At 41.3% G+C, this 144,179-nt stretch overlaps 2 protein-coding genes across 2 annotated transcripts in view; one reads left to right on the top strand and one right to left on the bottom strand.

Moving 5' to 3' along the window:
- Positions 1-3,522, top strand: part of luc7l3 (LUC7-like 3 pre-mRNA splicing factor) — a 6,077-nt gene extending 2,555 nt beyond the window's left edge. The window contains exons 8-11 of the mRNA XM_070848017.1: positions 1-262; positions 556-764; positions 923-1,143; positions 2,851-3,522. The exon at positions 1-262 is cut by the window's left edge and continues 118 nt beyond it. Coding sequence (XP_070704118.1) covers positions 1-262; positions 556-764; positions 923-1,110 — 659 coding nt within the window. The 3' untranslated portion in view covers positions 1,111-1,143; positions 2,851-3,522. The remainder of the gene's footprint in view (positions 263-555; positions 765-922; positions 1,144-2,850) is intronic.
- A 21,542-nt stretch (positions 3,523-25,064) lies between these two features.
- Positions 25,065-125,276, bottom strand: cacna1ia (calcium voltage-gated channel subunit alpha1 Ia). The gene is made up of 36 exons (XM_070847197.1): positions 125,029-125,276; positions 92,897-93,008; positions 87,318-87,451; positions 80,530-80,627; positions 75,689-75,848; positions 70,358-70,706; positions 69,956-70,048; positions 66,416-66,740; positions 65,632-66,017; positions 61,728-61,879; positions 60,932-61,117; positions 59,010-59,127; positions 58,719-58,874; positions 58,266-58,356; positions 56,953-57,107; positions 55,908-56,642; positions 55,181-55,281; positions 54,021-54,144; positions 53,751-53,819; positions 51,761-51,939; positions 51,189-51,315; positions 50,675-50,800; positions 50,437-50,526; positions 50,064-50,256; positions 49,253-49,404; positions 48,395-48,504; positions 45,696-45,829; positions 45,205-45,275; positions 40,737-40,815; positions 39,441-39,562; positions 37,405-37,860; positions 33,686-33,835; positions 29,226-29,363; positions 26,881-27,097; positions 26,099-26,334; positions 25,065-25,796 (listed from the first exon to the last, which is right to left on the bottom strand). The coding sequence occupies exons 1-36, from the start codon at positions 125,274-125,276 to the stop codon at positions 25,065-25,067; spliced, it is 7,104 nt and encodes a 2,367-aa protein (XP_070703298.1).
- Between the last annotated feature and the right edge of the window lie 18,903 nt (positions 125,277-144,179).

Genomic DNA, 144,179 nt, shown 5'->3' with positions numbered 1-144,179 from the left:
AAAAGGAGAGGGAGCGGGAGAAGGAACGGGAGAAGGAGAAGGAACGAGAGAGGGAGAGAGAGCGCGAGCGCGACAGAGAACGGGATAGAGAGCGAGACCGAGATCGAGACAGGGACCGAGACCGGGACAGGAGGGCACGCCGAAGCCACTCTAATAGCCGCCACTCCAGTCGGGCATCAGACAGGAAACGGAGCAGATCCCGTGATCGCCGGAGGTCCAGGAGCAGAGACAAGGACAGGGAGAGGGATCGCAAGCGCAGCAGGTATGGCTTGTACCACAGCAACCACCATATTCTTGTTGACATGCTGTAATGCAAAGAGGCACCAGTTAGAAATTACATCTAAATTGCTGCTGATGGAACTTATCTTGATAGTTGAAACATTTCTCCATTTGTATGCAAAATTTATTAAGGTCTCCAGTAGTGAAAAGTGAGGGAGAAAAACAAATCCTGGAAATGTCGTCCTTTAAAAAAAAAAAAATATATATATATATTTTCTACTTATTGCCTTTATTGATTTATTCTCTGCTCTATTTTATTTATTTTTTTTTTTATAGGAGCCGGGACAGGGACCGGGACAGGGAGAGGAGGCGCAGCCGGGATCGCTCTGACAGAAAGCGTCGCTCCCGCAGTCGTGACAGGAGGAAGTCGCGCAGCTCCGAGCGCAAATCGCACCGCCACCGCAGCCGCAGCAAGGAGAGGGACCGGGACAGAGAGAAGGACAGGGATAAGGACAAGGACAGAGAGCGGTCATCAAAAGACAAAGGTGAGGATTTAAAAATGTTTCCTTCGTCCTACATGTAAAGTTACTCGCGTTGCTGGACCATTTAGGTTAGGATGCAGATGCTATTATACCAAAAATCTTACTGTACACAAGACTGTAGTCCGCTCAAGAGAAATGCATCTGCAATGTGATATTTCCAGACCGTAAGGCGACAGAGGAGAGGAGCAGCTCTAAGAAAGACAAGCACTCTGAAGGTGATGCAGCTTCCATCAAGGCTTCGTCAGAAGCGGAACCGATGGAGACAGAGGCGGCTGCCTCTGCCTCTTCCCCTCTGGTTAATGGCCAGCAAGAGCTCCTCCATTCTGAAGGTGACACTCAGTCCAATTAAAACTGATCTGATAGGACCTCAGATCAGGCTCAGGTAAGTGCGTCCTCCTCCTCGCTCCCCCCTGGCTCTCAACCCAACCCTCCACCCTCCCACGACCCCCACCTCTCCCATCTCCCCCTACCCACCCTCTCACCCTACCTTTCCCACCCCGTTTATGTTCAGTTCAATGCCTATGATTTTGTCTTATGTACTGTATGCATATATCTTTATCCTGTTTTTGAATAGTGCATCATAAGTATGCACTGAAGATGAAGGACTAGGCCCGATGAATGAGAAGAAGGTAGAAAACATTCACACAAAGCCAAGAGGGAAAGGCCAGTGTAGCCCTGAGCAAACATGCCCGGAGGTACCCCTCGTTTTGTATCGGTTTTTGATCCTTATAGATGTATATTTGTCTTTGTAGACAAAATGGCAGAAAAATATTAACCAGTCCTGCCTGTATTTACCTGTTTTTATTTTTTATTTATTTATTTTGCTTTGAAGAAGGAAAATGTAATTTTGACTTGTTGAGATATTACACTCCATAAAGCGAGTGAATTCAGCCACTGTGTGTCTACATGTTTATATATTTATCATGGGGATTTCTCCTGCTCCTAAGTAAACACACAGGCATACTCTCAGCTATCGTCAAAGGTGTATGTGAAAAACCATCCATTTATTTTGCCGTAATCATGACTCAAATGCCATGGATTTATTGTCCAGCTTACTGTGCCTGATAATGCCATGCAGTGTGTTTTTTGGGGGGTGTTATAGCACCGGGGGCCTTGCGTAACTAACTAACTGGAGGGTAGGGTTTATCGAATGAATTGCAGCTGACTTCCATACCTCACACAGCGTTGGTGTTGTGAGCGAGACCACATGAGAAAAGGGCAAATTAAAAATCATGGATACTCTCTGACTGTCAAACTGTGCAGGTATTCACCCCAGGTACTCCTTTCTCTACCCACATCCATTTCTGAATGCTGTTGCCTGTCAGAAAAAAAACAATTCTGTACTTCTCCAGAACATGAACTTGAAAGCTCGATTGTGTATATTTTTTAAATTGTGTTGCTTTGTTTTTCTATTCAACTTTCAAGTATGTTTGGGGAAAAAAAAAGTAATTTTATAGAAGTGTCTGAGATGCACATTTAAAAAAAAAAAACAAACAAACTGATGCACAGATAGCCTGCATGATATACTTATGCCAACAGCTAAACCTGTCACTCATGTATGTTTTTCTGCAGTGTTTTGTTCAGGACTGTTTTGTTAGAATATATTTAATGTCTCATATGTTCTGTTGGTCGGATGCTTTGTTTGTCTGTATCCTCAATTGGTCGCGAATTTGCTTTAAAAAAAAAGTGAGTGCTCTTTTTGCATTGGCATAAGTAGTATCAAACAGGTTTTTACACTGTTAGACAGTAGTGATCAAACCCATGTGGAGTTTTTCTTTAGCTTGATCTTAAGTGCAAACTTCTGATCAAAATACTACAGTTAATAAACTGACACATTTACAATATATCAGGATATTCTGGCCAAATTCTATTATTGTGCTATTGTATGGGTAGTATTTGTGCTCTATTAGCAGTGTCTCTTGTTTGTGATCTACACCTTCCTCTGTGGCTAAATTGAGGGATATACATTTGACCAGTAATCTTGATGTGGACGATATTGTTGCTCCAATTAGCAGCAGTTGTTGCTACAAAGCACTTGTTGTGGGACCTTTGCTAACACTACATTCTGTGAACATTTTTTGCTCAACAGGGGAAGCTGGGATATCTGGTGGAGGAAGAAGTGGAAGAGCGCACCCATCCTTACCCTGAACCTGACACTTCGCTGCTTAAAAACAAGGTGAACCACAAATGTGTAGTGGCTTATTTAAAAACATGAACATACATATGTAAATGAGGAGAGATTGGAGAAAGAAAAAAAAAAAAAAAAGTACATTGATTTTCATGTTCCATTAACGTTCACTCTTTTGGCTGGATGAGAGTAGTTGTGGTTCATCTGATGTATTTCTTGGTTTAGATGTCACCCAGGCATCACTTTAAATACCAAACTTAGAGAAGTTCAGTATGGGTTTTTTGTTCCTATTTTAAATATCTTTACACATTCTCCTTGTTTCTTGACATTTAGTAAAAAAAAAAAATGAAATAAAAACCGTGCTTGTGGTTTGTTTTGGTTTGTCGGGTTCCACTTCACTTCCTGACCTCCTTCTTAAAAAGTCAGTTGAACGCGTATGTACAATGTTAGTCCCATGACAGGGCGTGTCTCTTTTCTCCTCCACTTAGAGCTCACATTGATTGCTCTTGTCCCCTCACTGTAAAATATACTGATTTCATTTTTGATCAAACAATTTTGAAGACTGAAGATTTGTTTAATTTTGCTCTGCTTTTAATGTCCATGTTGTCTCAATGAATAAAAAGTAAAAACTTGTGTTTTTGTTTTTTCCCCATTATTGGGATGGTCCACCGGAACAAAAATGTCTGTCCAAGTTAACTATGTGAGTGCAGTGAATGGGAGACTGAATCTCTATGAATGGAAGGCTTTTAGTCCTCTTGTCAGCAAGTTTATTTCCATTTTTTTGGATCAGTGTCTTAATGAGAAATTTTTATGGCATCGAGGGGAAATAAAATGTAAAGTGATGTTATGCAAACTCTAAGCTGTAAACGTTTAAACAGTGACCTATCTATGAACTGTAAAAAGACACTGCTGTATAATTTCTTCATTTTGCTTATCGTGTAAGTCTGTGGACATCATACATTATAACCAAAGTTTGGCCCCACAGCCTCTTACTCCCTCTGTAATTGAGTGAGAACTCACCACACAAAGTATCCCGTTGCTGCCAACTTGGCAACCATGGAGACAAATGGTGCAAAGTACCCGGGCTGCCTTGTAGGACATAATTGAACATTTTCATTAATCTACAGTGGAAAAGCATCGCTCATTTATATTTGACTGACACTTAAGCATGCTGTCTTGTTGGAAAAGTTAAGGATATTGCGTTTCAAATCATTTAAACTGGAAACTTTGACATACTTGGGCTCTAAAGGGCCTTAGTTGTCTCATGTAGTTGGCCTATATGATGTCTGAAATGTTAATGAAGTTTCTAGCACACTATCAAACATCTAGCTAGTGTCCTGGGTCAGTGTGAACCTGCAGTTTCACCATAGACGGTTAAAAATACAGAACTACTTTGAAATATAAATATCCCAGTTTATGTCTCAAGAAGTCAAGATGGTGTTACAGATTAATAACCAATCAACATAAGGGTACAACTGCATGGCCTGCAGGTGTTAAGTCCTGTTACAAAGTAGGCCAGTGTATCTGTTACAGATGGCAGCAGACCTCATTACTGACTCAGCTGTGTCCAAAGCTGCTTCCTAGGTTACCCAAGAGTGTGACTGAGGATAGGGATTAAGATAATCTATGCATGATCTGTCTTTATGTGCCGACCCTGCGATTGACTGGTGAAAAGTTTGCTTCCTGACTTTTCTTATGCATCGTCTCAATAGAGTTCAATTAGCGTTTGCAAATTAAATAGCGTAGAGTTTTTGTTTACCCCACAAGCAAATGATGGATTAATTACACATAACCATGCGTGATTGTGCTGCTGGACTGGCCCAGCTGTGACCTCTGCTTCTGTCTGTGTCTCGATCACTCTCGCCAGAGCTTTCTGGCCCCCGATTCCTCTTTGCCTTGGAAAAAAAACCACATGCTCTCATCCCTTCCTGTCCCAGAACCCCATAGTAGCAGGTGGGCTTCAGATGGTCTGATAACCTCTGGGACAAAAGCTGAACTATTGAACATGGAGGGGAGTTCTCATTTTGGGGCATGGACTGGCACCACTGCAAATTTAAATAAATAATTTAGTCTTCTGCTGCAAATCATCTGAGTTGTACTCCATACTGCTGAATGTCGCTTAAGGTGTTACTATACTGCAGATATGTTCCTCTGCATTACTGAACAGCAGGAGGCAGTATGTAGTTATTTTCCAAGCAAAGACCTGACCACAAAGTGTGAGACAGTGGCCCCACAGCAGTGCAGATACAGTATTTATTTGCACAGAAATGTGCTTATATTATTGCATGCTTATACTCACAGGAGCAGGGAACCCCAAGAGTAGTAACTCATTTTAAACAGTGTCACACTCAGGCAACATTAACATCCCATTCTCTCTGCAACACACTATCCGTACATGTCATTAAGGAAAAGCAGTATTTCCCCGGGGTGAGTTGCAGCTAGTGGAAAAACAGAGGGAAGAAACAACAGGGAGATAGTGAGCTGAAAAGACAAGGGAAATGAAAAAGTGATAGAGCGGGAAACAAGGGGAGAGATGGAGTCTGATGTGATGCTAAATAACCAGGGTGAAACAGGATAATGGAGATAGATAGTCTCATCTCCTTCTCTACTTTTACTCCCTCTTCACATAGACACAGTCTCAAGTTGAGGTCGCGTGGGGAAGGGAGCATGTAGATTATGCAGTACAGAAGGCAATTCATCAGTGCTGTCGGCGTGCTGTCTGATTAATGATCTGAACTCCAACACACACTCACAGCTTATGTCAGCTGTCAGTCACGTTGTTATGGGGGAATATAATGTCCCCTAAAGGCGTCACACATTTGTGCTGAGCTTGTTGCATTACTCCTATTCACAGCTGTAGCTCTGATATTCTATCTCAGACTGTTTTTCTTTATGTTATTACAGGTGATGAAGTGATGCGAGGTAGCCTGAGAGGCACTCATTGCAGAATGCCTGAACAGCTGCATGCAGTTGCAAACCCCGAGTTAATTTTTTACCGCCTAATGTTGGCTTTAATAACCGTTACTCCAACCACCATCACTCATGTATTGTACGCGTTTCCCATTAAATCCAATGGCGGCTGTAGTGTTTCATTGTCTTGTGCAGCCAGATGCCAATCTGTCTCATTGTAACCAGTGGTGGCGGATGGAGGCAAATCCATCACTGTGGGCAATCCATTTACAGCACATTCACATGTTAATGACAAGTGAAAAGCGTGTTAACATGTTCATTCACGGTTAAGGTTAACAACACAATACTTTGAAACGGTCCACACAATGAACTGTTTTAACACATTTCTGAGCTACTTTGCTTTCTAAGCATATATTCCACTCAAGTGCCATCACTGGTTGTGTGAGGACGGATGGTGTAAAGGAACTGTTTGTACGCTGTTAAAACACGGGCGCTACATCACTGTTTGCTATATTCACTGATTTCTCTTCTTCCTATTTTATACAGAGTTTTGGCCATGATGCCCCAGTTTCATTTAAAAATTGGATTGGTTATGTGCAAGATACAATGACCAGTCAGTCTGTGTCTGTTTCTTTCAGTTGCCGGACTGACCAAATTCTCAAACCGGATAGTCATACTGAGAGTTGGGAAGGCACAACCGGGAATTCAGCCCAAAGCTATTCAGGCCAGCCAACAAGCAGTTCTGAAGAAGCATACTGGAAGCTCAAGAGCACCTCCAGCATTTACGTATGATCCGTGTCCCCTCGTGTGGGATCCTGTCCGGCACAACACCGGCGCAAACTAAGCCTCTCAAAGTGCCACAGAGGTGAGTCATCTCCTGTCAAACATTCTCAGCACAAGTTGAACATCTTCAGTTTCGCAGAGATGAGATCGATTGCAGTGCTGTTCTATTGGGTTGAACTGCATCTGTTATCTGGTCGTGTGATTGTTCAGACTGTCGAGGCTCAGTTCGTTTTACTTGCACATTGTAAAATCCAAATTCTCAATAGTAATAATGGAATCAGAGTAGATCATGCTTTAGTGTTTGCACTGCACTTCGTCTCCCTCCTTCCCTCAGCAGATGGCTCCACCACAGGGATGGGCTCCGAATCAACGAATAACAGCCCAGCAGCTTTTCTATCTTTCTTTTCTCTCTGACTATCTCTTCCTTCATTTTCTCTCTTTTTCTTTTCCCTATTTTTTTTCTGCAGTGTTTGCAGTACTGGCCCAAGATGAGCCACCCAGAGCCAGGAACCAGGATGGCAGCCAGTGAGAGTTTTGAGTCCACCCACCTGAGCATCAGAAGCCTTTTGTGGGCGTTGGAGTGAGGACAAGCCTGTCCTCTGTGCTGTCTCCTCCTCTGAAAGCTCAAGAAGGACAGAGAGAATGACAAGAGAATAAAACAGGAGGGAGATTTCTTTCTTTCTTTTTTTTTTTTCCTGCAGAATGACTTGCTTTCTTTTCAGGAGGTGAATTGCATGAAGCGTAGACAGGGAATTCAGAGCATGTTTGGGGAAAATAATGAAGTTTTTAATGCACCAAATCAATTAAATTGTGGACTAAATTACCATTTAGATATACAGTAAACTTTCTTTTTCTGACTTCTACTATGCTGATGAAAGAGACATAGCAGGGGATGGATTAGTAGTGTGGAGAGCAGACAGAGACTGTTTGTGGGTAAATTGCTGGGTCTGATATGTGGGTGAAATCTGTTTCACCTCATGCCCCATAAAAAACACTCACAGACACACACACACACACACACATTTGAGATACAAAGCAATACCAAATCATCCCCTGGTGTAACCCTGTCTCCATGGCAACGGCTCAAGCTGACCCTGCCTAATTTGTACCATAACAACCACCGGTCGCAAAGCGCTCGGAAATATGCGCCAGGTGAAATGAAAATAATTCCACACACAGAGCTCACAGACCAGCCTTTGTGTCTCTCCACACAGCCAGCAGGAGAGAGAAACGTGGAGGAGAGCCGGAGCAGAACACATGACATTACCACCGAAGTCTGGCTGACTAATGTAAAGCAATGAAAAGAGCATCATTATAGAAGATTATTCTTTTCAATGGCCATTTGAATGCCCCTTTTTTTTTTTTTTTGTAAAGTTGAAGATAACAAAGGTTACCAAACAAATGTGTGCTTCATTTGAGCTGCATGATCAAATAGGGTGACTTTTTAGCCCTGTGATGAGCTCCAGCATCATTAGAAGACCCTTAACATCCCTTCATTCAGTTATTGATCTCAGACAGATGCACCCAAAGGCGTATCATTACGAGCTGTATCCATGACGCTCATTTTTAATTTTTGTCAGTCGTGAATGAGTATTGTTCTCTGGGTTCATTGGTATTGACCCCTCTCATTGTCTGATAATTGCTATCAGATAAATTAATTCATTTACCATGGAAGCAGACTGTAGATCTCACTCTTATGTGTTACAGACCTCAAGGTGCTCTATTGGTAATTTAATTATTTGTGCTTTTATTGTCAAAGAGGTACTTAAAGGAGACTTAATAACATGTCCGTCATCTTTGACTCTAAACACGTCTTCTCCAGTACACAAAAGTGTTTGGCTATCTGGGTAGTGTCTCTAATTTGTCCATGACAGATTTCAATGCACAGGTTGACTTTGAAATATGTTTAGGATTGTATATAAATGTTAAGAAATGGAAGGCATTTGAGTAAACTGTCTATTCAAAAATTAGGTTTAGAGAAACATGGATATTCAACCATGAGTTAAGTTATAATATTGCTTTTTTTTTAATAGATTTTTTAAGAAAAGGATGATGAAGACGTTGATCCACTGTGAAAGAAAAATTCTTCTGTAGCTAATGGGACTGCAAATTGCATTTTTTGTGCAACCCTGTATTGTAGACTGACAAATAAATGAACCTTGTAACCTTGATTTATGGATGCTATATAAAGAAACCCTCAGACACCTCCCTGATGAAGACAAAATGAATAGAGCATGGTATATTAGAGAAGTTGTGTGTGTGTTTTAATTGAATGGACTTGTACTGAAGCTCACGCCGGTCTGTACTTCGCTGTGTTTGAGTTCTTAAAGTAAGGAATAGGACGCCTTGGGTTTTGACATTTTAGGTCAAAGTAAAGCTTTGACCTGATACAGATCTTTTTCATTTCATTATTCAAACTAAAGCTTTGCTTTGTGTTGGTCAAATACATACACGACGTGTTTGTCACAAACAAATACACAGTGCAGTCTCCTACTCAGGAAAATGCTGATGGTGCACTCTTGCCTTCTTTCTAACCCACCCCTCTTCTTTCACGGCACACTTTTCCATCCCATGAATTATGTATCTGATTAATTAGGCTCGTCATTACAGTATATGGTCAACTGGAAAACCCCCCTCTGTTCTAGTTCAAACATGAAATGGACCTTTTTTTCCTCCCCTCTCTGTGGCGTCATTGTCGGCTGTGTGTTATGGATGAGAGGGAGGGCCCTGGGTATTTGTTGTACCCCTTGGGATGTTGCACGGCGTTGCGCAGGGGAATACAATGAAATAACAAGATAACAAGATAAAAGCCTCGTGCTGGACTTCAAAGCGGAACCGCTGCTTGAATAGAAGCCGACTGAGACACAGTTTGCGCCTTGGTGATTTCAAAGAACCCAGTCTGTGTTCATGGAAGGCAGGGGCTCAAACAGGATATGCAGACATGGGATGTTGCATATAAACACGTAGATTAACTTGTGATGGTGTGAATATATAAGCGCCTGTCATTGCCTCAGAATGTATCTCAAATCACGCAGCAGAGCAGCAACCCGCCTCTTGGCGCTTCTGTCATTTTGTACATTAATACGGTTCCCTAGCTTATCCTCACTGGAACAATCAAGTTAAACCATATCAATCCAAGCCTAGTCAAAATGCACTGCGTCGCCTATATTACCCTTTTTCTTTACACTACACAATGTCACAGGCATGTTTAGCACTAAGTAACCTAAAGGTGTAAATCTCCACAAACCTGGCAGGCTGCAAGTCTCCCAGCCCAAGGTGCTGTCTGTGCAATAAATTTGCTTAGCAGTTATTGATCCATGCTGTGCTCATAAAGGTGGGCTGTCCTGGCACCTCGGAGACACTAAAACGCACATGTGAATGCTCATACTCTCTTATGACACGAGGGAAGGGATATTCAGGCATACATCTCTGCATGTGCCACAAGCAAAGCTCACTTTTTCTCCCTCTGTCAAATACACATACAAACACACATTCACCTCCACATTTTACAAGCTTTAGTGCAATGCTCTCACACCATGAAGCAATGGGAGGGTGTTGGGAGGTGGCCTCTGCATTGTAAATCCTTTGGCCTCTCATCGATCCGGGGCTTCAATAGCTCTGAATTGATCGTCCTTCTTTCCTTGTACAGAGATCAGTCATGCACCTGTCCGCCGATGCTCTGTGGCCAGCAGCGCTGTCTTTTATGCTTGTCCAGCAGTGAGATTATAAAGGCAAGTCAGTGATAGTCAAGGTTTAATATGCTAGTCTCTTAATGCTAATCGACAATGTGGTTCAGAGGAAGAGTCCTTGAACACAAGCTTTCACACCAGTGGGACAATGCATGTGTATGTGTGCCCGGGTGTGTCGTCATCCTTGCCTCTGCTCAGCTGCAAACAGTGTCAGGTGGCATTACTCTGATGTACAGTATTTGTGCGCGCTTGTGCGTCCCATTGTAGGTGTTTTACGGCTGCATTTATGTGTGTGGCTTCACTCACTTTCTCGTAGTCATCCCGTGTGTGTTTGCGGTGAGTAATGAAGCACTGGCTGTCTGGTGGATGCCGTGTAATCATGCAAATCAGGACTCATTCCCTGCAAGAATATTACAGGCGATGCTGGATGTTAAGCAAGTCCGACCTCCTCCTGGCTGATTTACACTGCCCTGTTGCCACTGTCGCCACGAATGAAACCACAACACTAATGTAAGGGATGACAGGGAAGGAGAGAGACACAAGGAGGGGCAGGGAAGCGTGGAGGGGAGGCTGAAGAAATTAGGAGAAGCAGAGGGGAAAATTAGCAGTGGGGGGAGAAACTAGCAATAAAGCGGGAGATTGCTGTGCAATTTTGTGTGTTCACTGAGAACGCAGTGTGTTTTCAGATTACTTTGCAAATGACTCAGCAGTTTCTCATCTGCATCAGCTAGCTGGCAAACATCTTTCCTTCTCATTTAGCGCGCTCATCATGTCATGTGGCATGAACACAACACACAAACAGACGTAAGAGTAAAATCTATACGTAAGTTGCAAGCGAAAGTGATTTAATACATGTAAACATCGGAATTTAACTCATCAAGGTAGTCAGCATAAGCGCATTGGAGCATTTGTGTCCATGGGTATGCATACATGGGAGTTGTTGTGTCCAAGTGTGTAGTTGTGTGCGTTTTTGGGGATGAAGTCAATGAGTGCTGACATTTGCACTGATGTGCACTGAAATGGAAAATACAGTGTGGACTGACAACACCTGACTCTCACCTCAAAACGAGGAGCAGGTCCACCCTACACACAAACACACAAATATGCATACATACTCATATTTTACACATCTAGACAACATTTAGCCTAAATTGAATTTAAGCCTTTCAATACCACATGGGTCCTCCAGCTCACACTTGATATTTGATACCCAACACTGTTCAGAGTTTAAATTAGGAGGTTGTTTGGCAGCACGTTGGGCACTAGATCTTTTCTCTCAATAACTTCACTCAGATCTACACCTGATGTGACACTAATTACAGCGTTCTGAGATGCGGTGTGTCATGTCCAGATCCAGATACTCTCTACCGATTGGACTGACACAAAGCCGTCTTTCAGGCTCAATTGATTCTCACTCGATGGGTCTCAGAATTGAAGCCAGTCGCAGCAACTGAGCACACAAAATGTTGTCTGACTTTACATGGTATAAATCCAGTGACATGACTAATTCAAGACATTCCTACGCTGAATGTACACAAACTGGGTCCGTTTTTAATTTTTCTAGTCTATTGCTGAATGTTATTTCCTCAAGACTGCTAAGATCGACACTTCTGTTCCTGCTAAACATTTCATTAACGTAAGAGCTTCAAGTCTGAGCACCAGTTGTATTGATTCAGGTTTAATCAGTATAAATGTAAAACCTCTGATGACTGAGAGGGCCACAATCCAACCTGTAAAAACTGCAGGACAGATTAGGTTTTATGCAGCACCCTCAGCATAGTATACCCCCTCCATATTATTATAGCACAGAGCCTTGTGGAAATAATGAGATCACAGACCCTAGGTGAATGGTGGAGTGCTTGGTGGCCTGTCTGGGCTTAGAAAAGGGGAGGGAGGGTCATACTCAATTCCAAAAACAATTCAGAGTCAGACAGCCATTATAAAGATATTAAAACATGCAGGTTTCAAACCTGTGCTGGTGGACTGAGCATGGCTGTCAGAGGAAGAATTTTATAATATAAAAAAAAACAAATAAAGGAGTGCACACAATCCCAAATGATTCCTTAATTCAGCTACCATATGCTACTAGGACTTATTTTTGCGTTTGCATGACATTTAAAACGTCATACAACATATGGATGCAAAATGTTGCTGGGCAATGGTAATACCAGTATCATACCCTCAGACTGATACACAAACACATTCACAACAACAAAACCCCTTGTCATTTCCAACGTTATCTCCTGAGCACACAGGGCGGCAAACTGCAAGTGGACATCTACTTCGCTCTTTTTTTTAGTTGACTGCATACCATATGTGCAGGAGAGAGAACATCTGCCACAGAGCAGGGAGGATACATACATAAGAACAACAGATCTGCAACAAGATACACTCCTCCCACCCCCTGAGGAAGCAGCAGTAGAACGGGGTCACAGTAGACAATTACAGCTCTTGTAAAACTAATAAACCAAAGAAATGAGCCTACGGTGTCACTTGAGACATGCAACTAATATAATACCTGTCCATGTCATGCCTAAATAAGAATAAGCCCATTTGAAGCCAAAATCGGCTTCTATTTGGAGTGTTATGAGTAAGTAAAGCAAGCATTGTTGCCTAATCATTAATTTTCCATAATTTATAATTTTTTTTATAATTTGTTAAATCCATCAAACTATTTGAGGGAAGTAAAAATTTTTTCAGATCATCTTGGCTTACCAGAGCTCATCCTTTAATTCTTTGAATTGCATCTTGTCAATATGCCTAACAATGAGCGATCCTGACTGAAAGTCATGTATTTAGTAGCTTTTGCTGTTTTTACTTAGTGTATATTCTTTCCTTCTTGTTTTGCATCAAGTCATACTGATTCCTTAGACAAACGAGACTCATTTTTCTGATATTTTGTGACTAGCTTTTTAAGAAAGTCACCTTCATTGACTGAAATCTGTTGGGAACATTAAAACGGGTTTAGGGACTGACGTGACCCACTTCATTTAAATGGAATTCCCACTTTCCAGATTATCTGTTTTCATTATTGTGGCAGCTTCTTAACTCAAGGTTCACTTAGTAGCTTTTTCCAGGGACCACATCTCATGGTTTTCATCAACAGATGTTTGCTCACTAGTTCCTGGGTCAAGAATGAACTTTCTTCTGAATTCCAGTTCAGAATTAAGACTTCTGAACAAGGAATCTGTCACACTTGGGATGATTAGAGAGATTTTTCTTTTTCTGGACCCAAAGCCATTTCTCTCAAGAGTTTGGTAAATTTAACAAAGCGTAAAATTTTAGTTTGAACTTCAATAAAGAATGTTCACCTCAGCTGGCCTGGGGTTCACTGTCAGCCAGCTCTGTTGTGATGTAGAGTCTACAACAGATGTGACATCCCCTAAGTGAAATCTGAATGAGATCATAGGTTGAGAAACTGAACCACTAAGCACTGTAGGTACAAGGAAAGAAAATCAATGCACAAGTGTAAAAATGAAGACACTCAGGGCACCCTGGTCCCTTTACTAGTCTCTTGTTCTCGGGCTTGCATGTCAGCTCCTTACTGACCTTTTCTCATCTGCGTCCAGCAAACCAAATATAGCCTCCTGTCCTTTGACGTCCCTGTGATCACACCGAGGTCTGTTTGGTGATCCGTAGACTGTAACAATAAGAACGCAGATGTGCGACTGAGGTAAGATCTCTTTTTTTTTTTTTTTTTACCTATATCTATCAGTCTGTGAAGCCTTCTTTGATTTCTTCAGTGTCTAACACACTCATAATGTTGATTACTATCCTCTAACCACTTCTCCTTAATTAATTAAACTTATACCTTGAGTGTGTGCAAAAGATAATATTTAATCTGACAAGAAAGCCAATTCAACATTGTGACTATTAAAGGAAAAGATGAAAAAAACAAAACCTCTGAGCTCCTGTTCAAATTTCCTTCATTGATCATACTTCTTCGATACCAATCATTTAATAATTTCATCACCTTGAAGCACACGTCGCTCTCTCTGCCCATTAGTTTCCATCCTCACCGCCTCTCCTTTCCCTCCACATGAGCATCAAAGCCACAGACTTCAAAAGTGTAACACAGCCACTCATTTGAATACAATTACCCCCTCGTTCATGCTAGCAAGGCTAAATAATATACAAGCATGCATGCGGACATCTTATACTGAGGACATTTGATTTGAGTATGTCATCAACCTTTGGAGTGGAGTGGATTAACTCCTGTAAAGGGTCAAAACTGCATCTGATCAGAGGACATCCTCTTACCACACACACGGTCACATGCAAACTATACAGATACACACAGACACACTATCTCAAAGTGCTGCTCGCCATTCTTTTCTGGTGTGATGGAGACCTTAACAAAAGGAAGCCCAGTCAAAGACAGCTCATTATCATGTTGGTAATTATCAGGAAAAAGAGGCAGTGGTGCCATCAACTGTATAGGAAAAACATTAACAGAGAGGATGGTCGGTTTAAGGAGTGTAATGCATGAATATGTGTTTAAGGGAATATGAATAATTGAGTAGTAATGCTGTAGAATTAAAGCTGGTTGGCTGAGCAAGTATATTTCAAAACAATATTCAGTCGCCATATGAACATGGGAATAAAATAAAAAACAGAAAAGGAAAAACGAACCTATAATTGGATGTTCATTGAGCACACAGTCAAAGCATCTGTGTATCTAAAGTCCATATGTAATTAGGCTTCCATGTTTTTTTGACCTATTAACCTGAACTCTCTTGTTATTATCTTTCATTCTTTTCCCCCAATAGTCTCCATTGTATCCGCCTCCCACATCTGACCATATTGCTCACTATTTCTCAGTCTTAGTCTTTATGTATTTTCTGACTCCTGTTCCCGTCTTTGCACTCTTCTCCTATCACATTTCTTTACCCTCTATAACCTCAACTCTCACCCTGTCTTAGTCACTGCAGACAGGGCAGAGTGTAATTTCAATATGGAAACAACCTGTGCATGAAGTGTTGGCTTCAGTTTCACTTCCTGGGCTCCCATGGATATACAACATATGTTCCTAAGCTAAATATGGACACTTTTTCATCCGCCGTTGGAGTTTTAGTATAGTAATGCGACACACTCCTCTCTCCTTTACTTGTCTCGCTGAGGCTTTCTTAAATGTTTTTGGCACCTTTCTCCATTTTGTTTTAACCTCATTCATCTTTCCACCTGTTTTGTACATTCTTTTGTACGCAGCATTGTCTCTCTGCCTGTGTCTTTCTCTTGCTCTCTAAGCTAGGTCTGTCTGTCAGTGATATCGGCACTATATACGAGTACAGACGCAGACGCAGCATGGACAAAAGACAACATTTGCTACAAAGGAAACTCTGGTGGCTTCTTGATCCAGGCTGTTACAAAAGGCAAGAGCACTTGACAATCAACGGGTGCTCGAAACTCCACTCGCAGCAAAGATGGCAGACTTTCTTTCTTTCTGTCTTTTTCTCTTTTACATACACATGCACACAGCAGGCTCTTAGGTAAACAGGGCAGACAGGCTCTCCAGTGAAGGAGAAATGCTTGCCCAGTGTGGGCCTGCACGCTCAGCAGAGCGCCTAATTGCAGTGATAAATATGAGATGGTGGAGATGGGAGACAAAAGCTTGTAGGAACTCTCCTCACATGAACCTGGGGAGGGAGGTGGCTGTTGGGCGTAATGGGCTTGAAGCAGAAACACATAAATGGACTGCATACAAAGACACACTAAATAATCAACTAGATGTCCACAGAGTTACTAATGCACACAAGCTAGAGAAACATACACAGAAAAAATAGCCTGAAATAACACCTCTAAAATAATGTACTGCAGTGAGTTGCCAGGTTGGACCAATTTCTTAGATCCACATTATGCTTTTTTGAAAACTCAGAGGTGGCGAAGGAACCTTGACTCGAAACTAAGGCTGAATCTTGAGTTTCATCATTAAAAGGCTTGAATAGCCTTATATTTATGTTCAGGTAGGAGAGCATTGTGGTTCATCATCATCATGGCCAAAGCTGTAGATCACTTTCTTGGAAACTAATAAACTTAAAAAGTTAAAGGTCACAGTGACATGATTTCAGTAGTCAATGGAAACTGCAGCATTATACTTGTTTTTATGTGTTTTTGCCACTCTTGTTTTTCGTTCTCATGCTGGGGTAGAAAATTACTGAAATATATGTGTAAAATTGGTGAATCACTTTTAAAGCATCTGTTGAATTTTCTGTGACAGAGGGCACAGACTATCCAGCTGTAAAGATTAGAAGACCTTGGGGTGTCTCAGTTTGTTGAGATAGGCTTGTTGGAAACCGGTTCTGACTGGATTTTGATGTTCACAGGAGACAAAATAGCTAACAGGAGCCATGAATGCCCCTCTTTTTGACCTTGTCCTCATGGCAATGTGGGTATAACTACGCTGGTGGGGGGGTTGACACTATGATGCATTTATTGTGTGAAGTCGGCTTCATGGTGCCAAGACTATGATAAAATACAATAATTTAAGACAACTCAATGTTATTTTTTATTCATTACACCCCCTGTATCCGCTATCAACATGTTCTCACTGAAATCAATGGCCTTACATGGCAAATCTGTAAAGCTGACGTGTCCAACGAGTTGAGAGACCGGTAGATGGGAAAAGCACAATAACATAGTGTAGATAAACTTTAAGAATGGCAGATAAAAGCATAAAATAATAAGAATGCTAGTTTATTAATTCATAATCTCTTCATTTTTCAAAGTAACAATAGGCTGAATACCTGTAACGGCAACCCTCTGCAGTCTTACAAGGATCTGGGGGCAAAAACATTTATGTTTTTATATTGTAGGTCTGATTCTGATTCAATTTCAGACTCATGAAGAAGAGTTTGCTCTATTTAGGTTATATTCAGGCTACTTTAATATATTTGAAATTCATGAGTGTCCTCATAGTTTGCCCTTCCCTACAACCTTGTGTCATGCATAATGCGAATATTAGTGTGTTTCTGAGTATGAGCTGATGTTCTGCCTCTTACTTTCACTCTCATCGGGCTCGAAGCTCAGCATGCATGAGAAGCTACAGCCAAAAGCTCTAAAAACCATAAGCGTAGCTCTCAGAAACAGCTTTTGAAGATGCAACAGGCACCAAACTTAAACACTTAACCATTAAATCCACTCAGCACCTTCGCCAAGTTCATTCTCTTCAACCAATGACAAAGAGTGGGTAGAGTGGGTAGTGGTTAGACACAAGCTTCAGTATACGTACAGCACCAGAACATGCTGAGATAAGTAGAAAGTCATGGCTAAAACCAAGAGCTCCATGTTTGTGCACCACATCACTTTGAATTAACTTTCATGTACAATTGCTTTGAAGTGCATGGGGATTTTACAAGGTTACCATAATTAAAGGTCCAACAAAATATCAAATGAATGAATTGCATGAATAAAAAAACTGCTGCCTTTGTTGCTCTGGATGCTCCCTGATTTGGAGGACAAAAGATAAACTTTGTTTTGTTCAACATATATTCACAGCAGAGCAAACTTTATTACAAATTCAGCAAAGCTGCATAAGACAGTATCCGGTAGCCTTATGTAACTTTTCGTTAGAGAGCATGATTTATTTTTTGCTCCTAATACATTTCTGCTTTGTTTACAATTGTACTGAATATTTGGAGGTACTGTGTTCCTGCTTGTGTGCTGTGGTGGGGTAATTCAATCTGAGCTATATTCTTGAACACAATCATTGAGAGGAGCTAGGTCATGCTGGTAGCTTTCTTTCTTACTTTCTCTCATTCAAGCATGTACACAAACACAGATGGTGTCAGTCAAGCATGGGAATAAATCACAGCAAAATACCAAAAATGCAACATCCAGTTAACAAACTTGATAAAGAAAAGAATAATGCCACTGTCTGTCCTGGGGAGAAATTTCATCCAGCATTTTAAAAAAACAGGATTGAAACCTACAGCAACTCCAGCACAGTAGTTAATTTTAATTTTTATTATTTATTATTTTTACATACATTATTTTTCCAATATTTAATTTCTTTTAGCTCTGGTTTTGGTCTCCACAAGGGTTGGTTAGTTTCCTTTTTTTTGGTCTAGTCCAGCGAAGGAGCTTAACCCAGTTTAATTTTATGCAGAGCAACTGAACCACTGTTCATCATTATCAGATGTTCTGGCAAATTATGCAATAGCCTACATCAGCAACCTGCGCTGACAGTGCTAAATCGGTAAAGGCAAGGTGATTAGCATAATATTCATTTTATGTTTGTTTGCTAACTAGTTAGTGAACATGGACATTCTGCAGCCCAGAACGACACAGTGAGAGTGAACCAAAAAAGCAAAGTTGTGGGTCGGACAGCAGAACAATGACCTTCAACTGAAAGGATGTGGTCGGCTGCAGATTCAGATGATCATCAGTGCTAGTGACCCCTCTCACATTGTCACGTTTTCACATTTAACACAATAAAAAACATATTGCCTATAGCTGCATTAAGTTTTGCAGGTGAAATAGAGGTCTAACATTTGTTTGTTCCTGATGCTCCTGCCAACCAGCAGAGTTTTTAAATTCAAGGCAGGGACGTGACAGCTTGAACTTGGATTTCAAATCTGTGTTGAAAAAACATGGCCCAGCATATGACTGAACCACCGGGGCTCTCTTTGAATAAATCGTTCAAACCATAAATCGGTCGCTCAACATTGCTACTATATTATTTTTCACTATTATCTTACAAAACAGCAGGCCAGGTGTGGAGAAAACCACTCAATCATCCATCATGATGAAAGCGCAGCGAGGCTGAAACTAGCAGTGTCAGCACTGCTCCCAATCTCACGGTTTCAGCTGTCACAGCTTCTCTTTCACTGGCAATGGCTTTATGTTGCAGTGGTAAAGCAGAAGACACGGGGAGACGAGAGAGAGAGGAGGGAAAAGCAGTTTGTGAAGGGATAAGCTTCAGCCATTAGCACTGATCCTCAGACAAGCACACTCCCTTTCAGGCTCACTTGGGTGCTACAAGGCAGTGGATCTCTCTAGTCTGTGTGTGTGTGTGTGTGGAGGAGAAGATTGAGAGTGTAAGTGTGCCTGGGTGGCTGTCTGTACATGTCCACATCTGAGCATTTGTGTTCGCGTGTGTGGCCGAAAACACCGATATGCAAATTCTGTGAAATCTTCATAAAAACCAGAGAGCTTCCCAGGCGAATTGGCGCAGGTGGGGAGAAGTGTGGATACTATACCTGCTCATTTCATTCTCTGAAAAAGAATCGTTATAAGTAGTTTAAATTTCAGAGAGTTTAAATATCACCCAGAGATTGACAGCCATTTTCCCTGATCTTAACCGTCAGCTCATTTCAGTGGCACCTCATTCACCCTTTTATTGTGCCACCTTCACAACCTGCCTTTATCTGGCTTTCTCCCTGAGGCCTGTGATACAATCGATGGGCCTGGACAACTCCCTGGGCAGTTAGTCTTGACGGCTGACAGGAGCTGGTTTCCATACACGGCCTTGATGTATGAGTGTGTGTCAGGAAAGACTCAGGTGTGGGTAAAGGTTTTGCAGACTGATGCGATTCAATTAAGAAAGAGAGAGTGAGGGAAAACTGTTGCTTTAAGGCAGTATGTTAACACATTCTTTCAATAACAAACTCACAAAGCTGCATGAGAAAATAGAACGCCACTTATTTATTTTCCAACCCTTCAAAGTGAAGTAAAATCTCTCAGCAACATTTCTGCAGTAGATAGAATTTCCCATAATGCTCACTGGCCCCTCAGTTTGTTCTATCTGAACGTTATATCCAAATGATACCAGATCAATATCATTGTTTCATGGTCCGTGTTCTCTACAGCAGCACTCAGGTCACCTCACGACACATCAAAGACACTCTGCCAGCTTAAGCGGCTCATTAGGTGACAGCACGAAAAGCAGGGTCCTACTTTAGTAACTTTTTGAATAAAAAGCTTCACACTTTCCCAAGGAAAAAGCAGAAAAGCAACACATCTGTGAAAACAATTTGGATGTTGACAGAAATGTGCAGTTCTTCTTCTCTTGTGCACAACACACCGAGACAAATCTATTTGGACCTTGTTTATCAGACAATGCTCAGTATTTTTCTTGATCTTCCAACTACCGTTTGACCTGACATCTTTAGCAGAGATGTGATGAGGATTTTGTTTCTTTTTTTTTTTTTTTTTTTAACCGAAGCCCACATTAACCCCCTTCAATCGAAACCATCCTTGCCTCCCAAAAAAATCCCCTTGATTGATGCGTTTGTTTCTAATTTCACATGTATGAAAATGAGTGATCTTTACCAGCATGAAATATTCTCTTGCGGCTGTAAAACTACAATCTTTATCATGCTATATGATAACACTGTAAGGTTTAGGTTTATAGCTGAGACAAAACTAGTGGGTTTCCAGTTGAGGTGAAAAACTCTTATACCCAAGGGACCTTGATGTCTCAGGGCACTTTGTGTGTTGCCATGGGAGGTAACCAATCAAATCAGCACACGGGCCCCAAGAGGCCTATTGGATACTGACCTTTGTTGCAGGAGGTCATTTGTTCACTTCAGGTGATGGAAGGCAAAGCAGCAATTTCAGACGACAGCACACTTCTTTTAAAGACCCTGCATATAACTCAAGCAATGACATATCCACTCACACATTCTTGTTTGTGCTCGCATCAGCGCACACACACACACACACACACACACACACACACACACACACACACACACACACACACACACACACACACACACACACACACACACACACACACACACACACACACACACACACACACACACACACAACTGCACTCAGTCTCAGAGACAAACGCACACTTACTGCTCACCACACACACACCCCTACCCTCTTGCAGTGACATTTGAAGGACAGGGGCCTGCAGGGAGAGCTGGTTTTGAGAGGTTAGATGAGGTGGAGGGCTGGCTGTTTGGGGGTGTGAGGTAAACAACACCTCGGAGTTCAGCGTGCATGCTTAATGTGCTCTCTCGCACTGGCGGCTCTACTGGGCAAGGCTGCCGATGACAAGCTGTCTGGAGAAGTCTCCTGTTTCTGCAGCATCTCACTACTTCAGTCTCTCACACTCTTTGTTGGCTTTACTCTCTCCAGCTGTCCACGACACCTCTGTACACTTCCTGCTTTTGTGTCCCTGTCGTGTCAGCGGCTTCCTCCTCTTTGCTTTAGACTGTCCTGACTCAACCTCTTTTCCCATCCTCTCATATCAGATCCGTATTGATATAAATGCTAATAACAAGTATAAAGATGAAGACTGAACAGCAGGTTTCACTTCCTCAAAAATGTATTTTTTTTATAATTTTGCTATCATGTGAACAATGTGTGGAAGAAAAAAAACTTTTTTATGGCTCGGACGGATTTTCTTTTTTTTAGTGGTTTCATAGCAGCAGTCAAAAAACACTGGGGCATTCCCTTTAACTTTGTACAATTTTATGAAATGCATACTAATGATATAATCATGGTCACTGGCAGCAATGCACACATGCAGATCAAAATACAAACATATGTACAAATGTGAATTGTACACTCTTAAGGTGTGTTCAGACTGAACTCAAAGCAAATTTTAGAGGCGGCGTGATTGCATACAAATTCAATGTAGAGGTTGACACAGGTTTGCTCAAGGCAGCATGAATTGAAGCTCAAACGTTATCCGCACAAGTTGAAAATGTTTAATCTTTAGCAGAAAATGTTTGCGAAGCCTGAGCTACTGTATTCCACTTTAGGACAGTGACGAGAAGAAAAAAAAAAAAAAAAAAAAAAAGAGTCTGAGGGAAAATAACAGAAACAACTGAGATCCTGGTAAGTTTCGATATCAGTCAGAGCTCTAGCACACACATTACTGTACAAAGGCACACTCTGCTCGCACACACAGTTGGTGCATTGTTAGGTAGTTACAGCTAACATCTGGACTGTGGGTGCATTGGCTGTTTGTAAGGTACAAACACTCCAGCAGTCAAATTTGTGCGAATAAAGCGAGGTGGAAATTCACCCCAAGTTCAGTCTGAGCACACCTTTACAGCTATCTTTAAAATTTTACTAGTGGTTTTTACCCCCAGACCTGAGTTCAATAACCTCATTTGTTCATGTCGTCCAATTGCAGCCCATCTCTCTACTGATTGGTCTCTGAGAGGGCAGAGGTGCTATCTGATTGGTTGTAAATTCAGACAAGTTGAAGCAAAAACAGACAGTAACGAATACTGTTGTATTCTGAGGAGATAAAAATCACATTGACATCATTTACTCAGGGCATACACATAGAACATTTATTGCTGCGTAGTCAGGCTTTAACCTTTGATGCCATATTCACTGACACAAGGATTTGTCTCAGAAAGATAGGAGGATATATCTTTGAAGCTAAAACAGCCCTTGGTTGCTTCGTGTTTTCCCGTCAACCTTTAATCTCAGGTATCCTCAGTGACAAACAGGACACTTCAGGAAAAGGCAATCACTTCACCTGAAGTCATAAACGCACACACTCACACACACACACACACACAACTGTCTTAACTATCACTCATTAATACCCAACACCATGTGATAAAACATAGTCATCAAAGTGATTTTGCATGATAAAAAAGGTCAAACCCTCTGATTTTCTCACATCACCTCATTCTTTTTGAGAAATTAAAAGAAGCAAGGTAATGATCAAAACACTAGGGATACAACAGTCTAACTCTAGAAATCAGGCTTAAACATGAGCATCTCCTGTTTCGGTGGAGTAATTAATCAAGTGGCAGAAGCCAAAATAGGTTTGCATTAAAAGATGCAAAGTTTTGTTCATTGTTACAGTGTAAGCTTTTGATATCAAACTATGATGTGTGAAAGGGTTGCTACAACATACTGTATGTGTGAAAATATGGGGAAGAGAAGATGAGTGCATCATGGTGTCATTTCAAGAATAAGCATACCGTATTGCAATCCCAGAACCATGCTTAAGGAACACTAATGTGTCCATAATCGATATGTTGTGGTGTAACTCTCAAATTAAAGCTTTCGTAGAGATGGTTTACACTATTCATGGTTTTTAGCATAGGAGGCTAAAAGCAAACAAAGTTCCCTGTGTGCAGCCAGGAATGTCTGTGAGCTAGAATGATCATCGTGTGCTGAGTGACTATGGCTGTTCCCATCTCTGGTTGTCCTCTGGGACTCCATCATTTGAAAAAAATCCACGAGGAACCAGTGTTCCCAAAGAGAAATGTGCTGGAGGGAACAATCACTTCAACGCACACAGTTTGTTTGAAATTTTTTGCTTCGTTGTTTTATACACTGTCCACACCTTAAAAAATGTTATAAAACTGGAAGCCACTGGCAGACAAAAATTCCTAGACAACAAGTCAAAGAGATCGTATGGGTTAAATTAAATAGGGACAAAGTAACGGCAACACTTGCACGTGCCTATTCTCCTTTCTACAAAAATAGTGGAATAGAAATCACATGGTTATCACCCGACATTGACATCTTGATACACTTCTGTATATAGATAAAAATCTTGGTTAAATGCAATTCCATCATGCAGTCAAGGTCCCTCGCAATTCTTGTGGGTTTGTCCATTTATCTCAAATCCTTAAGCATGGTGAGAGGAGGTGGTGTCAAAAGGAGTGTGCTTGAAGTCTCACTTTATCAAGTAGCTGTGAACCAGTTTTTGGTGCACACAAGGCTGCCCCAGACACGCATAACTGTTTCTTCTGATGGGCTTTGTAAAGCTCCTTCCAACCTTGCTCTCTTTCATACTCAGTTCTTTATTTTAGAGTGAGTGAGAGATGCTGGAGATAGAAAGAAATCTAACCAATTTCACGAATCACTCAATGCATGGTTATACCTCCGTAATCTGTCAATTTCTTTTCATTTTTCCCCCGCCACTCAAGACTAAGCTGACAGAGGCACAAAGCTTTGATCAGTCAATACCTATCTCCTGTTTCAAAAATACAGAAGTATGGTGAAGTGATGAGAATGATTTAATTCTTGCCTTGGATACCTGAAGCAGTGCTCTCACACACGAACACAAACAATGAGCACACACTCTTGAACTCTCCTCCACCTCGCATTTTACTCTGAACTCAGCAGAAGGTCCTGTGCCAGAATGAGTAGGACCTGTTGTTTCCGTCTGCCAGAACAGATGGACATTAGATCCGCTTTCTGCTTGCCCAGCCAAACAAATGACCTGCCTTCTCCTTTCCCAGCCTTCCTTCCGCCTTGATATATTCCACCATCTCCGAGCCTCCTCCCACTTACTTGCTGCACTGCCTCTGAGACACAAACGAATCAAAACAGTCTCTGTTGGCGTGGATAGCTGTTTCAGTTTGGGTACTTTTTGCATTTTCAACCTCAGTAAACCCGAGCCGACACAGAGAAAAAGAAAGTACATTAGAGCAACAACAAGGCTCTTTCTTGTGTCTTTGAGTTTAAGCTCTTTTGTCTCTGCTCCATTTCACTCCCTGATATGAATGGGCCTCCTGGTCTTCTGATTTGAGCAGAACCTTCCATGGTCTCCTCTACCGCCCCAAAGAAGGTGTAAGGACCTATCTTCGGCCCTTGGCCCTCAACTCTCCAGGCCACTTCCTCACCAGCAGGCTATAACCAAGACCACTCCCCTGGGTAGCACAAAATAGGTCATGGGCTTGTCACAAATGTATAGAAAGGGGTTGAGGGGGGCAAAATGAGGGTTTGGTTTTAGAATACAGGACATCATGTGTCATCGAGCCCCTCTCTCACTGATGGGAGCAGAGAGAGTGAGAGGGACAGCAAAGGGTTTAGATCCAAGGAATGGAGAAGTTAAGAAAGAGAAAACAATACGTTTCATCTGTTTTTCCGACAAGGCCCTACTGTTGTTTGGCTTGAGCTCTTCCCTTTGAACCCTTGTCCACCATCTCCTATTTCCCCTCTTCCTTCTCCTCTTCTTGTATCAACTAATACCCCTGTCCAGGGGTTGGCCAAGAAGCCTTGGGGGTCCATAAGCTCCAGGCCCAGAATCTCCCTGCGGCCCTCCCTCCCCCGTGATGACAGCAGCATCCCCCCTTGGTCCAGGCTGCCTGTGCTGTTGCACTTCTTAACTGCTCCTCCTGGGTACACCAGGGAGCTGGGCGACAGCAGTGATGTCAGTGACAAGCTGCTCAGTGTCTCTGATAAGTGTTCACTGTTACCCGCTTGGCTTGAGCCACAACCACCAGTTGATGATCCAATACCTATGCCGAGGTCCTCATCTGAGGGGTCAATTGAGTCGTCACGGGTGTACCCTGGGCTGGTGCTACCTCGGCCACTGCTCTGGCTCCGCTGGTGGCCCCTGGTGGCCTGAAGGGTGAGGGCTGATGAGGGGCTCGGCCTTGGTCTCAGGGTCTGGACTGGGGAGGAAATGGCAGTGCTGTCTTCAGGCAGCGGGAGTGGACACACAAGTGGTAACGGAGCTGTCGGCAAAGGCAGATCCATGTTCTGTGGTGGAGAGATGCTAAAGCTGAGTCCTTCTTCCAGGGTGGTCTGGAGGCTGCCTTCAGAGCTGCCTGTAGCGAGGGATGAGTCACTGTGGGATGGGTACTGTAACGGCAGTGGAGAGAGACAGTGGAGCACATAAGTCCAACTTTTCATTAAGAATGTAACAATTCCCATTATGTAATATCTGTTATTTTGACTGCACAGACCATTTTAATGCATCTTAAATGCTGATTACACACCAGTTTTCATTTCATTGTCACTATCTATTGTCAGTGACTAGACTGAACACCATTTCTCATCCACATAAGCACAAAAGTTTATATTTTTTTGCTTCACCAATAATATATCACTTGCTCAAGCCTCCGCCTTTGAGTGTGTTTAGTCTCTCTCCTCTCCTCCCCTACCTGTGCACAGAGCATTTTGCTGTGGGCTCCTGGGGAGCGGAGTGAAGCCCAGGATGCTGGCGAGGTCAGCCTCAGGCCCCTCGACAATCGTAGGCTCCTACTGCGTGGAGGCACTGGGATGGCTGCTCCTGCAGGGTAGAAGAACTCTGCAGGCAGATGGAAGAGAGGAGAAATGCCACTGGCTCCTCCCTCTCCTCCTTTGTTTCTTCCCTTGTTGCTGCTGCTGGAAACACCACCTTGAGGAGGGAAAACACTCTTCATTTCTATCCTGGTGTCAGTTCATGCATTGTTTCCATTTTACTAGTGAATACACCTTGCATGAGAGGCAGTTTTTCATCTAAATAATGTATTTACATCCAGCCAAACTGGAGAGGTATATTTGCATATACACTATAGTCTATATTTATCTTAACTAATAGCAATGTAATAGCTATCAAGGCAGCAAACCAAGCACCAGATATGGCGGATGTTGTGAGTGAATCCCTGTTCCAGTCTACACAGATTCCTCCCTCTGGTCGTTGTTGTGCAGGGCAGTGGGTAGAAGAAACAACTATGTCAGTGAAGCTGATATGTGTAAACGTCAATTTTACCCACAGCTTTATTTGGTATATTATGTAAGCTAAAAAATAAATAAAAATAAAAATAAATTCAGAATTCACTTGTCTACTGGTACAAATACATGTGTAAAGATACACAGAATATCATTAATACATTGCTTTGACATGTACACATAGGGCATTTATTTTATGTACAGCAAATAACCTTTGTCTGGTTTTACTCACCGGGGCTACGGTGAGGTGAGCACATGTGTGGTTGGTACGTTTGCATCTCCATCTCCTGTAGTGCAGTCTCCATCTCAGCGCCGGGGCTGAGGGCTCGGCAAGGTTGGCCCAACCCCTGCACCTGACTCTGCACCACGGTCTGAGTCTGGTGGCCTCCTGCATGACTCCCTCCACCTCCAGCCTCCTCAGAGCTGCGGGAGTCACTGCTGCACCTTCCCTGGAGGAGTACAGATGATCCAACATTGAAGAGCAAGTCTTTACTATTAAACAGATTTGTCAAGTAAAGGTGTGGATTACTCCCAAAACTTAATTCTAAATATTTCCTCTGCAAAGGGCCTATTTAAGTTTAGGAATAGCATTACATTTTGTGACGGTAACTGGACCATGCCTTAAGAAAGAATGAATGAAAATGAAAGAAAAAAGCAGCCCCTTCGGGAACCTGTAGATATCAAACATGGTCTCTGATTCATATCATCCTTCTGGCTTTTCATTTAAGTGCTAATGAAGGGGTGAGAACTGATTATGAGCTGAAGAGCCTGTTATTGTCATGTTAATGTTATATAGTGTAACAATAAATGCCTGGTTACAATTTTGTGAGAGTGTATGATGGTGGTAACAGCTGGAATCGGGAGGCAGGAGGTAGATTGAGGCGGCAGTTCAGCTTTGTAAACGCTTACCTTGTACGTTTTAATTACCATCATGTAGGGACTGCAGATTCATTTGTGCCTGTTCATGCACACGTTTGTGTATGTGTGGTTACGCTTTTGTACTTTCATTAGTGTATTGTACCACTGAGTCATTCAGTCCATGCCCCTGAACAGCTCCCTTTCAAAAAGGCAGCCACCCACACCCATACAAACCTGAAACAGCCTTGGCACACATGCTTAATGCCACCCTGTCTCACACACACACACTCACACATACACTCAAATGTGTTTTTTTTTTTTTTTTTTAAATCAGACAGTGCTTGACAAATAAAACCCATAACCTTAGATCCTTTCTCACCTTCTGTTTTTCCCTCTTTCTTGTTCTTTTTCTCCTTTCCCCCCTCCTCTAATGAGCAGTGTTTTATAGCTATGCTTGGAGGTTGCAGGCTTATCTGGCTATCCAGAACCAAGGAGCATTACCCCATTACAGAGGAGGATATCTAGGAAGGACGGATGATAAGGGATAGAGATAGAGGGGCTAGAGGGACGGGCAGGGAAGGTGTGCAATTACCAGAGGGGTAACACTGAGAAAGGAGAAGCATGAAAGATAAAGTCGAAAGGGGGAGAGGGGGTGCAAGAGAGGGAGGCATGAGAGCCATCCAGAGGATAGCAACTAGGGAGAGTTTTATTCATGAGAAGGTCTGTGGTGGATAGGGACTGTGGATTCTTCAAAGACAAGATAGTTACTACTGATACACGGAGAGAAAGAGATAAAGGGGCTTTTGGAACGTAAGGTTTATATCTGTAATTCACAAGAGAACCTACAGCATAGCCATGAAAAAGATTTTATTATGGTCATTTGTTTTGTGCTTCTTAGAATGAATATAATCAGTGGGCCTCTGCCGTCGTTTGTGCTGACCCTCTTGGGGGAGTACGACAAAGTGCTGGTATACTGTGCAAGTCAAGTACAAAACAGTGGGCATCCTAGAAATTAACCACAGTGGATTTGTGGTGTAGTTGGTATTATAGCGGTCACTACATTTTTTTTTGTCTTTCTCTAGACAAAAAGGCATGTGGCTGGATCTGCTTTGGCTCAACATTCTGTGCAAAAACAACAAGCAGGTATACAGCCCAACAAAATGTTCCTGGTAGTGACTTTAAAGCAGGCGCTCACTCTGTCAGACATACTCCGCTGACACTCTTTTTCACTGTTCGCTATCTAATGTATTTTAGTTATCATTGGGATGATCACTATTGCATTAGGATAATCATTTATTAGGATTTTTGTCTGAGCAGTTAATGGACCAAATTCTGGGCAAAGCAAATACAAGCACATCTGTGTAAACTGTTGATTATCACATCTGATCAAAGCTCAGATCCAATTTTCTTTACAGGTATAATCTGTGTAAAGACAGCTTCATATCGTAAATCAGGGCAGGCATACTACTGGGCAAATTCATCGTATCCTCCATAAAGAAATGACAGATCTAGCCTGCAAATTAAAATAAAATGACAGCAACATTTTAATTTCTTGACTTTGGCCACAAAGAAAATGAGTTCCTGGCATATGGCACAGAACAAGGCTACTACACATTTGTACTTCATAGTTTCAAGGCTTTAAAGAGATGTATTTTTTTCCTCTTTTTCATAAGTGTGGACACTTATCTCCCTTAGTCATCTCACTTGGCTCATACCCACCTTGCCCTCTCGCGCCAGCAGCTGATAGGCAGTGTGTTCGTCCAGGCTGAGGTCATCTGGCAAGGCAGGGGATGAGGACTTGTCTGACAGTTGCTCCGACCTCAGTGATGCCTGCTCAATCTCTGCCATCCTGATCTGCTGCAAAAATGTACCTCCGTTATTGATGTCTCACAACAGGAAGGCATATGGAACGGGAACAGTAAATGTTTCAGACTTCCAGGAATTAAATAATAGAGCATGGTCTCATCAGGGCTCGATATGATGCGTGATTTATTCTAGGGTTCACAAGAACCATGCCTTCAGTATGTTACATCTTTGTGTACATAGATATCAAAATTCTAAAGGATGAGCAACAATGTTCTGAAGATGTCTCCCATGATTTCTTTGTTTACACAGTATCTTTTACAGGCCAACACGAGCTACACAGACAAGATAGGCAAAACCTCTGCCAAGTTTCGATAAGCTTCACCAGATGTTGACAATTCAAAGTGCAAAGTCCAAAAAGCCGTGGCACCTGTCTGTAAAGAGAGCAGGGTGAGAGATTTCAAGAAGTAATAACATTACTTTGTCATCATCAATTGAACAAATATTTCCCACTGCCACAAAATAGTGAAGAGAGAGGCTGAATGAGAGGCGAGAGGCAGGTATCCAAGCAATGCGTATACAGTACGTGTATGAGTGCGGGTTTGGTCTGTTTGTGTGTGCACCTGCAGTATCCGCATGTATATGAAAGCGAGAGCGAGGGTGAGGAGCTGGGGTTTTTTTTTTTTTCCATCGGGAGTGGCGTTGCAACACCAGAACCTCATAATTCTGCCCGTACAGCTAACTGAGTATATTTTCAAACACAACTGTACATTAAAATATTGTTGCTCTGTGTATGGTAATAGGGTCTCAAAGTGCCTGTTATACTCCCACAACCGTACAGCAATCTGACAACATTACCAGACACAGAATAATAACGAAGTGACAACAATTACTCCAACTGTTACTGCCTCTCTCTTTCATTTGTTCAAACACTGGCTCCTGCTAAGTTTGTTTCATCAGGACTGCAGGTAACTCAGTCCATATGGCTATTGGATTGGTTTTAAATTATCGCTGCATGAGCCTCCTGTGAGCTGAAGCTTTCTCATCTGACATGCTTTCTATGCCTTCCCTCGCAGCACTTTTTCTGCACAATTTCAAAACATACTGCAAACAGTGAGCTGGAGTGGAATTTCAGGGTTCTGGGGGTGCTATGATGCACGCAAGCTGTGTTTCTTTGAAGAGACAGAGCAATAAATAGCCAGAAAGAAGCATTAAAAGGGTACTTAAAAAGGGCCAAGTGAAATCCAATGGAGTGAGGCCTGTTAGCATATATTAACACATGCCCGTAGGTGAGAAAGACAAAGAGGTTCATAGAGGAAGATTCACGGCTGATATGCAGCAGTAAATTACCATTGCCAAAGCCCCCAAGGAGAGAGAGAGAGAGAGAGAGAGAGAAAGAGAGAGAGAGAGAGAGAGAGAAAGAGAGAGAGAGATGTGGGATGAGGCAAGGCAGAAGCACAGGAATGCAACTCATTAATTTAAAGGAACACTTTGTAGTTTTTCTGTTTCATCTCCGTAGATCTGCCCTCACTAATGCTACGTGACTGTAGCATATCTGCTGACTTGCTGAGTGTCTCAGAGTTGGGCTGTAAATAGCCCCAAAAAGGTCCCTACACGTCAATGGTTGGTACATTTATCGGTAGGTAATGGAAACTAACCTCCTGTATTCTTGGCTGTGCCTCCAGGGACAATGAAAAAGGCACAATGGGTACAGGAGGAGTTGCTACACAGTTGCTTGAAGGCAACTGTGGATATACTCAAGGCTCGACTAGCTAGATAAGGGACTCAGGCAACAACCAATTGAAAGTGTCCACTGCAGCCTGAGAGCAGTGAGGCAAGGCATTGTTTTATTCAGCACCGCTGGGAGGCAGTGAGAGAAGAGGATTGTGTGACCGAGCAAGAAAATAAGCATGACTAATACCTCATAGCCACATTGCATGACTCATGCTAGTGCATCAGTAGTTAGATGATAAATTTCCACTAGGAGTCGCCAAAGTCAGAAATATTGAAATCCTTCACATTAAGTGCTTCAACTAATTTGGAAAGTATTTCAATGTTTCCGCAGCAGTTGCCCCAAAGTAATTTTACCTCTCTATCAAAAGTCCAAGCACAATACACAATATAATTCTGCTACTTATTTCACTTCTCAGACCTCTTGGACTACTTATTTGTTGAAATATACCAATGTATAACAATGCATCAGAGCCCATTCCCATCATGCAGTGTAGTCACAGTTTTGTTTTTCCAAATAAATGCCATTTTAGACCACAGGACCTGCTACCTCTGCACGTTCAGGTAGCTCTCATCAGAACAATACTCTCAAAACAGCTTCCGAAGTCCTTATTGGGCAGTTACTTGGACATTTCCACTGTCACACACACTGAACTCTTGTGTCCTGCTGAGACTTCCTGTCTCCTTAAACACAAAAACATTGTACATGACTCGCAGCGGCTAAAGACTCATCTATCTCAAAATGGCACACACCCACACTACGTTTCTCACACAAACAAGATGCAAGCCTGTTAAAGACATGGAAATTGAATGAGAACAGTACAGGATCAGATACAGTAAACCAGAGATAGATAGCTAGAGGAGAGGAGGGGTGGATGGATGTAAAGGAGGGAAGAAAGATTGATGATTTGACAGCATCTGCAGACAGGCAGAAAGAAGGACTGACAGGTGGGGAGGTGTAGAGCCCAGTTATTGCTTCTTCTGAGCTGACCCGCTGCACTTTGTCATTGTGATGGACAACACTGGCACAGGACAGGATGTTTGTGAATGTGCGTTATATGCAGGACCTCTTGTACAAAATACCCCAAAATGCAAGCACATGTAACGGTGAGTGTTGGTGTCTGCATGCATGCATGCATATCAGGAATGGCTGCAATGTGTCTTTGCATGCAATGGGCCTCATTAATCCACATTTTTGCACAAATTAAAAGCTGATATTTTGTGTTGAGATAGTGTTAAATTAAGGACTGAAATTCACTCTGTACTCTAACATAATAGCACATACAGTAGTGACATGCTTTATTAAGCATGAACTTTAACAAACACTTCCCATTCAAACTGCCTTGTGTGATGAATGAAGCCCTGTGGGTGTGTGTGTGTGTGTGTGTGTGTGTGTATCCATGAAAGTACATGCAAATCTGCATGCATGCAATCCTTTCCCAACAATCACGATTGTGTATATGTGTGTGTGGCTGTGTTCCTGAAAATGTGTGTTCTATATCTATCTGTGTGAATGTATCCAGGGTTTCATGAGGACCAAGTTTTACTATGCATCAGTTTCAGTTCCTTTTACCTGTATATTTTTGCATATGTCTACATATGCATGCTAAGGTAGGTAGATGTTTTTCAGTCTTGTATTTCTACCTTCACAACTATCTGGGGCTTACATCCAGTGTGAGTTTATTTCAAAATATCCCTGAAGTTTATTTTCATCCAGCACCTGGGGCCATATTTACCAAGCATTTCAGAGCAAGGAATCAGTCCCAACTGGCCCAAACTTCTCAGAATAATCCATATTTGGGTCTCCTTTCAGGCACAACAGTAACAGCATTATATAAAGTAAAATCATACTATCTCTACCAGGATTGAAAAGGGATGCAGAGCTGCCGTAACCTGTTAGGAATGTCCAGCAGGTGGACAAGGCCTGAAAAAACATGTACACAGACATAAACCTACAGGAGATTTATAAATGTAAATGTCTTTGCAGGGAAAGCTAAATTTTACAGCATACATTTATTTAACAATAAATGGATATTACAGGTATAACGTAGACCTGGTAAGCCTGCTTTTGCCGAATTTATCAGCATAGCATTGAATTAATTAATACTCTGCGATCAGTTCACATTTCAGTCTGGCTGTTGTGCTGTTGAAATTAGTGCTTTGCTCTATCCCACCCACTGAATGCAGCTCTCAAGCCAAAGAACTGCAGCAACAGCAAGCAAGGAGGATTACACATTCACCAGGAACTGTCTTCAAGGGAAATTATGTTTGCCCAAAATGTCACTTGATTTGTTGTTGGGCTCTTTTAAAAAAAAAAAAATAATAACGTGGCTCAAGTGTCACAAAAGTGGCTGAGCCTAGTAACGTAGTTGCTAAATTGGCAACACTGGGGTGCTTTCTTCACAGGTAGTTTTCCTGGTAAGGTGGAAATATTTTGTGTGATTAATAATTAAGGAGAATATCTGACATGTTTTATAAATATGGGCCTCCAGGTTGGTCAGCCAAATGTTTTACCAAAAAATGATTGGTGTTAATCATGTAAATTTAAACCACAAGGTTTAATTTAATATTGTCCTCATCAGGTGTGTGTGTGTGTGTGTGCCTGTGTGTGTCTGTGTCTGTTGCATGCGTGTTCAGGGTGGTACCTCTTGTGGGTGGCCCTTGCAGTCTTTGCAGACAGGTGGAGGAGAGGAATAGTGGTGGAAGACAGAACCGGAGAGGTTGTCGATCATCAGCATCTCCCCCTCCAATGTATCCTTGATCAGGAGAGAAACGCTGTCCAGCCACTGGCTCTCCTGGAACACATACACACATACACACACGGACACATACACACGGGACGCAGGCCGGCAGACCAGTATTGCACGCAGGCGCAAACATGTGCACATGCGGACATGCGAGGACAAAGAACACGCAGGGAAATGCATACACCATTGTAAGGGTTATAAAAATGCCTGTGTGCACACGCAGGTATGCTTTTATACTTTCTTATGTACTCACACATAAATACACACATTCACACATGTGTACACTCACTCACACACATTTAGATTTCCTATTAGTTGAGCTTTAATTTCTAAATTTCTCCACAAAATTTAAAAAAAGCATCTCAAACACTTTCTGTGTCAGAGTTCATATACAATTAAACCAGAACAAATCCTCCTCTCGTACTTTGTTGGCCTTTAGGGCTAAACACTGCTCTCTTTTGGAAAAAAACAACTCTTCAATAATATGACTCCAAACCCTCATTAGCCAAGTAACACATAATTTTACTATCAAAGCCTTGAGCACTGAGAGCGGTGCAATTACATTTGATATATCACCTCAATTAGGCTGTTCAATACCTTGTTGAAACAATTTAAGATTTAAGCATTTGCTTTGTGCTCTGGGTATTATTAGGTTTAAAGCAATTTAGACTGAATCAGTCAGGGCTTTTTCTTTGACTTAAATGATCCCGCCTTGCTTGAATCTCAGATTGGTTTTCCCAGAAACCAATTTGGCAGAAAAAGGAAAACTACTGACAGAAGAAGGGAACTACTTTAAAAATGATTTCTGCATTTCTTGGCAGGGCACTGTATTTCACAATGGAGGCATTGCGCCTATAGCACATTCATAACAGCCAAAATAACTGTATTACATCAGCAGATGTATCCCAAAAGATACTGTGAAACAAGGTCACTCCTCTTCAAATCCCCACACAAGCCTATTTTCATAACACATTTCTACGACACCGCTTATAGGACTATACTTAGATCTGTTATGCAAACACACATTACTGACTCATACTCTTACATTACAATCACTCATGGCTCGTGTTTTGAAAATGAGGGGGCTAAGAATTCAAGAGACAGGTTACTGTACTCCCAGCAATATAAATATACCTGAATCATGAGGGTTTATGAAACACTATTGCAGTGCCATATTTTGGCGCAAAGACAAACTGGCTGCAAGGCTGACTCTGCCATATCCAGCTCTTTCACTAAATGCATGTATGAAGAAACACAGTCCTCCTTTTCTTTTCCTCTCACAGACAGTCCCGAGATAGTACATTCTGTGTAGGTGGATAGCTTGATATAAAAAATAATGTTTGATTGACTGTGGTGGCCTATGTGCTGGCCTCCATTAATAACTGTATTAGTGGACAACAATGGGGTCCGTCCTCGGGGAACTGAAGTTGAGAAAGAGAGGAGAGAGCAGAAATTAATTACTGCGTCTATCTGACTGTCACTGGTTCAGCTATTATCTCTCCTCTGTTATTCCCTTTCTCTCTGTCCCTCTGTGTGTGGCAACTTCCTATAGTGTCCCATCTAGTCCTCCTGCAGTATATATCTCTAGTGTTTCACCATAGAGGCAAAAATGACCTTTTCACTGTATTTTATGGGACAATATAGAATACACTAGTTGTAGCTGCAGCCGTTCTTAAGCTCCTGAAGTCTATGTCTATCATCAAATCTAATTTGATCTATCATTAAGTACGCAAACATCAATTTTATGGATGTTTAAAGTAACTTGACATCATAAAATCCATATTTCTGTTAATTAATATAGTGTACCATGGAATATTATCTATATATTTCACAATGTTTGGGTTGGTACACTTGCTCACATGAGGCTTTTTTAAAATATCACACACACACACACACACACACACACACACACACACACATACACATACACACACGACTGAATAAATTGCATCGGTCTACCACATCCCTTATTGCATCACTTGTGAGACAGAGATTGAGAGAGAGGGAGATCAAGATGAAGAGCGATAGAGAGAGAGGGGGAGGATGATGCCAGTGTGTTCTCCCTGGTCTGCATTAAGTTCCTTTGTCAGCCAGCACTGAGCTAAAAATGGCTTCATGCGTCCAAGTTTAGCTCTACAAAAGGTGAGACGCTTCATGGCAGCCGATGAGTCATCTTTATGTGTATTTCTCCATGGATCTCTTGGATTGGACTATCATTAGTGATTTCATAATGGAAGTGAGTTTCTCTGCTGTCAGACCGTGAGTAGAAATGGGAGACCATCTACTCTCACACATACGTGGGCAGTGGAATTAACATTTCAAGAATGTAACCTGTGCTTATGTCTCTCATCTCTCCTTGCCTCTCAAACATGGGTTACTATGACTTTAATGAAAGAAGAAAAAAACACACAAATGAAAGGTTAAATGAAAATATATGGCATAACATTTAGTAGTTTAGTTTTATTTTGGAAAATGCCTTTAATTCCAGCACAGTGATTTTACATTCATATTAATTGGTTTCTTAACATAATTGCACCAGTGAAAAGTTGCCATTAAGGCACAGCCTAGTGTATCTTTTTCTTCTTTTCCTTATCGCTGCCTTTTCTTTTCATTCCCTCTCTTTGTGTAAATGTGTAACCTTCGTTGCCCTCCCTTTTTTCCTCACAAAATCTGTAAAAGATAATGAACAAAATTACAAACGAACTATACAAAGCTGGTAAAATGACTGAGTGTAATCACGCAACGTGGCTGTCAGTCAATTTCACAAAAGGAAATAGAGCAACGATTCTCTAGGCTCTCCCATGTCAGCACCACGCAAACACTGTGCAGAAATTACTGCCATATTGTTTACCTCTTTTGTGTTTTTTCAGCTTGTGAATCAAATGTGTAATTTTCTCTGCATGAACTAATGCACTGATATGGGGCAAAGAGAGGCAAACTGACAGGCAGCCAGAGAAACAGAGAAGAATAACTTTGAAGTAGGGATGTCTCCATTTGTTTTTCTGATCTGAAGGGTTTATTATCCAGTATCTGCTGATACTGTGTCTGATCTAAAATTCCTTCCTGCTTTACATAGCTGCAAAGTCCACATTGCGCCTACATTAAAATAATTAAAACAATTATTACGCGATTCATACAGCATATGTTTATATATATTTGAACGTAGCTACAAATGAACACAATCTGGACTGCATCACGCTTTCCATAATTTCAACTATATAGTGTATATTATGTTTTGGATGATGTTCTTGGAGAGAAGAGTGGACGCTGCAGGACGATTTTGATAGTATTTAGCAACTTGTTTTTATCCAATTTTCAGACAAAATCACGCACATGGAAAATTGAGCAGAAACTGTTGCAAGGCAAACATTTCTTTCAGACCACCTTCAGTACTTTGCTGGTGCAGACTGTTATTTTGGCAGAAACTGCTGGCCACTGTTGATGTGGCTCCTGCAGACTGACTCGACACATCTTTTCTTACAGACACAAACATGCATGCGCACCCACACACGCAAACATCACGCATACAAAATAGGCCTTTCACACTATCAGGAAACAAACATCAGACTACTGGCACTCTCTCTTTCTCATACACACGCAGAAATTTACACACTCACTTGTGTTGGTGAGTACAGGGTCCGGCTGGAGTCGCGGGAGTTGTATGCTCCGGGGTGCGCAGTGGCTGATGTATGTCGCATCTTCCTCACTCCTTCTCCCTTCTCTCCTCTGCCACCTCCTCTCTCCCTTCCCCCTGCCGGGCCTCCAGGCCCCGACCCAGCAGCGACTAGTCCTTTATCCATCTTTGAACCCCCGCAGCCGGGGGCGCCCATGCAACAGAGGGTGCCCTGGGCTAGCTCCAGCTCAATTTCTGCATCCATCTCCGCCTCCTCTTGGGCCTCCTTGTTGGAGTCGTCCAGGTGCTTCATCAGCACGGCCACCACCACATTGATGAGCACGAACTGGGCGGTGAGCACGAAGGAGACAAAGTACATGGGCGAGATAAACTGAAGGCTAGGATTGCAGGCATAATCCACATCGGTGCCGTGGTCTGGTGGACATTCCCGCAATGTGTCCTGGTAGCATAAAAGCAGAAGATGAGGAAAAAGGTCAGGACAGGGTTGGCTAGGAGTAGAGGAACAGGGACAGTGCGAAAGGGGACGCTTGAAGTCACAAAACAGGTAAGAGATCATGAGGACCACATTTTTGGGGTAAAGCTTTGTGAAGATACAGGAAAAGACATCACCTTAATATCAAATACGGGCTATATGAAATCTAATACAGAAGCCCTGCAACAGTGTCAGAGACATGTTGATGTAATATTCTGGCAATTTATAAAACTACACTATAGTTTACATTGCTTAGGCAACAATGAAAAAAATTGTATCTTTATTATTGACAGAGGTAAAAATGCAGAGCAGATGTCAAGATCTAAATGCCATCTTACAATGCTATCAGCTTAGCCACACCACCACTGAATCAAAATTAGTATTCAAGTAGAAAATATAAAATACATTTTAGGTAATAGTGCATCAAACACACATGTTAACAAGGCTCTTTGTATTCATGACAATGTGCATAGTCATCATACACTTAATTGTTTTGCTCCTATGCAAAACAGAAGGACTTTTTTTTTTGCTTCTGTAGCATTATTCTAGTGGTTTTCCACTCTGGTTAACATGCACACAGTGCAGTTCAGTCAGAGCAGAACCAAAGTGACAAGTGTTTTCTGGAGGAAGTACACATATCTCACCAAGGCTGTGACCACACATAACAATTTTAGCCTCTCAGCTGAAGCTGGTCTTTCATATCTAATTTGGCATGACATTTACACACTGTGCTCCTTCACACAATATCTCCCTTTTCTGCCTTCACTCCTTTTCCATCTAATTCCGTTACATATTTTTGTTCTTTCTTCACCTGTCACTGCTGTCACTCTTGCTACTCTAACGTGCAATTTTTTCATTTTCCATTCATTCCCCAGTGCTCTCTTACCTATCTTTGTCTCCCTCATTATTTCCTCTCTTCCCAATGGTCAATGTGCGACTAATTACCTCTCTGCTTCACCTGCTTCTCACTAAACCAAAGCAGGTCTACCTCTCTCACAGCCCAGGTAGTAATTTGACTGCTAAAATGACTGGATAACTCCGAGAGGTAGCATCTGTGGCCCGCTGGTTTGCTTCATGGCCCGCTACCATCCACACTGCCTGTATCCAGTGTGTGTTTAATGGTCCACGCCCGACACGCTCCAGCATAATCTCTATTCCCCTCGCAGCCTAGGAGTGGTCATAGCTGCTGGTGGTAGTAGATGTGTGTGGAGGGGTAATTGGTGTTTTACGTGTGTGTGTGTTAGTATATCGAGGCACAGTCACTCCCCTGCTTATCAGTAAGGTAGTCTGGTGCTGAGCAAGCATATTTCCTTTTCATCAGTAAGAATCGCTAGAGTGGAAGATAGGATGCAAGAGAGAAATAGAGGACGAGTTTATATCTTGTATCTTTCAGACCATCTCTTCACTGCTTTCTCTAGTACTGTATTTCTGTTTTTCTACCATTTAAAGCACAAATACTGAGTATGCTGTATAAAGTTTGCCCATTAGCCTTTTTACTGTAGGCTTTGTGGGTTTTGGGCAGGCATGTTTTGAATTTCGCTACGTACCTTCATGATTCCATTCCAGTTGTCGCCCGTGGAGACTTGAAACAAGGTAAGGAAGGCCATGCCAAAATTCTCAAAGGTAGCGTGACGACTCATACCCTCACATGGGTAGTCTTCATTGCAAACTGAGGATGGGGGGGTGAGGTGGGTGGTTGGAGGAAGAGAAGAAGTTATCCAGTCACAGATGAGAAAGTGTTGAGAGGACAAAGAGAAAGACAAAACGGAACAGAACAGAGAGCAGGGACAACTAAAGCAGAGGAGACTGAACACTTAACATGTCATTACTCTCAATAACTGCAGAAGCGCATGCACCATTTCTTTGGCTAAGCTGCCTGGATGATTATTCAAACAAGCAAACTCAGGGCAGAGTAGACACAGTCTGTTATCACATCAGTGGTGATGTGACCAAAGACTCTATTTGTCTTTGAATTGATATCCCAAGATAATCTCTGGAATGGCCTGAAGAAAGAGACACTTGCATTTGCCACTAATCCTTTCTCATGCCAAGCTCCAATAGGAGGCAATGTTGCCACTGGCTGCAACTGTAGCACACAAGGGAAATGTGACAGTTTGGAAGATATATCTTCCAACTCCACTGTGGATATTTTAAGACAGTACTTATGTATCAAAATACTGGAGAGTGGGTTGATTTCCTAATGGTTATCTGACTGCAGGAGAAAGAATTGATGATAAAAGGGTAAATGATGGCAAGGAAATAAGGAGATTTTCATAATAAAGTCAATACAGGGCAGCACAAGCCAAGATTACTGATTGAATGTGTATGAAAACAGACATATGTTGATTTTTAATCATCGTATACATATGTGGACAGTATGCTCTTAATAATCCTTTTTTACTACATACAGAATATACGTTATGAGCAAATTAAACTAACTAGTGGAAAAGTGCACAAACTGTGTTTTAAGTTACAAAGATCAAACAGTAGCTCATCCACTGTGAAATCTACTATCACAACTACTACTGCTACCACTACTTCTACTACAACTTCTGCTAATAATGATTGATTTTTTATTTACATAGTGTTTTTTCGTAAAATGTGACAAAGTGCTTTACAAAAGAAAAAAAACAGCCAAGGCAGAGAGTAAAACATAAATGACTTAAGCACAGAGGAAATAATGACAATAAAAAGAATAAAACCGAAAAACTAAGAAGAGAAACAATATAACATACATCAACAATTGTAAAATTTGCTTAACATCATTCATGTCTAAATGGCAAAAAGAGGCCTGTGTGACATAGTCCATTGAAGCATCGCAACTGGATGTCATGTGCACTCACCAAGTTCTCCAAAAAGCTCTACTCCTAAGGCGGCGTAGATGAAAAACAGTAGCATGAAGAGCAGGCCCAGGTTACCCACCTGCAACACACACACACACACACCCAAACACATACACACGAATGTCTTACCATGTTATAAACCATTTAATAGCATTCTAACATGTGCAACAACAAAATACTTCTTCAACAGCAGTTTTATGCTCTGGCTGGGTTATTTACTCAATATTTAATGCACAAGACTTGTTCTGTTTTAGTGAACAGCAATAAAAATCTTTAAATGCTGTCCCAGTTTGGCAAATAATCTCAGAACCAACACATGTTGTCTTCAAACAACAAAACGAGAAAGAAATCATTGGTAATTGGAAGCGCTATAAATCAGCTATTGTGTAATGAGTTATTGTGTAATGTATTGAGTGTAATTTAATCATATTTTTATTTGCTACTCATGTCTGTTATCTTGAAACATTAACCATTGAAGACAGAATGTCCCAGGGTTAAAAAAATAAATAAAAATCACACATCATTTTATCATTTTCAGGTTGAAAACATATGCAAAAATGCACAGTGCATATTGGTAAACATTGCTTTTAAACAAATGTATTATAGGTGTGCATTAAAAATGTCACACAGGACTCATTTCTCGTTCCCATATCCTGCTTAGTTCTGCAAACTATGGCAGAATTCCCTCTGAGACTTTGATACAACTAAACCCCTGATGCTGTTGTGAATTTTTTGTAGTTTGGGGGTTTGGGACTTGGCTCAGTTCCACCACAAAACAGCCTTCTGTTACCACAACTAAATGGTGATGATGATGCTGCACAGTAAACACTCAGGGCAAAATCTAATCCCATTACTGCGATACAAAACCAAGTCTCCTATTCACTGTCTTTAACACTCTGCTGACAACACTGCTCCACTGAGAATGAGCAAATGCACTGACAAATAGTCACTATAATTATAGGCCACATTATATAGAGAAGGTTAGCTCACGCCACCTGTTTTTCCAGTTAGAAGATACTTGAAATTTACGGTTTGTACCCTTTGTAGAGTACAGTCTAGGAATAATGCACCAACGATATGTCAATGACTTGTCAATCTTATTCTAAAAAGTGTAGGTTTGAAAGGAAAAAAAATGTTTGTTAAAGGTGCAGTGTGTAGGATTTGAATATAATATTCATAATTATATTTTCAGTAGTTAATTATCAGAATTGTTAGGAACTGTTGTGTTTTCTTCAGCTTAGAGGAGCACAGCCTCTTCCACAGAGTGGTCCCACCACCATACTCCTTAGGAGTTGAGCTAAAGTCAACTGGACATGTTGAAGGTACTTGAAGATGTTTCGCCTCTTGCACAAAACAAGGGCCATCTGTGTTTTCATGTTAAAGTGGCAGCTTGAATTTGGTGGTGTGAATGCAGCAGTTGGAAGATGAGGCAAGAAGAGCAAATGGTTAATAGTGCTGACTCACCATTTTGGATTGTAAGAAGTTTGAGAACCCAAATTTTGACCAACGGAGGATCACACTTACTATTTACCTGAGGGCCACCATAGTTTCACCTAAAGGAGGCATGAGGCGTGGGATATTCAGTTGGTTCAGTTCACTAAATCCTAAACGCTACACCAAGAAGCTTATGTTGAGATACTTGTGGCAGAAGTGTTATAGCTTTGTTTGAAGCAGGGTTTGCCTATTATGATGGTGAAACGGAGTGTTTTAATAATACGGCCTGCCTAGTTTGGAGGAAAAAAAAACTATGATTGTGATTGAATTTGGGTTACATTAAATTGAACTACAACGAGATTTCAGAGCAAAAGAAAAATGGGAACTTATTAGAAACATCTCTCTACTCAAGGTTTAAATATCTTTGTTTATGCGTCTTCTCATCTCTTTTGCTGCTAAAGGCTTTAACATAAATGGCCTAGTATGACTGGTGGTTAGTCTCCTTCATGTTGAGTGTTTCAAGTGTACACTTAATGAAAAAGCAGCAGGAGGTGGTGAAAAAAAAAAAAGAATAGAACATCTGCATTCATACAACATAATAGAAATGTTTATCAGCACTACAGGATAAAAATATTATAGTTTGTTTTTGATGTAGACAAAACGCCCCATTATATGCAGCACAGTCTGATGAGTCTCTTTGGACTGAAAGTAATGGAGGTAATTGCAATACAACCTTTCATTGGGAGCAGTGTAATAATTCTACATTTGACTGTTCAGGGGTTTTTGCGTAAAGTAGATCTCTAAGTTGGTGCTATCCTGCCTGGTGTACTTAACAATCTGTGCTTCACTGTGGCCTGAGTCTATATGGGATCCAAGATAAGGATGGATGAGTGCACTTTTGAGAGAGACAAGTCTTACTAGGAGGAACTTATTAGACAGAAATAGTTCAATAAGTTTACAAGGGAAGCCTCCCAAAGCAAAATGGACTTCCATGTGGTGTAGGCGTTTGTCTAGTCTATTCTGGAGGTTTCTCAGCCATTCCTAGGGACGGGATGAAAAAAAACTGGTTCGACTTTAGTGCCAACATTTTGCATCGGTTAGGGAGGAGTAGGATAATGGAGGACGATTGTGGGTAAAATGACTTTGTAAAGACAAGCCATAAAAATGCATTTTACATAATATGTCAGAGAGCTATTAAGCTTACTCACCCATTTACTGCAAGTGTATGGATCCCTCATTACATCTCCATGTCCTGTCATGGCCTATTAAGTATATACACTGCTTGTGGAACTTGTGAAGCATTCACATCATGTTTAATCTCAGGAATTATTATTCTAGCAGACATCTGACCCGGTTTGCTGTCCCAGGCATAATTCATATTCCTTGCCTTCTTATTCCAATAGCGGCGTATTTGCCTGCTCCTTTGTTCAGCAAGGCAACGAAGCCTTTGTTAAAACATCAATATTGTCCTCAATGTCCTATGTGATGTAATAAAGAAATGTTAGCAGGTGTCACGGTGTAATATCACCTCAGGTTAATATCTCGCCAAATGTAACACCTTCACACTCACTCTTTCAGTACCTCAATATGCACACACCCCCATACCCACCAAGAGTTAGACATCCTGGAACTGTTTAATTAGCCCTAGTTTTAATTACCTCCCCTGGTGCCCTTGGGATGGAGCAAAGGGCTCAGTGTTAATGAGAGGGGGATCAATAGAAAAGAAAGACAAGGAATCTGTTCTCCCTCACCTCTGCCTGCCCTCCTTTCGCCACACCACCTGTTTCCCTCTGCTTCATCTTACTTTTGATGGTCAATGGGTCAGACTGTGTATGCGTGTGTGACTGTGCCCTTGCATGTCCATGAATGGGGCTGTGCATCAGTCCTTGCCCCTAACCTGTCTGTCTAGACAACTGTTATTCTTTGAAGGAATAGGAGGAACATTTAGGTAATTATGCCTATTTGTTTTCTTACTGTCAGTTAGATGACGAGGTCGATACCACTCTCATGCTTGTATGGTGAATATGTACCTGTTCCAGCAGTGGTTACCTTAGCTTGGTTTAGTATTTTTGTATGGATTAAACCAACGAGACACAACATGGTAGTGAATTTTAGTGGCACCAGTAGGCAGATATTGAATAGAGCGAGACTAACTGTTTCCCTCTCTTTCCTGTCTTGATGCCGAGCTAGGCTAACTACCTGCTGGCTGACATATTTACACTTCTGTACAGGCACGATAATGGACTGAGTGTTCTCAACTAACTCTTGGCAAAACAATAAATAAGCTTGATTATGGAAATGTCACGCTAATATGAAACTACTATTTGCTCTAAGGTTTCACAGCTTAAGCGATGAGGATGTGAACTAAACTAAAGCTCGAAGAAAAACAGCCTTAGACAAACATTATTGATTAATAAACATTGGGACACTGATGGAGACATGATTCTGAGGCAGCACATGGAGACGACATTTAAATGTAATATATATACATAACAAGGATTTACATTCGTTCTGTTGCCAGTTCATGAGATTATGCCACAAAGCACGTAGTCACTGCCTCGGCTGTCAAGCATAGTGAACAAAGACGCATTGTGGGATTTTTGTATGGATTTAAACTTTCAGTGCATTGGAATGATTGTGGCACTGGGACGGCCTAGAAACTGTCTGACTCTGTCGACATTTCACCACCAAGTGAACTACAGACTGGTTTAAGAAGCCCCTGCTGTTTCTAGCACACTGTGGTCACAGTGGGAGTCTGGGTACTCTCCATGGTGCTGAAAGTGAAAACAGGACAAAGCCTATGTATGTGTGTGTGTGTGTGTGTGTGTGTGTGTGCGTGTGTATGTGTGTGCCAGTTTACCAGTTTGTGGCATGAATGAGTCATCTATTAGAGTTGCCTACAGGCCAACAGAGAAAGATAAAGAGGGGGCTCATACCACCCTGGATATCGACTGAGAGTGGCCAACTCTCTCTGGGAGAGTGGAGTGTGTGTCTGTAAGGGAATAAGAGGGGGAGACACTATGTGAGTGTGTACCTGAGGCAGGGCTTGGACCACTGTATCCAACAGGGCTCTCATTCCTGTCGCCATCTTCAGTAGCTTCAGCACTGTGTTCAAGTGTGGGGGGAGAGAGAGAGAGAGAGAGAGAGAGAGAGAGAAGGGTGAAATTTCAGCTGAGGGCATTTAGGGGTAAATCCCCCAGGTTCAATTACAGACTAAATGGGAACCGTTAAAATGTGGAAAGGTCAGCTCTTAATTTACAACCTGTGTAACACACACACACACACATGTATGTGCTCACAAAAACAGCCCTTTAGACGTTAGCAGCTGTGCTTCAGCTAACTGACCTGCAAAAGTTGTTTCAGCAGTTATACTTTAACATACCGGCAAGACCAAATCAATATTTCTATTTCACTGAAACTATTTACAGGATGTCCAGCTGGGATAGGGCTTGTGAGTGAGTGTGTGTGTGTGTGTGTGTGTGTGTGTGTGCTTGCACATATTTCACACACGTGTTGTACATGTACCTCGTGCTATCCTCAGCACCCTCATGATCCTGATGATGGTGGGGTTGATAGGCAGGGCAGCACTGATCTCAATCTCCTCCAGAGTGATGCCCATCACCGACAGAAGCACAATGGCCAGGTCCAACTGGTTCCACCTAGCACAAGCACACATATCCACACATTCATGTGATGGAGGAAGGTGCACAAAGGTGTTGCACCACAAACACGCATAAAGCCAATGTAAATACAAGTGCAGTGCTTTACTGGCAAATTTATAGGCAAACAAACAAAAAAGCAACAAAAGAGCTACAAAATACAGCTGTTAACTTGTTGACTCCCACACTAAAAATTGTCTGACTTCTGGGCTATAAAAATATAAGGAGGTATGTAGTAAAATATCTGATATCAGTAACCTTCAAACACATTACTCTTCTTTAAGATCTGCACATTTCTGCCAGTGATGCTACGTTGCCTCATTCCCAAAAGCCCCTAATAAAACCATCATGTGCAGCAATTTGTTTTTAAGGCTCAGGGACAGATGGGAAACAGATGTTGCCAAATCAGATGAATATGGCAGAGCTGGAATCCCCAGTAGTCATTGTGACATCTGACTTAAGGGTAAGTATTTTGACCTGATGTAACTAACACTTTTGCAGGCTTCCTGGGATGTTTATCCTTTATTGCCTCATGAAATTGCTTCTGGGAGTACAACACAGTCCTCATTTTGAAAGATAGTTAACAAATGCACATCTTTTGTGAAAAACATCAAGGTGGTCTTAAAACTGTGTGAGATTTTATGGGAAATGGGAAATCGGGTGCACATCTGATCTGAAATCACGTAGCAAGGCACCCTGAGCGTCAAAACATTTAGCACTGCCAAATAATTCGTCAGAATGTTTGCCAAACGCTTACATTTAAAACACCGATGACAACAGCGTATGAACTGCCTCCCGTGACTTGTCAGCAAGCAATGATCATGTTTCCCTCTGTTGTCAGGTTCTGTCTGACTATGGGCCTACTTCTTTTTTCACATTTTTATTATGGTTTTAGCCACCTTTTCACAGTGGCGTAAGATGCTGCCTCATCTCTTACTGTTGCAGTTATTCAACCGTTTAATGGTTGACCGTCACCGTCAGGCACACATACACACAAACACGTATACACACATACCTGCGAACATTTCCTGCAGTTCTGTTGGTGGCACATGTGTGTTTGTGTGTTACCTGCTACTCCATTGACCCAGTTCTAAAGCTGCCCTGAGAGTCACCTCAGCCTATAAATCACACTATGCACAATGACTGCTCACGACTGTTGCTGACACTACATAAAAAGAGACAAAGTGCCAGCTGATAACCGTGTGATAAATTCTCTCTATATCCGCCCATCTCTTTCTCATTTCATCACTCATTTGTCCTCCTCCTTTTTTGTCTTTGATCAGTCCAGCTTCCCCTCCTATACATTATGCTTCTTTCCCATCTCTCTCCCCCCACCTCCGCCACCTTATCTCTCTCACTCTAATGTCTATCCTCACCCGCTCTCTCCTCTCTCTCTTCACTAACTAAAATAGGTCAATGACATTAAACTACCATCAGTGCAATAAGAGCTCCCAAATCTGTTTCTGTCTTTAATTAGTCACCACATATCCCTGAAAAGAATAAGACATCAGTCTCATCACAGTGCACATTTGGGTGAGTGACAAATCAATTAGTCTGGGTTCTGAGTGAATGAGTGTGGGAGTGAACAGGCCGATGCTGAACTGCATTTCCCTCGGAGGTCAAACAAAGGTGAGTACAGTAAAATGTAGAAATTGGAAAGCACAGTGGCGTCACATGCAGAAAATTAATCAGTTTGGTTTCGTAATGATGTCGTATTTTAACGGTTTCTCTTTTCAATCAGACCAGTATTATTTAAGCCAATAAATTATTAGAATTTCTAATATTCTTCTTTACATGAGAAGATCGGCATACCCATTTAAAAAAGCTTTATTCATTGGAAATGAATTATAGTTTCTACTTAATTTCTGGAATAACTCAATAGAGTAACAGACTGAAAGAACAATTTGATGGTGACCAAAGAAAGCTGAACACTATAAAGAAAACTGTGAACTTTTCAGTAAGTTGTCTTTGACACAGCTGATCATGTGTGATAATTGTCATGAAATGCACCACAATATCGTGTAGTCAACTTAATAACAGAACGCCTTGGAGCCAGCTCACATATTTCAGCATATTTCATAATCCTCTATATCTTCAAAGCTGTTATTCTCTATTCCATTTATAATGATCAAAGGAAAAGGCGGATTTGTACAGCCATTACACTTTGAACTAAATAACTGTTTATTGTGGCACTATTTATATTATACGTTAATTCAAGAGATTATGGCATGTGCCTGGAGCCCTGATAGTCGCTTTAATGTTTAATTTTCACATCAAATATGTGATAGGTGACTGCGCTGAATAGACAACAACATAGGGTGATATTGTAATTTTTGGTGACATTAAATCTCCATCTGTTTGAAAAATAGAGCTCATTTACATCTTAGCAGATTAACAAATCCCACAGTGGTTGGATGGGTTTTACAATGACACCAAACTGTCTCATATTAGAATACATATATTGGTACATAGTGCCAGAAATAAATACATAGATGCATTTAGGCACAAGCAGAAAGTGAAACACAATCACATTGCATACGCACAAGATATAAGCACACACTGTACCTCTCTTTGAAGAATCGACGAAAGCCGAATGCGATGAGTTTGAGCACTGCTTCCAGTACAAAAGTGGAGGTGAAGAAATAGTTGCAGTACTTCAGGCCAAGATCCAGAGACTGGAAAGAGAGAGTAAAAAAAAGGGGTGTGCGTGTGTGTGTGTGCATGTGCTGTGGGATAGGGTGGAGTATCAGCAGGGAAAAAGTGTAGGACTGGAATTGTTCTCATTGTTTGTAGAGCAAATTCAGGCATGCCGCAGGCAAAAACAAAGCATTTTCCATTCATAGCACCACAAACACGTCCACATTATGCTTCTGGACAAACACACATTTTTAAGAAATATTGTAAATGGAAAGTATTCAAATATTCTAGAGCAAAGCATGTTTAAATAGTCTTAAACATCCAGTACAGCTTCCTATTACTGTAAACACTGAAGATTTTGCTTGGATGGTTCCTTCTTTCATAAATAGACCTGTAGCTTCTAACAAGTGGGAGCCTGCCAAATGTCAGGACCAACAGCTGACAAATACAGCCCAGACCTGTGATATTTATCTGATGCTCGGTCGGTTTGAGAAAGCTTGCTCCATTTTAAAGGTCAAATGGGCATCTTATCTTGAGGATAATCACTTTCCTCTCCCTCACAAAAACGCTAACAGGCTTTTGAACCTCCATTCATCGCACATGAACGGACAGATATATGTACTGGACAGCTAACACAACTCTGAACAGCAGCTCACGTTACATCAGCAGTGCAATCAAAGCGCCTTTGTATGGACTACAGTTGCTCACAGCACACGCTACAGAGCCTGGACACAGTTTCATGGTGGTTACGCTGTTTGCACACACAGGGTAAGCATTTGTTCTTACATGAGGTTGATTATAGTGCTCTAAGGACATGGTGATGACGTTGATTGCGATGATGAAGGTGATGATGAGGTCCAGGTAGTGGTTTGTGCACAGTGTGTGGATCATCAGGCGCACTGAGCCATAGCTGGCATAGTAGGGCAGCTTCTGGGCTTCTGTTGGTAGAAAAATATATGAATAAAGCTTTAAAACACATAAAATGTGTATATCTGATAAGAAAAAATACATTTCTTAGTGAGAGAAAGAATGTTTTCTCTGCAGCGATATAAAATACTTCTTATGATATACCGTGATCATTCAAACCTTCTGGCTATTACAAAGAGAACATTTATTTAAGCCAAATCCAAACAAACTCCTCTTTTTGCAACACATCATCATTTTTCATTAAAGGAGATGTCAACAGAAAAAAAATCTCAAACTGCAGAGCATTTTAGCAATTATGACACTTGCCGTTTGTGTTTGTCTACATTTCCCCCCTCTTTCTATTTTTTTTTTCATCAGTGTTGATCAGAACTGTGTGTGCTAGTACAAAGTGTTTCTTTTAATGTGTCATTGTGACAATAGAACAAGAGTAAGCTATTCAAACTCTTGTTTTCAGGCATTTTGTTTCATCACATACTTTTTTCATCTGTTCCCTTTGTTACTCTACAAATCTCTTCCTACCTCTTCTTTCTTACTTTCTTTTGTATCCTTCTAACCTTTTCCTGTCTCTTTCTCTAACTATTCATGTACTTTTTTTTAATTTCTCTTCCAGCTTTTGTCCCATTTCATACGGTCTCTTTGCTATCCCTCTCCTGTCGTTCTTCTCTCTTACTTCTTCTCTTCTTTTCCATGCGCCGCTGACGCTTCTCCTCCCGCCTTTTGGCCTCCTCCACCTCCTGGTGCTGGCGGCACTTGTGGAAGTTCTCCACCACCACACCAACAAACATGTTGAGGACGAAGAAGCTGACGATGAGGAGGAAGGAGATGAAATATAGCAGCATCCATGGATTGTTGTTGGTCACCGGCTGGGATTGAAGTGGTGTGTTTGTTCATGACGCGATTTTATAAGAAATGATGTGACGTGAAAGAGTGGGGTAAGAAAACAGAACACAGACAAGAGCGAAAAGATTAAGCCAGATATAAGATTGTGTCTCAGGGTTTTTTTTCTTATGGAAAAAATTGTGGTTGTACAGCTTATGCTGTACCTGTTGGTCCACAGCCACAGCATCCAGACCATGATACATGATGTTGACCCAGCCGTCCTTGGAGGCAAGTACAAACAAGGACATCAAAGCCTGGTCAACAGTGGGAAGAGAACAGAGAGGAAACTGTTATGCCTGTTCCACTGAGAAAAGAAAACTTTTTTTTTTTATTTGTTTGTCACATATTCTGATAACAAACATAATGCACACCAGATGCACAGATAACACACGTGATACTAACCTGTCCTAGGTTGTCAAAGTTGTACTTATGGTGGACCCACTTGTAGTTTGCTTGCAGACAGTCAGACTTGTTGGTGATGTTTTTGACATCAGGGCCGAAGCAGTAGAAGAACTTTCCTTTAAACAGCTGTCAGTGGAAAAACAACGAGATGCAGTCTGAATACTTATATAAAACAGAAATAAGCCTTTGTGGGCCCCTGCGATGAGATGAAAGAGCGCTCTTGAGTGAATAATGAGCTGGCCAAAGATCCCACCAGCTGAAAATGTTGTGCAGTGATGAAAGGAATAGGAGGAAAATGAGAGTTTGCTTAAGAAAGAAATACAGGTGCATGTGTGCTTCAAAGCTATTAAGAAGGAAAGGGAGGGAGAGAGAGAATTACATGCGTAATGAGCAGGAAACCATAACACACAAATAGACTGGGTTATGATAATAATTTCCATGCATATAATATAGCTGATTAAATAATGTATGCAGGCAGTATGCATGATTAAAACAGCAATTCCTTTTTTCCTACCTGTACCCCAAGAATGCCAAAGATGATGAAGAATGCACAACAGATGAGGACAATGTTGCCAATGGGTTTGAGGGAGGTGATCAGGGTCTCCACCACCAGCTTCAGACCTGGAGCTCTGCTAATTACCCTGAGGGGTAGGAAGAAAATGAGAAAAATAAAATATAAAGGATTTAAACAAATATATATATATAAATATATACATATTTGCATTACATATTTCTTACAATGGTTATTCACTGTCTGCATATCATGGGCAAGACCTTGGAGTCCCTGCGTGTTATTGTTCCAATAAAATTGCACTGTTTAGCTCAGACTGTATCATTCATGGAAGAAGAGAATATATTGAAGAGGACAAAGTTGATTATGGTTACATTTTCTGTCCGCTGTTGGGATTATTCAATACATTTGAAAATGTATTTTTGATCAATTAAAATCATTCATTCATCAATCATTTTGTTTAAGCACAACATTTTGAACTTGTGACGATAAAACTGTGCAGACGAGCTGCAATTCATCACATGATAATCAACAAATGTAAACATTTCTAAAGACTTGCTGGGCTTTGCGCGTACCTGAGGGGACGCAATGTTCTGAGCAGCCTGAGTACTCTCAGCACACCCAGGATCTTGGCCCCACCCGCCATGGACACGACAATGTCAATCAAAGACACGAAAACCAGGAAGCCGTCCAGAATGTTCCAGCTGCTCCGCAGATAAGCCTGTTCACCCACATACAGACCCATAGAAACCACCTGGCAGTGAGATGAAAAATAGAGATGAAGCAGGATTAGACAGTGGACTACATTTGCCACACGGCAACTTAACTTATAAACAATTACAAGACATTTGTCTGTTGTCTGTTTCCAAACCAACTGTAAAATGAATTGTTAAATTCGAAAAAAACAACAAAAAAAACGAGGCTAAACTAAAAGAGCAAGAGGATGACAGATGAGATACAGAGAAGAAAAGACATCAGCAGCTGTAGCACAACAGGCTCTTGACACTAACAAGACATATCACACGCTCAACCAAAAAGCAGACACACTTACAAATCGTTGTACTTCTATGCTTGTAGGGGCCCTCATTGACATGATGTATTCCCCAGCCCCTTACATGCCTAGCCCCAATCCTTACCTTAATCCTATTTTACACCTAATTCTAACCTTAACCATAAAACACAGTCTTGACCTTAAAACCCTTAAAGCCCTTTGAAGGCGAGCCAAAATGTCCTCACTTCCCAAAAATGTGCTCACTCTGTTGATTAAAAACTTGCTCTGGTCCTCACACACACAGACACACACACCCAATGATGAAGTAATAATGTCTGAAGACCTTCATCTTTGCTTGTAAAATGGTTACCGGGAAACCATTTGAAATATGATGCTAGAGTGATATATGCACACAGCTGGATTTGATGTTTTGCTAAGCAGCAGTCGAAGCATCATGTCTGCGTGGGCAAAATCTGCAACTGACATTTGAAGCTGTTTGCCAAGTATCTGGTAAAGCTTCAGAGGGACTGTGGGGCTTATCGTGCAAACATATCAAGATGGTTGAAAGATCAGTGCTTGGCAAACATCTTAGACCTGAATGCCAAAACGTAAACTGACCGCAATGCCAAATAGTAAACTGAATGTACAAAACTTCCAAGTATGTATTGAATTCAGAACTCTGATTATTCTGACGGTAAGCGCACGTGTAATCTAACACTTTATGTTAAGAAATAGCATGGTTGATGGCTAGATCACTAGACAATCACAAACAATCACTAGAACTAGGTTTTTGGACAGTGCTACATTGTGTCTGGAGCTGTCTTATAAAATAACACTCTACAAAGTTTTGCAAGCATGCTGACCATTTCCTCATCTCTGCTGTGCCTTTTATGCGACTGCATCTTGCACACAGCACTAAACACAGCGGTGGAGTCCTATGGAGGAATTAATTGTACACAAACAAACACACATCAACACACATTACAGGGATACACAATGCTCAGACAGCCAGAAACATGGAGGGAGACATGTACGGCCCGGCCAGGGGGCTGACAAGTCTGTGGCTCCTTGACGTGCTGTGATTGGTTAATAATTGATTGTGGGAGTGCATAATTGATGGCCCACTTGTGCCAAAGCCTTTCGCAGAGCATACAGAGACAGAAGCAAAGGGAGGGAGGGAGAGAGGGAAGGAAGGAGAGAAAATAAAAGAAAGAGTACAGAGGAGCCCTAAGGAAGTGGAAAAACAAACTTAAAAAAAGAAGCAGTGAACATCAGAGAGGACAGGAGGAAGGAGAGAGTGTGGGGGAGTGCTGGAGATGGACCACATCCATAAGAGAAGACTAGCCACTAATTAATGACATTGCTTAATTGCTCTATTCTCCAAAGGAACATGGGAATTGCCAAGAAGGAAGGGAAAGGGCTGGGCTATAGAAGCACTGAACTCAGTTCAGTGAGAGAGACAAAAAGGGAGAGACGGGAGGAGGCAGAGATAAAAGAAGCCTCTGTGTAGTGCCTGCACACACTACACTTAGGGCTCATTGGTGGTAATAGAGAGACAGGTTGTAAAATGTTACCTTGAGTGTCATCTCGCCCACAAAAATGGCAGTAAAGATGTAGTTGGAGATGGTGAGAAAGACTCTTTCCTAGACAGACAAACAGGAGAGGGAGATAATGGTTGACAGTCAGAAAGAGGAGATGGAGCAATTAGGGGAAATAAAACCTTACTTATTGCACCTCTTTGATAACAGAATTGAATTCACCCACGTATAAAGCTATCACACAAAAACTGCAGACAGGGGATGAAGCTTTTACACACACATGCACATTTTTTCAGATGGATTTACCAGGCTGCCTTGTAGTATCTTGGGCCTTTCCAGGGCTACGGTGATGCAGTTGGAGAAGATGAAGGCCAACACCACATAGTCAAACAGCTTGTGCGCTATGATGGACTGGCACATCTGTCTGAACCTAAAGTAAGAGGAGAAGATAGGAAAGTGTTTAAAAAGCAAAACGTTTAAATAGGCATTGTGTACACAGAAGTAAGGCTAAACTCTGCCCGTATACAATCTATAAATCCCTTCCATCCAATCAGAAATTAAATGGGGGCCAGGTTCCCTGACAGTGAACAGGAGTTCCCTCACATTTTGGTAAGTAAATAGCCTCATTCAGCCCCTGTTTACATCACTCCTAATTCAAAACAAATTACATTACCAACACTCTCAGAAGTACAAGACTTTTGAGTACAGTGCTCTGCTGGGAGAACAGAATATCAAGATAAGAGAGAAACGGCACAGAGAGAGAAAGAGAGACACAGAGAGAGAGATGGACATATAAATACTGAATATGCATTTCAAAACTTAGCATGTGACACTGTGTGCTGCCAAAAAGCAATTAAATATCTTTGCGGCAGTGTTTACTGGAACGGGTGAAAGGAAACAGAATGCATTTAACAGGAGACGGATTGTATTCATTCTTTCGTGCTTTGGAACAAGTATTGCAAACAGTAAAAAGGCCTTTTGTTAAAAAACACTAAAATGTATCTGAACAAACCCTTCCTCTGCAGACTGTAACACAACAACATTACAAGTTAACGCAGAATTTAATGAATTGCGTATGGTATTAAATGTACCCCCCGAAGGACTGTTTCTTGCTCTCTATCAGGAGGAGAGCGGATAGAAAATATCCCTTTGTTATTTGCAAGGTGACGATCAATACTCTAATGTAGTCCCTGTCTGAGGAAGCTTGGCAACCTGTCCTATTGATGAGGTGGAGAACAGAATCTGCCCATCCACCCTTGATATTGTTTTGATAAGATACATCCTGTGGTCGACTGATAATGTTTGCATGAGACGCTGTTTAGACATGGTGCCACAAAACAGTCCACATTCTGAGTCAACACGCTTTTAACGCAGACAATCACACCATCACTAAATGCACTGGATACAACAGATTGGATTAAAAAAAGGAAAAACACAAAGTGGAGTGAGGGATAAAGGTGGCTCACTTGTTCTGTGGGGAGAACAGGAAGACAGACCAGTCCTCTCTGCTCTCACACCAGTCCGGCCTGTACGCTTCTAACATCTTCTGAATGCGGAAGCACAAGCTCTGCAACAAAGAACACACACGGATATTAAACACACGTGCAGAGCCCGTTCATGATGCACAATACAACCGTGCAGTAAACATAGAAAGACAAACAGAATCGCAAAGAGATACTGTTTAGACTGCCAATTTAAATTATTTACGAAAGTGAAACACTTCTATAGCAACAGCTCAGAGCATCTTCCAACATTACCATCTGTATAGCTCCCCCCCCCCCGCTGTCTAAATAGTCCTCTCTAATTAACCTTGTTTCTCTCATACACAGACTTGTTTACAATGAAAACAATGGGGCTCCCATGAGGCCCAGGTGATAGGGAGTGCAGATTTTATACAAAGTACTTGAAAATCCTACACAAGAGAGCAAGAGATTATAGCATGTGTAAAATCTTGTACTTTAATACAAAAGCTAATGGTTCAGTTATTGAGAATCACAAGGCTACATTGTGATTCTTTGTTCTTTTTAGATGCTGTTACACACTGTCTTAGGGATACTTATCTGCATCTGTGGAATTGGACTGTGTATCATAGTCCTATGATTGTGTAAGCTTACTTCACTTACACACCAGGCTTTTCCTGTTTCTATTACCGGTTAATTCCCTCCCTCTCACACACACGCAACAGTGACTTACATATTCAATGTCATCATCCAGGTCCTCCCTGTCCTTGCTGCGTGTGTTAACCTGGGGAAACACTTCAGCCATCAGCTGGCTCTGGGGGTTCGCTGCTACACTCTGCTCCATGTGGTGTCTGGGAGGGGGCTGGAGAAGCTGAGAAAGAGGGGTCTTCCCATTACAGTCTTGGTGTACCCCTCCTAAGCAACCCAGAGTGTCCAGCCCACTGCCACCAGCTCCACTGTTTACCATCCCACCAGAGTTCTTCCTGTGGTGAGTATGGATCGTCATGGGGGGCAGCGGGAGGTGCACAGGCAGTGGAGGGTGCGGGGGTCCTGGGACCTGCAGCAGGTGGGGCAGCTCTAGTGACAGAGCTCTGCGGTCCCTCCTGGGTACAAAGGGGCCTGGGAGCATGGCATGAGGAAGGTTCAGAGAACATGGAGCAACAGCAGGAGGAGAGAGGAGAGACTCTTCCTCATCTGGGTGAACATGGTGGAGGTGGCGGTGTGGGGATGAAGAAGCACGGGGACCCCGGATACGAAGGCTTCCTCCAACCACTCCGCCAAGACCCCCTAGGCCGTAGCCATAGAAGGGCCTCGCAGACGTGGGGGTGAAGCCCGGACTGGTGGTGGGAGAAGAGGAGGAGCAGGGACGGCATCCTCCCAGGCTGTTCCAGCTGGAACGACGGGCCCACAACGCCTGAGGCTGAGAAGCGAGAGGGCGACCCCAGTTGTGGTAACCTCGACCTGCATACTGAGAAAATGAGAGAGGTTTCTTCTCCTGTAATTCTGAGCTACACTCTGTCTAGCCCTGCGCTGGCAGTCTGGATTAGTGACAAAAATAAACATAAGTGATACAGTGACCACACACACCAGAATAACAAAGAAAATAGCAATGTAATCATATGCTACTCATTACATGAAACCTCTGTGAGAGCAGTCCAGACTTTGGGTCAACTAAGCGCCATAGAATTTAATTAGAATATCAAACAGTCTGCTGAGTTTAAAAAATACGAACATTGTTGAAATACCAAACAGCAGACTTTACAGTGCTTTCAATTTACCACAGCCCTCTGCTCCAGATTGGCCCTTCCAAGAGAAATAACACTATTTTTCCTGGAGCTGACAGCAAAGGTCAATCTCTCTCCTGGAAACAGACCAGGGGGCAGTGGGGACAGATCCAGGTGCCCATTAGGGGTTAGCGTACTGATCTTTGGATCTGTAGAAAAAAAACATAGTGGAGAGAAGAAGATGGAGGAAAGGAACATGTGTTGATAAACGGAGTGAAGAGGACAGATGAGATGGATGAGAAGAGAAAACAGTCAAAGAAAGAAAGACAACACTAAACAAGCCCTTCCCCTCCTTCCATTGCATCTTCTCTATTGCTGCCATGCAAACAGAACTCCATATTCTCCATCACCTCACGACATAAATGTCCTAAAATGATTTTATGAGCAGCTCAGAGAAGCAGAGGATGGTTTAATGTACTCTATATCACCTTACAGCAGCCAGAGAGAAGCTTGTAATGGTGAGAAACAGGGCTATCTGCCAGTAGTTTATCCATTCTCAAACATATCTGTTGGTGGAATAGGTCTCAAGAAACCATTAACATTCCAAATGTGTTTTCCAGGTAAGCTGACATTTAAAAAGGTACATTTCGGCTCACGAGAACTGTGATCAGACATCGTCAGAAGCCTCCCTAATGCACTGCTAAATGCTACTCTATACTGCATGATGCTTTGGCTGGTTCTTGGTGAGGTCACTTTTGTTATGCCTACAGGGAGAAGAGCCGAGAGTAGTGGCATCAGACATACATTATTCAAAGTTTGTGCAGCTTACATTTCAGACAGGAAAGAGATGCTTAGCAATGTTTGGTGTGGAAATTGGGCGACAGGCAACGTCTTTGATGCTCAAGGCACAACGAAACAGCGGCTAGTTTTCTAAAGTGCTGACTGGCAAGTATTTCTCAGACCTCGTTGGGGATTCACTAACCTACATGTTTTAGTTCCCTCTCGCAATATGCATGATTCAAATGAATGGGTTTCTTATTGGTACAGTATGTAATGGTGCCATTTTGCTAATCTGTCTGAAATAGGAAACGGTGTGAGACGATGCTTTGAAATGCTTAAAGAAATTATTACAATTTGCATGTTTAATGTTGAATAATCTCTGATATGACAAAATTATAAAGGTATGGTAACGTTAAAGTTGACATTTTTGTTTGAAATTTGGGGAAAATTGTAAATTCAATTGTAAAGATGTATGCACACATCAACATTTTCCATGCAGCAACCCACATTTAGGTATGAAGTGGTCATTTCAGGAGTGATAAGAGAATCAATCCTTGCTTACAAATGCTGTACAGGAGGCAAAATACCTGAGAGATGCAGAGAGTCTTTCTGCTTATCATTCTCCTCAAAATTACAGGAAGACCTGTCATCATCTGAATAGGAGCGGTTTGCATCACCCTGTATTAGGACAGTGAGAGAGTGAGAGAAAATGAATGGGTGAGAGAGAAAGAAAGACACAGGGAGAAAAGGAGAGGGGTGGAGGGCACGACAACGAAGAGTAGACACGAGAAGATATGAGGGAAGAGAAGAGGCAGAGAGTGGGAGAAAGAGGAACGATTTATCACAAGCTACTGTTAACCTGCCATCTAAGGGGCAGTTTTCTCTCAAACCCACCAGGTTTACTTTCACTTGTAAAGTCTAGCTGTAAAACACAAACGTCTGTAGTTCATAGGACATGGTCGGCTAGCTTGTTCTATATTAGTGAATCTGTCTCTTGCAAAGTGTGTGCTGTCCAGTGCCCTAAAACCAAGATGACTTACCTCAGCTTGGAAACCCTCAACCAAGATGGCAACCAGTAAATTGAAGAGCACATAGTTTCCAAATGTCATAAGAGCTACGAAGTAGAGAGCAGCACAGGGCGAGGTGGAAGCCATGCCATTGTACAGCACCATGTTCCAGTCCTCCTGAGTCAGAATCTACAGGAAATATACACACAGAGTGGAACAGGTACACACACATGTAGTGCATACTGTACACACACAAATGAGCATACCGGTTCACAAAAATAAGCACTGACAGTGTGTGGATGTGTGTGTTTAAATTATTCATACCTGAAAGACAGTGACGATGGCCCAAAGCAGGGAGTCAAAGTTCTTCCTGTCAGGCACCGTGTCCCCCGCCTCGGTCTTCAGGCTGAACTTACATCCAAAGATATGCATCCCCAGGATACTGCAGCACAAGAAGGGATTTCTCCAATAATTCAGCCACACATAGGAAAAGAGTATAGTGGATTTATGCTGTTAAACTGTACATCAATGAAGTACGTTGAAAATGTGAGCATGTCGTGGGTTCTGTGTCCATGACACCTGCAGATAATATAGAGTGTTATGGATTAGGTTTAGATACATGGATTCAAAACTGAAAAATATTACATAACAGAAAAATCAGTGTAACAGAGATGTAAAAGCTACAGAGCATTAAAATACAAAGTGTCTTCTCATACATGACAAATGTTCTAAACCCTTAGTTAAGATACACATAAGGATATCCTCGTATACTTACATAAACAGAACCATTATAATATTTTATTTGTGTTTAATTCAAAGCTCTTTTTTGTCCTTTACTCTCTTTCCTTATACTTACACCCCATATCTTAGCTGAGTGGTACTGTGCATTAAATGCTTACTAAAAGCTACAGTGGCTAGATGTATGGGCCAAATGCCACTTTGTCAGGCTAGCCATAACTGGCTGAAAGCTCTGATGCCATCTGTTTTGGCACACTTGTACATGACTGCTGTGCTGTGCAAGGGTAAAGAAACTGGCAGGTACACATACACACACACATAAACACGCGTCCACTTGTAAAGGTACGAGCAGGACTGGGGTAACAGCACTACACTGGAACTCGATCATCTTTCATATAGAGATGATTTCACTTGCGACAGTTATGATAAATTACATCATAACTGTCAAATACAATCATTCTGTTAATACTATTGTCATTCACGGTTATCTCCCACAGAGGTGGAATTGGAGGGAAAACAGAGTATGGGGTGTGTATGTATGAGTGTGTGTGTGTGTGTGCTGGAGGAGGTTAACAAGAGGAGGTTAACAAGAGGAGTGATTGAGTCATTATGTTACTGTAAATTGCAGTTTTCAGCATCTGCATCACAATATTCACCTAGGTACAGTGTAAATGCTATGTTGCATTTATATTTGTGTTATGTAATTTTGAGAATTAATTTTGAAAATCGAAGGGAAACTAACCCCCTCCACTACTTACAAATTACGGTTAACCAAGTTGGATGATTTGTCTGATTCTTTACTGAATTCATGCAAAAGCAAAGTATTGCTATTCTAAAAGTGCACTAAACATTTTTTGCAGTCAAACTAAAGATATTCATGTTCATTTTAAATTTGACCACTTAAAATAAGTCTGTATCCATCAGTTCAATAGTTAGGGTTTACTTTGGCCCAAGGCCTATTTGTCTAATTTTAAGGAGATACAAAAGTTAAATGTAATCACGTATACTGTTAACAGCCACAAACAAGTTAAGCTACTCATAACCTTCATGGAAGCAGTAATGCTGGAGAACAAGGCAGGCCAAAGAGAAAAGCCTTGACACAGCTGAGAGATGGTTTGGGCAAAAATGGTGTGGAATAATTCGAAGTTAATCCTATTATTTTGCACAAACTGTGCTCAGGCCTTTGGCTACGGCTGCCTGTATCATGCTCAACTTCTATATTTCTGCTTAATCTGATGATATTCTATCACAGCTTTTATATTTGTATTCAAAGGTTTGGAGTGGCGACAAAACAGCCTCTCTCAGGCTGTATGACTATCAGGCACATTACAATACGTGTAGACACACTGAGATAAGCACGTACACACCACAATCTCTGTTCTCCTACTCAACACATTCTTATTTAAGATTTCTTGCACTCGCTGTGTCTTGCTAAATTCTTTTCTCTGAGCCATATTCCACATATTCCATATTCCACATAAATACATGCCCCTGGGCACCTCCGTTACCTGAAGATGAAGATGAAGAGCATGAGCAGCATACAGAAAGTAGCCACGTTGTCCATAGTCTTCATCAGGACCACCAGCTGCCGTCTCAGCGCAGGCATGAACCTCACCAGCTTAATGACCCTCAGCAGCCTGAAGGTCCTCAGCACTGACAGACCGCCGTCTGCCTGGCCGATGATCTCACACACACTGGGGTATGTGTCGCATAGGGTGAGAAGTTGGAAGATGTGGAGAAATGTTAAAAAATTGGAAGTTGGTATTGAAAAAAAAAACCCATATCTTTATAATTGAGGGAATGAGGAGTGAGAAAGATTTAAAAAATAGAAACCAACAGAAAGCAGGGAAACACCAGATAAAAGAATATCAGATAAGAGGACGAGTTGGTCGTTTGTATATTAAATAAAAACACACTACCGCACATTTTTCAAGATACAAAAATTGTGAGTCTATGACCATACATAATCCATACTGGTGTGATAAGGAATACTGCTGCATTCTACATATTTTATCGCCATGCTGCTAGACAGTTCCTGTATTAAACATTTGTCAAATAAATCAAGCAGTGTAGCGAAATACAATGATCCACAAGGAATATATCCAAAAGCATGTGAAATCTGATTGGAACAGTGGGATTGAGCCGATTCATTTCTAGAGGAGCAATTTCAAACTGCAAATTTCAGGCTCTGGTTTCGGGACAAATTTTGTAAATATTATATCTCATTTATTCAATTTCAGGACACTTGACTTGCTGACTAAGTGACAACGTAGCAGATATAACATATTTTTGAAGGTTGCAGACCTGATGATGACAATGATGCCATCAAAGATGTTATAGGGGTTCCTCAGGTACTCAAAGAAGCCAAAAGCAGTCAGCTTTAGGATCATTTCCAGGGTGAACATGCTGGTGAAGACAATGTTGCAGATCTCCAGAACATTGGTCAGCTCATCAGGCTACATGGAGGGACACAGAAACAGAAAACACCAAGATGTGGCACAAAGATCAGTAGGCAAAAGATAATAGGGGTTTGAGTTGCAAGCCCTCCAAGTTAAAAACAGGGCAGTGATAGACACAGAGAGGCAGGTACAGACAAAGAGATAAAAACGTAGTTGATATTAAACCACTGCTTTCCAATTGCAAAAGATGTGGGAGTCACTGCGAAGAATTGTGTAAGCATCACATTTCTCCACCTGTGTCGAAAAGGCTGTCACTCAAACTGTCACTCACTTGATAAGAGAATTCTCTCTTACCTGCCAAATAAATTTAACACGTTAAGCTTATCTTAGATAGGTAACTGACAGAGAGGAAAAATGGGGGGACACATTTTGCTTTTTTTAGCGCAGCTGTAGATGTGAAATTATAAACGAAAGCGAACGTCACATCAGAAAAAAATCGGAAACGGGAGGAAGAGAAAAGGAATGGAGTGTGTATTGTCTGTGTAGCATATGGTGTCAAACACTGGCTGAATGGGAGAGAATATTATGTGGAATTGGCAAAGAAAGACATAAATATACACGAGCAAAACACAAACGAGAAACAAACACACACATGCTCCAGTCAATCTGGAGTTTATTTCCATTTGTATGTACGTGTGCACAAGCAGACTCGCTTTATGCAAGTAAACTTTGTGTGTGTGTGAGTGAATGTGTCACGCACGATATGGATCAGATGCTTTCTCTGATACCCCCTGTGAATTTCAGTTTCAAAGCCAGTGGAGAAATAGCCAGCTAGCCCTGCCAAAGTTAGCAAACCATGTCAGAGAAAAACACACTCTCAGCCCTCCCCTCCTCTAATCCGCTTTTTCTTCCAATCTATCTCCAACCCCCTAGTTCTCCATCCGTTTTTCTTTCTCTTTCTGAGTCTCATTATCAGGCAGACCCATCTCTTCTAAATCAATATCCTCCTGTCGATCAGAAGAGGGAGAACGCTAGAGGAAGAACCCGGCTGAAGGAGAGGGAAAAAGAGGAGTGAGCAGAGGGATTGCTTAGGAGTAGATGATGACAGGATGGAGGAGAGGAAAATACTCGATTAGAAGTGAGAAAGAGTAAGACTGATAAAAGGGACGGAAGGAAAGAAAAGATGTCCACAAAGGCAGGCCAAATCTCATGAGCTCAATTGCGACTACAATTGTTTAGTCTGGAACACATCTACTGAGAATTCCAGCTCTCTACTGTAGCTGGAAGGTGGACCAATCAGGGTGGTTCAGATGATGACATTACTCACCACCTCTGAAAGATCCACGTCATGATCACGTATTCAAAGAGATACTAATACAACTCTGTTTGAGTTGTAGTAGGGAATAGGGGATGGAGGGATAAATGTACAAAGCTGCAGACACAAACATGTTTTACCCCTTAGCAGTAAGCTGTAACCTCGACCCATGTCCACGACTCACAAGCACAGGATATGAGATTTATTGCTATTGACAGAACCATCACAGCCCTTGACACCACAGTTTAACTCAGACAAAATATCATCATTCCTCCCCTCCCTTTTTCCTTTTCTGCTTTTCTTTTTCTTGACCCCAATACCTTTCAATCCCTAACAATGTTCTACCTCATATCCTTGTACCTGTGTCCTCTCATGCTGTTCCCTAATTGTGCATCACCTGAATAATATTTCACATTTTATCCTCCCATGCAAATATCCTCTCCCTGTTTCTCTCTTGAAATGGCCCTTAGTAAGCCCGTGAATGTTGCTTGAATATGAATGACTGAGCTACAACCTCTGAGTCTGAATTCCAGTGTGACAATTTCTGTTCCACACGCAAAGGTCCAGACACACACCCACATAATAATTCATGTTATGCAAGTTCATGCCTGGACATCTCTATGCTGCAAATAGGCAGCTCATATTTAACGTGCACCCTCGTGTGAGGAATAGTGAGAAATAATCCCACGGAAAAAAAATAAGATAGTGAAATATCACAATCGATAGTGAAGCGAAATGCATTTCTTATTTGAAACCGCACACTCGACGGCAGCATGTCCCTCAACCAGGGTGTGGTGCAGGTACAGCAGCCCCGTGGTTAGCTGTATTTGAGGAGAGGCGCCTCACTTTCAGAGATCCTGTTTTAGAATTAAATTGCATGAGGTAAGAGTTTTCTACTGCAAAGCAAAAAACGTGCACTTGTATCCTCGCTTTTGTGTCAGCCTGTGGAAATGGTGGAGGGAGAAAGACTCAAAACACAGAGAAAGCTCCTGTGAGTGTGTGCATGGAAATATGTAAGTGTATTTCTGCATACGTGCCTACTTTTGCATGCACACACACGCTCACACAAATCGCACAGGGAATTGAGCTGAAAACTGCTGTGTAACCGGCGTCTGCCTCGCTCTTCCCCTCTCACTTGTCTCCTTCTCTTCCTTACCCCCACAACCCTCGTTTATTTTTAGAGTCTTCAGAGATGAGAGAAAGCAACTACTCTGTACGCTGTCAAAGAGTGAGTGGGTGGATGAGAGAAAGAGAGAGAGGGAGAGAGAAAGAGAGAGAGGGAGAGAGAGAGAGAAGTGGGGAGTTGGAAGGTGAAACGGAGGGAGGTAAAACAGAGTCAGAGAGTAGATGAGACACTTGGGGGGTAAGGCGGGAAGGATGGAAGGAAGGAAGACAGCGAGGCACAAAGGAGCGAGTGGGGGAAGTTAGGTGCAAAGGAAAGGTGCACAAAGGGATTTAGAGAGAAAGTAAGAGGATACAGGAAGTGTAATTACCAGGGGAGGGAGTAGGAGAGAAAAAAAAAGGGAAGAGAGAAAACAGAATGGCACGAGTTGAGAGAGGGAAATGAGGGAAAAAGAAAAAGCTGTTTTATGTAACAGCTTGTGAGTGTGTTCTGTTGCTGCATGCACACAAATATAAAGATATTTGTTTATGGGCATGCACGCACTGGACACAAATGGATGTGTGTTGTGCGTGTGTGCACACTTGCATGTGCTTGTGAGTATGCATGCGTGCACGTGTACTCTTGGCAGGCTTCCCCCTCTCTCGCTCCCAGACACCTGCTTTGTCTGCCTCTGAGGAGCCTGGCCAATGTTAAAAGCCAGCTCAGTGTTGTCTACCACTAGGCTAAATGTTTACACCTCTGTCAGGAAACTGCATGGCAATGATGCTCCACTCCCACACTCATCCTTCTGAGTGTCATCTGCTATTATGATATTTCTAGCAGCAGCGCTCCATCAGCAGTGACAGTGGTTTATTTGCTGGGGCTGTGGTGATCAAGCTACAACACTCTATTGACACTGTGGTAGTCAGTCTAAAGGGTTAAAGATAATGCATATTCCTACAATGACCACAAGGACTAGTACATTTATCAATGCCCAAACAATCACTGTCTTTGTTTGGAATCATTTCACAAAAATGAAAGCCAGTCCCCACTAAAGACTTCAAACAAAAAGTGTTGACCCTCAAACAAAAATACTGACATTACTCATTGATTAATTGATAGATCTGCATTTGACTTTGCTTTTCTTTCTTTCTGAATATGCTTTGCTGTGAAACACATGGAGGATGTGTTGAATTTGCAACACATAGCAGCAAAAGCAAATTAAGCCTGTAAGCCGGAAAACAATGAGTCATAAACTAATATGATTAAATACAAAAAAAATAGTAAAAAATTAAGGCTTCTCTTCAATTTGTTGCTAAAATTGTATATTGTCACTGCATAAATAGTGTCAGTAACAATGTTTATGTGACAGCATTGACTGTATCATCTTACCTGGTTGTGATGCTCGATGCCCATACTGATGGTGTTGATTAGAATAGCAATCATAATGCCCCTGCTGAAATACTTGCTCTCCACAATGCCCCATAGTCTCCTCCTCATGCCGTTCCAAATGTCTTTACAATGTCCGAAGCATGTCCTCTTCCTCTTCCTCTCTCCATCTCCCCTCTCCTCTAGATGGTTCTCCTCCTTGCTCGTCTCTTTCACAGCATCCTCCTCATCTTCCTCCCCGTTGGCATCTCCCACAGCCCTCGCCCCCTCTTTCAGTGATAGTGCACATATAGGGCAGTCCTCAGGATTCTGAGGGACAGCCAGGCTGATGGAGTTGGCCAGTGGCTGAGAGCCGTGGTCTTGCTTGCTTTGGTGCGGACAGTGGAATGCTAGACAGATGCAGAGATGGGAACAGAAACGAAGAGTATGAAACTGTGGTTGCACTTAATTTCAGTCTCAGCTGTTCTTTGGTGATGATACACAGAATTGCAAGTATTTGAGAGCAATGCAAAAGTTTCAAAAATGTATTTTGAACCCTATAAGTTTGCTCTTGCCAAACGTAAACAGTATGTCAGTCCTAAAATCATGATCATTAAAATGCAGCAACATTTGGAACAAAACCTAAAAAAAACATTTAACTTATGATCCATTATTGTGTGTGGATTATTATCCACGATCAATTCAGGTCATCATTATGTTTTTTCAAGTGACCAAAACATGTCGCAAAAAAGTGTCAAATGCTACATAAATAAGACATATTCAGATGCCATTTGGCCCTCCTACTCACATCTTGGGTGCCTGGGATGATGCCGCTCTCCGTTCAAATTCCCTCCACCACGCCTGTTACTCCTGCTAAGACCAGCTGGCGGGGGCTTGCCTCTCAGTGTGTAGTAGAGGGCTGCCGATCTCCTCTTAGCCTTGCGGAGGACATGGCAGACCAGCTGGAAGATCTCCTCGTAGCAATCTCCTGGCTCGGCCATGCTGGCCAGGGTGGAGGAGGACAAGCACTGCGCCCTTTGCTCCTGCATCAGCTGGTGTTCCCGCTGTTTGGTTTCTGAGAACTGGGTGGCAATAACCACCAGGCACAGGTTGATCATGAAGAATGACCCAATCTGGGTGGATATGGAACAACAAAGAGAAAGTTAGGCCACGTATGGGTGTGGAGTTTGTTGGGCGAGCTACGATGTAGAGTACATGAATTGAAATAATGCAAACAATGGGAAATTACTGCACAGAGCATGAGCTAATATCTAGCTGAAAGAATTAAATGTTCTGTAGAACAGAAAAGGGTTAAAGAGTTTGGAAAGAATAACAAACTTGAGCAGGAAGCAACCCAAACAAAAACAATAGAACCAGAGCAGTGTCTTATTTAAATAATCAGCCTATGGCTAAAGCAGATGCTGCTCATTTAAGAAACATAAAATATGTGACGAATTGGGATTTTCCAATGGTAAATACAGACTCGCTTTTACATCAAGCTCACACACTTGCTGATTCTAATGTGTGCCAATCCCCCTGTAGAAATGTTAGCACACATACTGAAGGTCTCTGAGGGCTGGCTTCCCACCAAACCGACGCTGATTGGAGCAGACAGACAGAGCCAACACATGCCCAAAGCACAGTTCAGCGTCTGGCTATCTTTCTCTTTCTCTTCCTTCTATTCTCCGACTCTAACTTGACATAACTTTCCCTTCCGCCCCTTTTCCGACACAATATTTTTCCTTCGTTCACTCATAGCCATGCTCTGCAATGTTTCTCACCAACATTCCTTTAGCCATCAGTATTTTTATCTATTTTTTTTACTCTAAAAAAAGCTTTTATGTTCTTATTATGGATCAACTTGAGGGTTGGAGGAATAGTAGAGATGGGGGGGGGATTTGTGAATGGTACGTGTTGGCTGACCCTTTCAGTGGCTGTAATGGGAATCACTACAGGGCCGCTGAAATGGCTGTTATTGGACTACTCCAAGCTGGTTACGGAACAATGATTAGATCAATATAAGCTGATGCTGAACAACACAGAAACCACAATTCTGGATGGATCGAGCATTTTGTAGCAGAGTCTCAGTTTTGTTCATTACAAATCTGAACATGTTTCACTCCTTCTCCTTGGACAGATGCATATTGAGAATACACACAGCCGCACATATACCCCTACAAAGTAAAAACATTTGGAGAAGCAACACTCTATAAAACATGCACAGATAAAATCCAGAAAATTCAAACTTAATGACCCTTCCACATATAGACTTTCATCTACAGTGATCAAATATGCAAAGGAAGGTGAAGGAGAGACTGGAGGAGCTGGAGGGAATGAAAAAAGAGACTCCAGATATATTCACAGAGAGAGAAAGGGAGAGAAAACATAGAGGAGAGGTGTGTGTGTGTGTGTGGAGAGAGGGAGGAGAGATGCCCATCTGTGGCCTGTGGGTCAAAGCAGGTCTGCAGGTGTGTGGGGCTTTGATTTCCATCCAGGCTTGCATCTGTGTGTGTGTGTGTGTGTGTGTGTGTGTGTGTGTGTGTGTCTATTCTGTGATTCTGATCAGTAGACAGCTTTGCGCATAATCAGAGAGGGCAGTCCAATATCACGCATTCAGATGATCACTGCATTATGCATATGCAAACACACACAAATACACACGGAGAGACAGACACGCGCGCGCGCGCGCGCGCGCGCGCGCGCGCGCGCGCGCACACACACACACACACACACACACACACACACACACACACACACACACACACACACACACACACACACACACACACACACACACACACACACACACACACACACACACACACACACACACTAAGATGGCAGGCTTAGATTACAACTGATTGCAGGTGTCTATGCGCTTCCATGTAGCAGCATTTATGCACATGTTCTCTATTTATTTTTTTCTCTGAAACACAAACACACATGCCTTGCCCTCTTGGTAACACTTGGTCTAAGTCACTTTAATCCATTTAATTACACCGTTCAACGGGATGCCAATATGAACATTTAGGTTGCACAGTTGCCAGTATATCAAGTATCAAGCAGATAGAGATGAGACTCTGTTTGACACTGTAGGGGTCAACCAGAGAGTTTTGCGTCTGAGAACACACACTTGCACAACGCACTTTAACGTCACAATGGCACAGCACGCACACAGAGGCAGAAAAAAAGAATTAGATAAGTGAAAGCGAATAAGAGAAAGCATTAAACATTTAATTATGAAAGAGTTAAGGTGACCCTCACTGTGTGAACATCATCTTTTGGGGGCCATGGAAGTGCCTGACTGAAAACTTCTCATTGTGTCAGCAACACTTGCAAGGCATCCCCTATGACCTTTTACTACAAGTCGCCAAACAGACTGGAGCCTTGCGAGGAAGCTCAAAAGGGGAGTCGCATTTGTGTCAATCACTCACGTACCACAAAGCGAGCAGTACGTTTGCCTGGTTTAGATGTTATGCAAGCCATTCTTGCTCTGTGTATTTGCTTTAAAGCGAATGAGCTTGTTTTGCTTGGTTAATTCCCAGGGTCTAATTGTAGCTGCATAAACCAGGCAAAAGTGATTACACTGTCACACCATGTCAGCTATCTGTGGGTGCCAAAAGATGCTTACAATGACAATGCCAACCTCAGGCCAGATGAAATTCATAGTAGCAGTTATGATGCCAATGAGCACTTCAGCTTAATAAGGCTTAATGTTTTGGGGAGTCTGGGTAAAAAATATGTTGTACTGTATTCTTTACACAGTTTTATTGTATTTTCTCACCATCTATTCATCCACTTGTCTTTCTTCAATATGCACAGATTGACCGAATGCCATTTTACAGGCATCCGATGACATGAGAACAACCAAATCATTGTGCCACCATCTGGCAATGTGAGCAAACAGCTGATCTAGCTCTTGCTCACATACAGTGTGCATAAGGTACTTTTTCTCTTTTGGACATACATTTTAACATCTTTTCCACTGGCCTTTCTCCCTCTTCTCTCTTTGTTTTCCTGCTCAGCACCAAAGATAAATTCACGAAACATCTACCTCTTTCCCTCTCTCACTGAGACATTGATTGTAGACAGTCCTTTATGCTATTATTGATTTCCACAAGTCTATTAACACTTAAATCCACCACTCAGGAAACACCCTCATTCAATTTATTGATAGCAGGAGAACACTGACCACATATATCGGAAATGTTATCAGGGATTTTTATCTCCAGTGTCTAACTACAGTTACAGCTAATTATTCATTCATTCATCAACAGTGCGCACTACACATGTATGAGTATTGTATGGTTCTTCTATACTGATGAATGTAGTAAATAATTTTACTTACAATGATGAGTAAAATGAAGTAGATGAAGTTGTAGAAGGAATGTGCATCCATTACATAATACATGATCTCCACCCAGCCCTCCAGAGTGATCACCTAGGAGGAAAGGTTTCACTGAGTGTTAAGAAATACACTTTTACTAGTTAACAACATAGTTCATACCATTATCTTATATCCAGTGGATGGTTTAAGTCAATCAATAACATTTGGCCACTGTCAAATCAATTCTTTTATGAAGAATGGCTTGATTTAAATAGTTCAATCAGTCAAAAAAAAACTTGCTTTAATGATAATATAACTCTTAATGATAACTTTACAATGCACATAATCAGATCAGATCAAGATCAGACACTTAGTCCAACCTCATCTTTACCTCACCAGCCTACAAACTCAAAAAGGACATACCTGAAAAATTACAATCCAGGCGTAGACAATGTTGTCAAAGTTGATGGCACCTTTGTGGGGGTTACTATTTCCTGTATGGCATCGAGTGTAATACTGGTTCCAATTGATGCACAGACCCATGGCTTCACCGGCACCACTACCATTGGCCAGTGGCTCAGGACTCAGGCCCAGAGCCTGTCTGTGGAGTGCGTCCTCCTTGTCCAGGCAGCATGTGCGCCCTCCTTCGCGCCTCGCTGGCACATCAGAACATGACATGATGCCATTATCTGATGCCAGGGAGCAGATGAAAGGGCGCTCATCATCCTCCTCTGGCTGATAGTACGGAGGAGGCAGGGTCATACCCGAGGAGCTGGGGTTGACACAAATGAATGAAAGTTAAAGTTAGTCGGTTATGGAATAGAATTTGTATATGTAATATATGACATAATACATTTTTATCCTGTTTCACTACATTTGGGGAGTTTGATGAGAATTTCAGTAAAAGAAGTAGAGTGAAGAGAGAACAAGAAGGGGAACAAGAGAAGTTATATAGTGCGGTCTCAGAAGTGAATCCCTGGAAGTACTCAACCAAGCCTGTGGGATAAATGCATCACTGAATGCAAGCAGTGAATTAAGAAATGCAAATGATCCTGCTTGAATAGGGAGTATATACTCTCCCTCTTTCACTCTCACAAACACACAAGTATATCCCTACAATACACAGTATATATAGCCTACATATACATGTGGCTACACTTAGACCAACTTTTCTTTTTCACACACGTCCTTATCTTCTGAACAATCCAGTTTAGTAAAAAACAAAAAAAAAGCACAAGAGAAAGAAGCTGTTGACCTTACTAGACCAATAAATGGATCAAAATGGATGTAAGTGATATATGCAGTATGTGTGTGAGAGAGAAATACCTGACCTTGCAGTAAACTAGAGAACACCGCCTAAAGCTAGTGCAGCAAACCAAAGGCGTGCTGACAGGTGTGGTAAACAAAGGTTGGGTCATGCGTTGGTCACGACATGAAGCAATGAGTGGCTTGAGGGGAAATCAAGCAGCACCTAAGATGTCACATTCAATTACATTTAGTCCATCATTTATCAGTTTGTAGCTGTAGGTGTCACACTGGCACTCTGGATTAACTTAGTTCAACAGCAGACTTTGTTCTGCGTTTGTAAATCGGTCTATTAAACTTTGTTAGTCAGTGAACCAGAGAATGAGAATCAATTTTGTATTGCTTTTTTGCAGTTGGCTTTGCCATCTCAGGAGAGTCACTGAATCCTACAGCAGCACCGTTGTTCTTTCTTTATCGCATTTTAAAAAAAAGTATATGTTCCTCACAGCCATCAATGCATTATAACACTTATCTTGCACCATTTAACATATCTGTAAACCTTTAAAGCCATCCTAACAAATACAACCAATGCTTTATAGCAGGATGCTCAATGCTCCCCCAATGCTGTAAAATACATAAATACAATACAGGGATAACTCTGTGTTGCTGCTCTCATTACCCTGCTGAGCGCATGAACCTCATTTGACTGTGATGCTGTGACAGCTGAGAAAATCATACATCACTGTCTGACATGCAAAGGCCTCAGAAGTGTAGCGTTAGTGCTAAGAGGTAAGCTCTGAAAAGAATATGTCCAAATATCTGAAGAAAGCATTATATATATTGTAAGCCCTCCATGTGCTAAGCAGCTTTATAATTTCTCGTCTTATATACAGGCAAAACAAAATGAAAATGGTATTTACTAAGATACCTAACCAGTTGGCATGCACCTCATTGGAGACGAGCATGTTTAGCACCCGACAACAGATTGTTTAATCATGTAAACTAAGTCATGTGGAAAGTGTATTTGATTGTGTGTGTGTGTGTTCCATGAAATCTATTACACACAAACACACGCCATCAATAAACTCATTCACTCCCCTGTGACTGCCCCTCGGTGTCTTCGACTGATTTTTGCCAAACTTAATGACACACATCTCTAAATTCTGATTCTAACTGATTGCAACCATCTGAAGCACCTCATCATTTCCTGAGATGCCTCTTTTAATGGAGGCATGCCCGAGAATCTGTCTTTCACTTTGTGTCCACCTGGGAACGGCTTATCTTCCTCTGTGGATTTATTTACAGGAAAAAGTTGGCTGCCAAATGTGCTGATAAGACTATGGTGTATATGAATATACGTACAAGTTACATCACAACTACCAATAAACAGAAGAAAATAGTGAAGCATTCTAAACACTCTTTCCTTGAAAACAATAACAACACGCACGTATCAAGGAAAAGATTCAAAGTGGAAAGAAAATAATATTAATATAAGAACACAAATGACTTGAGGAGGAGGAGAGGAATGAGGAAAGTTTTGGAAAATGGACAAAAAGACACTGCTGAGCCAGTCAGCGTGGCCTATTAGGTGTGTGTGTGATCTGACATGACTGTGGAGTAAATGAGGGCAGGGTGTTGACGCTCATACCAAGGTCTGGGCCTGGGGAAGACAAAAATAGATCCTCTCCATCAGCAGGCCTATTACTGAACACACATTCAGGGTCACTTGACCTACAGTATTTACTCATTGCACTGTCTCTGTCTGTCGCCTCAGCCCTTTCTTGCTCTCTCTCTCTCTCTCTCTCTATTGGTCTTTTTCTCACACTTTATCCTTGTTTTGTTTGTACAACTCCTACACATGGTTAGAGCGCAACATTGCCTTACAGAGCATTTAACACCTTAACCAGCGTTACTTTAGTTTATGTCCTCCTTCTTTCCCTGTCTTCCTCTCCTTTGCGTGCCATTTTGTTTCTTTTTCTCTTTTTTCTCTCTTTCAGATTGTCACTACTTTGCACCACTCTCTCATTTCCACTTATGTCTCCCTTTTCTTTCCTCTTAAGTTCTCTTGATCCTCCTATTTCCCGCCGGTCAATAGTGAGAAAGAGGATGTCGTCCTTTGTCTCCTTTTACCCCAAACAAAAAACCACACACATGCACGCACATTAACTCCGATAGGAACAGTGGCCATATCAGGCTACACTACTTCCCACTGAGAGTAGTTTAGAAAACATATATTGATTTGGTGGCACATCTGAGTTTGCAGTTGTGCACTGCTCACAACACAACTTACAACACAGTAAGGTCTATTCAGTCTCATGAAGGACACAAGGACCTGACAACAGAGATAAACTTAAAAGAAAGAAAATCCAGAGAGGTTGTCAGTGACATTCAAATTAACGGGTTACTAATAATGTTAAAGTGAAGGAAGGGATAAAGACTTAAAGATAGAAAGATAGAAAGACAGAGAGAGGGCCCCTGTCAGTGTAGTGGAGCATGAATGAAGGCTGTTGCCCCCCTGCTGGTGACTTGGCATTGCACAGCATGGTACAGCAAAACTTGGCATCACACTGAGAACACACCTGCCAGTGTAGAGCGAGACAGAGGGAAGGATCAAGGCTACAGGGTAGGGAAAAGAGACAGTTTCCAGCAATCGTATTAAGTGTGGCTCTGGGACATTTCGAAAGGAAAGATTGGATAGAAAAAGCAAGGTGGAGAGGAAGACATATCGTATGAAAACAGAAACGGAGACCAACATGCACAATTCTGCTTTGGAAGTGCAGAGGACAAACTCCCCTTGACAATAAAAATGACGTTGACCCGCTCTCTGTATGTATTAGTGCAAGATGTGTTTTGTAATGGGGCAGCCTAAATATGTGAATGCGTCTCCACAGCAACCTTGCCCAGCTCTATATGTATTTTTTTCAACTTGCAGAAATAAATAAAGATTAGAGGTAACGAAAAGCGATCACACATAGTTAAAGATATTGGGAAGGAAATTAGGCAGGTTGATTGAAGACTTGATAAAAAATAAAAGAATAAGGCATTGAGACAAGAATAAGGGAGAATAAGGCATGAAGAGGAAAAGAGAGCAAAAGAGGGAGGATGTAAAATGGCTAATGCTGCACTTGACTGCGACACTTAGCCCACTCCATAATAACCTCTCAGAGAGCTAATGTTAGCCCTTTACTTAGCATAATAGTCCTCAAGCGCTAACGCAGAACGACCTTTCTAATTAAGCGCACAAGCACCCTTACAAACCTGCATAAAATGTGAGTGCATTTCTTTAAAATAATGTGCAAAAATAATACTTTGCTTAAATAATGAGCAACACTCAATACGGGATCACTGCAAAAAATCTGCTGACGGGAAGAAAAACATTTTCTGATGTAGCTGGACTAAAACAGTCTAAGTGGAGTCCTCAGTTTGCCCTGCTAATCACTATATCACCCTGTAGCCCAGTGAAGATAAATGTAGAAAACAATGATTAAAGTAACCCCATGTAGTCATTTCTGTAAAGGTTGTTGTGGTAAATGTCGCCTCTCAACTTTAAGGTAAGGACAAAGCAAACAGGACTGTGCTAGCTGGCGGACACGAGTCCCCTTTCATGTGGCTATCAAATCTGTCATTAGTATACGCTGTGTCAGCAGAGTCAGAGACACAGAGTAGTGTAAGTGGCTTATATACATATTGGAACGCACACATTAGGGGCGTGTGTCTTTCTAGTGAGCTGATGCCAGCATAAAAAAGGGAAACCGAGAGAATGTCTTGAAATCAAACCCTCCTGAATACTGGTGAATGTCACTCATGCACAGACACAGTAGGTGCTGCTATCATGTAGGGTCATGAATAAGGAGACATGCAGCTGGAATCTAATCACTTTCTTAGTTGCAAGCTGGGAAAAATTGTGCTGTTGCTGTTGCTGTTGCTGTTGCTTTGAAGCTTGAGAGAAATATGGAAAGAGGAAATGGGTAAGAAATGCTGGAAGACAGAGTTATGCTAATGTATGTACATACAAAACATACAGTATGAATCCTTATGAATGGGGAAACTATCAGATATGGTAGTGTGGTGGTGTGTATACACCAGTGTAACTTTGCCTTGTAATGTTGTCTCCAAATGTTCTTGTACAGCTTCGATTTTTTTATTCTATTCTGATTTGGGTTTTTATATACCTGTGGTTATTTGTTCTTCTATTCTTCGCTGTACTTATTGCTATCCCTGTTCTTCTGCAACAACTGAATTTCTCAGCTGGGGATCAATAAAGATTTATCTTTTCTTATCTTGTTTTATGTATGCCAGGATCGTATGCTCATAAACAAACTGCACAAATTATATATTTTACAAAACATAATTTAATAGACTTATTATGGTAGTGTGACATTTTCAGGTGAGGTTAGAGGGCATTTCTGGCCCATCAACTTAATTTTCAGACACAAACGCATTGGCACAATACACACACACACAACACACACACATACTGCACGCACTAATCTACTATGTTAAACTCACAGGGTGAAGTTCTCCTCGAGGTAGCAGCGGTTCCTCAGTAGCCCTGCCCAAAGCTGCACACCGATGATGCCGAAGATGAAGAAGACGAAGAAGCAGAGCAGCAGCACATTGCCTAGCATGGGTAGAGTGTCGAGCAGCAGGTTCACCAGGATACGCATACCTGTGTGTTTCAGAAAATCAGTCAGTCAGTAACTAATTAACACAGGCTTCCATTGTTGATGAAGAAATAATTATTTGCATATAGATTCATTGCACAGCTTTGCTGGGGTATATAGACTTAATTGATGCTGGAAGTAGCATTTTTATTCACACTAAACCTACGGATACAGTAAAATGAACTCTAATGCTCGGTTTATGGATTGTTGTAGGTGTTCACGTCATTGTTATGGTCATTTATTTTATTTTAAATACTTATTACCAATACTACATTATCAATTAATTAGCAATGGTGATTATATACTCCTACATTGTTTCACAAAATATGCTTTGAAGGAACCTATATCTTTGACTTTTCGCTTCCAGTCAAGGAAGTGCTTCTTTTTTTTTTTTTACCATACTGCAGTAGTAGAGAGGCTGGGGCAGACGGTGACTGCACAAAAAGCACAACTTTGATAAGCTTAGGGTTAGGATTGATAACCTTTGTTTAACCTTGCCGAGCACCATTTCCTAACCTCCTAAGTTCTTTGATTGGCATTAACATAAGCACAGAGAACGTCAATCATAAATCATTGTATGGGAAAAAATTAATATATTGTCAGTGAATATTTTGCATCTCATTATGTTGATCAAAAGTGTCATCCAGGTGTCGAAATTGTCAAAATTGTGCTTAAGACAGCAAACTTGCTAACTACAGTCTATCCCCATCAACACAGTAATCAGCCTACATGAGGCCTCATTCATGATTAGATGAAACCTAATTGCCGAAATAAAAGCGTGTCCCCTGTCAAAAAATGATGACCCCCATCCCCTGTGGATGGGCCTGTCCTGTAGTGATGACATATTGAGATGTGAATAGCGGAAAATAATGACAGCTGATTGGAATAAGACAAGAGAGAGGGGTGACATACAGCAACCCCGAACTGACATCTAAAGGTGTGTGTGTGTTTGTCTGTGTTTTTCAGTGGCATGCTCGGATTCGTGAATAACAACTCAACAGTAGGTTAATGTGTCATAAACACAACAGTGCATTGAAACTGCCAACAAACAGAATGACAGGAGAGCAGCTGAGAGAGAGATAGAAGGAAAGGGAGAGAGAGAGAGAGCGACGATGATTACTTACAAACACATAGACAACATTTACAAGAATGCAAATACCTGTGGTTCATGAAAACACAATAACGAAACCACGTAAACACTAAAGCACTAGCAGTGAGAAAGCTGTGTTTTGATAGCGTTAATCAATGCTATCTCTGATTGCTACTACATCTAGATTAGTGATTATGTGCCCATTTAAAATGTGTGTGCTTGTGCTGTACAATATGATGATGTATGTGTAGAAAAACATCTGTCATTTCGGACGGCAATATTTTTCATCATTTGGAGGATGCTTTGTGTTATTCCACACAGCAAGGATGCAGGCGATGGATGTATTATGACAGAGATGCAGACAGGAAATTTGTACAAAAGCAAACAACTGTCCCCATGGACAGGGTTTGGGTATGAAAAGATTCATGCCAAATGTCATCAAAATAATCAAATATGACTTAATAATAATGGTGATAATAATAATAATTCATATTGTACTAAGAAAACAATCGTTCCATGTGGTCATTTTTACAACCTATTCATTCATTGAATTTACTGAAAATGTGCTATATCATGATATGCATCGTTATCTGGATATGAAGTGAGATTTTGTCATACGGCACAGCCTTCGAGTGCGCTCACATTCATAGATTCACTTATCAAGTCAACATGCGTGTCTGCATGTGTGGAATTAACTGATGTTGAATAGTTTGCATGTTGTGTTGTCATGATAAAGAGTGGTCAAGGTGAAATAAGCACCTTTTGCCAAACATCTGACTTTGGCTCGGCTCTCAGTAGAGAAACACGTTGTGAATGACAGATTTTGGCTGAGAAAGTAATAAAGCAATGATGCTGAAATTTTGGAATTTATGAAAAATTCAAGAGCGCAGATATAATTTTTTTTTTCTTGAAGTTAGTATGCACCCATCTTTCTCCTCTGGCTAATTTGTCTCCCTCCTGTGGCTAATTTGTCTCATCAACTAGTATTAAATGTGCAGTAGTGTTGCTGGTGTGTATGTGTCTCTGGTGGTGGCTGGAGGCGATTCTAAATGTGTTTGTTCCCCAGGGTCCTTGTCATTAGGCCACTGTTCCATTAGGCTTAATTGGGTGAAGAGACGGATGGAGGGGAGAGAGAGGGGAGAACCAGAGTGAGACACAGCCTTGGGGTGTGCCGAAAAATAGAGAGTGCCAAAATAAGAGAGAACGCAGGAAAGACTGAAAAAGAAAGAGACGCATTCAAAACAAAGCACAAGGAAAGTAAACAAAAGTAACCAGCAAGAGTCGAAACAGTATGATATCACACGAATCAATCTTTTTCTCAGCTTTTTGTATTTAGCTGACTTTTTCTAATTCTTTCTCTCTTTCTCTACCTGCCTCCACGTCTCTCCCCTCCGAGTGACCGTAACAGTTTGCCAGCTCCTGCTGTTTCCACATGAAGATGGATGACTCCCCTCGCACAACAATGGAAACGCATTAACAACTATCTGCCCATGCTATTCACTTAAGGACAGTTCTCTTCTCTTCTCTTCTCTCCTCTTCTCTTCTCTCTTCAACACCAGTTTCTATGGTGTTTGTCATCTTCCCCCACTCCTATTCTATCTAGCGCTCCCTCTATCTCACACCAATTTCATTAAAAAAGAAATACACACACTGCACAACTACTATCTGCCATTTTGTTGGAGGATTACAAATTGAGGTGTGTGAGGGGTCAGGATGTGCTCACGCTCCCTGCGTATCTGTGGGCAAAGAAGCGATCCGACAAAACAAGGAACAAATAGCTTTATCCCCATGCTTCCTCACCTCTAATGGGGTCATGGATAGGAGACACAACCCATGCAGCTTGCTGATAACAACATAAACAATAACAGTATGCACACATTTCACACACACATACAACTACAGTACTAACAAATATGAACGAGAGAAACTAAGAGTAGGTTCATGCACACACATCTGTAATACACACACCGACATACACATGCATCTGCTGCATCACCTGTACATATGCTAACAAACCCATGTATGGATCATATCAAGAATCTCCAGAGATTCATTATATGATGCATAATCATCCCCAGAAAAGCAGATTTGTTTACAATCTGTGCACTTTCTGTGGTCCCTGAACCACCAAGCACACTTTACTTTAATATCTTCTTATCAACCCACTTAAGGTGTAATACAGTTGACATCCACATTTTCTGAGTGCTGCTGTTGTCTGAAATATTGGGCTGAGTAGGTTCCTTGTTGATGGATGAATCTGCCATGATAGGATACTCAGTGAGCAAAAAGACTTTGTAAGACTTTGCTCTAAATAAAGGACAAACATATATATATATATTTTTCTCAGAAGTCTGAATAAATTACAAAAACAGAAGAACAACAGACTATCCAAGGGATGTTTTAAAAGCAACAAAGAAGCAAAAGATTAAATAATTGGTTTAAAAAGAGATTTTAAAAAAGTTTTTAGCTGCTGGCTTCTAGATATAACACAAGGGAGCTAAGCCTGTGAACAAAACTGTTCTAACAGTCCACACCTGCAGTCTTCTGGGCCTGTGTGGCCGGAGAGCCTCTCACGAGCAGCCTCAAATGCACCGACTCTATCTGTTCATCTTTCTCCCTCACATGTAAAACTTTCCGTTCACAGTCACTAGAAAGGATTCTTTCTCTTATGGTATCTGTCCCCAAGGTCCAAACTGAATTAGGCAACGGGGCTTTCATGCAATCAACTCCATCTGCTGCGGACTCATTTCATGATTATTTAAGTGGAATGTCTTAAAGTCTCTCTCAGTTACAGTTAAGAAAAGTTTCAAAGTTTATATGCTTTGTTTAACCAAGATTTTCTGCAGGGAGTGTAAATTCTGGGCCATGTTATAAGGACTGAACCCACATGTTCTGTTAATTCACTCAATTCAGTCAAAACAGTAGTTATTTCCTTCTAAGGAAAGGCATAAAATGACTTCAGCTTTTTTATAATCATATAAGGCATAATAGTTCAAATCTATTAAAAAAAACAAAAAGGAAGTTCTGACTGCTTATGTGAAACTTCATTACCTACAATTAGCATTAGCTGCTAATGCTTGGCTAAATGCTAAAGTGCTGGAACTAAGTGATGAGACCAGTTTGAATGTAGCTCGGGCAGGCTAATTGGTGCTTACACTGATTAAGAGCTGCCTGTTAGGGCAGCAGGATAAAGAAATCAATTGGAGTTAAAAAGTTTGACCGAGAACTGAGTTTTAGATGAGAGAAACAGGGTTATGATCACAGACGGATCAGTGAGGCAGCATTAATGGGTGATTTGTAAATCTGATAAAGCTGTGACTCAGGGTCTGATCGGGCTGTGTGATTAAGCATAAGATGAATGTTTAATGATTCCCATGGGGAACAGGTGGCATGAGTGTGCACAAAAAAGCCTGAGATGTAATACATATACATGAATTTTCCTGTAGATGCATTTGCGCTTTATGCGGACTGACACACACACATAAGCACAAAGAAACACACGCGCAAACACATAAACAATACATGATCACATGGAAGCACACTTCACATGCTTTTGCTAAAAGAAACACACACACACAAACTTAAAATGTTCTCACTTGGCACTCTGTTGATGGCTTTGAGAGGCCGAAGAACCCGCACTGTCCGAATAGCCGACAGGTTAATGTTCTGCAGGTCCAGTGAGTACTCTACCATCCTGTATAAACAGACAGAGAGGGGAGGGAAAGACAACATCATTTAAAAAGGTACAATATGTAAGAATTGGCCAGAATTGTAGTTTAAAACATTAAAAAAATCAATTAACAAAATCAACAGAATGTTAACAAATAACATTATTGATGTTATGTCAAAGACAGCTATGTACAGTTTCGCAGAGGTATTTACTGAAGTTAGCGTGCCAACCAGCTACTGCCTGTACTGTCTTATAATACCACTTACTGATACTGAGTCACTGTAACGTGTGCCCTCAGTCCAACATGACCGAAAAACATTCCAGATGATGCTGCTGTAGCTCCTTCAAACCTTTTTGAAACATTTTTTGTTTCAAATTGGGTTTTTTTTTCAGTTTGGATTAAGAGCAGCGGCTTTTGATGATCGCTGCAACCAGCAAACGCCGCACTGACACTGTGTGTCAGGAAAAACACAAGGCACTGCAAATGAAACATGCTCAGAAACATAGTGAAGAGCACAGACCGGACAATCTCTGCCCACGGCATTTTATGCCCACCAGCAAGACCAAACACCTCATCTGGAGTGACGATCCCGAGAGGAGAGAGAATAGAGCCAGTGATAAACCAGGAAAAGTGCTAAAATAATCCAGCTTGGACCTCGGGCTGTGGTGACAGGAAGGTGGAGTGGACATAATGGAAACTACAGACTGTTTGTGCCAACGTCTTTACAGAGACCTGGCTTCACCTCAAGCTACTGCTCTCGACTGGTGGGCTGTGCTCCAATCTGATAGAGCACAGGACTCTGGCAGGTCGAGGGGAGGGAGATGTGTTTACATCAGTGATGCTTGGTGCTCAAACGCTGTCAAAGTGGATGGATGATGTTTCCCAGATGTCCAAATTTGAATGTAAAGATGAAGACCATATTAGCATTTGTATTCTTTTCATTGCCGTTTTCATTCCCTCAAATGCAAATTAAAAAAAGCACAACAGAATAATTTCCTGGTGTATATGTATGTATATAAATAACTCTCTGTATATTGTTCAAATTTTATTTAATATTTTCCCTGATCTATTCTAAATGTATTATCTGAATATTAAATATGGCGGATGTGTGCGTAGCATGAAGGGGCTGCAACCTCCATTACATTTTGGACCCTATGTTGTGAAATTGCCCCTGAACCTCTAATGAGATGCCCCTTTTACACTGGCTTATCTTATAAGTGGGAATGTTGCACTATTATTCCGCCTTGACTTCACTAAATAAAAAAACAGCTTAGGTGGAATGAGGGGTCATTTTTGTTCCGCCTCTGAGCCAGCAGCATATGTAGCAGCACAGCCGAATCAAAGTCTGTGTAAAAAGGGTAAGGCGGCAGGATGAGGCGCACACTAGATGCAGATGTTATTGCCTTACACATCATGCCTCTTTTGCTCTCAGAAAGCTGGTGTGCTATCTACAATCACACACTGTGGCGGAAATTTGTTTGGTTTAGTGTAAAAAAAAGCAGAGCCGGCTCAATGGCCAGCCTTTGTCACAGCAATACTGCTCAATCTCTGTGTAAATAGAGCTAATGACTATACATATTTAAGGGCAAAGCAAGCTTTATAAGGGGAGGATGGAGTATGGGAGCAGGATGTGAAATTCTCTACCCTTGCTTTAAACTTTTGGCAGTTACCTGGGCAAGCCACTGGTTCAAAATATGACAAAAAGGGACAACCGTGACACCAGCTGGACCGGAGATCCCTCCTCACGATTCAACATCAGTGGTCATTCTTTGATCTGGTCTCACCTGTCCCCTCACAAAGCTGCGTGAGCCTCAACAGTACGGGAAATGCGATGCAAAGAACGTTGGTACACTCCAGAGAAAGTGGTGGGGGTATAAAGTGACAAAGCATCAAAAGGGGAAAATAACATGAAAGGGAGGTGAGGAAGAGAAAGAGAGCGGGAAAAGAGGGATTCATTCTATTCTAAGTGGTGCCTGCAGGATGTTGTGGCTCAGTCAGAGCCTGGCATCTGTTAGCAAGTCATTTCCACAGCATGGCTAAGCTGTTTGTGCCCCCGAACCCAAACCACTTTCACAGGAGAATGGCCACGGTTTGCCATGTGTGTATATGCGTGTGAAAGCATTGTGTGCATGTTCGAATGTACCGCATTTATACTTTTTGACTGTTATCATTAACACATAGACAGACCAAGTGAGTGAGTTTTACGGTACATGTTATGTTTTTTGAATTAGAGCGGAAATGCCACTGTGCATGTACATGATATTGAAAATGGTATACATTGTGTGCTAGTAGTTGAGCGTGTCTGCACACAGAACTGATATACCCGGGGCCACAACAACGTCAGGACAGCATGATACCAACAGTAGCAGCACCATCACAAGCTAATAACACCCAAAGCACATCCCCTGGCCCCTGACAAAATGAGCCAAGCTCACTGTCTCTCACATAGACAGACTTGTGAACCATGTCATTTACAATAATGTGATATGTTATTAATCCCACGGGGAAGATCTTTCCATTTGCCCTTCAACACAGTCACCAACACAGTAACACCCCAGCTCACACTTGAGTAGGCTTACTTGTCGTAACAAGGGTTTGAACTGCTGTACAGCTGACAGGCAGTTGGTGTGACAACTAACAATTTATTCGTATGAAATATGAAATACCGAAAACCAAAATACATTTGCAGAGGCACGAGAGAGAGCTTTCAGGTGAAATACTTACTTCTTTCAGATTTGTGGCAACAGTCTAATTCTTTTGTTCTATCTGCAAAGCTCATGAATTTCACACTTGAAAGAATGCATCTTTATGAGGACTTAGAGGTAAGCTGCAGACCATTTTTCCTTTATCGAGTGTAGTTGAAAATAAAGAAATGCCACACAGCAGCTTCATGAAAATGTCACAGTGTAGCAGTTGTTTTGGGGCCATGCTTTTTCAGCTGGGCATAGTGGTGTTATTACAACCTGCCTCAAATATTATAGTGTCTTTGGCAGCTTTAATGACTTGATGTGGGCTGCTGAGGGACTGAACAGAATGCTAAAATGTCAAAAGGGAGTTTTGAAACTAATATAATAAACTATTAGATTAGATAGATGAGACCCACAAAAGCATATTGCTCTGTTAGTGATCTAATTGCGTCTGGAGGACAGACAAACCAGCAAATAAAGTGAAAGAGAGAACAGAAGATCACAGATGTGCGTGCATGTGTGTGGGTATTTATACATGTGTGTCTTTGTACAGTAAGTGTGTGCACGTGCATCGAGTAGTGCGCATGCATGTGTGTGCACTCTATAGTGCACACACATGCATACGCATGTCTCTTCCTGTACACATCAATCAAGCCGCTGTGTTTGGGAGGGTAATTAGTGGACTGCCGGAAGCATCCTTTTTATGATTGTTCTCTATTTTTCACATTCCTTTTTTGCTTGTGACGCCTTCATCTCATTCATGCTTTTATGTGACTAGTGTGTGTGTGTGTGTGTGTGTGTGTGTGTGCGCCTGTTTATATCAATATAAAATGCAGAGCTTCAGGGGAAACCTAGGCTAGACCTAGTAAGAAGAGGTACCTTTAACATGAGAAAAAAGGAGAATCAGTAGTCTTTAATCTAGACATGCAAAATCTTTAGTGATTTAACTGTCAAATTAACAAGATGCCTCTATTAAAGTTACCATCAAGTTGAAGTTGTGTGTCAAGAAAGTCGTTTTTTTACATCATTTACGTAGAAAAAAATTCTTGCTTTTGACGGTTAAAAAAAAAAAAAAAGAAAGATGCTCAACTGTGAGGATGTCTGAGAAAAGTAATGATTTGCTGCAAATCATAAAGCTGCAGTGCCATCTTGTTTTGTCATGATCAATTTGGCATTACAGCTAAGCCTAAGGCTAGAAAATATATGCACAAAACATAATCCGCTCTTTGCATATATATGCGAAAAGATGAACCAGGTGTGTGTCCACTAGGTAGAGTCAAGGTACAGCTCCTTAATTCGCTAAATAAATACAAACATCAGTCAGTCTCGTTGAATGTGAGATAGTCTTTTATGATGTCTTTGACCTGGTGCATTTTTCAGCCTATCTTAGGTATGCATTTGAATAAATATGGGAGGCAAGGCTTTTTGTGAAGATGGTCATGCTTTCTCCCTGGATCAAGAATCCCAGTGGAGACACGGAAGGAGAAATGCTGCAATATTTCTGTTGATGCCAGAAAGGCTTGGAAAAATATGTCTGAGTGCAGCAGATTAGGCCAAATAAAATATTACTTGTACTAAATAAAACGGACTCAAGAAGGCACTTTGTTCAAGGGCAGGGTACGGAGCAAAAGCCTCCAACTCCCTTTAGAGCCTGTCTGGACGAAAGCCTGGTCTGTATGGGGTCTAAAGGGTGGATGACAAGGGAAGATGTTCATCCGAGCATGCTAAAAAGAAAGAAACAGTGAGGGGGGGGGAGGAGGGGGGGAAAGCGAGGTGGTGCCTGTCGGTAACAGACATGGAGCTCATAGCAGACTGTCGGCTGTGATTTGGCCTGGCAAGTTTGGCAATGCCCTGTGCAATTAGCCTAGATGCTAATCTAATGGATGCTGCCAAGAGGAAAGCGAAGGCCGAGGGTTTCACACAAACGCATACACAAACACAGGCACACACATGCACAGATTAAACAAGCTCTAAAGGCATAAACTGACAGACAGTAATCTCTGTCTGTAATTCTGTGCAAACACTCACACACACACACACACACACACACACACACACACACACACACACACACACACACCATGAGCAGGAGCACAGGGGATGTGTAGGGGGGTGCTGAAATAAAGATGAATGTGCCTCTACCTCGCCTGGTAAGTCTGTTGCTCCACCTTTCTCTGTCTGCTGGTGTATGTGCCGCTCTCCAACCCCCCCGTGTAAGAAAAAGCCAAACTTATGCAACAACTTGCACACTGTGACATTAGATTTGTATGTTCTTGTGAACGGGTGTTGTGAATGTTTCAGCGGTGGATGTTTTTGAATTCCCAGTTTCCATCCTTAATTCATTTGTTTCCTTCTTCATGTCTGCCTCACACTCCCTTTTCCTTCCAATCAATACATAAGGACTAGTCCAAAACACCAAAACATAATTTGCTCCATCTTCTCCCAGGATTCAAGCAGTAGGCAGCATACTGGTGAATAGTAATGTGACTAAAAATGACAGCGTGTTTTCAGCTTTACCATAGTGAATACCCTATACGACAATATACTGCAGCGTGCCCAGTCTTCTGCTATGCTGTAGTGTCTGTGGCAGAGTGCCTAATGGTTTACTTCTCTGAGGACACCACACATATGCTCTGTCTACTGTTACAGTCTTTTATGTACAATGAGTCTACTGCTAAAATCTCTCCACGGCTTTTTGAGAATATAAGAATATGGTTTATGAGATTACTTCTATGCTGTTAAAATTTGGACTATGCCTTGGCACGAAGACCACATATGTTTTGAAACTGGTTCCAATCTAGTAAAATACCAAGTAATGCCTGAGTAAATTATTCATAGTATTTTTTTTTTATCATTTTAACATGGTTTAATGTATAATAATTATTCGTGAAGTCCTGACTGTACGAACTTTACTGACACTATCTTTTCACATCTGTAGTTTGGTTCCCTCAGCTTTTTCCTTCTGGTCTGTTTAGTGTTCGCACTGACGTATTATAAACACACCAGCAGTCGCAAACATGAAGTCACATGGACTGACAGGTTACTCATTAGACAGTTTTGGGGACCTGTCATCTAACATCACCAGCGCTACACAGACTCGCAAAAAGAAAATGTGAAAATGTCTACGGGTGACTGAAAATCATTCTTAACTTAACAGCACTTGACAGCTTTATTAAGCTGCTCTCTGACTCTCATATGGGCTTAGAAAAAAAAAAAACCAAGAGCAAATACTTTTACTTTAAGTAGTAGTCGAGACAGGACTTGAGTAACTGTGGCATTCCAATGAGAACCGGGAAAGTCCTGGAGCAAACGTGTCCTCCAAACTAAAGGTCATTGCCACCCACAATGACACATTAAAGTGTTTTCTGATATGACACCATAATCAACAGGATAACTTTGTCATTGCCTACAAAACCCATTACTAATCACAATTTGAAGATAAAAGCATTTCCTAATCGCGCACTGCTATAGTTGAGGTTAGGGTCGCCCATCATGTCACTTTGTGGGGTTCTGTGGCTTTACAACAATGTCCAATTACTTCCTGCTTTGTTCCAGAGGGATGGCTGTGTTTGTCACTTGAATGTAAAACATACAATGATTTTGTCATTTGCCAAAATGACTGATGATGACGGACTCTATTGAGCACAATATGGCAGGGTAAATGATGGGGATAACAGTAAAATATATCTTGATTCGCTTGTTTTTATAGACAGAAATGACAAATAAATTATCACACAATCCTCTGACTGGTCTGTGTTGTATTCTCAATACAAATTAAATGAATCAGAATAAAATTGGAAGAAAATAATGGGTTTTAGTGTTGTTACTGTCCAAAATTTTCTCACCAGTGCACCAGATTTCATCTAAAACACGGCAAACAGGGTGTGAGGGGCAGCCACAAGTCTCAAGTTCCATACTTTCTGCTCGAAACCTTAAAATACCGCTAAAGCACCACTGCCGTATCAGTCTTCCCTATAGGAACTTTAGCAGTAGAATTAATGCTGACATTATGATGTAGCTGCTTACCCAGCCATGACGATGAAGAAGTCCAGCCTGTTCCAGGTGTCTCCCAGGTAACAGCGACGACCAAAGATCCCAAGAGCCACCATCTTTACCACCATCTCCAATGCAAAGAAGATGTAGATAAACGCATCGAAGGCCTAAGAGAAGACAGAGGGAGACGAAGATGGAGGAGAGTGAGAAAGAGATGCACATACATTTGCTTGAAATAATTACATGTAATTATTGTGTAATTAAGCTGTTGTCAAAGCCCCGTCTTCATTCTTTTTTCCAACTAAGTTCCTTAGTGAAATGAGAGTTTGTTTTTCAAAATACACTCCCTAGTTGTTCAACAGCAGACTCATCCTAAAGCCCACAGGACCTGTTAAATTAGTTAGCCCGACCAACTGCCCTTTTAAACATCAAATAACATGATCTAACAGCACACTGACAGAGTATGTAAAGCGATGTGCTCTCATTGCGTTTGTGTGTGCCCTCTAGGAGTAGCAATGGAATCACTGGTGTATATTGCTTGAGGCAAGTTCACCGTCAACTGTTACTGCTGAGATCTGAATGGCTTGAAAGAGCTAAATGTGTGGATACGTAGACCCAGAGCATTTGTCTGTACTAATATAATACCACAGGAAACATATGGTGCCCAATGTGAGCCAACCCACGCTGAAATGCTTGAATCACAAGAGAGGAGAGAAGTGAAGAGGAAAAAGAAAGTAAGTTAGATTCAGGTCAAACCTCAGAGAAAACGAAGATGAAGAGAGAAGAGACAGTGAGAGATAAACGGAGAGAGAGATAGAGGCACATGAGCTCATAGCTCTGCCATGTCCTGCTTGCATTATTATGTTCAGATCACTTGCTAAACCTCCTATTGTATTTTCAGAACAAAACTCTTTTTCCAGTGCTTCGCCCTAGGCTGTGTGACTGTGCCTGCTGCTTTGTTACATATTCCTACTACATATAACTCAAGCTGCTACCTCTTGACACAGAGAATCCCAAAGTCTGGAAAATCACATATGCAAAGAAGCTGCACGGCTGCTTGGTAATAAGTCACTGGTCATAATTTGGATTTTATATGATAACAAGTGTTTTTGTTTTTGTCCAAACCTGTCATCAGTCATAACCTTTTTGCAACTACTACAAAGTTATACATACTCGAAATGCTTATAACAACCCAGAATGCAAGAATGTTCACCGATTTAAAATGCTCTTCATCTACAGATAAGGTAGCAGCTTAAGCAGGTTATAGTCTCAGGGCAACTACGAATTATAAGATAAACATATTAACGTATCCACGTGTAATCTTTAGCTGACAGGTTGAAACTACCAAGTTTATGATAAGCTTAATTTAATTTAAATCTAATACGCTTTAATTACATTTTTTTAATTTCAATTTAAGTATAAAAAAAATGCCTTTAAATAATAAAAACATCCATCAGTGATCACAAAACATCCACCAAAGATCACAAGAACTTTCTGACTAGATCTTGCTTCAGGCTGCTGAAGTACAGCTAGTGTGCCTTGAGAGTAGAGTTTGTGCACTCAATTCAAATTGGATGGCACAAACTAACACACATGCTGCAATGGGAAAAAAAATTTCCACAAGGTTATTACCTTTTTCAGGTTTCTGGCAGAAGTTAAGTGATAAACTAGAGACTCAACCACAACCCACAGTAGTCTCGAAAACACTGATACGTGGTACATTGCATACAGTAATGTTTTTTTTTCCACTCTGCAGTGATGAGCATTTGCCAGATGGGGGTTTGTAAGTGTACCACAAAGAATGAAATTAATGATGTGTTCAATTTTGTGGATTTATTCATATTGCAGCACTGGCAGAAGCAGGCGATGTTGTTTTGTCCAAGTCAGAAATAGCAAGAGTCAAGAGATTGGATGAACAGCCATTTATTATGAGTGTGGAATTTGCCTGTACCATTTGTTATTTATAGGGATCGAGATATCTAAAAGCACAAAAGGCTATGAGTTGGTGCAAACTTGCGCACTTATGGCATGTGAACGTGAGCAGGCGTGTGCGTCCGTGAGACGGTAAATGTATGAATCTGTGCTTTTTTCCATTTGTACAAGCTTGGCTCTGTGAGTATATACCTGTATGTGGGCAGCAATATGTTGCCTTGTAATGTATTTGAAACCAACACGTGTTTTCCATCCCTCCTCATTCAGTCTCTCTCACACACACACACACACACACACACACACACACACACACAGACAGACACACACACACACAGCACACAGAGCTGGCAGCATGCAATGGGAAAGATGAGAAGATCAGTCTCACATGCTGTTTAAATGATGTTTTGATAAATAATGCAGCCTGCACGCTTCACATGTAATCCGACATTGGCTGCACCAGTCGGATCCCTGTCGTGCTCTGCTCTGAGTGAAAGGGGAATGAATTCATCATAGTTATTTGTCACTAGCGCCAGCTTCCTTTTCAGTCAGCCTATCAGGTTTTATCGTCAACATGATTTGTAAAGAGGTTGAGGGTGTCTTGTGATGGGCCCTTTCATGATATGAATAGGAGCTGGTGTAGAAGCTACTTCATATGCTGTCATTGTGCTGCTTATTTGGCAGGAGGAGAGGACATGGTAAGTAGGTCATCAGGATTGTAATGCTGGACCATTCAAAATAAATTAATGTATGTCTGTCTCACTCTATTTGTGGATGAGTGAATGACAAGGGTAATCAGTATAGATCCAAAGACACTATAACAAGAAATGTTCATGTCACACTCACTGACAAATGGGACAGGAAAATGGATACTTTACACAGTCATTCCACAAAGAGTCGGTGTGTTTTCTAAACATTTGAAGCTCCAATAAAAAGGTTAAACAGGTGCTGATTTGAAGGTATAATAGGTCCCGTCCCATCCAAATCCATTTTAGGCAGAATAATAACTTTTCCATTTGCATGAGATGACTATGCAAATACTGAGGTGAGCTAAATCGGGCCAGAGAGGACCATAACCTCCTTACAGTGGGTACAATTTACATCCTCAACTTCAGCTTCTGGCTATGAACTTGTTCATTTCTTGGCTGAAAGTGGAAATATCTATTAAAGAATTAAAAACATTATTGCCATTTTACATTTTTAAACCATTCACTCAAATGAAATTAAGACTCGATTGTGAACACGATGAGTAAGATTAGCTGGTCACGTCAGGTTTTGATAATTTACTACAATTAGTGTGGGGACAGACCACCCAAATTACACTGATCCGTCATGCAGATATTTTCCAGTTGCATGTGCCAAGGTTTTGAGATATCTGCCTCTAAAACTTCTTTGTGGTCCCTAACACAGTGAAAAAAAAATCTTTTTTTTTTTCCATGAAACAATATCCAGGAGATTCAGGACAATAAACACCCTGGCTGTTTCCAAGGGGACACTCATTACCCATTTAACTTTGACAACTTACTTTTCAGTGCAGTAATTACTTTGACTAACATGAATGTATTTATTGGGTTCATTTAAATCTTAACTAGAAAAGTATTCTCAGTAGAGTGCAGATTTCCACCGAGTGATCTTGTTACCTTACTATATAACTACTGTAAGCTTTACAACATATTCATTTAACTTGTTTTTGTTTGTTTTAGCCAGCGTGGTTATTACTTTTGCTCTTCCCAGAGTGTTCATAATTGTAGACTGTCCAGTGTGTATTGTAACTGTTTCAATAAAGTTGTTTTAAAAATGTTATGGATCATACAATATCAGGTAATCAATCTGGACATGCTGCGGACCAAACTTCTCTATGGATGTCAGATTTTGACCCATGACAAAGACCAAAATGCAGGCTGCAACAGACAAGCTAAGGCTTGTTTTTAACCAAACTGACTCTGATTATGAGTGAGGAGTCAGCAGTCAATGGCATATTGAATGAGCCAATAAAATAGGTTTTTCATAAATTGTGAATCAGCACAACTGCAAAAGATTGTTCAGTATACAAACATAAATTTGCACAAAAATATAGGCTGATCGGTAGCTTTAGCTGCAGACAGACAGACACACACAACCAAATGCATGATGCTCTTCAGTCGTAGCCTGGTGAAGATAGTTATCAGAGTCCATTGTCATATAGTCTGACTGATTAAAGGAATAGTTTGACATTTTTGGAGCTCTGGACAGAGCCAGGCAAGCTGTTTCTCCCCGTTTCCAGTCTTTATGCTACGCTAAGCCGACCAGCTCCTGCCTCCAGCTTCATATTTCCCATAAAACAAATACACAAATTCTGAAAATGTCAAAATATTCCTTTCGGTTTGTATTTTCAGTATTTATATTTATCCCTGTTGTAATGTCTACATTGTTTGCAGATGTTAATTTCTGTCTTTCCTGCAGGAAGTGAGGTGGGGATACAGTACTTCACAGAGGGCCAGAAAAGCATGTGAGGGCCACTCTAACAATCTAAGCACTGTCAGCAAAATCCCTCCTGTTACCATTAGCAACCACCAGAACAGGACCCCTCACACTACCTGGGGAGACAATATGCTTGTTAGAGAGGCAACGGATGAAGGAAGGTAGAGAGAGCAAGTGTGTAGGATGGGGGAATGGGAACATAGGGAGGAGTAAAGATGGCACTGGAAGGAGAAGTAGTAGGAGGAGGAGGAAGAGGAACAGCGAAGCAGAAAAATGTGTCTCAGTTTTAAAACAGCAGCTTGTTTGAAAAATCCGCAGAGTCTGAGGAGAAAATCGAAAACCACCGCAGTTAGGTCTGGTCAGCATAGCAACAGCATATGGGACAAACCAACAGCAGGAACCTCACGCACAGGTTACTGTTGGCAGATTATCATTGTAAATGGGCATTAAAAGTCACTGACAAAAAGCACGAGACAGTATTAGGTCGTCTTTATCACACATGAAATTGAACCTGCCAAATGTACTTAAATGAAAAGCAATTACAATCCCAGAAGCATACGCTGAGTCCTAAGCCGGTTGGCTAAGGCCACATCAGCCCTACATGGCTTACAAACAGAAACAAAAGCAAGGTATTGGCAATTTAGCAAAAAAATTAGAATAAAATAATCTGTGCTCCAACCTAAGCAAATAAATGATCATTAAAGCAATAGAACTCAACCTGTTAAAAACTCATTTAGCCAATGATGACCTGATACTGGTTACTAAAAAGCCTTTCAAAACCAAATTAAAATTCAGACAGTGATTTAAACAATTAATTGACGCAGAGGTAGAATTATAGCCTGTGTCATCTGTGGGATTTGTGGTCATCCACAGTGCCAATTTCAACTGCTGGTACTTGTCTCCCTAATAGTATTCTCATCACACACTGACAAAATCAGATGCGGCTCCACAAGACTATATTAAAACAAACTCAGTCCCAATTCCCTGTTCAGAGAGCAGGAGAAAACACAAACCTTCCAGGTGGGAAATATTCTAGCTGCAGTGTTTGTCTGCGGCACAGCTTGAGGAACAGTGACAAGACGAGAGGTAGGTTGCTCTGAATTTATGTCAAATAATGAATCGTTTTGTTTCATCTCTTCATCAGTGCACTGACATGTTGTTATTACACACACACACACACACACACACACACACACACACACACACACAGGAGTCTACCTTACCTGCAGTATCTGGCAGCGGTCTGAGGTGCAGTCGATGTTCTCACAGGGCTGGTACATGCCCAGTGTCACACAGTTGAGCAGGATCACCATGATGCTAATCCTCTCGAACCACGTATTAGCAGGACTGGGGTTAAGGAGCATAGCAGCTGAGGAGAAACGCACCGCTATACACACACTGTATTTATTTAAAACAATAACAGCAACAGTGGTAAAAAAAATTATATGAGGGCCAAAATGGATGGATAGATGGATATAAACCATATGTCACAAATGTAAACCCAATATGTATGATACATATTGGTAATATAGCATATGGTGACATAGTGGTGTGGGTGAAATTTGCAGGAATAGAAAATCAGTATTTTGTCTACTCAAAAACAATTTTTAATAAATCACACACCGGTAAATATATTTTTGTCTCTCAATCATACAACTCCTGAGTTGATTCTAGAACAATTTGTGTCTCTTTTCCTTCTTTACCTCCCTTTTGTTAATGTTGAAGCAGTTGCAGTTCTTTTACTTTTTCTCCATGTCTCTGTCTTCACTCCTGCATTCCTTCATTCGCTGTCTGGAAATTAAGGTGAAATCTGACATCCAGTGCATGGGCCAGTACCTTTAACTTGAATAGTGTTGATTACAAATGTTTTTGAATAACGCCTTTTGTTGTAATATCTTATAAGGAATATAGGTCATATGGTATTAAGCTATTAAATTCAAGCAAACTTGTGGTGTCAAAAGCTAACTAAAGATAACTGGAAAATACTTTTAAACTCTGGTACATGTACCACTCATAACTGCATATCTACTTAATGGAATGCAATGTGTTTCCAGGTGTCTCTCTCCTCTAAACTCAGAAACACTCGACTGTCCCATTAAAGCAGCTGCACAGAGGGAGTGGGTGGTGGTTTGTCTCCATGTTAACAGGATACAGTGGTCCTGACATGTATCCCAGTAGAGAACAAAGAAACTTGAAAGGTGGATAAATGACTCCAACACAGCTGTTAAGCCTCTAACAACATAATTTATGTATCTATTATCATTGTGTTAATAGCTTATACATACCACTCATATAATCATTATTTCTATCATTACGCAAGCATTGGATTTAAGTTTGTGCGATCAACTTATTTTATAAACATAACTGTTGGATACTTACATTTTTTTTTCCCCATTAGGACAGTTTGGTTTCACAGTCCTACAACAATTCTGGCTAATATCTTTGGAGAAATATTACTAACACAAATTAAGGCGAAGCATTATTTCTTCTATTCACATAAGCATGAGCATGTATGGAAGATTCACACTACACATATCCGTGTATACATAAGTGACTTATTTACAGCATGTATGCAAATCACTGTGCAAGCTTAGAGCTCACACAGCTGCCTCTCTGCTAGTGAGCAATTCATCAATAGAAATGTGGATGAGAGGTATTTTTCAGCCTTTTTTTTTTTTTTCTACATCACTGCATGAGTCACAAAATCAGACATGACTGAGTAAATATTATTGCCTGCCAAGACACAGGACACCTCTTGTGGTATTTATTCAAAATGATGAAAGTTACAGCGGTATGGGCTCAGATTATGTTTTAAATGTCATTAACAATGTCAAAAGAGTGCCAATGTAATTAAAATGAAATATTTTGCTTTTTTCCAAGCATACTTAATGTGTTTGATGTGCTACCTGGCAGCTCGCTCCTCACGTTCACTCTCACTCTCTCTCTCTCACCCTCTATTCCCTCTTCTCATCTCTCAAAGCCAGCGTGTCACCCTGCAGAGTGCTCCACCACCCTGGTTTACACCTGCACCACATCTACAGACAGACTTGCACTATATGCACAGCTCAGGCCTTCTTAAAGAGTTCATACAAGAATATAATTGTATCACTTTAATGTTATGCAAGTATGAATAAAACTGAAAATGCAAATTCACACACTAAATGTATATAGTGCATAAGATAGTAGAGGGTGCGTATGTGTGTGTGTGTGTGTAATAATTACTCTCCCGTAGTTTAAGAGTCTTTTACAGCTTTTCACTTCGTTCATATCTTAAGCCGTCAGCTTATGTTCTTTTAGTTCTATACTCTATCCTCTTAAGTCTTTATGTTTTGTCTTGCTTTTTGTATTCACACAATGAGCTTTAAGTCTTTTGTTCTTATGAACTTTGCACTTACAGAACTTGTGCTTCCTGCTGGTGCAATGTGGGAAATGCGTCTGCTTGTGGCATGCAACACAGACGCACACAAATACAACTGCAAACACAAACTTCAGCCGTTAATACGTTAGTGTGAACTCAACTCATTTTGACAGGGATGATTGCTACAGATGTTTTACTAAAAGAAAGACAAAGCACTCACACATCTTACTGTGGGTGGCATTGTTTAGATCCATTAATGTAAACTAAGACACAATCTACCTTAATTGCTTAATCTGGAGAGATCCGTTTGAGCACTTCTGCCACAAAAAATGGTGTCAAACTACTGCTCTTGCATTAGTGATAAGAAGTTTGAGCAGTTGTGCCAAGCATTATTTTTTTTGACCAAAACTAATAGCAAAAAAAAAGCACTGTGCACCCCTGACCTACATAAACACACCTGCACATATCTGCATTACAATACAAAGAGAAGAAAACCTCTATGCATATATAGTCTCAAAGATTCTCAGCATTGTCCTGTCACTCAAAAACTCTTTTAATAGATTATTGTTCAGTTTGGCGATGGGATCAACAAATACACACAAAACAAACAAAGAAAACAAAAATGACAAAAACTCTGGTGTCTCTTTTAACTAAAATTCTAAGGACAAAAGATAAAACTTACAAATGAAAAATAAAGTGATTTATGCCTCATTCTTCTAAAGTGCACTTTTAAGAAAACTCTTAACCACAGATGCTTCATGCAACACAGGCATAGATATACACCATTTCCTTTTATCCAGGGATCATACGGTTGCAAACATCTTTGCTTCATTTTCACAATGTCTCTCTCTCTCTCTCTTTCTCACACTCACACACACACACACACACACACACCATACTCTTCATTACTCTGTATGTCTCACCATCCTCCTAGCTCCTCTCCCCCTCTCTCTTTAGCACTGCTCTCTGGGGGTAAAAGTGAGATGGGAAGAAATGATATCAGAATGATGCGTGGAAAGACATATTGTTATGAAGTTTCTGTGCCCTTTTTTTTCCAAGTTTCCTCAACTAACCACAAACCCCTTCTTTCAAATAAGTGTCTAATCCCCTTTGGGTTACAGTGTTCGTTCCTTTTCCTTCTGTAACTCCTCTCCATCAATATCATTTCAATTTTTCTAGCTGTCGCCCCTGCCCCCTTTTTCCTTCCATTTCTCCTTTTTCACAGCTTTTCATTCATTCCCAGGTGTGACAGCGCAAACGACGGACAATTTTACCCTCCCAGCGAAAACAAACGCAAACACTTTGGGACACATTATACGTCGACAGGCAATGAAAAATCAATCAGGCCTGCATGCGTATAAGTGTGTGTGTGTGTGTGTGTGTGTGCTCCCATAGCACAACTAAAGAACCTGCCCTGAGGTTCCGCGCTAGCAAAGCAAGAGCCAAGAACAGAGGCACGGTATGAACTCGCCAAGAAAGGAGTGAAACAGACAGTCTGAGGGAAAGAGAGAAAGAGAAAGTAAATAAACACAGATATACAAAAAGCATGGGAGAAGACTTGTTCGGGGCTTAAGTATAAACAAACACAACAAAGGAGACAGAAGGACGGAAGCTACACGGGTGCATAGTGCCCGTTTTAAACTTTCTCACCAATCTCTTCAGCTCTGAGTTTAGAACACAAGCTTTTGTACAGCAGCTCTGGTGAAAACATAAAACCTCCTTGATTACATGCACAAAAAAACCCCAAAAAACAACACCCTTCACACACCTGTGGACTCCTCACCTTCAGCTCCTCAAAGCCAACAGCATCAGCAGCATTTGCGCTGACATGCGAAGTGACTCAGCGCCGGTTTGAGTTCAGTCATACTGTCATGCTGACCCTCTCCCTCCCGAGGGAAAAGAAACAGCAGGCGGCTCACACCCAGCGGATTCCAGAGCGCTAGCTGATGGCTGGTCATGTCACTCCCTGAGCATGTTGGGAAGGCGCTAACCACTTCTGACACCGAGGATGCTTTGAGGAGAACGGAAAGGAGGCATGCTGTTATTGAGCTTCGGCATTTAATTTGATTGTTCTTTTAAAGCTATTACTTGTGGGATGTATGCGCTTAAAATGTTCAAGCATCCACCCTGGAGACCCTGCACGAGCGACTGAGGAGGTTCAGCTTGAATTTCTCTTTCTGTCTCTCTCTCTCTTTACCATCACGTCTTTTCTCCTTCCTGTATGTCTAATCTTCTCAGGATATGGACGGGGCCTCCTCTCTTGTCTTTACCTTCCTTTCATATTTTCCCTCCTCTTCTTCTCTACGTCTCTACCTATTTTTATGCCTGTCCCTCTGTGTCAATACAGATTTCGTCAGACATTTGCCCTCGTCTTTCATCCTTTTTTTTTTTTTCTATTTTGGGGCTTTGCAGCTTTGTCGAGCTCTCAGCGTTTCTTTTCAACTAAACATTTAAGGATCCTCACTTTGTGTTACTGATTCTCTTTATGTCTCTCTGCCTTTGTGGTGCAGTTTGACCTTATTTTCACCTTATGTTCACCTTTAGCGAGAAAAAAACTCATTATTCTAATCATCAAAATGTAAAAATGGAGGGCTCTGGTGCATGTGTAAAGCCAATTTATTACTCGAGTGCATTTCTTATTTATTTTGCCCCTATGAAAGTTCTGTGGTTCCTATCAAACATTTTACAGCGACACTCTTAAAGTTGAGATTAATCATAATGTGAATTGAATATTTAACCTTTTGCACCTCATTTTTAAATGATAAACACTGCAATTCAACAAACATAGCAGCTACTGACTGAGTCTTGGAGCTCAACTCATTCTAACAATTTATGTTATATGTGTCGATTCATTATTTACCGTTTGTCACTTATCAAGTATCTATTTGTGATGTCTTTTCAATCTCAGCTTCATTTTATTTGCTTTTTTCTGTCATGTGTAATGTAGACTGCACCACTGTGACCAAGCGGGAAAAAAAGATTTTCACAAGTTGGCTGCGTGATAATAATTTGGCTTTCTATTCTTGTAAATAATTTAAGAACCAAATTCTATTTCTGTATGATCCTTTCCTTTGCTGTAAAATAGTAAAAGTTGTGTGTGTGTGTGTGTGTGAGAGAGAGAGTTTTAGTGTCTGTGTTTATATAATCCATGGAAAATGCAGGAATGACTCTATTAAATGGATGCACCAAATCAACAGCTGCACGTGTGTGTGTGTGTGTGTGTGTGTGTATGCTTGTTAAGAACAGGATGACTCATGTCTGAATGAGATCTCTGTAATTTACAATGAGGCTTTTCGACATAGACTCCCTCCTTAGTGCCAGCATGTGCACGTTTGTGTGTGTGTGTGTGTGTGTGTGTGTGTGTGTGTTCCTGTGAAAACCCTCAGGATCAGTCTCATTCAGAGTGAATCAAAATGACATTCTGCATCTCACTGTGGCACTGAAGCCTGTGCCTGTCTCTTCTCCCAATGAGAACACAGCATGATAGGTCACTCACTGTTACACACACACACACATATTTATAGTCCCAGTTAACTGGTGGTTGCAGCGTTCCTACCCTTACATACATAAAACAGTCATGCACACACACACACACATCCTTCCCACCACCATTTTTGTGACGAACTATGTCTCATCTAATTGAGTGTAGTTTCAAATTCACTGTGTTAAAAACAGTCTATAATTGTCGCCTCTGTCACAATGTTGGCTACGGTACATGACACAGTGAGGAGGGTCCCAGCTGCTGGAGGAAGAATCCATGAGAACAGCTGAGTGATGTCAAGGTCAAACAGTGTTCAAGATTATACAGAGTGCGTCTGCCCACTGTCCTTGCTATCAGACAGTCACACTTTTGTTTTGGCTCTTTAACGGTTTTATTGTGCCCTTGCTTGTCTCTCTCCCGCTCTCTCTCTCTGTCCCTCTCCATGATGAAGTAGTGAGGCAGACTGCCAGGGAGGGATCTCTCCACCTGCCCCACTCTTCTCTCATAAGCCCTTTATCCCATTTTCATAGCATCTTGTGAAAAAATTGATCATTAGGTCTATCTAAGTGACTGTCTGGGTGGCCGGTGGGTTGACCCTCTAGTTGCTTGACCCTGTTTTTATTTGCCTACTGGTCGATCTGTCCATCCATCCATAGAGCCTGCCAACTCTCATTTTTGTGCCGTAGTGTTTCCTGCTGATCCCTTACTGCGCCTGATCTCTATCTTTGTATACAAGAGATTTCACCCTTTTATCAAGTATGAGAAGTCATTTGCTAGCTTACAAGTGAGAAACAAGGAATTTGTGGACCAACTAAAATGTGCACACTCCTCACTAAGTATGCAAAAACAGCTGTGTAAATATCCACGTTAAACCTTTAATGATGACAAGAAGCTATGCCAGAGAGTTCATAATCTTCTCAACAAAGCCTTTCCCTGTGCACCCCAGTGGGCCAGTAGCTCTCCAGCCAAAGGAGCATACGCTCAGCGGAACACCTCGAATAACAAGTAAACCACCACCTTAAAAGCTTCAAGCAAACTGCAGTATATGCTGTGTAAGTGCTGCTATGCTTGTCTCAGCAAATGTAACTTTCACGTTGCCAGCCCCAGAAGTTTGCTTTTTCTGCCCCTCCCCATTCCAAACCCTATTTAAAATTTGAGGAATTATATTTTTGCATATTTCCCTTGCACTAAAAAAAAATAACAATGTTCAGTCTTTAAGATAAGCTTTTTGAAAAGTGCATATCACGCAATGAATAGAATTGGGTCTCAGACGTCCAAGAATCACAGATTTCGCCTTCCAGCACCAAGAAAACATAGCAGGCTATAAAGAGGCTTGCTTAATACCTTGAGTGTCTTTTAGTTAAGCAGGGCTCAGCACAAAGTGCATAGCATTGAGTTAATGTCATGTCACTGTCCTAATTCAAGGACACCCAGACTGACGGACTGACTATGTTACAGTATAATGTGCACAATGTAAAGTCAAGGTAATGATCTAACGTGTTGGGTGTGTTCCAGTTTATATAATAGGAGTGCTACTCTACCTAAAGACAAAAATGTAGTGAATAGCAAAGAGTTTAATGAAATTAAGCCTGTTTTTTATTAAATTACGTCTTTATCAAGTGAAGATCACTTTTTATTAAATCATCCATGTCTTCAAAACAAGATAAACGTTAAGAAAGTTAATCAATTCAAAATACTTTCAGCATTTCTTTCCCATAATTTAATTTTTATAAGTTTTGCCTCACATGGAAGTTTAGCTTTCAGTATACATTCCCTGAAGGATAAGCATAGCTGGCTACTCTTCAGTCACTGTAAGCACGCACTTGAGGTTAAATGTGGACATAACGCCACGTCAGCAGATGCTCAGCAATATGGAAAAATGCAGGTTGTGTTTTTCGTCAATTTAAATAAACAAGTTGAGTACACATTCAGTCTTAATCTGGCATCATTCTTTAGCAGTCAGCAGAAATAAATGAAGACGTTCCTTATCTGTCTCTGTGAAACTGGTGAAGGCGTGCTCCCCTGATAAGCTATGACTGTCTCACTGAGGATTTGGATTGTAGTGTTGGAAAAGCAGTGAATGTTCGGTATATTAAATGGCACTGACTGCAGTACATAGAAACCGACAAACTTTTAGGCCTCTATTTAGATGGGTATATGCAGTAGTGGTGCCCCCCCACCACCCCAGGTCTCACGAATGATTAACACTTTGTCTGACTTTGTTACCTGTAAGACCAGCATCCTCTTGAAAGTTTTATTGACAGGAAAATTAGCTATTATGAAACTGTAACATAAGCGAGTGGACTCATTACAGAATCCAAGAAAATCCAATCTAATTTGATAATTGCACTTATGGTTTGTTTATTGCTGGTGAAATTGAAACACATATTGTGTTGTGCTCTCTCCAGGACTGCTGCAAGACTCACAGACGTGCACAGACCTGTGCAGCCAACCCACTCATACACCAACACACGGACGCACATGCATACACACAGACAGCCGAGACAGAGAGAAACAGAGACAGACGGACACAGAGTGCCAACCACACAGTCTGACATGGCAAGCAGAGACCTGGAGCACCTCTCAAGACAAGCTGGTGGCCTGTAACCAAGGCAACGGGAGCAGACAGGTTGCCTTCAGCCAACGAGACACAAACACAAAATGTGTGTGTCAATATTCACGTGTGTGTGTGTGTGTGTGTGTCTGTGCTGAATGTGTTTTTGTGAGCCGTTTGTATGCACACATTCCTCTGCAAATAAAACACATTGTAATTGTGTACAAGTTTCTAGTTATGTGCAGTGTCGGCATTTACAGACAGAGGTTGATTACATTTTCCATCCATTTGAGCATTTGAAAGCTCACGGTGTGTGTGTGTGTGTGTGTGTGTGTGTGAGTGTGTGTGTGTCTGTCCACATTTGTACGACTGTGTATCTGTCTTCTCCTCATATCAGCTCAGCACAGCAGGTGCCTTGCTCCAGTACATTGCTGCCGCTAGTGAAGCTGAATGTATTGCAGACACCATGGGAAATATAAGCCAATACTTTCTGTGCTTGTGTGAGTGTGTGTGTGTGTGTGAGTGTGTGCGAGCGAGAGAAAGAGAGAGAGAGAAAACGACATGACCCAGTGAGATGGAGATGAGGAAACTGAAAGACAGACAGAGGGAGACCAATATAAACTGAGAGTCTAGAGGCGAGTCAGGGGTGAAAGGGGTTGTTGGTAAAAGAAGCGAGCAAAGGAATTTGAAAAAGGCATGCATAAGGGAAAAAGAGAGGTAGGAAAAGAAGGGGAACTAGATAAAGACTAGAGAGTTTGGTGGGTCACTCGATTGTGGCACATGTAGTGTACTCACAAGCCATTAGTTTGAATTCGACACAGGGTCAGGGTATTGGAAATAGGAGGAAGGAGAGAGAGAGAGGGCAAGAAAAAGAGATGCGATGACAGGACTATGCTGCTGACATCTGCAGCGACTAGTCAGATTCTGATTAAACAAGCGACCGTCCTCACCAGCCCTCAACCTCCCTCCAGCCATCTGTCTTTCTCTCTGTCTGTAATGTATTCTATCTCATGTCACAAGTAAAAAAAAAAAAAAAAAAAAAAAAAGTCAATTTGTCAGCTATTACATACTGACTGAGCGCTCATCAAGAAACACTGTTGACAATACAAATACCTCGAAATCAAGAGCGATTTGAACCCCTTTAGTCTTTAATAGCAACTTGACTGCTCACATGTGGTGATGCCATCTGCTTCCTACCTCCTTACAGCCGCAACGACACCGAACCCCTGTCAGAGGGGCAGCGGACATTGTCTGCTCCTCTCTGGTTTCTAGAGATCAGAAGCACCTGATTGCTTTGGAACCATGAGCACTCTGAGTGAAGACAAACAGGACAGGCCCTTCCACGGGGGAAATTAGCATCACAAATTGTTACTATGAAAAGGATTGACAATCCTGTTGGAGCCTATCATTTACATTTCTCACCAGCCCCAACGCCCCATTCTACACTGGTCTAGACTGGTTTGGTCTCAGTGCGTGGAACATCCATGACACAGGAGTTTTACAGATCAACTCGAAGCCTGCGTCCAAATTTAGAGGCTGAATCCTCTTTAGTCTGCATTTTTACGCCAAATATATCATGCAGTAGCAGGCTCGTCCCCCTTCTTTTGACCGAATTTTGGAGGACACAACCGGTTTATCCTCTGCTGCCTGAGAATATTACTGGAAATATTACATGGCTGAGTGTTTCCCATGTACTTGAGTTGAGGTGGCCATCAGTCACTGGTAAATATATCAAAATAGACCAGGCCAATGAAAACGCCAACAACAGGAGGTTAATAACTCCACTGTGGCTTTCTTGCAGTTCTGGCAGATGCTATATGGATAGATATACCAACCTTGTACACTGTTCAACAGTGTCGATCATGTGTTGAATTTAAATTGATACTGCAAATTAACCAGCAGGAAAGTGCAAGCTCGGTCTGACCTTCAGGTTCTGCAAAGAACCCACTTTAGTCCATGTCCTTCCCCGTACCCCATAAATCATTCAGATTATACTTTAGGTTACTACAGGGAAAGAAAAAGACAGACTAATAAATACAGATACAACAAACAGCCAACAGTCATATCTGTTGGCTGCAGGTCTTACTTAAGAGCAAAAATTAAAAGCAAGGAATCCTACCTGTCAGCCCTGACCAGCCTGTCATGTTGAAGATCACACATATTTTGCCATCAGTTTAACATGTTCCTCAAAAGTTTTGATTCAAATCTGTGTCTCAACCACTTTCATTACTTCCTCTATTTCACGACAAAAGAGACCAAAAGAGAAAAAGCGCAGCACAATCTGGGTGAATCGAAATTATACAAAGTCCTTCTGGGAAGTTTGTAGCTTATAGAAATCATCAGGGGCCACATGATGCGACACTCGTTTGTATGGGGATCTGTCCATATGGTCCCATAATCTGTGAAAAATTTTTTGGTCTAGTCTGTTCTTTTAGTAAATGCATGCAGCAAATGCACATTTTTACTTCAGGTGAACCAGGCTAAACAGAACTCGTACACTGTAATTAACCCTATCCACAATAATGATGGGTGTTGTGCTATTCTGTTTGATTCGATGAAAGACAAGACGATATTTTGTTGTTGAGGTCTTGAGACAATAATGTGAACTATATTGAATTTCAGGTTTTCCTCTGAATAGTCCACAAACAACACCCTGATCAATCTGTCTGAAGGGAAAGAAGTGAGTGAGGAGAACAGACATCAGAGGGAGGGGATAGGGATGAAGAGGATCTGGTTGAGAAGGGAACTGTAAGCCCTCATCTCTCTCATCTCTTCATCCATATTTCAACAGGGGTCTAATGGGCTGACATGATCCCTTGTTACAAACACAGAGAGAAAAACGACTGTGGGCTTAGTAAGAGAAGGAATCAAGAGAGAGGTTGCTTCGCTGTGGCCGCGATTAAAGGAGAATTCCACTGTGATTTGAGGTGTTGCTCTTTTCTTTACAATTGTGTTTACAAAAGTGACACCCAAAAATTGATCTTTAGCAATTGTGAGGAAAAAAATGACTGCAGCATAAATATAGGACACCAGAAAGTCACCATGACATATGGTATGAAAGAGCTCTCTTATTTGCACACAAGCTTGCTCTATGGGTACGGCCTGAACTTTTAGATTTTTCTCTTCACTTTTTGTGCCTCTTCTTTCTGGCAATCGATCTCCCCGTGATTGCTTAGGCTTCCTGAATGTATGCCTCTAATTGCAGGCATGGCGAGTGGATCCCAGAGCGTCACAGGTGTTTCATGAAAGGAGAACAAACACGCCGAGAGTGGCGCGGTAGATGAATGAGGCGACACAGAGTGGGAGTGAGTGTGAGAGTGAGTGGAGCAGAGGGAGAGAGACACTGACAACAAAAAGAATCATTAATAGGTTGTGATCCAGCCATTTGTGATGCTAATTTTTCAGCAGAAAGGTGAATGTTTCTCTCTCTCTCTCTCTCTCTCTCTCTCTCTCTCTCCCTTTCTTGTTTACTGTTCTCCATTCTGTATTGTATTCTGACAGTGTTGATGCACAGTTAAATACAATCTCTTGATAGTGGAAGGGGATAACATAACATAACATAACATAACATAACATAACATAACATAACATAACATAACATAACATAACATAACATAACATAACATAACATAACATAACATAACATAAACATAAACATAAACATAAACATAAACATAACATAACATAAACATAACATAACATAACATAACGCTAATAATGCTATGTTCATTGTCTTACTTAAGCATGTTAACATTCCTAGATTTGCAAATTAACACTAAAGACAAAGTGGCCCACATCTGAGGCTGATGGGATAATTATTGTTATAAGCTAGGGTTTGGACAAATTATGACCTGATTATATAGCTCAGGTCAGGGGATCACCAAAGTGATTGTAATCGACCCTGTGGGGGGCCTGAATGTGTGCAGCAATTCAACAGTTGTCGAGGCATTTCACTCAGACCCACAAATGTTCACCTCATGGTGGTGCTAGAATATGATCACCGCAGTCATTAGAATTCATTGCTATCATAATGTATGATAATGCAAGATTTCAGAATGAAATGAAAAAATGTTCTTCTTAGACAAAATTATTTTGTTGTTCTCAAGAGGGGGGGGGGGGGGGGGGGTGCTTATACCACTAGCTATTTAAATTAAGTGTTTTTCACAAGAATATATTGATGTTTCCTCTACAAGGCTGGCATAACTCTTCTGCATACTACACAGTATTGTAGAGTATCAGGAATGCTATGTGGCATTTACTGTATCCCACAAATGCCTTGTTGTAAATCAACAGAGGCTACTGTGATCCCTAGCCAATGCCAAAGTAAAGAAGTGCTATTGTGGCCTAAATTTTACCCCAGGCTCAGAAGAGCTCCCACTCAGCTCTTGCTCTAACAACAGTCTCTCTACCAGCCTTAAAACACCACAGTAGTCAGTTCAACCTCCCCAAGTACAAGCCACCAGGCTCAGGGATACATTGTGACTGACAGCAGCATGACTGACAGACTGAACCCCTCCTTAGCTGGTGGTGTGTGGATAAAAACTCCGAAATCCAGGGACAATATAACATAAACGCCACTTCCACTTTCAAGGTACAGAATTGAAATATTATCATGTCTGTATCTCCTATATGTTCTAATGTGTATTATGAGGGTATTGAGACCTTGCTCTTCTGCTCACTGTCCCTCCCTCCCTTTTTTCTCTCAAGTTATGCGAGTGGTATCTTTGTGTCGCCTGAAGTGCAGGTGCTCACACACAAACACACATGCACAGTTCCTCATCACTTGTATCACCATAAACCATAATTTTCTATTATATTTTTCTCAGTTGGTTCACTTCAGAAAATTCTGATTGCTTCTGTTACACCGAGTGTGGAACAAACACTGCAGGTCCAGTGGTTTGCTCACAGAGTGTGCTGAACCCTGCAAGTTCACGTCCCACTAAGTGGTTTTACCCTGACTTTATTTGTTTGCAAGTTAACTTTGTTTAAAACTTTTTTGTGAGGGCCTAAGAGGGGGAACAAAGTGCTTCACCATGGTTCCGAGTCTGCACGCCCCATTCTCTCACTGTCTCTACTCCAGTCCTTCATTTTTGTCCTTATCAGACTACTACAATATTAATCCACATGTGCTTCAAGACTGAAATGAAGTAGAAGAAGGGACTCAATAATGCATAGCACCCTCTTCTGTATCGCTACCTTCAGGTGAAGCTAGTACAAAATTAGGACATTGAAATTAAGAGCAAGCTTGGCTGGCTAAATGAAGTCCTAGTTTTCTTTTAAAAGTTTTAGCGACGCTGCAGTTGGTTGGAATAAGTTTGTCTTCATCTTCTAAGTGTGTGAGTATTTGGACTGGTGGCAAGACCCTTGTAGGCATGTCAGCACAGCAGGAGAACCACTGTTCCTGTCTTTATTAATTACTACCTGACACACACACACACACACACTTGCTCACACATACACGCACTAGCCTGCACATACACACCCAGACCTCCACTAAAACACTCCACTAATGCACACAAACTAATGCATGCAATTACACTTTGATTCAAATATGCACCTGTCTCCTACAACATCTCCCTTATTTTTGCAGTAACATCACATGCACACATTTCACCACATGGACACACACACACACACGCGATACATGGCACCAACAGGAAGCTAATTTGTCCCCATATCCCCTCTGCACTTCTACTTACTCATGCTTGGTTAGGCCAGAAAGGGCACTGAGGAGGCAGATGAAGCAGAATGACAAGCCAGGCTGCTAGCCTCAACTAGCGGCTGCTAGCATGACCTGCTGAAAACCATAATGCACTATACGACAAACAGCATTCAGCATTCAGATCTGCTCATCTGTTTGTCTTTGGGGCCACATTACATTTTACCGGAGAGCCAAAAAAACATTTCAAACTGTTGTTTGGCTTTGAATTATTTATTTGCCTAGCCAAGCAATGCCATTGGCTACTATACATCATTCCCAACTCTCATGATTTGTTATGCTTCCAAGCTTCCCCACTTTGCCAACCTTTATTCTCATTAGCATCATTATAAAGAGTCAAACGGCCATTCCCTCATTTTAATGTGGCTGATAATCGGCCCACTTGTGAAGGGCACACTGTCAGCACAGCTGCCAAGTCACCCTGTCAGAATGTTAACTAAAATAAAATGATTAAAAAAAAGAGGGCACTCGCCAATGGGTTTACCTACCAACCATTAACACTAAACATTATGCAATGGTACAATAACAGTGCCGTCATTTTTACATCAGCTGCCTGTGAGTGAGTCCTTAGAGCAGGTAGGGAACACTATGCAGGGAGGGTGGATGCAAGATGGTCTCCTGTGTCTCAGCCATCAAGGTGCCCTTGAACAAGGCATGTAAGCCTGAACGGCTCCAATGGTGCTGTTCAGTAGTTATCGGTACAAGACTGTGTCTGTAGTGAGCAGCTCCCAAGTGTGAGCATGCAGCTGTCAAGTTATAAGGCACAGCAATGTTGAAAAAGGCCAATGAACTGCTTACTGTGTATATATTACATTTGTAAGATAGGAAATAGGCTTATATTGTTATTAATCATATTCAAGTATATTCAATAGCTGCAATAATTATTTCATTGATGTAATTATCAACCTGTCTGCTTTAAAAAATGAAGGGAAAAATCAAGGAATTGTAAGATGTGACAGAAATGTGTACAAATGTGCGCACCCTTTGCCATCATTTATAATGAAAATAACAGGTTTCTGCTTGAATCTCATATTCCAACTTGGCAGCAGTTGCAAAAAGCCCATTGAAAGTCACAATGCTGTGACGCAAAATTGAAGATGAGGGAACAAAAGATTTTTCCATCCATTCCATTCCATTTGTTTAAATAGCAGCAATTTCAGTCAAGGAATTACTTTATATATCTCTTTCTCTCCTCCTCTCTTAGACAGTTCCATCCCTCTCTGGCTGTGCTGGGGCTAAATCCTCCCTTGAGGCAATGTCAGAGTTCGTGAGGGGACAGTACACAGGCAAGCTGTGCGTGTCTCAGTATCTACAATTGTCTTAACCACAATGCAAAATTCTGAAAAGCAGTTGTTCGTGACCATCATTTTTCAGGTCTCATTAGGCAAATGAGAAACACAGTTTAAAAAAAAAAAAAGAATGTAAGAAATTAAAGTCAGTTAAATATCACATATACTTGCACATCTAAAGTACACTGAGGTTCAAATTCCATTGGTGATTGTTACATGAGTTCCATTACAAAATAAACTATCAATCAATCAAATTATGAAATATAACAAAAATAGTAAGCAATGGCTACAAGCAGCAGAAAAGTTAGCATTGTAATGCAGGCTACATTAGCTCAGTGGTTAGCTAAAGCATAACCAAGGTCAGTCATTGAAGCTCAACTGGTTCCACTGATATTAATAGGCTCTGGCAGGGACGTTCTCTGCAGGTTGGCAAGTGCAGGTATGGGCATGCACAATATGCACAAGCGCACACAAATAGACTCGAAGGCATGAACGCACATACATTCATACATGCGTTCACATGCACACACAGGCACACAGAAGGAGTGAGGAGATGCATTAGTAGCAATAGTAGAAGCATGTTACTTTGAGCAGTGAGACAGCAACAATAAAACAATCACTTTTTATCTGTCCTTTTTTGATTTAGCTTTAAATTCTCACAAAATCTCAGCAAACTTTACCTGCTCGACCCAGTCTATAGTCAATTTGCAAGAACAACTAGATAGACGCTGCAAATGCAATAATCCAAACCTCTCTACACTCACTTTTCTCTCTCTCAGGGAAAATGTGTCTATAGATTTTTTTGTTTTACAGATGGCTGAAGTATCTGTAACTCAAAGAAACAGAGGAAGAGAGGATGGAAGAGAAGAAGAGTGAAAAAAACTGGGAAAACAAAGAAGAGAGAGAGAGAGAGAGAGAGAGAGGACCCTATTAATCACATGTGGCACGGAAGCAAATTCAGCACATTTCTAGGAGTTACTCACACATCAGCAGCAACTCTGCATTCTAATTAATGTCATACAAAAGACATATCCATCCACTGAATCCTTTAGGTTATTAATACTAGGTGGAAACGCAAAGGAATGTGTGATCAGATGTCACAATTCACATAAAATATCCGGATACAGACCCGATGTTAAAACTAGCTATAAATGGGATTTGGCTGGTGGACCACCTGGACTAGAGAAGTGATATCTTGATGAAGAACAAAAGCACCTTGCATAAAGGATCATAGCAAACAGCATTATAATGCACTAACCCAATAATCACCAACAATGTCCTTGAAGGGGTCTGATACTTTTTGATTAATATATAATAATTAATTACGTTATATAAAAATGTTTGACAAACCCTTAAAACTACAATTCCCAATGGAAACAATTAACTTTTGAATACATAACGCTACATTTCTGTCTACTACAAAGTCTACTACACTGCACTTTACTGCAGAACCTGATTGAAGATCCATTTTTTTTGGTGGGTCAGACTTAGAGGGCAGGACAGCTTGTAAGTTGTCTTAGACAGTAAAGTCTAAATATCACTCACTGCGTCTAAAGCTTAAATTCTGTGAGTGCACAGGAATACCTGAAGGCGATTCAGATGAGCATTTCAACATTTTGATCAACTCTCAGTGGTCTTTTACTGAATGAAAATGAAAATCAAAGTGAAAATGTACCAGTGCCCATTGGTACACACCAAAAACACAGACATACAACACGGTAATCATATGAAAGCACCCAAGTACATCACCTGGCACTGTTATTAAATAGGAAGCTATATCCAGTATGTACAGATCCACACAAACAACCAGAATCTGCAAATTAGGAGGCAGGTCTATGAAAATAACAAGTACTGACACCCAGTGGTACTGGCCTTGGGACCAAACAAGCTGCAGTAGTACTGTATGCATGTTCTGATCAATAACTTATTGGAGCACTAAATGATGTGTTGTCATGGTCAGAAGGCTGTTAGGTAGGATTGAGGTGTGTGTGTGTGTGTCTATGTGGTGACTTTTAGTAATAAGATGAAAGGTCACACCTCATGTTCCCACCGCAACCACAACAATACACTTATCGACGCGTACAAAAAAAATGAGCCCATACAATGGTCACATATCAGCATAACATTAAACAGTCAGTTCAATGTTAATTGTGACGTACAGAGGGAAGATAATAATGAAAGAGAATGAGGGATGAGGAGCAGAGGAGTGAGAGAATGTGTAAGTGAAACAGATGGAGTGGAAACAAATGTATTGTGATAACATCATTTAAACAGTGCTTGGCTCTCTGAGGGGCCTGGCTGCCTTTGCACTCCCTCTCACACTCGTTTGACTGGGAAAATGGCCAAAAGGATGGGCCAAAAGGACACGCACTCGCTCGCTCTCACGCTCTCTCTCTCTCTCTCTCTCCCTCCTCTGCCAAGAGACTAAATTGTACAGAATTGTGCTGTCAAGTCTCATTTGTGAGAGAAATAGCAGGCTGGTTATTACTTGAAGACAGCAGATTGTTTGGCGAGTTATGATGAATCGTCTTATTTCTACATGTGTAGGTTTAGATCATAACGCATGTGGTCTTATTGAAGGGCAGAGAAAATGTACTTGCCTAAAAAAAAATTGAGAGAGGTACTATAAGTTTGTTTGCGCATATCCTTGCATGTGGCTACAGGATATATAAACACACACTCAGCCACAAACAATTGACCTTAATAGTAACACTAATTGAGGTTAACAATGGTCTTTTGTACAGTAGTTTGCAATAACAAGAAGAGGCAAGTCAGCCATGTTGCCTGAGCAAAAGTCAAGGCAGGGTTTAGCCCACTGAATCAAACTGAGTGAGAAAAACACATTTTAGCTTTTTTACAACATAATATAAGGGCAACTTAGAGTCAGAGGTTGGATCAACATGCCTGGCGTCATATAGCTGAGTCTGACAATAAAGGAGAGTAGGATGTCGAAGGGCAGTGGTCATCCTGTTTTAGTTGCATGCACAAGTCAACATGACCTTTTTTTTTTTTATTTATCCATTGAATTTGCTTTTCTCTTTTCCTCCCAAGTTAGTAATTCAAGGTCCTCATTTGTGTCATGATCCCCGTCGCTGCCAACTCCTCTACTGGCCTGGGGAAGGTGTAAAATGCCATGTGTTCGCTCCCACACACACACGGAGTCACCAGACGAAGAGGATTTTCACAGAGAGAGTGCAACACGTGCAGCGATTCACGCCATCGACCGAAGTTTCCCTGTTTTCCTAAAGAGATGCCCTGGCAGGAGAAGTCTCTAGTGTAGAGGCTCGATCCCCTGCTGGCTTCCCACATGTGGCATTTCATAAGCTTCGTCTAATCCAATATGAAATATGATATCAATATGAAAATGGAATTTCTTTCCTCTTTTCCTATCTGCTTAAGCTACCATTTACATATATGTTATTGCATCTCATTTACTACTCCTATATACCGCATTTCATGCTTTATCTTGTTTCACTCTTTTCTCCCCCTCTCCTCTCATCTCCTCTCCTCTCCTCTCCTCTCCCTCCCTCATCTCCCACTGAACAGTTTGTCCCTCTCTGAGCAAATATCACTTGAGCTTGTTGCAGTTATGTCAGTGACTCAGGCGCTGATTCAGTTACATGACAGTCCACAGAGTTTTAGAAGAAACCTACCAACTCAGCTACTTGGGGAGTGAGTGTGTGTGTGTGTGTGTGTGTGTGTGTGTGTGTGTGTGTGTGTGTGTGTGTGTGTGTGTGTGTGTGTGTGTGTGTCAGTAAGTTTAAAGCTGGTCTTTAATGACCTAAGCCTCAAGGCTCATTTGAGCTGCAGATACCCGCAGTCAACTAATGTCCAAACATCTGGGTGGTCTCACACACACACACACACACACACACACACACACACACACACACACACACACACGCACGCATGCACGCACACACACACTGACATATATAAGGGCTGAGCTTTTATCATTGGCCAGAGGAAGGGTTTTAGCATCCGCCCTGACAGATGCCACCCACACATCAAAACACACACACACACACACACACACACACACTACAAGCAGAGGAAAAACACTGCAGAAGGATTTAGGTGGAGTATGATCCCTATATGTGTAACATATATCTGACAGCTAGGATTATGTGTATATATGAGAGTGAGAAAAGCGGAAAAGAGTTATATATATGTGTATGTGTGTGTGTGTGTGTGTGTGTGTGTGTGTGTATGTGCGTGTGAGACAGTGACAAAGCAGGGCCATTTTAGCAGGTCCCAAGCGGTCACAAAGGCTGTCCTCTCGCTTTCTCACCTCTCTTTCTACATCTCTTTTTACTGCCTTTGATACTCCCTCCATCCAAATCCCCGCACTCTTTGTTTCTTTGTTTCTCCTCTCCATGTCACTCCATTTCCCCTCTTTCCGTCCTCTTTCTGCTGCTCTCCCCCCTCCAGAGCTGACAGAGCAATAAGGGACTGTGCCCAGGAGAGAGCAAGGGTCACTGGACAGATGGCAGGGAAATGGCAGGGGTCAGTGTAGAAAGTGTGTATTACGGATATATCAGCTTTCCACCAGGTCAAGGTGTTCAGATAAAATCACTAAATCACAAAGCCATGAAGTGAGTCTTTCCCACTGCACTACATCCACCTGCCCTTTAAGGAAAAACAAATCTATCAGTTCAATGCACATGAGAAGACACAGATGGCGTGAACAAGTAGAGGAACGATTTGTAATGTCAAAAAAATGTTGATTTGCAGAATATTCTTGCAACATCTGTAGTGTTAAGCAAACATCGATATTTCGCTATTGCACTGCACTTCCCAGACATTTCCACATCATAACGCATAACTGTAGTGCGCAATTAGTTGAGTTATTATTTTGTTTAGGGTGGGCAATAGCAAAACAGAATTTAGATAGCACTTAGAGATCATTATTAACGCTATGAGAGTGGTAAGAGTGAACTTAAACAGTAAAGTTGGGGGCCAGACAGCTAAACTATGAGCTGAAACTTGTTACTAAGCTCTGCAACACCGAGGGGGGGCTGCAGATTTGGAAAATAGTTTTCTTTAGGTTTGTTCCTATGAGTAACTCCATTCACGTTATCACATTGTTTTCATATTGTCATTTTGATAATTATAAAAATATTGACTATTGCCGGGTGGTATGCATTTCTCTGCATGTGTGGTACAGATAACTGATGTAACCTTTAAAGCTTTTCTGCATATTATGGATTAATTTGCTCATTTTTTACACACATGCAACATAACAGCAACATGGATTCAATATAAATATCTAGCCTCATGCCCTTTAGGCCGTATTGTCATTTGGAACAGAGCTTGTACAATTCAAACAGTAGCCTATGAGCAGGAAATTGGGGATTTATCAAAATTAATAAGGCATATTTCTAATCCTCTTTTAGTCTCTGTTCCACACACTTCTTACAATGTTAACATTAGATGCACACAGCCATAAAATGCCAGAAATGCATGTCCTCTCAGTATCGCATCCATTTTTTTTGTTGCATTTGGAACCCTATTTAGTTTGTGATCTGTTATTTGCCTGTTTGAAGATTTCGGTGTCCGCTCATTTATAATGCTCATTTAGTCCCCCTTCCTGTTACTAAGACCTTTTGTCTTTTTTTGTCCTGATCTCAGTGTTACTCTGCCCTCCCTCCCACTCTCTGTCTCTCTCCCTTTCACTGTGGAAGAGGTCTGAAGTTGCAGTCACCAGAGCAATTAGAGACTTCATGTTCCTCCTCACTGTCAAGAGGAGGCAAGGATACACACATGCACACATGACACACACGCAAACACACACACCACTCGTCCTCTGCCGTCCTCTGCACTGACAGGCACTGGGCAAAAGTTCACTCTGCCACTGTGCTAACTATCTCCCTTTCTCTTTTCCTCCTTCACACAGTCTCCTTCTCACACTCTGCCTTTTTAAGAAAAGTGCTAACTAGCAATCTCTCACTTCTTCCCCTGCTCTCTCTCTCTCTCTCTCTAAGGGCTATCATCATTCTCTTTCGTCTCCATCTCCTCTCTTTCTGTTTCATCCATCTTTCAGAGAGAAGTTACAAGCTTGTCCTTCACTCAGTGCCTCTCACTCACTCTGTGTCCCTCCTTTTGTATCTGTGCAATAATTACCCCATCTCATCCACCAGCTCCATCTCTGTTTCCCCTCCTTTTTTTCCTCCATTTTTTTTTTTTTTAACCTTTCCCCGCTCTTCTCATACTAATTTCCTTCGGATGCAGTATTACATGTTTTTGCAGTAGATTTGTCCACATCTGCGTAGCTCATGGCCGGCTCTGATGTCTTGCGATATAGATGTGAGTCAGCGTACATGTAAAAGCAAGCAGCAAAATACGCAGACGTGTATGTCTGCATGTGTGTCCATTTCTTGCTTCCATGAACTGAAAACCGAAAAGAGCATCACCTCAAAAAGGGAAGACGCTGAATGTCAAGAGACATTCACAATAAGCTTCTTTATCGTGTAATATTAGATCGACACAATGGGCTTCTCAAAAAAAAAAATTACTTGACTTGCATACTCATCTTAGACTTTTCTCCAACTATTAGGCAGACTCGAAATGATGTCGCATTCTAATATCAGAGTGCCTTGAAGAAATTAAATTCCTCCATCTGCCAGCCCTGTGAAATTCACTTTGATCTCTCCCAGGTAAAAACCACCCTTGGCCATAAGCCTTCGACTCTCTCTTCATCTGAGGAAATGAGAGACCTCGAATGGCAATCCTACATCACAACTATTGTGGTCTTGTGGGCAGTTATATGTCATTCATCTTCTGTGAAATGTGGTAAGGGCAGCATCACACGGCTGGAGCAGAGGGGAGGACAATCTCGTACTACTTTATGCAAACCGTATGCTGATGCAGTGACGTTCATCACCCACTGAAGCTCTAGTGAGAGAAATTGCTCTCAGACCTGTTTGAACATTTGAAAGGTGCTCCGAGGTTTCCAGGACTTTACCTCAGACATGTAATGATGCATTTGTGGAGGACCCATACGAGCTTTGTGGAACTGTGACCCATGAATTAGTAACATGACGCTCATGCCACATATAGCCAGGACACAAAAACAGACAGTCGACTCAAAGGCACCGAAAGGGCATGTGATCTGCTGGTCGCCTTGATATTCTAATGAGTCTTCTTGGTCTGATAATGTGCTCATAAGTAATCATTACTGAGGGGTAGACCTCAAAGCATGCACAGCAAGTGGACAAATGGCTCATCCTCAAACATACTGATGATCAATCAAAAAGCAGAATATTCATTCATCCGTTAGTGACTCACACTACCCTCACACTTCCTACAAACATACGCAACTGGACTGCCATGTTGCTATGGTTCAAAATAGTTATATCTGCAAGCTACCCGGAGACTATCAAAGTACTATAATGTGTTCAAATGTTGTGATTTATTTGGTTTTAGGCTTCGATATCCTGATTATCTCTTTTTAGAATTCATCTTTCCCTATTTCATTATCAGAATCACAGTCACGGCTTTATTCGCCAAGTATATGTAAACATACAAGGAATTCGACTCCATTTTATCTGTAATTAAAAAAGCATGTATATATACAGTAATACTTTCTATGATGTGGCATGTTTAAATGTGCATCTAAAATTTGCTATTCATCGTTTTTATAGCATCGGCCATATGCAAAACATAGCTGAATGTATTCTGAAAAGAGAAAATGTATTCTGAAAAGTAAGGACAGACTGTGAGCTGTCACATTTGATTTATTAGTAATTCTGTCTGCTGGCAGTTTAACTTCCTAGTGTAACAAGACAAGAATATTTGGAGGAGAATAATTATTGCTTTGCTTATCTGTAGCTGTCTTTACAGCTGCCTCTGGTAATAACCATAGAATTTATATTCAAACTAATAACATGTAAGCTTTTGTTGCCTTTTTTTCCAAATCCCTCTGTTTCAAGGACGGTGCCACGGACAGTTGCCCTTCTGTTGTGAAGGAGCAAAAGAAACAAAATACAAGTCAGAGGGCCTGTTACATATTTTATTGCCAGACCAGAACTATCTTTTACTTGAGGCTAAGCACTGGCTTGTCATCAATGTATTTCCATATTGCAATTAGTATATTCTAGCATCATTTCAACTGGAAAAACTTTTACTTTCCAGAGTGCTTTTGAACAGTATTTGTAACATTCAGTACAGTTTGTTCTGCATGTCTTTTTGTACTATACACACTATGTGCACTTGAATTAGAAAAGAACTGCAATGCCCACCACTCGGTATCTCAACCTAATACATTCACAGTATGTCATATCTAAGAAAAATGGTGAAAATACAGCCACTATTTTTCAATAAATAATAATAAAAAAAATAGTTATTACAGTCATTAAATGAGTGAAGTGAACACACGGTCCAGCACTATGACTGCTGAAAGGCTTGAACACCTCAATATTTGTCACTGCATCCCAAATAACACATACTAACCTTATATAATATATTAGATCAGATAATAGCCTAATATGCATGGAAACCAATAATTAAATAAAGCCAATTAACTGTTCATTAATCACTCGATCTATCTCTTTTTCATATTTACTCCGGACTTCACACATCTGTGAAATATGACAATTCACATGCACGCTATAGCATCATTTAGCTGAAGTCTCCTACATGTCCACCTGAACAGAAATGAGGACATGGGGAAAGTATGCTAACCTCAGCAGAGTTATTGGCCTCACACTGACCTTTGATATCTGCCACAAACTTGTTCTCAGAATACACGATCACATCAGTCACAGTCACATCAGCGATGGATGATTAGTTAGGCATTATTTTGCCAATTCTTAACTGAGCACTGGCAAAAGGTCTGTTCTTAATTTGACCAGACATCATCTCCTCATTTCAGGCTCATAATTGTGAATCTCTTCAATCATGTACCCACATTTTTGAGGAAAAAGTACTTTAAAATTTCAAATCTATTCAGAGGAGTTTTTGGGAGGTCGGAAGCAAAGAACAGGCTCACTGCAGTGCAGAATGACTCATACAATTTATATAGCACTTTGTGGATAATAGATGAGAAATAGCAAACTACAAAGCACTCACTTGGATAAAATGTACCCTGCAGTTAGTGGTGATGGAGCCATTAAATGACTTATTAAATTCTCTCAAGAGTCCCAGTTTGTGTAAAGCAATACATCTGAGTTGAGCCGACATAAAAAGGAAGCATGATTCTTTTATAAGTTAAAAAATAAAGCAGCACGAATATGATGATGACAGGTGAGAAAGGAAGAGGGAGAAAAAAAAACATTGTTTGCATATGCTCACAATTTGTGTGTGTGTGGATATGTGCATGTGCTTTTCTGTTTGTGCACCTCTGACATTTATCTGTGCGGTTTATCTAAAAGCAATCTGCCCTGCTGTTACTGAGTTCAGACAAATAGGCACTGGTGTCTAAAGTATTGGTGCAATATATAGTACAGTATATATACAGTATATAGCATAACACAGTGCCAAAGCAGAAGGTGGATAATGTCAGCCAACCATCCAAATGTAATTCTCTTCTAAGGATGTGACATTGAACTAACCCATAACAATATTATGGATGCAATTCTGCATCTCCATTATCCATAATCCAACAGCAGTAGATCATGATAACGTATACACAAACGCACACACAGCACGCACAAGCACGCTTGTACACATGGATTGATGCATGCACATACAATGTGGACTGATAGAGCACGTGCAGGACAGTTAGGACACAAGGGGAAGATAAATGCACAAAATACACACACACACACACACACCAACAAATGTCCTAAATAGCATTCCCAGCAAATCTAAATAGTCAATAAGCTAACTAAGCCACAGCCAGAGTGGTTTCTAATTTACTTTTTCCATGATGGCCTGAGTGCAGAGCTGCAGACAGTTGTGAGACTGTTCACAAACATGTCAGTGAAAAAGAAGCAGACTGAGTTGCCTCGCAGAGAAGAGTTTGTGGTAAATAAATGACCTGTCAGTCATGTGAAAAATCTCACTCTGGTAGCCCAATCTACCCTCGAAAGAGCTTGAATTTCATTCTTGGAAAATGATTGAAGTCATTATGTGAAGTTGTGGTGTCCTTTATAGGGAAATGGAATAAACAAAATGAGATGAGTGAGTAACGTTGATGTACTCATCCTGTTTTAGAATTCCTCTTTATCTTTTAACTTTGAACTTAAAGCTGCCATGGTATAAAAAGCACATGCTTAGTGCAGCTACTACCAAGAGAAATGCATGTGAAAGAGGTGACACAGTGTGTGAATGCACTGGGGCTTGGTACTACAGTAGTCATTAGAGTCACTTTAAGCCCTTCATCTCTCCTCCACTGTTCCCCCTCTCATCTCCTCTTCCTCTCTCAGACAGTACAGGCACTAATGGAGTTTGGACTAGACCTGAGGGAGAAGATGGGGGAGGAGGGGAAGGAGAGAAGCAGGGAGAAAGAGTGATGGGAGAGTGGGGATCATTAGAATCAGTATTGGTACTAGTATTAACATTAGCAATAGGATTTATTTTGGAAGCATATGCATTAGTATTCTAATAAGTTTTATTGATCCTTAGCAGTGGTTTGTCTCATTAATGTTTGCACCTCTTTTAAAAAGGAGACTTTCCCTGGGGCAAAAGGACAACAGTTCATACTTTAAGCAGAGGCTTATTAAAATAAGTGGAACGCTCACATCATTGCACAAGATGAAGGCATAAATGGAAATTTGTGAAGAGACAAAATTCTAAGGAGGGGGGAAGCTCATGAATAAGTAGAAAGGGGTGATTTAATTTGTGAGTGAGAACAAAATAAAAAGCAAAGAGGAAATGGCAGAAAACAGACAGGAGAACAAGCCTACGATAAAAGACAGACATGGTGTCTCTGTGAATTAAAAAACAGACTTTTGAAGTTCTTTAGTAGAACATCTGTCAAAACAAGTGGAATAACCAATCAACACATGCATACACACACTCTCTCACTCACTCACACACGTCCATCAAGTGGCACACCTTACAGCAAGTGTTATTGCAAAAGAGAAAAACATAAATCTACAACGCAGCCGCTCAGCAACTTTTCCAACTAGAACCACAGAAAACAGAAGGACAGATCGAAAAAAGTTGAGAGAAAGAAAAGGAATAAGGGAAAACACAGAAATAAAGACTAAGAAGGTGAGAGAGAATTGGTGATGTGTCCCAGGTGTGTGCTCTATCCTCAGCAGTAGTTAAGAGCAAGGCACGGCAATGCCTCAGCCATCCGTCACCATGGAGATAACAAGCTGTCAGGGCCAGAGAGGATCATGGGCCACAGAGGCCGGTCACTCTGCTTGAACACCACAGGAGCCAATCAGAAGAGAAGGGGAGAGGGTGAGATAATGTGAAGAGAAGGATAGATACAGGCATCAAGCTATACATACCTCCCCCCCCCTCCCCTATACAGGAAAGGAGAAAAAAAAAAGTTAAAAAGGGAGAAACCAAGAGCACAGGATTGACAAAAGGATGTCAAGGCGGCAAAACATAGTGCAAAACATACGAGAGTGGCAGGACAAAGCTAATTTGAGAAAAAGAAAAAAGAAATTGAGAGAAAGGAGTCAGAAAATTGTGATGTGTATGCAATTGTAGTGATGTTTGGAAGAGGTGAGACAAAGGATGGCGCCCAGAGCCATACATCAGTCAATGCTCTTCATCGAAACAACTCGTATACACACGCCAGCACATTTCCATACTGAAATGCTGTATACTGCAAGTAATTTGCCCTGCATTTCCGCTTTGAAAATACAGCTTAAAATGCCTGTACATGTGCACTTTGCAACTATAGCTGCAATTTAGAATTCAGTATGTGAGCAGTGCAGAAAAAGTGAATCAGTAGAAAAAAATTCCCAAACAAAAACACAATGTTCTACAGTCCACAATACAGTTGGAACAATTTGAAGGACATGTTATAACTGCTTGATATATATACATTATGTGAAAAAACAGAAATATTCCAAGGCTGCAAGCCAAAAGAAGTTACATAAAACTCCACAGAAGACATTCAAACAAGCCAGTGGATGGCACTTACAATAAGTAGATAGAAACACTGCTGTCCACCTTTCTCTGTGCTTCTAGCATGAGTAACTGTTGACAGGTCAGGTTTCACTGAATGCGGTTAATTGCGCTACCTGATGTATAATGGTGTACGAGTGACCTGTCGTCCTCGTTTTGATCTGTAGAATAAAGTGTTGAGAAGTGATCTCTTCGCCATGTAACGAAGACGCGATGCAACGGGAAGGCTGCAGTATGGGCATGCAGAATTATAGTCTTTTCTCTTTATTTAATAGACTGAACAGTTGAAAGCTATGACCCCTGGTGATTTCACCTGTAAAATTTGCTGTAGTTGAGAAGGAGGGATGCTAATTAAATGAGGAACTGAGGAGGAAGGACTTAAAGGCAACTGAAATTAACACAGATTCTTCTTTGGGGTGAAATTTAACACTGAGAGGCACTGCTCAGATACAGCTGGACTGTAGGACAGTATTTCAGAACTGAATATGCTACTACCTGTATCTATCAGCGGTGGTGCAGAAAATACCACACTGTGGAAATAATCTCCTATTTCTGTCTGGTATTCAAAAATATACTTATTTTAAAATGCAGCCGTATTAGCATCAGAATATTCTTCAAGTATTAAAAGTAAAAGTTATCATTATATATTTTGATTATAATTCTAAATATTGAATTGTCCCTTTAATGTTACAGCTGGTAAAGGTGGGTCTAATTGTGATATATATATGTCTATAACTTGATATATTGCATGGTGACCTAACCTATAATAACAAATCATAATGCACTGGTTTTGTGTTAATAATCTGAACCTGTAAAGTAACTAAATCTCTCATATAAATGTAATCGAGTAAAAAGTACAATATTCAGAATTGTACCTCAGTGCCGTACTTGAATTAATTTACTTGAGTGGTTTTCCTCACTGTCTGGCAGTGGGTGCCTGCATATGGGTGTACACATGTACCAGAGTACAGTAGAACAAAACTTTGTGTCGTCAACGCACGATAATGAATCCAATAAATGCGTGTTGGACTGTATAGGTTGATCTGATCTGCTATCTGCTACGGGAAGCAGAGCGGACAGTAGACCTTTAATAAATATGCAGGTAGAAAACAAGAAAATGAGTGTCTGGCATGACATACAGGGCACACGTGTCGTAGTTAGGTATGTATTTCTATATCAATGCAAAACAAATACAAAAGGGTGAGAAAGGGAGTAATGGTGGGACGGGAGGAGGTAGAGCAGTGACATGGGGGAAGAAAATGCAGAGAGGAATGGAGAAGAGGAATAAATAAAGAGGGTTAAACTTTGTTGCAAAAGGATGGTCATGAAATCAAATAAACCTCAAATCAGATATCGGTATCAACATACTAGAAAACCGGGATGAGGTGAGATTACTAAACTGAATTTGATGAGAGAGAAGGATTAGGGTTTATCTGTGTAGTCTGGTATGTATAGAGTGTGAACGTGCACTCTGAAAAGCAAGAACAATAGGGAGAGGGAGAAGGAGTGTGTGGGGTGCAATATATAGAGGTGCTTCAGGTGCTCTGCTGCAGGCAAGCGTGGGAGAGCATCATTGTGTGTGTGTGTGTGCGTGAGTGAGTGAGTGAGTGACTGTGTGTGTGTGTGTGTATGTGTGTCACTGAAGGCCTCTCATAGCTACTGTGTGGTGAACAGAAATATTGATCTGTCAAGAGATGGTGAAGCAACCACTTATTGCCCCCTACACACACATCTAGACATTTCACTCCAGATAGACTGCACTGAGCACAAGCGAAACACTATTGAAGGACGGTGAAATGAGGCTCATCTTGCAGAATGCTGTTTCTTCATCAAAGTCTTCAAAACAAAACAAAAATGTGCCGCATCTATATTTGATCAGTGCATATGCAATCCAATACATCTATATATACTGTGCTGTCTACTTCAGTTAAATCAATAACACACACACACTCATACTGGTACACATTGTTGTTCCAGTGCACCAAACATCAGACACCAAACTCTTGTTCAGGTTTAAGTCCCACACACATAGTGCACACACACACACACACACACATCCTCCTAGTCCTACACAAGTAAAGGCTAAAAGCCTGTGAATATACTGCCATCCCACACACACACACACACACACACAGCTTAGCAAGCTTCAAAACTGACGCAGTCACAGTAAGCAAAAGCAACACTTCACTAACCAGCATGGTGACCAAAGTGTGTGTGTGTGTGTGTGTGTGTGTGTGTGTGTGTGTGTGTGTGTGTGTGTGTGTGTGTGTGTTCTTGGCTCTCCAGCTGATTCCATGAGAGGAAAATCACGTAATCTACGGCAATAAGCACCTTCCCTCAAACCATCACACGCAGACACACCGGACCTTTTTCACCTTTCTCACACTTGCTTTATATTTTTTCTCACACATTTCACTCACACACACACACACACTCGCACATACACACAGGTGTGTCTTTCTGCGTTTTAACACGCTTACAGTTTCAGCCACCATGGGTCTCCAGCAACCAGCGAGCTCCAACGGGAGCTCAGATGATGTGAAATAAGATTTGGAGTGTGTGTATGTGTGTGTGTGTGTGTGTGTGTGTGTGTGTGTGTGTGTGTGGCGGCATTTGTCTACCCTGTGGCATGGGGCCAACTTAGAGTAGCAGAGCTCAGCCATTAGCAAGCAGTGTAAAATCCTTCTGAAATCTCTTTTCCTCCGAACATCAAAGATGGAGTCTGAAAGGCACACAGAAAGTCTTGCTGTCCAGTTCGCCTGTCTGAATGTCTACACTCTCCCTCTGTCTTCCTGATTTTCTGGCCACCCATTGCTGTGCATATTACCACAGTATTAGTCTGTACTCCCTAGCTCCCTATAAATGCATGGGTTGAAAAGTCCCAACTTGCAAGACATTTCATTTCATTTCACGAGGCATTTTTCCTCAATACTTCGCTAATTTTCTGTCAGACAAATCTGTCTTCGTGTCTGTATTCAGACTTTTGCTCGAACTCAATTCATTTAACACAGCCTATACCCTGACCTTCATTATTTATTCCCTCTCTTTTCTTTTCATATCTCACTGCAGTCTGCCTCGGTTTGGTTTGGTGTTTTCAACTATGAGTTTATCAATTCGTAACCCTTTTAAAAAAATGTGATTTATTCTTTGATTTAGTTTGAACATTTTACCTTTGGATGCTTGTCTCTTACAAAAGTAATATGTGTTAAACAGTGGAAAGTGTTTAATGTCCTAAATCTTCACTTCTTCTACCTACTCCCTTAGTGGAGTTTATTGTAAGAGTGGTGAAAAACCCAAGTCTTATATGATTAGTTAAACTATATAAGAGTCATAATTACTGCCAAGCAAAGTATGTTCATGAACGATTCAGGAAGTTATTTGGAGAGAGAGTGATCCATCCAAGGTGAAACGCTGAAATCATTAGGAAACATGGTCTGTCTGGCACTTAAACTTTGGATCAAACATTACAGCTGGCAGCGCATCTTTAGATCCTGGAATTAAGGTGTTCATCTGTTTTTTGTTGCTCTTTTTGTAGTTGTTGTTTTTGCCAATGTACAGTGAACATGCTGAGTTTTGAAAGCATGGTTGCAATATGTTTTCTGGTAGTACCAGATGTATGTAATGTAATGCGTCACATTATGTTGCATTGCTGTGATACACGCTGTTTAAGCAAAGTTGTTGCAAAGTGGCACAAATATTTTTTAGTTCAGTTTGCTTTTGCATGCCAGGCCTGAAGAGACGTGACACAAATAGTGAAGAAGAGAAATAGATTAATATTAAACGACATGGTTTGCAGAGCAGTGCGCATTTGCTATTTCACAAAGTGGTGGGGCAGTTCTGCTCTGAGAAACAAACAATATCTGCTCCATAATGTAATTTGAAAAACATTCAAAGTAAATAACACATTTTAAAAATGAACTATTAGCTTAACAGCTCTAAGTGGAAAAAGTGCAGAAAAAGCCTGAGGGTCTGGCTGTTCCCAAAGATCCTGCTATTCCTTCCCCATGTCAGTGATATGCTGTGTATTCAGAGAAGCTTGTACTGACTGACTGAACATCTTACTGCCATTGCAATCCTTACACTGCACTCCGACTAGAGGGAGTGAGTAGGTCTATAGTTGTATTCCACTAAGATTTACACAAACACATACACACAGCAGCACAGCAGCCAGCCCAGTGTGGTCTTGTCTGACCCTAATGTGAAAGAATCATCCTTAGTCCCACCACCACTGTCAGTGTAGTTGGCAAATAGACAATTGCTTGTTCTCGGCGCAAAGTAAAACCACCTACACACACACCCGCAAGCACACACATCCAAATGAATACATTCCATTGTTCAAGCAGTGTGCTGCTGATCACTGCAGTTGTAGTTGTATAAGGATGTCAAACACACTTACTTTGAGAAGATTGTGGGATGTCTGCTGTACTGTGGCAGCAAATCCACAAGATAAAGGAGTGAGGGTGGATGGGGGGATGGGGGAGGGGGGGTCAGAGTCAAGATGGATGAAAATGTATCAAAAGAACACTAAACAGACAGAGGATATCACAAAGAAGAGAAATTGTGACTCTGCAAAAGTGGGTGACGGATAAGCAGGAAAAAAAAGCTCTAAAAAGGACTAGATATACTGCAGAGAGGTGGGAAGAACCAGTGTTAGAAGAGGAGATGAGAGGAGAGAGAGGGTGGATGGCTGAGAGGGACTGAAAGCTGTATGAAAGGTGCGCCAATGAACAGAAAAGGTTAGGGATGAGGTTTAAGAATGGCAAGTGCTGATGGTTTGCAGATTCCACGTGAAGTGAAAATGCACCTGGAGATGATAAGCGGACAGCTGTGTAATTAGGGTTTGAAAATGGAGAAGCTTAAGTGATAACGTAGAAAATATCTTTAAGGTTAAATGGTGAAGTTCCATCATTGAATGAAAGGATATGGGCTGGAGACCATACGAATGCACCAGTTGCGAGGACAGGTGGTCTGCTTTAGGCAAAAGAAGACCACGGGCGCCAGGTCTGGGAAGGGCACCACTAGGGTGCTTAGGTCACTGCCGATGCTGACATCATCGCCCGGACCCACTTCCTCAATGATGTCTTCGGCGTGCTCCGAGCCATATTCCTCACTCTGCCCTGGCCCTGCTGAGTAGATGCTCCCCAGCGGCACAGGACACTCCTCGCTCGTCATGGCAACCCAGCCGAAATCTAAAAGACAATAAGAGTTGACACTGGGATTAGAAGAATTAAATGATTATCACATTGTTTGACAGACTACAGATCTCAAAGAGACTCTAGATAATAAAAAATGCCTGCTTTAATTTGATTAACATGCAAAATTTGCACTGCAGCAGATAAATATTAATTGAATGTGTTTATTTCATGAAAGTTTGATGGGGCAAACAGGCTTTTGGCTGTGCAGCCTCTCGTACAGACCACTAAATCATCCCCATGTCATAACATCACCTCACAACTCGAAGATATTTAGCGCTTGTTGTTTTCTATCCCCAAAGACCCATTAGTCTCTTGCTGTCTCTCTGCCCTGCAAATGCAAATGCTCTTATCGTAAACTCACTTGTCTGCATAACAGAATGCATTGCTTACTGATAACAATCACCTCTTGCAATCAAACACACACAGAGGGGTACTACAGCGAAGAGTAAATCAATGTCAACAGTCGGTGCACATTCACTGACGATTCATTTAGCCCCATCACAGTGTTGTGGGAGAGGAAATGGCTTTCCATCTCCTGCCACTTAGCTCATGAATGGATTCACTTTTATCCATGAATGCAGCGCACATAAAGACACACACAGACTTGCACAAAAATGTGTGTGTTTTTTTTTTTTTTACATGACTCAGTGTGCATTTTTACACATACCTGTATATTTAAACTATTTCTTACATTAAAACATACTGCAGATAATGTAGCTTTCAGTGGAAAAGCTAATAAAATTTAAGTTTAGAGGAGTGTTGTCATGATTTACTGCTCTCAAGGACCTCCACACGTTTGAAGGATTCAAAGGAAAACAGAGTGAATGAGAGGAGAAGAAAAAATGGAGTAAAGAAAGACAGAATGACAGAAACTTTGTTCTTTTGGCTCAGCTTTCACGTGCATCAAACTGGTGAGGCAGCAAGCAAGTCAGCCACAAGCAGCCAGAGCCAAACTGAATGCATAATAACATATTGGACGTGGTGGTGGTTTTAGCTGGCAGCCAGAAAGAAAGAAGGAGCCAAGTGAAGAACGGACATGTGCATATGTGGATATATGCACAGCACTGCACACACTCAGACACACACACACACACACACACACAGACACAAGGTGAAGATATTGTTTAAGGCTTGCACTAGAAGTAACATTAGGACAATGTTTGAGACAGCTGCATCATGTATTTCAAGGTGTGTGATCCTGTGTGAATAAATAGTATTACTGATGTGATATTTACATGTGTGTGTCTGTGCTACACACTCGAGCAGATAACAGAGAATATGCATGCGTAGGTGTGTTTTCCTGTATGTGCATGTGTTTGTGCATGAGTAAATGTGTTTGTTTGCACTAAATCCTACAGTGGGATTAAGGGACAGTGGGAGAGCAGACTTTGTTTTTATAGGATAATGACATTAAAGGCTATTCATTACACGCTAAGAAAATAGGACAGTGGTGATTTAGTGGCTGGTATCTCTCACAGCTCCATGGCTAATCCTCTGACAACATGTTAAAACCAGGTGGAGATACCAAAAAACATTAGAAAGGGGAAAGTAACCCACCACAGTCTGTCCCTTTGCCCAATAATCATCTGCTAGTATACCAGTGTATCTATTTATTACAACAGTGCATACAAACACAGACTTTACTCTCACACCAAGCTATTGTTTTGCCTTTCCAAAACTTGCCTTTTATATTAGCTTTACCATGGCAACAGCTGCTTCCTGTGGAGGCAGGAAGTTTATTCTTACTCTGCTGTGTTTTATTTCCCACAACAAAGCTTCTAATAGAGACACTGCAGCTATAACCAGCGACTACAATTAAGCAGGAGACAGCTTTGCAGAAATGTTGTGTGTGTTCTGTGTACGACAATTGTCTGTTTATCTTTGTTTGTGTGTGTGTGTGTGGTGTAGACAATGAAAAAATGGCATAACTCATAAAATTCTTTCATCTAACTTTTCTGCACCACAATATCGCTGCTCCTTTAATCCGACTCTCATTTCTCAGTGTTCCTGCATGCTGGGAAAGCTTCCCCTTAATGTGATTTTTGTGTTTAATGATGACGATTAATGACGGCATGTGAGTGACACAGAGAAACAGAGGGAGAGGGAGAGGGAGGGAGAGAGAGAGAGAGAGAGAGAGAGAGAAAGAAACACACAGGGCTCCCACTGCTGTGTTAGCACTGACACACACACACACACACACAGACAAATTCACACTTTCTCAACATACACACTCTCACACATTAACACTCTTAATTGGGGTAGCGGATATACAGTCACCCATTTAGCTGCACTATGAGCTAAAGGCTGTGATGAGCCATGGAAAAACTTGCTTTCCCCCTCCCACACACACTCACTGCGACAGTCTGAGACAAACACAGGAAGAGGCTGGATGGAAAACAACAGTGAAAACATACTGTGGATTCATGAGGGGCTTCGGCAACACATTCTTCATTTGAATCATTTCATATCGCCAATTTGAATATAAAGAAGCTGTGAAAAGCTGTATTTTCAGCCCTCGACGGGTGTTTACACTCAAAATTCTGATGTTTAATACCCAAGGGATACAAGTAATGACTAAAATTCTCAGTGAGTCACTGAATGAGCTCAAAAGTGAAAGCTCAAGATAGGGGATTGGAGGCTTAAAACAAGAAATTATGTGAGTTCCCTGTGTTTTCAAATATGTTAGTAATGCCTGTGAGCTATGCATGTTAAGAAACAGAAGCTATAGATAACACTTGTAATTACTTTCAAAGAGGAACATTACATGTGTGCAGTTAAAATGAATGAACATGGATATTTCATTGAACTGATGGTACTATCATATGAGAAAAATACATTTTCACAGAGGACATTTTAACATGCCACAGTAAGAAATGCACAAGTGTAAATAACAAAATGAAAAACCGCTGACTTCCATTTATATGTTTCGGTTTCAGGGTCCTTGTATGTGCATGCTGGCTTGCAAATGATGAGTTTTTCCGTTTACAATCAAATCACATTGCTTGTGCAGCAGCCGAGTGAAAAAGCCTTTGCCACAATGTCGTGATGCTTATATATGGACACGTTCAGTATTCAGAAATAAAGCAACTTGGTGCATGAAAATCCTCTGTTCCCTCAAAATATGCTAGACACTAAGCAGGATTTAATAAGTATTATTTATTACACACAGGATCATAAAAGGACACTCTAAGCAAAAACAGACGTGCACCAGTTGAATTTGTTGTAAAATGAAGTGAGACTATGTGATGCATTTTCCATCCAGTCCCATTAGATCTATCAATCTAAGCTCTATCAGCTGTCACCGAGTCACACACTTAATAAAAGCACATCAAATGGATTCAAACTGATCATTAAGGTATTGATCAAAGAGCCTGACAAACGTTTGAATAATTCATTTAACAGCCATAAATACTGTACCAGTGTGGGTTGTCTTCCCCAAAACTGGGATTTCTTCTTCATCAGGTTATGTGCAAAACTATCCACCACCTTACTGTACCAAATGTGACCGGACAAAGACATGCTAATACTTAATTCTGCACTTTGAGCTTGAAGAGAAATTAAAGCACCTACAGTACATGGGACACTGACCATTTCCCATGCAACATTGTTGGGATTTGTGCAGTTTAATGCACTAAATGTCATGCAGATTGTGGTTTGTTTTCCAGCACTGGCGTGCCCACACATCTCATAGCAACACCTGCGCTTTTTCTACTATGACAATCAAGATCGACTGATTGACATTTTTTCAATTTAAGAATCATCTCCAACAACACAATAACAAAAACATCTGATTTCGTCTCCATCAACAGATCCATCTTAAGGTACTGTGGGCATTACCCTGCTGTCATCTGTAAATGTTCCCATTTTGGTCAGTTTCATTGGCTAAATTCATTTGGAGAATAGGCCCACTGCCTATTGTGATCCACGGAATACGTACCCTCGTGCTTGCTTCCCTGCACTGGCTCCCTGTTAAATTTTGCATTGATTTTAAAATCTTATTGCTCATTTTTAAGGATTTAAACAAACTTGCACGTACACATTTCTCTGACTGATTGACCTGGTGTGCCCTCTCAGCCATTAAAATCTGGAGCCCTGCTGGCTCCTTCCAGGTCACTGGGACTACGGGTGATCGGGCATTTGTAATTAGATCTCCTACACTTTGGAACTCTCTGCTCTCTTCTTTTAAATCTCTTCTTAAAACTTTTTTCCTTTGGAAATGTTTTAAATGCTTTTATCTATTTGACAACAACAAATAATTAGTATTATTATTATTATTAATATTATAATTATTATTACCAAATCTACTGCAGAGAAAAATCTGGGAAAGCACTGATAGTGTATTTAACATATTGTAGCACATAATCCTTAGTTTCTACAGGGGAAACGTTATTAAAAAGTGCCTCCCTGTAATGTTGCATTATGACTTTCAGAGGTTTTAAGGATTGGTGTGGAAAGTTGCAGGAGAAAATGAGTTTTTTCCTTCCTTTTTTTCTTTTTCTACCGCAAAAATACAGCCTGTGTGTCTGACTGTGTATGTATGTGTGTGCATGAGTGTGTGTTGTGCGCGCGTGAGTGAGTGTGTGCATGAGTGTGTGTGTGTGTCAGGTGATATGGGACAATGCGGAGCCCAGCACAGCACTCACAGTCAGCCAGGGATCTGACTGTCACACCAACTTAACACAGCGCCTGGTCTTAACATTTCTTAAATTCTTTCTCTCACTGTGTCAAACACACAGTGAAGGAAACACAATATTATCACTTGGGTGCACACACAAGTGCACACACTTGTGTGTGACTGGGCTGAAAAATGAGCAGCAACATTGGGCATATGAGAAAACATGGGGCAGATCCATGATGGTTGGTACTGTCCCAGATGTGAGTGTGTGCTTGTGTGTCACATAATGCATCAATGGACCATTCAGACACAGACAGGGGCTAATGCTTTTAGAATCACTTTAGGGCAAGGATCCCTTGAGAGCACAACTTAGGCTACACACCCAATGCACAAAAACTACACACAACTAGGGCTGGATATTGGTACCGAAATGAGTAGCATTGAAATATCTCCAATCACAAGAAACCTGCATTCAGTCCTTTCTGCACACAGATTTAGAAAAAAAAACCTGCCTAATTATATGATCCTCGACAGCTTGCTTGTAGAGAATAACTAAGAGTTGTTGGCTTTATTGTGACATGTGATTGGCCCACTGTTGCGGCAGCTGTGACCCACACAGTCTGGTGACGGCTAAGTTGAGTGCAGCGTGCCGAGACGCCGCCGAAACGTTCAAAAGTATGGATATACTACATACCTGTGGCATCTGATAAAAATAAATTTAGAAAATTCGGACAGATTATTTCAGAAAAACTGTGAATATGATATATATTATTATTATATCATTTATAAGAAAGAGAAATTGATAAGTATTTAATTAATTCGATTGCCTTTAAGTGTACTGGTATTAGAACTGGCATTGTCATTTTTTAATACCCAACTCCACTCGCACGACACACACTCTGACACACACTTCCCGTCTTGTCAGCTATGTCAGGCAATGCTTCATCCAGTGACCTGAGACAAACCAGTTTTGAGTGATCAAAACAACACATTACCTTGTTACCGAGACTACCAATATATATATATATATATATTCAGTGAGAGAGTACAATGTGTTTATGAACCAGCCACTGACAGGGGCGCCGACACTGAATAAGATGGCTGGCTGTTTGACAGCACTATAAAATAGCCCTCTAAAATGTGATAAATGTGACTCTCGCGTAATGGTGAAGAACATAATTCCCACCCTGCAACTTTACCATGCCAAGTAAACCTTCATGTATCTAGTGTAGTGCCGCTGTAATATTTAAATATGTTGGCATAAATTTGGAGCATGATAAATCACCTTTATTGCATTTTAAATAGGTTTTGATAAACTTCACAGGGCAGCTCAAAATAATCCCGCCTTTCCATTTAAGTTCATTGGTCATTGTCATTTCTGCATCATTGTTTTCTTTTCAAATCTGCCACTTGTCCACACTACATTAACCAGGCTCCATGAAATACAGACCGATGTGCTTTACATGGGTCCTAGAATAACCCTAATCAAAAGAGGAAGAAGAATACAAAATGGAAAACTAAATCAGTGTAGCTGTCTGGCTCAGCTATTGTTGCCGGAGCGGGGCACCTAGAATATTTCTCCTAAGAAAGTAAACGAGGCAGAGAATATGCCGCATCAACACTATCTGTGACAGGCTGTCACAGGGCAGCATGCAGGGGCTTCAGCCATTTAAAGGCTTCGTAGTTTGTCAGATTTTAGCAACAATCAGAATGTGACAGGCAGCATCAACAGCACAGATAGCAGAGCTTTTCAATTTGCTGGTGAATTTGAGCAATAAATGAGACTAAATGAGAGGTAATTATTAAAAGTTGAATTAATGTGAGCTGAACTGGAGAAAACTGTGTGTTAAAGCCAAATCTTTTTGGGGAAATTCCAATATCTGCCAATTTTTGTTTGAAAACTACAGTAAGACTTAAATGAGCAAAGCTGAGCCCTCCTAAATCCTCTTATAAAGCATGCTTTTCTTCATTGGCTTATGGGGGAATAATTTGAATGAAACTTCTGGGAAAAGTCTGAAGTGAACAGCGCTAGTGCAACTGCGCTAACAAGATAAAACAAATAATCTCGGCCCTCTCACTGAACTTTCAAAAATGAGGTAGTTTGACACTGGTAGTGAAATTTGAAGACCTTTTTCTTCTTTATTAATCTGTCTCTGTAAAGCTCTGAGACTTGGTTTTAATGATGGACTTGATTCAAACAACAGAGGTATATACCAGGTCTACACAAGGGTAGGATTTGTTAAACCCAGGTAACACTCCATCACTACCACCACAGTATTGTATGGTGTATTTTTCATTTCTATTTTCTGTGCTTGTGTCAAATTTGGTAGTTTAAACTTCTGTCATGGAATGAGTTAAAATGTCCACAACCACTGCAGTGAGATGGGTTGTTAACCTGCAGCCACAGCCAGAGACTTAAAGGTATTTCAGCTGGTAGGTGACATATGGGTGTCAGACCCATCTCCTGCTTCCAGCAGTAGTATCCTGAGTCGGCAGAATAGCCAGATTGGCCCAGACATTTGTTATGGATCACAGACCAGCCGAGTGAGCAGATTTACCCCTAACAGCCATATGGTCTATGAAAATAACTCTTCATTGGTCCACGCTGAAATCCCTGGTTGTCACATTTTTGAGTTCAACAAAAGTAATTATAATGTGGGAATACATACTGCAATTAAATTAGTGATAAATCTGTATCATCGTTACCCGGCTGTTGAAAATTGAAGATGCATTACAGAGATAACTCTGGTATTTTCAAACCTGGCAAGCACTTGTACATATTTTGGGTTGGAAATGACTGTGACTGAGGCACAAAAGCTTTTGGAAGTGGCGTGCTGTAATGCCTGCAATATCATCTTTTGAGGAATTTGCACCAGATCAAAGTATGGTCACGAAAAAGTGCTTCTGTTTGCCACTGATGAGCTCAGATTGTTATTCAAAGTGTCTGACAACATTACACAAAGGATCCCTACAGAGAGATATGTGCTGCACCTTTTAACAATTTGTTTTGCCTCGTGTCGAGCTTTTGAGTCCATCTTCTTGTGTGTGCTTCGGGTCGTAACAGTTGGATTCCAACTATACCTTTAAAAAACTAAAGTCAAGCAATAACATAAACAAACAAACTGATTGAGGCAGCGCTAGATCAACAACTCCCGTGTGAAATTACTGTTTTTTCCAATGGAGTCTGGTGGCTTTAAACCTAGCGATATAACAGCAATTTTCTGTTTAAACAAAAAGGATCTCACAGGTCGATCTTTGTAGGGATCCGTTCTGTGATGTTGTCAGACATAAAATAGCAATCTGAGCCTGTCAGTAACAAAAACAAGCACTTTTAGTGGATGTATTTTGATCTGGTACAATGCCCGAAATATCACATTACAATCAATCTAGGAGGCAATCTACTGGAACAATTCCACAAGTTTTTGCAACTCATTCAGGAGTCAGTGAACCCAAAATATGTAAAAACAGGGCCTTCAAGTAATATTTCATACTGAACACTGAAAAAACAAATCAAATAACTTCTAATTATGCTGATTCCCCTGATAACCAGCACTTTAGGTTTGAGATCATGACTGACATAATCATCACCTTGCACTTTTTATAAAACCCTTTGCAGCAGTTCCTGAGAAGAAAGAAAGCAAATACTGTCCAGTGTAAATAGTAATGAAGTAAACAAGTGACAGGTTATTTATCTCAGGAAACCTTGATAGGGTTAGAAAGCATTGTCCATCCATTATGTCTCTATACTTTCATGTGTCAGTCAAAACTAGGGTTACTTTTTTATGGTATGAATGCAAATGGCAGCTCGACTGGTACTGTGTTGGCAAGTATATATATATAAATATATATATAAGAGATTTTTTGGTCTTCACAGCAAATAACTTTTTGATCAGAGTAATAGATGAAAGATTTGCTTCGATTCTTCCTTAATCTCGCATCTTCCCTTTGGAAATTTTAAATTTCCCGTTTCCATTTCAGTTTCTTAATCTGTCATGATTTCTACCCACCCTCTCCTTCCACTTTATCTCATCCTCTTATTTCCTCTGCTGCCCCCTTCCCTTGATCTCATTTTCTTCCCATCTCTGCCAACAGTTCTTCCACCCTCTACCTCTTTTTTCTTTAATTCTCATTCTCAATCACTCTACCTCTCTCTTTTTATGAGCATAATACTGAGCTCTGTGTCAAAAATCATCTTTAGAGAGTGGCTGTCAGTCGATTACATTGAAGCAGTGGCCCCGTCAGCCTAATCTGTTTTAACAGCATTAGCTTTTCCAAAGCAGCCCAGACTATCCCCGTGCCTGTACAGTATGAGCGAACATCAAGCACATCTTTGTGTCTTTAAGCCTGCATGAGTGCTTTGTTGTGTAAATCCTTATTGACACTGTGACATGCTATTACTGATGCTAACACAATACTTTGCACTGTGAAGAGGCCTAAAACTATTATTATGCTCTACTATTATGCGATCGGCTTTCAGAGTTTTGGTCAAGCTAAAGTTCCACTGTAATAATATGAATTAATTGAGTGGCAGACAGGCTGGGAAATGAGCTGGAGAGAAGCATGTGGAGACGAGGAACTACAAACAGCACGGCTCACTGCACAGAGAAGACGGAGTAAATGCCACAAACAACTCTATCAAATGGATAGGTCAGAATTGTTGAAGTTGGGGTGCATGAGTTATCAATAGATAATGTATTACTTACAGTAGATTGTGGTCACCACGCCTCTAGTTTAGAGAAGCAAACAAAAAACGCTTTTTAGCCACCTTAAAAAGGTCCACGTAAAAGAATTAATGTAAGTTCAAGTGTAAACTATATTCACAATATTTTCCCTACTCAACATGGCTGTCAGACAGCCCTTTTCGTTGAGGTACAGAAGCTGTTGTTTCGCAAAAATGCCAGACTCCATTGACAAAAATACTGATTTTACCTTGCAGAGCAGAGGAGTCGCTGGACTGGTTTTGTTTGTGTTATGTGTGACTTTTATCTTTTAAATGGTTGGTACCTAACCAACTTCCTAGTTTGTTGACCAAGGCAGCTTTAGTCAATCAACTCCTGCATTCTGCGAGGTAAAATTACTGCTTTGTCAATTAAGTCTGGCAGCTTTGAAGAAAACATGGAGTGATACAATGGGTTCCGTGCCCTGATTAAGAGGGCTGTCTGATGGCAATGTAAACATAGCGTACATTTCGTCTGATAGTTTTTTCTATGTGGGCCTATTTTAGGTGGCTAAAATACACTTTTGTGTTAGCCCAGCCCAAAGCAGAAGGCTACATTGCTTAGTGAAGGTACTCCTGTCTGTTTCTCAAATCTGGGGGCATGCTGACCACAATCTACTGTAATAATAGTTACAGTAAATGATATACTGACTATGTACCTCCAACAACCCCACGCCAAAAAACCCAAACTATCCCTTTAAGTTGTGAACTTCAATATCTTGTTTTTCCGAACAAATTTCATCTAACTTTTATCTTTATCTTTTTTATCTTTAATCCATTTAAGTTGAGCTTTAGTTCAAAATGTATATTCATGAGCCTCATGGATGTGATTTCTCAAGGACATGATTTCTTTTCTGTATGTGATCCATGGGTGATCTGAACAAGAAAAACTCAACTCCTGTCTCAGGCTGGTTATCAGCACATTTATAATAATCCCTGATGTGTTGGTTTGTCTGTGTGTGTGTGTGTGTGTGTGTGTGTGTACACATGGGTCAGTGAAAGTGATGGGGTGGAGGGGGTTTGTGCTTCCATGCTTTGTGGAAGTTTGCGTGCACACACTCCCGTGTGTTAGTGACTGATTTATAACAGGCTCCCCCTGCTTCCCTGCACAAATCCATATTGGCGAGGGAGGGGAGGTCCAATAATGCTGCCAATGATTTACTATTAGAGCTCTTGCTGTCATTCTCTCACCCTGATAAATGACATACATTTCCCTCAGGCTGCCCGTGTGTGAGGCAGAGAGAGCTCACACTTGTAGGCGTGCCAAATAAAACAAACGGTCAATCTTATAAGCTGACGTACGAGTGCATCTACTGTAGCCTGTCAGCTTTGGTGAGTGTGTGTGTGTGTGTGTGTGTGTGTGAGTGAGAGTGTGTTTTCAGCTCCAAACCAGATCAAGCAGTTGTCTGCTCTTTACTGACTACACTGACAGAGGGAGAGGGAGAGGGACAGAGGACGATCAATACACATAGGGGACACACTGCTGCACGGCTGCAGGTGTACTTATGATGTGTGCAGTTTGCCTGAGCTCATGTGTGTTTGCCGTTTGTGTCTGTGTGCATGTTTGTGTGAGAGAGAAATGCTACTTTCCATCACATTTTCTGCTTTTCCCACCCTGTCTAACCCCCATTCCTCTGCTCAACACACACACACACACACACACACACGGTAGCTCGCAAGTAACAGTAATGAGGACAGTGGGTGCTATCATTGTCACAGGTGTTCCTTAATTGGCCAGAAGCACGATTATCTTCCCGATTTAAAATGCAAGAGAGGCTGTGTGACTGCATGTGAGAGGCTTTGTGATTTAGTTTGTGTGAATCCTTCAGCCTCTGTCACTTTAAAAAGTAACCTACAACTTACTCTTTAACCATGTAGCTGCTTAGACTGCACACCAACCATCACCGTCTGCAGCGGGCTGCAAATCTCGTCTGTTCTCCTCTGTTCCATTTTGTTGGATTCCATTTAAATTTACCTAAAACCTTCATTGCCTTAAGATCAAAGGAATGAAGTCAATTCTGTTTATCGTGGGCTTTACAAGGGAAAACAAGAAGGGGAGGAGAGGAACAGAGAGGAGAGGGAAGAGGAAGTGATGGAGGAGGAGGAGAAGTAACGACAGATCCATTCCTCTTTTTCTCCTCTGCGGGGCAAAAAGCGTTGAGTTGAACATCTGTCAGCACTCCTTATCTCTTCTCTCCCTGTCTCTTCACCGTCTCTTCCTCCCCTTTTAGAAATCTCTTTCCCGTTGCTTTCATGCCCTGACAGGAAACTGCCATCCAAAGTTTGAAAACTCGGGGAGGAATGGCGTGAGGTGACGTGCGTGTGTGTGTGTGCAGGCGTGTGCTCGCGTAGAACTTTGTGTCTGTGCGAGAGGGAAGCATGAGACAAAGAGAGCACCGTGAGGAGAGAGGGAGCGCAGACAAAGCCTTGATATCAAGCCTGAGGAGGCAAGCCTGAGAAAAATGAGAGCTGCCAACACACGTATGTGTCCATGTGTATGCATGTGAGGTCTCGTTATGCACGTTTCCTGCACCGCCACTGAAAATCCCAGCATGTCTACGTCTGAGTATTTTCAGCACATCTGATCAGCGATAACTCAGGAGGAGACAGCTGCGATAAAACAAGAAAGCAGACAGAGAGAAAAGCACAAAGGGTTTTTATGACCGGTGATTTAAAAGGCTATCACAGACGCACGCCGCGCATTTAGTAAGAGATATGGACGGAAGGGTGAGGACGAAAGAAGGACAAGAGTGGTTGAAACAGTCAAGGGGAAAATTGGTTGAATCAGGCAAACCCAGAGAAAAATAAGAGAGAGACGACTGTGAGGTCAGAGAGAGGCAGCCGTGAGCAAAAGGCACTAGAAAAAGAAAAGAAAATATGTAGGAAGTGAGAGGCGACTGAGGGGACAAAGACGGAGGAGACAGAAACAGAGAAAGACAACACAGTGAGAGGAAGGGCTGTAAGCAAGGGAGACAGAAGGAAAGTATGAGAAGAGATGAGAGGAGATGAGAGAGAGCTTAGGAGGAGGAAGAAAACAGACAGACCTGGCAGGAAAAGGAAAAGAGAGAAACGGAGAGAGCGAAAGTGTTGTGGCTGCATCTCATGCAAAAAGACAGGGAGTAGAGATATAGGAAAGAATATTAAACTGAACTCACACACACACACAGAAACATACAGTACTTTAAAGGGAATATGTGATAATATATGGATGTGTAATGCTGATGCACAAACACACACACACACTCACAAGCAGTCTTTCAAACAAACACCAAAGCCTGAATCCCGAATCTGTCCACTTCTCCCATCCTCACGCCTCTTCTCAAACCTTAAAGCTCGAAGGAAGCCAAGCAGCTTCCTAATTATCTCATTTGCATAAACATGCACATTGTGCAAGGGGAGAGGAGGATGGGGGGGGGGGGTTGTTGAAAGGTGAAGAAAGGGAGGGGAACGGAGCTTCACCTGGAGAAAGGAGGAGGGAGGAAGGCGGAGAGATGTACTTTAGGAAACAGAAGAGAGATTGCAACAAAAGTGCGACTCTTGCTGACAGCGAGAACGCCGTCAAAACTGGTCTCCCTTCCCTTCTCTGATGATATTCTGCTCCCCTCACCCTTCTTTTTGCCCTCTTTCCTTCCCTACCCTCCTCTTCTTCCTTTTTTTAGAACTGGCTGTACGCTGTTCATTCTTTGCTCCCTTCTTCTTTTTTGCTCCCTTCGCCATACTGTAGGTAGCTTAATGCCAACAGCCATTATACTCTTCCTCTCCCACGTCGTGTCCCTCGCTCTCCTCCTCCACTTTCTGCGCTGTCTTTACCATCATTTCCTTCCCATCTCTCACATTTCTCCCTTCATTACTCCTCTTATTCTTGCCCTCTCGTTCTCTTCCTCTCCTCCTTTTCTCACAGAGTGCTGTGTCAGGTCTTTTCACCCTCAGCAGTGTGAAATGAGATTTGAATATGGCTCTTGGAGAATTTGCGGCTCGCCTGCACCCCCATCCTCATTCACACACACACACACACACACACACACACACACAATCTCTCTCTCTTTCACACACTCACACACACACAGACACACACACACACACACACACAAAAGGCCACTCGTAAAGATAAAGGATTGTGACGCTACTGGAGTGCGTACTCACATGTCAAAGGGGAGGAGCAGGAGAGGGAATGGATGAAGGAAGGAAGCTGGAGGAGGCAGGGAGGATGGTGAAAGAGAGGAGAGGAGAGGTGAAGAGCAGAGGAGAAAGCAGAACTGTAAAACTATGAATATAGAGAAGGGATCAGCATGAGAGGAAAACTGCGAAATAGATGAAACTGTAACACAGATAGGGGATCAAGTGGAGGAAAAATGGAGAGAGGAACAAACTTTAATTAAAATATGCAAACCGTCTTCACCACTTGTTTCTTTCGCATTTTGAGTGGAAACCCTCCAGTGAGAGAGAGAGAGAGAGGGAGGGAGGGAGGGAGGGAAGACTGGAGAACAGAGCCGACCTGTGCTGAGCGTGAAATGGCCATGAAGTGTCAAGTGCTGACCTCCTCTCAAGGGAGAACCAAGGGAGAGATAAGGAGGTCCCCAGCACGTGAGATCACATTTATGCTTATGTATATTTTCTGAACTAAATTACGCCTTAAAGCCGTGGGAGCATGGCAGTAGTTAAAAGTGGAGGTGCATGAACATTTTCAAGTTAATGAACACCTGAAAGTGCCAGTTCCTGCAATACAGAGCCAGTACAGCTGCTCTTTCATTCTAAAGCTCAGTTTATATTGTACAATAAAATATTAGTTTTCCATTGTGCTCTCTGCACAAGCAGCAACAGTGGGCAACTGATACAATCCTGTCTCAGTGACATAATGCATGCACTTCACAGATTGCCAAGACAAATTGCAAAGCTACTGAACTCATAACTCAAAAACAAGCTTTTGTTGTGTTTTCTTTTTTTTACCTGATTTATCATCACTCACCTCTCCACAATTAACTTGGAAAGTAACCTTAACTGCTCAAATAGTAACTTTAAACTGACGTCACCTGATTTCCTGAAGTCTTTTTGGCAGAAAGGCTTCCTGAAGACAAACTTCCTCCATAATCAGGGATTGAAGACCAACCACACGGATATCCAGAGCTCTGTTAGTTAGTTAGTTAGTTAGTTAGTTAGTTTGGGTATCGTAGTTTTGTTTGGACCACAAACTGGGCCTGAACGCTCCGCTGTGAAGTCCGCGCTAATGAGAGAGAGAGAGGACTTCCTGTAGTTTCTAGTGAAATAAAAGCCGCTTTGTTTCTTTCTTGTAAAATATAAAAATCTACAACCACAGCGCACCTTTGCGTCTTTTGCTGCCCCCTGCAGCCTCCATCTGAACCAAGCAGAGCGTCTGTAGTGGACGATAACGTGTCTGACACGGACAGACAGACACATTCATGCATGCATGTATGAAAAAGGTGACTCCGGATGTCCGGACTTGATTTTCCGGCCATCACCTGAAGTTCATATGAGACAGCTGCTTAGTTATGGACACGACGTGCAATTTTTTAATTCACATCTGCACGATGAGATATAATTCATTTTGATCAAAATCAGCTCACATGTTAGAAAAATTGCAAAGCCGTATGATCAAAAAGTAGGGATGCAAAAACGCACGCCTGCCCCCCCAGGTCTAATAGGGGGGGTGCAGCTGCTCTGCTTGCTCCATTGCTCAGTTGCCTATGCTTGACAAAATGCAAAGTGTATGCTGCTGTGACAGGTTGATAGACTACATGTCACATGTTTAATAATAGTCCTCCACCCACCTTGTTGATACAATTGTGAGATTCTCAAAAGCATCCTATTTCATTTCAGACAGATTTAAAAAAAAACCCAGTTCACAAATGCAAATGCATTTAATCCAAATGCAGAGAGATGAACTAAGGCATTTAAATGTGTGAAGATTTCCTCAAAAACACCAGCTAAAGATGATTCTTGATCTGGATCACAGACTTTAAGAGTCACTTTCTCAGAGACTCAAAGACATGTTAACAGCTGTTGGTGTTTACAACAAGGCAAAGCAACTAAATACATACCCAGAAAAGTAAGCATTACAGTCCCACAGTCTTTGGTGCCGTATCACACACACACACACACAGAGAGTCGATAAGTGGTTTGCAAGTACTCTGGCAAGAAAAGGAATAATGGGGCACTACAGAGACAACTAGATGGCCTTTGACCTGAATGCTCTGCAGAGGGTAGAGGGAAGGACTGAGCAAGATTGATAGAGATAGCAAGAAAAACATGGAGGGGAGGGGAGGGGAGGGGAGGGGGACTGATCTCACAGAAATATGTGAAAAGGCCTCTCATCATTGAATTACGCGATGGCAGAGTGTAATGTGTTAAAATGATGTGCCAGGTACCATGGAAACAATGCCAATGAAAAGTTTTAAAATTAGGATTTGGATCCTTTGGCGTGGTGGACACACACACATCCCCTGGTGCAACAATGCGCTGCGGTAGTCAGGTGACGTACTGTGCAAAGAGCGATAAAGGACGAAGGTTATTTCATGTATTTCTGTGAGACCAGGTTGGTCTGGGATAGAGAGAGAGAGAGACAGAGCAGCTGACAGTGGAAGAGAGCGAGGGTAACTTTTGATTTTTGTCCATTACCTCTCCAAGAGCCATTAAAATAAATCTGTATAAGGAGTGCTCTTGTTTAAAAGAGGTTTAACGTGTTAATTTTTAATAGCATCAAATCACATTTCGCTGCATAGCTCTCTAAGCACCCAGTCCAGGTCTGGTTGGGCTTCATGACTACCACAGCGTGCAGATAAGGACTTATCAGGAAATTACCTATTGATCTCATCAATTAAGAACATGGCGAAAACCTGTTTCGCTGTCTTCTGAGTGTCTATTTACTGCTGCTACTATCATTCCTCCCACTCTTAGTTTTTCTGCACGTACCTTTTATTTATTTTGATGAATATGTTATGATTCAACATATTCTGATGGCTCCTTTTAGTAGAAATATAAAGCATCTGTTGAGGTGAAGAAAACAACTCCAGTTTTCCAGATTTTTTAACTAATGCAGCTCCCCCAGTCTGAGCACAGTGTTCTCATATTGCATATCAACATGTTCAGATATGTCTGCCGCCAATTACATCACATTTTCTCTCAGTGGTCCATATCTCCTGAGTTATGGTTAAGCACGCATACATTTTCTGTCGAAAATCTAGTCTTTTATCTTTTATAATCTTATTCTTCTTGTGAGTCTTTTTCTTCTCATCTTAGTGTTTAATGTATTTTGGATATTTCTTGTGATTATTAATGCATTTCGCTTTCGCTCAACACAATAACTGATATCTTTCATAAAAAATGTAATTGTGTTTAATCATGTTTAATCACAGACAGCGTGATTATGTGCAATCTCCGAAATTAGCCATTTGACAGCACTCAAGAAACTAGTTTAAATGCTCAGTATGAATAGTCTCTCATTATAGAATCATAGCACACTGCAGCACTGACAGGAAGACCGTTCAGCCAGCATGTAAAGCTACGCTGTACGTCTATCACATCCAGTCTCTCTGTGGAAAAGACGCACATATTTCAAAAATTTCATTTGTGTTGAGCAAGCAGAAAATTCGAAGCCGTGCATACACACTGCACCATGGGTGCATGGGAAAATGCAAATTACTGCATGTGCAAATATTGCTATGTAGGAGTGAGGATATAACAAAGTGTATTTATTTGTTTGTGTGTGTGTGTGTGTGTGTGTGTGTGTGTGTGTGTGTGGATAGGGGGGTTGGTTTTTGCGGTGTAGTAAAGGCTCAGTGTTGAGTTCTGCAGACGGGATTGCAGTTGCAGTATGATGGGAAAGCCAACGTTTTCATGTTATCGTTAAATATTTAATTTCCACTCCACCGTTCCTCCATCTCGATCGCTCTCAAGACTCAAGGTTATCCTGAAGGATTCTTTTTTTTTTGTTTTGTTTTTATCAGATTAATAATAACACTGTCCCGGTACCAGTCTAAACCAGCTGCAAGCCCAGTGACACCGGGTAAGGTAATTGTATAAAATGACAAATTTATTTGGATGACATACTATTTCTTTTAACAAGTAGAGAGTCTTGACGAACTTAATAATCAAGAAATACTTTACTTTAAAAAGTCAACTTCCTGAAGGCCATTAATTAGCACAGTATGATTGCTCAAGTGTACTCAAGATGGAAAAAACCCAAATGTATGTTTGGCAAAATGCTAAAATCTTCTAGCTAAATCCTTCTTTCACCGCTGGGAAAAGATTCTGGTTTTGCTTGGCTGGTCTTTAATTTGAGTTGATGTGAAGTGGTTTTCTACCCTTGCTGGTGAGGTCATATTGTGTTAATGTGGCACCCAGGTGGGACGGAAAGCGGGGTAGGCCTGTCAGCAACAAATTGACTTTAATGCTCCCATCTGCCCCTAAATCCCCGCCCCACATTTAAACACTCACACAATATTTACATGCACTAAATTATTTGTGCCGCACCTCTCTCTACCACTGATGATTACTGTACATGTTTCTCTTGGTTTGGTTTTTCTCTGTCTGAGCTCTTAGCAGTATCTGCTTTTCAATTAAGGATGTAGAGAATAGTACATTTCCTAGAATTAGCTCTCAGTAAACATTTACCCTCACTTCCTTTATTTGAAATAGACAGTTTTTGCCATTGCAATCTTGATCGCATCTTGTTACATATGATTTCTCCCATACTCACAAGACAAAGCGCTTCTTTATAAATGTCACTTGATCTTTCTTTTTTGTTTTTAGACAGATGATGAGGATGTCAAAAAAAACAGAAAACTCATTTTCCAGGTTTCTAAGTAATGTTGTCATGATGATAACATTGAGGGGGGTCTGTTTTAGTTTAAGCTAGCAAAGATATTATCATGAATTATTGTGAGTTTTCCTCAGGGTTAGCAACGGCAAACTCTGACACTTCAGCCATTTAACTGCGCAAGCGCTTCTGGATGAGGGAATGATATCACTTCTCAGGTTGTCAACTTGCAGTCTATACAAGGACATGATTAGCCTTCTGTTCGCCATCACTCCATCTCGCCACACAGCTTTGATCATAGTCGGATCGGCTATTGGGAGCAATGGGAGAGATCCCAGTATGCAGAGAGCAGAGAGAGCAGCCAGACACACCACTTCAACATCAAGTGCAGATAAAGGGGAAAGACTGAGTTAAGATGATCAAGGTTTGGCTTTTTAGCTGACTTTTTAGCTTTATTGGGTGCGTTTTGCTGAAATATATTCAACAATATTCAACTATGTACTCATCAATGTTACTTTTTGTTAACCGATCAATCACAGCCTGGTTTGGGCAGGACATTAATAAAATGTTAAACTGTTGAAAGTTTGTAATTGTAGGGTGTTTGGTAAGCCCCGCTACATCAAAGAGTCCGTGACCATTTTTCATTCCCAGTCCGTCCCTGACTTTGATAATGTGGAACAAAACATTGGCATCTCTTCCTGCAGACAAAAGTCAGGTTGCCTTGCTAATTACCTAAAGCAGATAAATCAGCCATAATACTAATCCTAGTAAATCC

The sequence above is a fragment of the Pempheris klunzingeri genome, chromosome 17 (genome assembly GCF_042242105.1).
Source record: "Pempheris klunzingeri isolate RE-2024b chromosome 17, fPemKlu1.hap1, whole genome shotgun sequence".
NCBI classification, from domain to species: Eukaryota; Metazoa; Chordata; class Actinopteri; order Acropomatiformes; family Pempheridae; genus Pempheris; species Pempheris klunzingeri.
Note: the sequence above shows the minus strand (reverse complement) of the source record. Positions and strands in the feature narration are given on the sequence as shown.

Bases quoted from the DNA above. Each gene is read 5' to 3' on its own strand.
- cacna1ia (XM_070847197.1), bottom strand. From the start codon at position 125,276: ATGACGAGCGAGGAGTGTCCTGTGCCGCTGGGGAGCATCTACTCAGCA. The intron at 37,861-39,440 runs GTACGTAGCGAA...TTATGCTACCAG, and splicing joins ACTGGAATGGAATCATGAAG to GACACATTGCGGGAATGTCC. The intron at 27,098-29,225 runs GTGGGTATGAGC...GTACTCCTCCAG, and splicing joins TGCTGGCGCGAGAGGGCAAG to GGAAGGTGCAGCAGTGACTC.